This window comes from Melozone crissalis, unplaced genomic scaffold, assembly GCF_028551555.1.
Source record: "Melozone crissalis strain CALT ecotype California unplaced genomic scaffold, PUWL_Pcris_2 ptg000014l_1, whole genome shotgun sequence".
Lineage (NCBI taxonomy): Eukaryota > Metazoa > Chordata > Aves > Passeriformes > Passerellidae > Melozone > Melozone crissalis.
In genome coordinates, this window is record NW_026535792.1 from 9,558,895 (window position 1) to 9,701,902 (window position 143,008).

General features: G+C 42.3%; 5 protein-coding genes across 8 annotated transcripts; 3 read left to right on the top strand and 2 right to left on the bottom strand.

The window, feature by feature from the left end:
• Positions 1–27,336: 27,336 nt before the first annotated feature.
• HDGFL3 (HDGF like 3) lies at positions 27,337–63,703 on the top strand. Its single transcript, XM_054273069.1, has 6 exons — positions 27,337–27,481; positions 49,304–49,380; positions 52,614–52,752; positions 54,003–54,161; positions 55,710–55,856; positions 62,626–63,703. The coding sequence occupies exons 1-6, from the start codon at positions 27,398–27,400 to the stop codon at positions 62,629–62,631; spliced, it is 612 nt and encodes a 203-aa protein (XP_054129044.1). The 5' UTR covers positions 27,337–27,397; the 3' UTR covers positions 62,632–63,703.
• Positions 63,704–65,123: 1,420 nt separating this feature from the next.
• Positions 65,124–85,216, bottom strand: TM6SF1 (transmembrane 6 superfamily member 1). Of its 2 annotated transcripts, XM_054273067.1 has the most exons (10): positions 85,092–85,216; positions 83,180–83,283; positions 82,614–82,711; positions 81,417–81,520; positions 80,482–80,564; positions 79,024–79,145; positions 74,523–74,627; positions 72,403–72,495; positions 71,338–71,457; positions 65,124–65,508 (listed from the first exon to the last, which is right to left on the bottom strand). In XM_054273067.1, exons 1-10 carry the CDS (start codon positions 85,181–85,183, stop codon positions 65,317–65,319), a joined length of 1,113 nt encoding a protein of 370 aa, XP_054129042.1. In that variant the 5' UTR covers positions 85,184–85,216; the 3' UTR covers positions 65,124–65,316. The 2 variants fall into 2 exon arrangements, with proteins under 2 accessions (XP_054129042.1, XP_054129043.1); XM_054273068.1 differs by lacking the exons at positions 65,124–65,508; positions 72,403–72,495; positions 74,523–74,627; positions 79,024–79,145 and having other exon boundaries at positions 71,372–71,457.
• An 8,499-nt stretch (positions 85,217–93,715) lies between these two features.
• BTBD1 (BTB domain containing 1) lies at positions 93,716–105,062 on the top strand. The gene is made up of 8 exons (XM_054272846.1): positions 93,716–94,113; positions 98,397–98,553; positions 98,796–98,901; positions 100,314–100,511; positions 100,772–100,964; positions 101,491–101,578; positions 103,080–103,226; positions 104,091–105,062. The coding sequence occupies exons 1-8, from the start codon at positions 93,716–93,718 to the stop codon at positions 104,247–104,249; spliced, it is 1,446 nt and encodes a 481-aa protein (XP_054128821.1). The 3' UTR covers positions 104,250–105,062.
• A 650-nt stretch (positions 105,063–105,712) lies between these two features.
• Positions 105,713–107,954, top strand: CUNH15orf40 (chromosome unknown C15orf40 homolog). Its single transcript, XM_054272818.1, has 4 exons — positions 105,713–105,784; positions 105,864–105,990; positions 106,702–106,829; positions 107,680–107,954. Exons 1-4 carry the CDS (start codon positions 105,713–105,715, stop codon positions 107,770–107,772), a joined length of 420 nt encoding a protein of 139 aa, XP_054128793.1. The 3' UTR covers positions 107,773–107,954.
• A 17,194-nt stretch (positions 107,955–125,148) lies between these two features.
• Positions 125,149–129,193, bottom strand: RAMAC (RNA guanine-7 methyltransferase activating subunit). Of its 3 annotated transcripts, XM_054272762.1 has the most exons (4): positions 129,149–129,188; positions 128,437–128,509; positions 127,683–127,857; positions 125,149–126,271 (listed from the first exon to the last, which is right to left on the bottom strand). In XM_054272762.1, the coding sequence occupies exons 3-4, from the start codon at positions 127,847–127,849 to the stop codon at positions 126,082–126,084; spliced, it is 357 nt and encodes a 118-aa protein (XP_054128737.1). In that variant the 5' UTR covers positions 127,850–127,857; positions 128,437–128,509; positions 129,149–129,188; the 3' UTR covers positions 125,149–126,081. The 3 variants fall into 3 exon arrangements, with proteins under 3 accessions (XP_054128737.1, XP_054128736.1, XP_054128735.1); XM_054272761.1 differs by lacking the exon at positions 128,437–128,509 and having other exon boundaries at positions 129,149–129,193; XM_054272760.1 differs by lacking the exons at positions 128,437–128,509; positions 129,149–129,188 and having other exon boundaries at positions 127,683–127,867.
• Positions 129,194–143,008: the final 13,815 nt, after the last annotated feature.

The window sequence follows — 143,008 nt, forward strand, 5'->3', positions numbered from 1 at the left end:
AGTAGGGACATTAATTTAAGTGTTTCTGATACCTGTGAAGTATTACTTGCCACAATAGGAGCTTCAAATGAGAACCATCATTGCTTGTGTTTACATGTTAAATGGATTGTTGTGTTGTGTAAGAAATGAGTAATGATTGGGATGAGTTTCCTCTGGTTGGGTTGAGAATTTTGAGGCTACCATTTCATTCCTGAGACCTTAGTCTGAAGCGGACTTGCAGTGTTAGTGGAACAGAATATTTGTACCTAAGTATATCCCAAAATCCAAAGGAGAAAGTACAAATTTGGGAAAACTGCATAAAGTCTAAATATTCTGAAAATCCTGCAGTCCTCACTCTTTAAGTTTGCATTTCACTTCAGTAAATATTACAGTATTTCGGATTTCTTAGAATTTAATACCATTTGCTTTGCAGGAAAAGGGGCTGCTTAACTTGTTGGCAGAATGGCCTGAATAAATCTGAGACATTCTGATAAATTGTACTGATAGAAAGAATGAATGGGTTAAGCTAAAATTTCTAAACTGTTGCAAATGCATCCATAAAATAAGGGGGAAAGTAAGCCCTTTAATTTAAAAATGCACTTTTTGAGTTCTACTTTCAGAAAGAGAAAAGTTTTATTAAAAATAGGAGAGGAAAAAAAAAATCCCCAACGAAATATCCAAACTTCTTAGGAGTTTGAGGGTGCAATTCTAAGCCTCTGAGAGAAAGTGATAAAATGGATGCAGTAGATAGATACATCTTTTATGATGCAGCAGTTATTTTTTCTTACAAGTGGGGGATAACATGTGTTGATCTTTGTAACAATAGAAGAATGCTTATTCTCATTCACACCTCTTTTCTTTTAATGAGAACTTTGTTCAATATCTGTTAAAATGTTTCATGTCTTTGAGGTTGCCCCTGTAATTAACAGTATTCTGCATTACGTTCTATGCACTTAAGAAGACAGGCCTTGCATTGTATTTAAAAACACTTTAATATTTAATTTGTAGTCACATCATACAAATGTTGTGTGTGTACTTGTGGTGTGTCCTTTTTCAATCATTTGCAAAGAGGAAAAGAAATAAGAAAGGAAGTCTTTTACAGTACTTTTTTTACTTTATTCCACCAGTGGAAATCTGTTGATCAATTCTAGTATGCAAGCATGACATTGACAGCACAATCTGTACATATTATACCAAAGTGCTTACAGTATTTGTGGTTTCTAGAACTAGCCTAGTTTTCCAGTATAACTGGATCTTAGTCTTTATTCATTTTTGTGACTGAATAAAAATAGACTGAAATTCAGGATTTCATATGTATGTAGAAAGAATAGTACAATGCTATTGCCATATGTCTTGATGTTTAACTTATTCTAAAAAATACTATGGTATTGTAACCATTTCATATTGTATAAAAGAAACAAATGTGGACTGATTATTTCACCAATTCTTTTGAAAACTGGTTTGTGTGTGAGTATGGGTTATGCAAGGAAAAAAACATGACACAGTTGTAAATGTTTGTGCTCACTAGAAATGGTTTCCATGCGTTGTGTAAAGTAATCTTCTATTTTTTTAATTTACTGTAGGTTTATGTGATATTTAAAATAATCCATTTGTGCTTGAAGCCGTCAGGAAAAAATATTAGCCTGCAGAACATTGTGCCATTGCTTTGAGGTTTTGTGTTCTGGGGGAATCGGTGTTTTGGTTTTTTTGGGGCAAGTAGAGTGGTGTTTGTTTTGCTGAGGTTTTTCATTGTTGTTTTCTTTGGATTTTTAGTAGAAACTCATATCAGCGGGGGTCATAGTTTGAAAGCTAAGGGCACAATCACAGGAGACAATTGCTCCCAGCCTTTTGATAGTATAAATCAATTATTTGTTATCCAGCTATTTCAAGCTCTTTTTTTTATACGTATATATATACATATATATATATAAACCTCTTTGTTTAATCATTAACTGGTTTTTGAAACAAAATGTGATGTAAACAAATGTAATGCCCATTTATTTAGTTTTCACTGTGTCAAAAAAAAAGAAACACATTTGTATACCCTAATAATTTTGTATGTGTTAATAAAAACCAATAATAATGCCTCTGGTTGATTCACAAAAGTAGGCTTTTTTGCTTGAAAATACTGCTATTCTTAATTTTTATTTTAAAAAAAGAACAATTTCTGAGAACACATTCTGTCTGTAGAGAGCACTGGTTTGACAATGGTACTAACTTATTCCATAATAAGGAAGTGTCATTATATTAATGAGCCATTAGAAGTAATGTAATAAATGTTGTCAGATATTTTATTGATTTTTTTTTTTTCTTTGTGCAGTAGGCAAGGGTAGAGGTTCGTTTAAAAGCTGTCAGCTAAACAGAAGGTAAATATCTCATCATTGAGAACTACACTGAAAGATATTTTGTGCTCTCTTTATTCTTTGGAAGGGTCTGGTGGGGGTTTTTTGTTATTTCTCCAAAATCTGGACAGGATGGGAGATTTCTCAGAACAGGCTAACCCTTAGTACCCCTAGAGCAGCATATGTATCTCATGAAGTGTTTGTGTAGCTCCCTCCTCCTAATGACCACAATGTGGCTGGACCAAGCCTTGACATCTCCTGTTAGTTTTAAATACATGTGATGCTTATAGCAGCCCGTATCACATATTCACCACAGATGTTGAAGGAAGTAACCTCACTTCAGAATAGTAGTACCATTATTTTTGGAGCTTTTCAGAGTCGGTCTGGAGAGCTGAAGCAGCTTCCCCTGGCTGGGGCTCAGTTCCAGAGATGTTCACATCTGCAATCTGTGAGTATGTGCAGTTGGGGGATCAAATCTTTGCCTGAGATTTGAACTGGGCCTGGGCATGCCCACCCCTGCTACTTGAGTATGTTGCTCCTTTTTTATTTTTATCTTTTTTCTTCTCCCTTAGAAAACAAGAACCTCAAAAACTAGATCCTGTCGTCTTTCTGTGGCTCCAAAGGAGAAGGCACGGGTGCACACTGGGGGGTAGCCACTCCAAGTATCCAGTTTCAGAACACAGGTATTCTGAATAGTTTTTGGTAGCAAATCTGTGTCCCTCTGGAACAATGAATGTCCTGGTACTTACAGGAGTATTTGCAGAAATCTATTTGGAATGGAGTGTAAGGAATCTGTTTTTATAGCCCCAGTTTTCTAAGCACTTTAAAAAGAACTGTGACAAAACCAGAGGCTGTTGTTTCTAGTGAATCTTGACTGAAGTTATACACTGCAAAACCCAGCAAAGTGGAGAAACAAGTTCTGAAAATACCTGTCTGATGCCCTGCATTGAATAGGGAAGCCTAAAAAACAGCTAAACTACTTGGACTTAATCCAGGGATTTTTAAGTAGAGTGCCAGGTCCTTCTTGAAAAAGGCTTATGAGCAATTTCTGATTAATCAGCAAGCATAGATTTAAGAAAAGCGGCTAAACTGAAACCACCTTTAGAGTTTGAGATACAGCCCATACGGATTCCATTCAGCCTGCAAGTGAGCATTCATTTCCAAGCTGAAATGAGAGTTTGAACTGGGAAGGAGACAACAGTGCAATAAGAGGAGGAAGGTTGGATCAAAGGTTTTGTTCAGAGCAGCATTTACTGGCAGTCCCCCTGATTTGAGGGAAGGGCAAGACACAGTTTGAAGTAGAATTAAGTATGCATAGCATGACCGAGTCAGCTTTGAATGACTTGGAAAACTTTTGGAAACTCTTGAACAGATTGCTGGCTACAGAAATTTCCACATAACCTCAGCAAGCATGTTTCTGAAAGTAGACTGGCTTTTAATTTCCCCTTGCCTTCACCCCTCACCCCCTGCTCCCCTTGCCTTTTGGCACGCCTTGGATGAGGCGAGGTTGCTAACTTGGAAATGTACTGTTGAAACATCACCCTGTTAAACTGGAGCCCTGTCAGCTCAGCTCCCTGTGAGCACCCTCCAGCTTTTATGTGTGGTCTGTAAAGAGGCAAGGGAAAGGTAACACCGTGAGGTGACAGTCCCTCTCTGGTGAGCACTTCATCTAATTCTGCACTGGTTTAAAGCTTCATGGAAGCATTTTTAGCCTTTTATATTGTGTCTCTGTAGCTCCTACCCTAAACTGGTAAAACTTACTGTGAATTACTATGCATTATTGCCTGCAGATGCTTGTTTTTAATAAGCAGAGAAATTGCTTTGACTGCTGAATACAGCACTGAAAGGGTTTGTCAAACTTGTGCTTGCCAAAGTCTCTAGCAAAACTCTTTGTAATTTGCTCTGTGAGGAGCACCATATATCAGCATCATTCTACAATTTTTTGATTTTTTTTTTCTTTTCAATAACTTCAGGCCAATTCAAACATGTCTTAAGTGTGAGCTGATTCTTTGCTTCAGTCTTTTAAATCTTTGGTCATTATTCTTCTTGTTCTGTAGTTTCTGCTCATTCAGTGTAGGGATTTCCAAAATGTGTTATTTTTATAATATTGCTGCTATTGTTAGCTCCTGCATCTGCTACTCTTTAGAAGCTTGCAAATTTAGGTAGAGGCAGTCATTGATGAGCCAGTGTTTTCAAGTCTGAGAAATTGTCAGGACTGTGAAATTAGTTACCACTTTTTGGAAAAGCATGTTGATGGCTGCTTGAAAAAATTTCCTAGATGGACATAACCATGTACTAGCAAAAGCTCAAGCCTTCCCTGTCATACGATGATATGAGAGAGAGAACTCTGTACTTTTGAAGCTTCTTTGCCCTTTTTCAGTCTTTGAGTCAGACTGTAAGTTCCTAAGATGTGTGACACATTTCCTATTCACTCCCTGTCTACATCTCCTACCTCAGACCAGTGTCACTCAAGAGCAGAAGCCCAGTCTGCCCTTCTCACTGAAGCCTAAAGCCGGTGAGGGGACTGCCAAGGATGAACTGACTTCTCCTGGATTGTTCTCACCTCCTCTTCGTATCCCTTCAAATTTAGAGACACATAGTCCTAGCATTTGTTCACTGCAATGGCTTCCTGATTTTTTTAAAAAGAGGATCCCATAGTTGTAATATATTACTGTTAAGGCATGTACTGAGCAACTTGCACTGCAGTAAAACTGAGCAGATGAAAAGATTTCAACTTGAGTTCTAATTTTAATTCCAAAATTATTATTTTTAACTATAGTCATTATACAAGCTGTTTTCTAGGAAAATATCTTATTTGAATCTGCTGATTTATAAGAATGACAATATGTATATGCACTTCATGCATAGGTGATTTATGCACACATATATATCAATACATAGTAAAATTGCATATGCATAGGGCTGCATATTCATGTTAAACCTCATTCTGTTCTCATTTATGGTAATGTAAGTTGGGAACAGTCTCAATGAATTTAGTAGAACAGGGCTTATAATACTGGAATCATGTCTCAACAAGGATCATTAGCTACATGTGTAAGTAAATAGACCCATGTTGCCTGCTTACAGTGCTTTGTAACTGCTAACTTACTAAAACAGGTCAAAATATTACACTATGAAAGATAAAACAAGTTTTTACTCATTTCTACGCCCCTGTCTCCACAATAAATGATTCGTTTGTGGTCAATATTTCTACATGACCAACGTAACAACTGTACTAGTGTTATCTTTGCTGGTAAGAGAGCATGAAACAGATCCTGCCTAGATATAAAACACTGAGTGAGCTTTGCCAGTTTAGTAAAGTTCAAAATATGGACAGATATGCCTTATGACATTTCGAGAGTCTCCAGCCAAAAATTCTCAAAGAGAACAAAATGTGTGAGTGTATGGAGTGTAGAGATGTGGAGGAACCAGGAGCAGCCAGAGTGACTTCAGAGGAGACGCTAGGAAAACAACATAACTTACTGGAGAGGAGACATGTTATTGCTGCTCTGGGAAGCCAACATCTGCACCTCTGTGTGGGATGATATAAACCTTACGTTGGATTCCTGAGCACAGAGAGGCCATGTGCAAGTGAGAGGTACACACAGGCTACTCAGGCTGGGAGAGCTCCAAGGGAGTGTGCCCCAAGCCAGCAACTTGCCTAAAGCTATCCTGTACAAAGTTATGCAAGGCTTGGTAATAATACCCACAAAAATGGGGCTTCTCTCTCCTCAGAAAGGTCTGTGTGCAGAGCTTCCCCTTTTTGCAGTGGCCTGTAAATTGTGAGCCCCTTTGCCTTCCTCAGCATATCCAGGAAAAACTCCTTTGAGTGAAACCATCTACTTGGCTTTCCCAGCACTCTGCTTCCTTCTGCTTTAGCACAAAACACTTTCACCCTCTGACTACAAAGGGCAGTGTAGCTGGAGCTTCTGCTGTGCCTATCCTGATCCTTCAGCTGTTTCATCTCCTTTCTTTCTAGGGGAGGTGAGCAGCAGTAATGCACCTAGCTTTTTCTCACTTCCGTGGAGTTTGATGAAAATTTCCAGTCTGTGTTTCTTTTTCTCCATTTTACCTTGCACAAAGAAGAATGAAGAAGAGCAATAGCTGGGCATGAAACTCAGGGCACTGTAATTTGGAGAGCAGCCACAGGGGGGTTCCAAAGGGGAAGGAGTGCATGGAGCACTCCTAATATTGTGGGTGGCGTTTGTGCACTTTTTTGGTTACCACCCTCCACAGAGAAAGCATCTTTGATGAAGAGCTCTGTCTTGAATATTATTTGTGGCAGAAAGGGAGAAGATCTTTCTTTGAAACAGTAGAAACTGAATGGAGAAGAATCCATTTTGGAAGCTATGCAGGCATGAACAGCTTCTGCCAGTGAGTGGATGATGTCAGTGCGTGAGAGATGAAGCAGAAATGGAGGAATATCTGCATGATGAAATGAATGGGAAAATTTCTGTTTCTACACTTTTCCCTGTTGCATTTGGGAATGTTCCTCTACCTTATTTTTCTTTGTATGAAGGAAAAATTTTATGAAGAAACCTCTTTAAGCAGTCTCAGTTTCCCACTTGTATCTTTGTAACCTGTATCTAACCTGTATCTCTGTATCTTTATCTTTTTGTCATAAAGTGATGGGGATTTCCCCTGTATTCAGACCATGCAGTTCAGCTGGAAACAAAACTCCAGAAAGCAGTGCCTGTTCTCACATGGAGCTGCCAGCACTGCATTACACACACTCTGCTCTCTTTCTAGTGCCCTTGAGCAGATGTAAGATTGGTCTTTTTGTGTCCCCATAGAGGATTATTGCAAATGTAGTTTTTGCACAATGTTATATTCCCCCAGTCTAATTTATTCTTAAAAAATCTTCAGTATTCACAAGCAATCACTTCCTCCATTACAGTCTTTTGTTGACAGCAATGTAAATTACTGGGTTTAGAGTTAAGGAGCAATAGCCACTGTTTGGTCAACTATCCTCTTCTTTCTATTGCCCTTTTCTACGACTGAAAGGAATCAATTTGTTGTTAACTGGCATTTATTTTGTTTTACATGTCAGGCTATTATTGTAGGGAGTGGGTGATATTTAAGAATTTTTTGGCCATTTTCTAGGTCTGCTCTGTGAGGACATGTTCAACACAGGTATGTCCTGCTGCACTCTTCTGGCTGGAATTAGAACTGGCCAGAGCAACCTTCTCATTGCTAACAGCAGGAGGTGATGCTGGCTCTGCCACATGGTAGATGCCTGTGTAAAATCTAACAGAGGCATGGTTTAGAGAACTAAAATCTAAATTTTTTGTCCTTTTGTTTCAAGTGGTTCATAGCAGTAATACCCAGGCAATGCCTCTTTGACATGGATTCCTTGCAGCACCCTGCATTTTGTCCTGTGAGGCCTGTTGGTCCTGGAGACCAACCAAGGTCATGGAGTGGGCAGCAAAAACCAACTGTTACTGCCTCAACCATTGGGATAATAAATGCCCACGATCATGTTAAGTAATGGAAATATATCCAGTGTTGCACATCTGGTTTCAGGGATGCATTAACCCAGACAAAAACAATAGTCAAATAGGGAAAGTAGAATAATTTCCAGGTCAGTAATAATAACTGTTCACACAGCACTCAGGGGAAATCAAACACATGCATTTGCATTCAGATATGTACTACAAACACAAGAAGTCTGCATATTCTTCTAGAAAAGCATGCCAAATTTTCTTTGAAAAGTTGTGGTTTTAATCACATTAATTACATGTTGGATTTGGGCAGAAGACCACCATCATGACATTACATCAACAAATTTTGCACTAATATAAATACCACAAAGAATCCTGCAAACGAAAGGGAGCACACTCTAACCCAGAAATCCCTGCAGAACATGGTTTAGCAGAGCAGACCTGCAATGTCACCCTGCTTGGCACCCTGCTTCTGAAATTTAGAGTGCCTTATGCTGCTAGTAGTAGTGATGCTTTTCTAGAAGGGAAGATTTCTGATTTCCAATGTGTTGTTTTGTATTTACACTTTCTATCTTCATATTAAACCACAGCTCATTCTTGGATGTATTTCTCTTGTGCTTTAGCATGGATGTAAGTAGTAAATCCCAAAATTGCACCAATTCTGTCAACAGCAAAGAGTGTACTGTTTTCCTAATTTAACATCACAGGAGAGTCTCAGGGCTTTTTAAATGAAGATGAAAATGTTTAATTCTGTATACAGAAAATTCTTTCAAGTGAAACAGAGAATGCAAAGAAAATGTTCCTTCTCCAGAGTTGGGGCCTTGCAGCCTCTCTGAAGGCCCAGGAGTGAGTCACAAGGACAGTTTGAATGATGTTTTGTTAGAATAATTATATGCTGCCATGTTAGCAGAAGGAGGTTACCATATGGAAGAAGCAGCTAGGGGTAAGTGGATATTGAAGATGTTGTAAGCTTTATAGGAGCTGTGTCTGACCTGCAGGATAGTCCCAAGTTTTGGATCCAGGTGGGTGACCCTGTGTCCATCCTGGTGCAAGATTCAACTTCGACCCTTGTTGTGTCTTAAGGACTAGTGCCTTAGTGCATACAAGGGCATTTTCATTGCAAACTTCAGGGCTTAAAGTGCACCCACAGTATGGTTGGGTGTACTTTGAGGTTTTTTCTGTGTGGTACAATGACTTTTTCATCCCCCTTTTCCAACCTAGGGTACTGGCACAAAGTGCTGTACTCTTCTTAGCAGCAGTGTGGCATCTTTGCACCAATGCAAAACTTCAGAACTGTAATTTGATTAAATGAAGAAAAAGGGGTTTTACTTTTAGTCTTGAGAATTCTTACAGAATCTAAAGCTAAGTAGGGATGGAAAATGTGAGAAAAGGACTCAAGCACAGAGAAATTAGTGCCATCAGCACATTACAATAAATGTGATTTGGGAATGTTCAGATGTTCATCATCATACTCCACCAAGCAGCCAGCCCAAAACACAATGCATTATAATTCCAAGTGTTGCTAGTATTCCATTTTTATCTGTTGTTTACAGTGTAAAAACCAAGCCCAGTGTTGCATCCTTACTCAAGGACCATGTTGCAACATCTTTATCATGTGCACTGTGACATAAGGAAAGATTATTCACATAATCAGATCATGGCCTTCCTATTTCCTCAAGCCTTTTGTCCTTAAAAGGTGACTCTCACTTTTAGAGTGCTAACTTTGAGTAGCTGCATACAGCAAAGGTACATAATTTTTTAATTTTTAAAAATGAATACTTGTCTGTGCAACATCATCATGCATGAATTGGCAGGGACTGTTAGAATTACAGTGTCTCATCAGTCAAAAGCCTTGACTTCACACCAGCAGGTAACTGAATTAATGGACCTCAGTTTTATAGAACAGTTAAATAATGGCAGCATTGTGCCCAATATCTGCAGGTAGAATAAATATGAGTTCTCTTCTTCTGAAAGTATTGAAATATTTGCTGAGATCTTAATGTCTGTGGCTTCAAAAGCTGAGAGTAAAGAATTTTAATCTCATTGCTCACATGAGAGCAGTGAGACATTTCTCCCAACTCTTTGGCAATGATTTTGCTATTGTTGACCTTTTTTTCTTTTGTTTTCTTTTACTTTGTTAAAAGCTGGAGCACATTCCAAGTTTATAAGTGAAGCTCTTGGATAATTTGTGCACTTCTGTCTTTTGTTATTCTCAGATTCTGCTCTCACACAGTAAGTGTGTATTTCTGCTGAAGTCAATATCTAGGGGGGAGAAGTCTTTTTTTTTCCCAGGCCAATTGCAATGTCTCTCAACAGAAAGACACTTTTAAATGTTTTGCTATAGCAGATGCAAAGCAAAAGGATAGATTTTGGGAGAAGATATGTGGTAAGATGGATCTGAACCTCTCTGCTATGAAAGAATATTCCTAAAAAGACAAGGAAATAATACTCACAACCCCTTTTCACTGGTTAGATTATGCCTCATCTTCTGCTGGGTCTACTGGTCCATTCTTGCCTTGTTTTATTTTCTTGAAGGTAGCTGTAGGCTACTGAAAGGCCATAAATTTTACAGCAGCAGGAAATGAGGGACCTTACTCTATTTAGTGTTGTTTAGAGACTGAACAAGGACAGAAAGTTCCTCCATCTTTCTTCTTCTTTCACGTGAAGTGAACATAAGAGTCTCTTTTGGACACAAAACAGGACCAAAGCATCTTTTAGTCGATACATTTCCTCATTCTGGTCCATCATATGGGTCAAAGCTGCAGAGCTTTTGAGCTGTAATGAAATAGTCTTTCAACATTGTTGGGCCTAAAGCAGAATATTGATGTCCTTGGCTTTAGAGAAGAGAAGGACAGTCTCCTCAGATGGAATCTCTGATACTGTTGTGACTTTTAGATAATTTTTAGAGATTCTCTACATCCGTAGCTTCAAGTTAAATCTCTGTGTTGTTCCCAGACAATCCTCTCTCAGTCTGTAGCTTCTTCCAGGGCTTTTCAGTTATAACATGCTCTGGCAGAGCAGAAAGAGGAGGGAGTTGTACCTTCAATGTCATCCAGGCCTGCAACAGCTGTGTAGGAGGAAAGAATCAAACTGCAAAGTATCGGAACTGGAACTGCACCCTGATAGCCAGGTCTGCCTGTCATCTCACCATTATTGTAATCACAACACATTTCTGCAGCTGAATGTAAGGTAGAAGGAGAGGTTAGATTATGGTGCATTCCCAAAAAAAATGAACATACCATTTTAAGTCAGAGACAATACTGACAAAACAAGGATCAGCTTTAGCTGGAATGTGGGTATTTGCTGGAAAAGAGTGAACGAAACATGAATCAAATTCTACCCAGAGTTTGCAAATCAAAGAACTACTGAATTACAAGTGATTTTTTTTCAAAGGACTGCAAGAATTTCTACCAGATTACCAAGGGACTTCTATCTCATGGTGAATTACAAGCAGAAGACAGGTGCAGGCATTGATTTGACTAAAATATTCAGTTTGAGACGCAGTGGAACTTTCTGCTGTTTGGTGGAAATTCCTTGTCCTAAATCACAAGCAGTTCCTCCTCTTTCACTTAATGCCAAGGGGATTGTTATAGCAGTGGACACTGAAGAAGTGAGCACATTATCAGTCTGTTCATCCAATAAGTACCCCTTCTGCTACTTGTGCATGAACAGAAGGGAGTGAGTCAAAGCTGAACAAAGAATTGCAGTGCTCTTGGAATTCAGCCTACAATCCTTCCATATAACGCCACCTTCACTCCAGTAGGAGTTCTGTTGTAGGTTGGAGTAAATTTTGCTCCTCAGCTAAGGTAAACTGTCGGCCTTGTGCCAGGTGTTGCAAAGAGCATTAATACATTTTCTCATCTTGCAACTGTTGTTTGTTGTGTTCTAAGGCTGAACTTGTTTTCAGTATATTTCTCAGTGCAATATTTACAGCTTCCAGTACTGCTTCAATGCCCCAACTTGTAATATTTTGCAGAAATGAAGGGGCTCAGTGCATGTATGTATGTATGTATATGGCATTAGCATATAGTAATGTTATGTTTTATGGCATGGGTAAGAGCTACTAAGAAATTTGCTTGTAATTCTTCAGGCATTCAACACAACAACACCTGCTGTGAGTCACCCCACTGAGATGGGCAGGATCAGACCTTGCTCCCATGGTATTTGCCCATTGGTTTTCTCTTTAGAGAAGCTGCTGGTGGTGACACAAATGTGCTGGACTGGTCGCTGGCTTGTTTCAATTTCAGATACGGAACTGTGGCTTTTGGACAGCTGGAGATGAAGGGAATGTGCACCTTTCACATCTTAGCTGAGAGACTACACCAGGATATGTTTGAGATGATTTCAGGGTAAGCAGCCATCAGCAGCATTTTGTTGATATAATGTGCCACACAAGCAGTGGTGTGGCTCTACTGTGAGCTGGGGAAGTTGTGTTGGTTCTGCTGCAAGGTTCTCATGTCACACCATCCTCTGCCATAACAAAACACCAGCAAATGTCTTGGCACAGAGAAGGATAAGGCTCTTTCCTGAGGTGAGGGAAGGGAAGGGAACTTGCCCCACCCTGATGATATTGTTTGAGCTTCAAAAGAGCCTCTCTTTGAGACTTCTTAATGTTTCTTGGTAAATTGAGGTGCTGCACAGAGCAATTAGAGACCAGACCTCAAGGCAGAAATGTTTAATCCTTATTTTTAGCACCTTGTGTTTTTTGAGTGCATCCCATAGAGTGAAGTAGATTAGTAAATAAAGACAGGGGAATATAGGCATAAAAATAAATAATTTTGTCATAAGCAGATGGTACACTTGTATTAAAGCCAGATGAGACGCAAAGATATTGTAGCATGAAAACTAAATATCTCTTGAAGCAGTTCCCCCTGAGCATGGTTATATCTCAAGTTAGGGATCACAGACATTCTGAGAAGATAGTTTATTTTCCTTGCTTCAAATGAACTTACTTGTTTTGCATGTAAAAGCAGGATATTTACAGTTTCTGAACTCTGATGAAGTGCTCCTAATTCTTAAATTCATTGAAATGTTGGTTTTCATAGGCTACATGTGCTCAAGGGAGTTATTTAAATAACTTCTTATATAAGAAAACCTTTTTTTTAAATTCTCTGTGTATGTAACAGATGGGTATTACTGCTCTGTAAAGTAGACGATGATTTCCCAGGCACTCAGATTTGGGAAATCTTGCTTTTGTTTCTTATTCCTGTGAAGAGACAAAGCCTAACACTGACTTGGGAACCTTGCAGTGCATAAGCAATCCTACCAGACTGGAATTATTGGTAGACAGAGACCTCTGGTGGAAATTGTTCAGTACTTCAGGGAAATACAGATCTGTATTTTGGAACAAAGCTTGGAAAACTGTCCTGGTGAGAAAGGTCAGAGGCCTGGGAAGGACTACATTAACAGCAGCATAGATATTTTTTATGTGGCTTTTCTCTCTGTCCTTTCTAGCAGAGCTGAATAACACACTTTAAAGAAAATAAACTAACTTGGATGTGTAGACAAGTACAACAGTGGCAACCCTCCAAGCTGCCTCTGGGAAGCAGCAGTCCATCTGACCCAGCAGTGCCTTGGCAGACTGCAGTGTGTCCCTGGTGCTGGTGACAGCTGTGCTGGGGCACACCTTTTGGCTAACACAGGGACCCCAGGGAGAAGAGAAAGGCCAGGTGGCCAAGTCCTGACATCTACACCATGGTACAGCACCAGCCTGTGCTGAGGAGCTTCAGAGAGAGCCATTCCCTGCATCAAAAAATGCTCAGTGAGATGCTGAAGCCATAATTCCTGTGCTAGTCTTTCCTGCAGAAGCTTCCTCATGGATATTTTCCTTTACCAATAGTTGTACTTTTGGACACAATGGCCAGATTGTAGTACAGTGCCAGTGCCTCAGCTCACAGCAGGTTCAATGAAGCTAAAGCAGAGCTTGACCTAATCATTTTTCCCAGTAGTTTGCAAAATTTGGTAGCTGTCATAAGTATTGGCTTCCTTTTTCTGAAAAGGAAACTGATTTTGTTCTGGGACAGCAGGAGAGCAAAAAGAAACAGCAAAGCCCCCAAAGTTCAACAACTGTCCACCACACACAATGCTGAAGAGTCCCAAGTTCATCTCTTTACAACAGAATTCAAGTTTAAAAATACAGGAACTCTTCTGAAAATCCAGCTCACAAGCATATGTGTTTATCTTCTCCCCAAACCTACAAGAACTTACAACAAAAATGGTTAGAAATTTGTCTAGAAGTATAAGCTGATCAGTCAGTACCTTATGGTCTGTTATGGTTCAGAGCTACAAGTAGTATAATCAATGCAATTTGGAGTAAATTATGCTGTAAAATGCTGTAAAATTATGCCCTCTGAAAAGTTTAGAAGTTAATGGGAAGATTTCTACTGCCTTCAAGTTTTTGATTGTGCTCAAAGAGAGCATCTCCACCAGCTGCATACTACACATCCATTGTAGATGCATTTCAGCAGTTTGTCTGGACATTTACAGCTGCAGTTTTCTCTGCTTTAAACTCAGCAGAGTGTAGCTGGTGGCCATGTGTACAAGCAATGGTGGTGTACTTTTCAGTGTGAGTGACAGTTTGACAGACATCTTGTAGAGGTTGGGATATTAGTTTCTAAACTTAAGCTTCTCAGTGGAATTCCCATTTTTCTTTAAAAAAAATATCTGCAAAAACTTTTTTATCTTATCCTCAGACCAAAGCCCAGTTTAGGAATCTCAAGTTGGCAGTGTTTTATCGTTCCCTTGGTTAAAGTTTCTATCAGTTAATTTTCATACAAACACATTCTTGCTCCTACTGACACAGTCAATACTGAATACTTGTGACCTAGTTCAATTCACACATGTCTTTATTTAAAAGAATATCAAGAGTCACAGACTTTCTTCTTAAAGAAAAAATCAGATAATCTTGGCCTAAAGCTCTCTCATCCAGCAGCCAACCCCACACTCCAGCCTCTATGTGCAACTGCTTGTGCAAAATTCCTTCTCAGTCAGTTTTCAGACTTTAGTTCTGCTTCATTATTTGAGAAACCACTTCTCACCCGAATCCTAGATATATCTTAGGAATTCCTGGGCTGCTTGACTTTTGATTTTCAGAAGAAATTATGGGTCTTATAACTTTCATCTTACACAAAGAGGCCATTGACCCAGGTGCTGATGTTTAATTATGTCCTCCAATACCCCCTTCCTTAAACATTGTTTGACTTTTCTTGGATCTTCATTAACACTAATTTTCTGTGGTAGACAGAATACGCAGCCTGGAATACTTAAAATAAAAAGAATGTATTCCCTAAAATACAGAGTTGCATTCATACAGATTAGTTTCTTTGTCATGTCAGAATAAATCACTCAAAACTATTTTACATTATTTCTCACTAGTCATAAATAGAATTCACACTGTGATAATGCTTGCTGTGATTTTGGGCCTGCATGTTTTTCATTTCTCCAGATACCATCAGTTTTTATAACCTGTCTGTACTTAGATTTTGTGACAAACATTTGTCACAGACATAGACTCCACCGGGCTGTGTGTTACACATGTGCAGAACAAATTTTTTAAATTTTTCATATACTCCACCATAACATTTTCAAAACCATGTCTTTACTGAGTTTTCTGCTGCTTATTGCTGTGAGCATTCAAATCTGCATTGACATTTTAGGTAACTTAAGTACCATGGTGGCCATTTTAGTGTCAAAGGAGAAAAATTAATATAAGATGTTCCAAGCGCTTGGTTTCCATGTCATCCTCAAAAAATATTCTGAGAGGTTGAGTAATTCAAACTGAAAATAATTTGAGCATTTTTAGGCATTACAATCAATGTTCATAAAGAAACATGTGGCCAGCTTAGGGTAGTCAGTACAAAGCAGCAAATTGACTCCATTATTTTACAGAGGATCAAGCACTAGGCAGAAGTTTATTTACATTATTGTGTTCAAATCTGATGAAATAATTGAGATTGCAGATGGAAGAACAGCCCATCAAATCTTTTTAAATACCCATTTTTATTAGTATTTTTACCTGTTATGCACATCATTAGTATTGTAAGGAAAGCAAGAGTCATAGTACATATATTCCTGAAAGTAAGCCAGCTTTAGAGAAAGCCAACATTATCTTCCTTTCACCCTACAAATAAGAGGATTAGAAGTACAACAGAAAGCAAGAATGTTTAGAAAGTCTTGGAGGCCACTTTAAAGTGTTTGTATGTTACAAATGATCACAGAAGTGAATATTAAAAGATACATAGCTGAATTTCGAAATTGCAGAGGTTTTGGCAAGCAAGTAAGAAGCCCTTTTCACATAGTGTCATCTGTTTTTACTTTTACACTAAAACAGCCCTGCAGTATCCTTTAAAATAGTGCAGGAGCCCTCAGCTGGGCCTCCCTGACTTGTAGTGCAAAACCCACCAAATGTAGGAAAACCTTACCCTCTCCATAGCAGAAGCCATGGGGTGCATGTGTGTATGTCACAATATAGGGCAGACCTGTGTGATTTGTACAGGTTTTACAGATGAGAAATTAAGTTTTGTAACCATATTGACACCTTCTCCTAGATGAAGAATTCAGACCAATCCAAAAACAAAAGCCCAGCACTGGGACTAATCAGCCTTCAAAATGGAATAAATTGACATTTCAAAATCAAATCCATCCCCAGCAGATTTGTTAGCCAGGAAAGGGAGGACTGCACCAAGTCCAGTAGAGATTCAGCTGTTGACACTGCCCAGCCATATCCCAATGCACAGTGACACAAAGTCAAGAGATGGCATCTTCAGACTTTTGAAGAATGTCTGCATTGTCTCTATGGGCTGTTTCAAATGGAGAAGTCTCTACTACAGCACTCATTCTACTCAGTTATTTATTCCTGGAGTTTCCTGTAGGACATCTGAGTGATTCAGTCAGTATATGGATAGACAGTAACAATACAGCTCCAGGCCTTAGGAGCATCACAGCATAACCCAGATTCCCATCAATTGCAGTAATAATTGTACACATTCTGACCTGGCTTCTGCTCGTTTCTGCAGCAGCATCTCCAAATGCCACTGCCCATTCCATGGTAGACTGGAGCTGACCATTCTGTGTGGTGAGGCAGCAGCCTTTGACATGCCTAGCAATGAACATGAATCTGAAAGCAAACATTTAGGGGCTCGAAACTCTAGTTTTTAAGTATTTTAATCACAAGCTTCAAACAAATGAGCTTGCATGAGTGCTTCACTAAAAAATGAGGGAATTGGAGCATTTGTCCTTAATCCAAACCAGAGTGGTTACTGACAGGACACTTGTAAAGGATCAAAGCTACTGCAAAAAAAAAATAAAAAATGGTGTAGTTAAAAGAGAGGGTACAGCAGTATCTTCATTCCAACAGATACTTTCCTGTCTGGAAAACATGAGAGAGACATAAACATTTTTATTGTCATGTCAGATGATGGTGCTGCATTGAAGGTGGTAGATTTCCTAGCAAATGTTTGTGCGGAAAGGCAAACATGTGGCAGAGTGAGCTTCTAGGACTTTTGGACCTGGCCAGCCCCCCAGGAATTCTGGGGATCAGTGAGGACCAGCAGGTTCCTTATGCTCTGAGTGTGAGAATGTGTGTGAGAGAGAAAGTGAGTTCATGTGCAGTAAAATAAAGGAATATCTGAGGTTTTACATTTGTGTATATACTTCACTGCATACCACTTTACATGATATATATACACAGTTAAACAACATGTAGTATAAATTTCATCAACCAGATTTTCATTAGTAGTCTATAAATGTGCAGAACTACACAGTATTTTGAAGGCTGAAATTCTGTCTGGAGAACTCAAAAGCAGGATCTTGCTGGTTGTGCAGGAGTGCAGCGAGCATTTATGGGAGCTTTGCACTCAGCAGGCTTGTGTGAGTGTGTTCCCTTTCATTGCCTTGTGCAGCAGAGAACTGGGTACACCAGATACACAGTGGCCAAATTATTTCTTGTACTGCCCTCAGCACAGTTGCACCAAGACAGGGCCATTTGGTCTATTGACCTTTGTTGCAACTACAATTATTGTAAACTACGTATTTGCTGAGAAATTAATTCCTTGCTTTAATTTGACACTTTATTAACCTGAGAAAATTAACACAAAATAGAACCATCTTTTCCCTGTTCATTTAAATTCCCATTGCTGAAACAGACAAAAAAAATGCACAAAGTTTACATAATGGCCAGTACTACATGTAAAATAACTTACAGCTTGTGCTTTTAGAACAGCCTGCTGTTTTATATTTATATTACTGCCCTGAATCTCAATTCTTCTTATCCCCTGTTAACAATGTTAATTTTATGTTATGTGGACAATACTGACATCCATGTAAATAGTTTATATTGGTTTGAATCCTTCTATATTGGATGCTGAATTCTACATTCTATGGGTTCCCTAAGGTAAAAACTGTCCTGGAAGACTGGGAGTGAGAAGAGGACACTGCAGGGGAAAGCAAACTGCAGTTCATTTCAATTTCATACTCTTGCTGCCTGAGACTTGTCCTTCACACAGAAGTATGGAAAAGTAGATCTTTTCTTGTAGCAGGTCCAAAAAACCATGTAGGTCCAGAGCTCTGCTTAAACTGAGGCTGGGGGACAGCACAATTTAACTAGATGTCTGTGGTGCCTAACCACTTGTATCAACTCTTGCTTTTCTACTCATCTTCTGCTAGCCATGCTCCAGAAGTTCACTGTTGATCACTGGATGACAAAAAGCAGCTGTGAATGTTCAGACTATTTCTCCTCTTTAGGCACCATGGGCCACTTGGCATCAAACTCTGACTTCTATCTTCAGAGGGCCAGCATCTGCCCAGCAGAGAAGCTGCCAGCCCCTCCAGCTGCCAGGGCCGTGAAGTTGCAGAGGGAGGATGCAGACCAGAAATTAACAAAGGCCTTACATGAACGGACAGAACATTTGGGTTTCACTTTTGGTCCCAAAGTTCCTGCTCAGCTCTGGACTGGCATTATGCCCTTTGAAACTTTTAGTGAGAGGTTTGCCTGATTAAGATAGGAGAATCATGTCCTGTGGGAGTAGCAGTCTATTAATACCTCTCCCTTATAAGACTATCCTTGCCAATTCTGTTTGGCTGCTTCATCTCATGATACTCACTTTGACTTTCTTAATACTAACCAGCCTAAATATTTCATGTTTGTCTTCCAGCAATATACTAAGTCCTTTGCTGCTTCTATTCAGTGAAGATAGGTTATAATTTTTCTTCTGAAACATTGTATTTCTCTGAGCTGCAGTGGGAAGGTTTGAACTGGGTTTCATGTTCAGTAAGATAGTATCCACTTAAATGTGACAGCTAAGGAAGAATATTAGCAAGTGGACAGAAACAAGCCGTTCCTTATGAAGCCTCTTTGCTCTAATTACATAGTAATGCTGTCACTTCTCTAGAAATATCTGTTTCCTGGCTTATAATGACATCTCTGCAAATAATGCACATCTGCTAGGATGTGTATTATTTTGTAATATTTACAATTCTAATATTTATTTTATATTTATATTGCAATTTTACATTTTAGCAACTCCATTTTTCAGTTATACAAGTCAGGAGCAACTTCACTACATCAGATTAGGTAAAGTGGCACAAAAAGCAGCAGAAAAGACCTCTGACTTCCAAGAGATCTAGTGCATATTGGCTGTTTGCTAGCAAGTGCAGTAGCCCTGATTTTTTTATTGTAGTATTTATTATTTATAAACATGTAACTTTCCAAACTCAGAAGAAGAGGCCTTCTTTGAAGAGGGCAGTGTTGAAAAAAAAACAAAGTCAGACTGTGGGGAAAAAGATACATTATACAACAAAGGCTCACTGAAACACTGGGCAAGGTAATATTAATTATACATTTTAATCTTAATTGTTATTAAGTATGCTAACTTCCTTTCCTCCTCCACAACCTACTCCTGACCTTTTCAGCCTCTGTACCACTTCATTCCAGGCTCTGATGCTAACCCTCACTCATTAGAGGTGTGGTAGACCTAATCAGCTATCCTAGGTTTTCTGGGAGGGATGGAGTTTTGAGAAAGGAATTCAAAAGAAATGAGGTTACAATTCTTAAAAGGATGTCATGAGCAGGAGTACAGATCTCTGAGAGACAAATAGGTGAGCAGGATATTAGGTTTGGTTAATGGAGAAACAATCAACATGTGGCTGCCACATGACAAGATGTAAGTAGGAAGGGGCAGACTCGCAGGCCATCACAAGAAACATGATCTGGAGGTAGAGGCTGTGTGGAATGTGTGAAGAAATGTGCTTCTGAGAAGTTCTTATGGGAGGCAGCTGGAACCAGTTCTTGCATTGTACAGGGTGATGTGCTGATCTTTAAGGGTACACCGCAAGGTTTAAGCAATAGCACGTCAGACCAAGTGTGGTGGTGTTGGTGGATTCGCCCACTTTGGTCCCTGCATCCCAGCTTCTCATGTGCCCTGGAGAGGAAAGGAATGGCTGCCCAGAGAGCTGAGTCCTTATTTGTTGGGAATGATGAAGGGAGAGAAGGTAATTTGCCATGTTTTCTGCCTGATCAGTGATGACTTCCCCTGCAACCCATCAGGTGTAATATCATCTATACCCACTTCCCCAGGCACTTCTTCATGCCTATTTTCATCCTGGCAGCCAACCTGGTCATCACCCTCAGCCTCACCACAAACACAGAGCCTGAGAACTCTCCTCAATGCTTCAAACCCAGCAGTATCTCAGTCCTTATCTCCAGGTCCCCTTCAGGACCCATCATCCAGGTGGATGATGTAGTAAGTCTGGGCAGGATGGGGCTGGTAAGATGAAAAAAGTTCTGGCTTTGGCTGGGATATAGTTCATTTTCTTTACAGTAGCTTTACAGTGCTGTGTTTTGGATTTGTGACCCGTGGTGCTGACCCCACAGGGATGTGTGGAGCTTTCCTGGAAGTAACCCACAACAAAAAAACAGCAGGATGCTCAGTCCTGTGGAGCCAAGGTGTAAAACACAGGGTGACAGGGAGAGGATGTTTCCAAGTGACTCTTGAGCAAAGCAAAGTGTTTATGAAGCATGGCCACATCCTCAAGGCACTGCTTCACAAGAACTGGAGAAAGAGGGCATGTGCATGGGAAAGGTCAAGAAAGGTCTACAGAGGTCATATCTGGAGAAAAGTACCTTCACAGAGATGAAAAATGCTCATGGAAAAAGGAAGACAGTGAGATTTGGACCTGGCCTAGGTGAAAGACATGGAGGGAGATGGGCATAAGACCCAATGTAGTGATTTGAGTCACTGAGAGTTTGGGGATGTTGCCCATGGAATAGAGAGAATGATCTGAAGAAAGTTTCAGAGGGGACATGCTAAGAGTTTTTCTGCTGATTTCAACACAGTTGGGATGATAGTCTTGTGTCATTTAGTTTACCTTCTATTAAACTCTTGCTGATGCCAACCTATCCAGGAAGAAGCTCCTGACGGATTTTTTTTTATTTTTTCCCTGTGATAACACACATGTATTAGACTGCAGCCCAACAGATGATATTCAGGGCTTGGGTTCTGGAAGTGTGAGTTCTTGAGCAATAGGTACATCCCATCATCAAACCCTGCTGCTCTTGAGAGGGGTTTTATGGTGCAAAGCAGCAGCAATCTCCAGAAATTGCGTGCTAGCTACATTATTTCTTTTTGTTTCCTGGCTTCTGACACTGTCATTCAGGTGATACAAAAGTGAAGTTACAAATCTCCTTAAATAAATATGTTCTGTTGTCCGTGTTGGGATGTAATTATTCATTAATTCACATTTCAAAAGGCATTTTGATGAATGTACCAGAGGGCATGTGATAGAAATCCTTTTCTCCAGTATTTATGAGGGGAAACTACGATGGGGTAAGTGTCACGAATCTGGCACTAAATTTATTGTTCTTGTCAACTCTCAACATACTTCTCACCCAATAAATCTCTTAGACTTTAGACAGCACATCTGAAATATTTGTCCAGAGGAGAAATATCTGTTGCAGGTTTTCTTTCTTAGGTATTATGGCTTTATAGCTTTAAAGGTGAAGTGTCTCACCTGGTCATTTGAAGAAGCATTTTATAGATTAGCAATCAAATGGAAATGAGAGTCACTAGTTTCATTGCAATGAATAATATCTATAGCAAACACATAAAATTATGGGAACAGCAAAGTAAATTGTGCAACTTCTGTCCATCAAGATAATCTCCATAGCATGCATAATGCTTTTGGAAGTACTAGATTTTTATGAGTGTTTCTCAATAAATGACTGCTAAAACATTTCACATGCCACAAGAGAATATTCAAGCAGTGAAGTTGCAAAGTCAGGTAGTTAATGTTGTGAAATACTCTGATTGCTAGAAAGGTTTGTGATACAATCTTTAAAAACTTCCTTCTGATTTGTTTAATTTTTTCCCCACAGAAAATCTCAGACTGGTTACCACTGAAGAGACTGGTAAGTCATGAAGTCCAATACCTTTGAACTGAGCATGGATTTCCATATAAGCTGATGAGCTAACTGACAGCACAGTGACAGGTCATTAGTCTTTGTATGGAGAACTTGCCAACAGAGAATGAGATGTACTGGGCTACAGAATTTTGTTAGATAATGTGCAGGTTTTCTTGATTTATACTAAGATACACTGAAATCTTTGTGTTCTTATACACATCTGCTTTTACCTCTCTTTCTTAATCCCTTTCTGCTTTTCTCACATCCTTTCCAGGCTTTAGTTCCTGCTTCCCTTCCAGCTTTCCCCAGTTCTCTCAAGGGGAGCCATTTTTTCCTCTCATGAGCTTTGCTTCCACAGTCATCTCCAGCATGAGCTGAATCACATTCACTTTAGCCTAGAGCGTGTTTAGTCCAGACAGAACATGAGGCTTGTTTATTAATCCTTGTTGAGTATGTACAAATGCTTTTCAGACACTTAAAACTCAGCTATGTTTATATGGTACCTGGAAATTTGATAATTTTACTATTATTTCTTTTACTGTCATTGTCAGAAGAGTTTAGGTTCATTGAAAATTTCAGTTCTAATAGTTAAATTATGAAAGATATTCTAGAAACTAGAAACAGAGGTTTGAGTTGGAACATGTTAAGCAGCACTGACTGTAAGCATCTTTTGCCTGCTGTAGCTTTAGCTGAAATGCCTGTACAGAACAAGGAATGGCAGCAATGCATTCTTGCTAATAACATTTCCATCCCATACAAACCTTTCCATCTTCAAGTGGAAAGCTCCCAGTCAGAGAGAAAGTTAATTTTAACTGAAGTACTTCTATCTCTTCTGCCTCTAGGATATGTGTTCACACCTCTGCAACATGTAAAGCAATCACCTTAAAGATTGTCTAATTTAATATGATTAGGAGTGTGTAACATAAGAAGATTCATGAAACTGGGTATACATAACTTGCTCCAGCTATGATACATGCCCTTCTCCCTTCTAAGCTTATTAAAGAGAAAGCTTGAGATCCCCTGGTGAGCTTCTTATCTCCAGTAATTAAGAATATCCTAATGGGCATGGTAAGTGCCTTTCATGCATGTTGGGATGGACATAAGCCATCATGGCCTCTTTCTGCCTCACATGAAGTAGCTCTGTGATTTCAGACAGAGCTCTCAGACATGTCTTGCACAGGGGAATGGCTCAGTTGTGACTCAGAATAATTTCCTATTAAAATATTTAACAGAGAAGCACTACTTTACTGTGGTCATAGGCAAAATACTAATCATGGTAATCATTACTGGCACATTTTTACATACAGGAAAAGGAAATGCAGAAGGAACGAAAAGTATATCAACCATAGGTAGCTAAGTAAAAATAAACAGTTTTATTTCATTATCTAACAGTAAAATTGATTGTACAGGTAGCCACGCTGCAGAGCACTTTCAGTCTGATCTCAGAAGAGATTTCAGTAGGGAAAGCAAAAATTGTAAGGTGGCCAGGGACAGAATGTAAGAGGCAAATGTAATAATCCACGTGGCTTCAACAGACACAATATAGGCAGCTTCTCAAAAAATGGCAAGTGCAAGAAACCAGCATGAACAGGATTCACATTCTAGACTGTCTGCATGCAAACAGGTGTGTGCAAAACCATGGCCATGGAGTATTTAATGCATAACTTAGGTATGTTTAAAAATTTATTCAGGACTTTGCAAGGCTTTTTTGAAATTAGGTCTTTTTTGTCCACATGCTCTCTTCTTAAAGATTGATCTACACTTTCAAATCAATGAAATCCTTTTACTATGAAAGTTTTCAACCAGGAGTGTGTAGTTATTCTTTTCCTCATGTGAATTGGGGAAAAATTATCAGAACTAGCTGAAAGCTTCTCAATAGCTGAAGAACACTGTTTTCTGGGAATTATGGGGAAAGCAAAATTCAGTAGTGTGGTGATGACTTCAGAGCAGTTATCTCAGACTCCATCTGTCCTGGGTGACTCAGGGTTTCACTGCTGACCACGCTGCTGGCCCTGCCACCTCCCTTGTCCTGCTGGGCCTCTGTCATCAGCATCTCCCCTGCTCACACTCGTGTACACTGCTCTGCTCTGGGAGTAGAGCACCTGGCTGGCACGGGGGAAGTGAGAGAGAACTTGGTAGGTCATGCTGGGCAGTTTAGGGAGAAGGAGAGACCCATCCCTGCTCAGGTCTCCCTTGCTCTGTAAGGACACGGCTGCTGCTGCCTCTGTGACCTGCTGATCTTTGTGCCCAAAGCAGACCCAGCTCTTGGCTTCTGTAGACTTAGGACCTGGCCCAGGTCTATGCAGTGCATCTGTCAGCAAACCTCTGCACCCCTCCACTCCCTGTTATGATCTGGAACTGCTCTTGAAGTGTTAGGAAGAAACTCTCATGACTCCTCTTTTCCACTTCTGTGTGGAAGGAGTAGATGAACTTCCCTTTGTAAGGGAAGAGAAAGGAACAGAGTACAGGTGAGCTAGCAGGAGATCTCAGGCTTTGTATGCTGTGAGGAGTGGCTGAGGGAGTTATGCACACTACCAAACTCCTTTGTGTATTGTGCCAGTGTACTTTACTTTCCTCTTAATGTGTGGAATATTTGATTTGGTTTTTCATTTGTCAGCAATGAAATTTGCTTTTTTTCTTCTCCACCTTTTCCGAGCATCTTAACCGTAGCTTGATGGAGGAACTATCTGCAGAGTATTTTAAGAGTTTTCAGCTGGCCAAACCTGAACAGAGTTCTTACCTTAGCAACTCATTTATCCTTTGCAGTCTATTCATAAGGAAAAGAGAGCTGCATCCTTGCATGTCCACCGGATGAGTTTTCTTTGGAGCTCTAGTATATGATTATCTTCCCTGCAGACTGGAAACCCTTCACTGCATTCTCTGCAGACACCAGTGTTGGGACAAAAGGAAATACAAAAGTGCACATTGCCATGAGATGTTTCAGTTCTGTATCTAGTCACTTCAAATGTTGCTATTTTGATATTAGCAATGAATTGTTGTTTGGGTGTGTACATGAAGCGTAGAGTTTTGTTTTGCAACCAACTGGCAAACATCCTGCTCCTTTCTGATTTAAGGTCACTAAATAAGTTACTAGAAAGAGCTATTCATATCTGAGATGAAAAGCAAACAATGCATTAAAACAAAGCAAAAAAAAGGCAGCTCCACCTCTCTAGCAAGTATTCTGGAGAGAAGGCTGGTTTGGGGAGGTAATCCTGTGTGTGTAAGGCAGCGCATAGGATTATTCTGGAGAGAGTCAGATCAGAGTCCCAGCTCCTATAGTCAGAGATTTTATATTACATTCTTCTGAAGGGAATTAGGTATCAATTTAAGAGGATACAAAATCCTATTTGATGTGAAAGTGAAAGTGAGCTGTTTGGCCAGATGTATATACTGCAGGTGGCTGCATTGGCAACCCTGTCACTGATCAGTGCTTCAGAACAGGTATCAGCACTGAGCACAGTGCCGGATAATTATCTAAATGTTTATCCAGCTTTCTGGAATTGTTTTTCCATTATTAGTCTGCTACTGATACCTGAGCTAATGATTTTACAGCAGTGCTTCCACCAGCAGTGAAGTGCTTATCCTTTTTTATGACCCAGAGTGAAAACTTTCTTGACTTACAAACTAGCAGCAGCAGCATTTGGGCTCCAGAGCCACATCTGGGGCTACCATAAAAAACAAGCTTTCTCGGTCCTGTGCCAGCCCAGGAACAGGTGCGAGAAGAAGCATTACCAGCCATTGCAGACTGGAAGTGCTCTCTGTGGTCCATCTACTCCCTCCCCAAAATGTGACCCTACAGTCTTCAGCCATCTATTTCCTTCTTCATCAGCAGGAACTGCCTGTGGCCAGGTGCTTTCCTTGGGAGTGGGGAAGTACCAGCCAGAGCTGTCTCCCTAAACCCAAAGAGGACAGTTGCCATCTTAAATGTGGGAGTGGTTGGGGAACCTATTGCTACAGTTTCAGCCAGACCTGCAGAAAACCTTTCCTAAACTTTGCTGCTCATGACCCACCTGGCAGGTGCCTATCTAGTGTTAGTAGATAAGGTACTTGAGTATAATAAATGTCAATAATAATTGATGTCTGAACATTACAGCTGAACTGATAACATTATGGTAAAAGCAGCAATATCTGGGATTTGTGAGTTACCAGGGCTTCCCTTCCACGGGGAAAAACCAGCATCACCTGGCAAGCAGAGATCCAAAACACCCTGTGAGGGGACGTCACCATTGTGCAGCTCCAAGGTCCATGGCTTGGTGGATGTGGGTTTTAGTTTCAAGCCGAGAAGGCAGGTGGAGGAGAGGCTGAGTACAGAAATTGGGACAACCTTGTGCTGAGGAGCCAGGCCGTTGCCTAGGATGTGCTTAGGCTGCCTGGCATGGGGAGGGCTCAGGATGGGTGTGCAGGTACCCGGAGGGGCTGATCCGTGCTGGGCCTGGGCCTCCGTGACAGCGGGGCCAGGGCACTGCCAGGCCCAAGGGCCGGGCGCCTTTGGCCGGGGGAAGCGGGAGCGCTGCCGCCAGCCCCGGCCGGCTTCTCCTCGCCGCCCTGCCTCCATGTCGGGCGCGCATAAAGAACCATGTCATGCTTCAGCGGGGAAGGGAGGGCCGGGCGGGACTGGAGCGCTCTCTGCTCTCCTATTTTCATAGAAACCGATCTGTGTACCTAGAAAATAACAGGAAGGGAAAGCGCGGGGGGAGGCGCGGGCGGGGTGGGGGGGGATAAGAAGATCCTGTTTTCGGTCGCTGCCCGAGGAGTAATTCGTCGGAGACGGCTCCATATTCCCGGGGCCGCGGCGGCTGCGGCGGGGATGGAGCGGGCGGCGCGGGCGGCGTAGCCCAGCGCGCACGGGGGGGCCGCGGGCAGCGCCGCGCCCGCCGCCGCCGCGGGGCGAGGGCTCCCCGGCCGCCCCCGCCCGGCCAGCCCGCTCCCTGGTACCGGGGGCTGCTGGGGTTGTGTCCAAGGCCTCCCCCTCCCCCGCGTACACACTCACACACACACACACAGACACACGCACACACACACACTCACACTCACACTCACACACACACACACACCCCATCTCCTCCTGCCGCCGCCGCCGCCGCCGCCGGAGAGATCGGGGATCGCCCGCGGGCCCGGCCCCGCTCCCGGCTGCGCCCCGTGCCCGGGCGCATCGCACCCCGCGGGGGCTCGCCCGGCTGCCCCCGGGGCGGCGAGCGGGAGGGCGGGGGGACACACGGCGGCTCCCGCGGCGGCTCCCGATGGCTCGTCCGCGGCCCCGAGAATACAAGGCTGGAGACCTGGTGTTCGCCAAAATGAAGGGGTACCCGCACTGGCCGGCCCGGGTGAGTACCGCGGCGGGGGCGCCCGGCCCCGCGCCGCCGCCCCCATCGCCCCGCGGCCGGGCGGGCAGCGGCCGGGCCGCGGCCAGGAGCCGCCGGAGGCCCCGGCTCCGGCCCCGCCGGACGGGGGGCCGCGGTGCGAGCCCACCCCGCTATTATTGTGCATCTTTTCTTTGATCTGTAGATTTCTCCCCGGCCCCCCGGGAGGAGGAGGAGGAGGAGGTGGAGGAGGAGGAGGAGGAGGAAGGGGGAGGGAGGGGGGCGAGCGCGGGCTGTACCTGGGTTGTTATCGCGGGGAGGAGGCTTGGGGAGCCGGCAGCCCTGCCTGCATGAAAACGATGCTGTTTATTATGCGCCCTCCCTCGCCCCGGCCCGCGGCTCCCCCGGGACACAGAGGGGCCCCCGCCGCCCCCCGCGGCCCGGGCAGGGCAGGGCGGCCGCCGCCCCGCGGCCCCGGGGCCCAGCACCGGCCGGGACAGCGCTGCGGGCCGGGCCCGGGCAGCTGCGGGAAGGGACACGGCCCGGGGCAGGGACAGCTCTGCAGGGGGCGAGGCCCGGGGCCAGGCTGTGCGTGTCCCGGGGAGCCTGGGGCAGGCGAATCGGGTCTGGCTCTGTAGCAGCCCCCAGCCCTGGTGCCAGCCCTCTGCACCCAGGCTTTTGGGGTCTCCCGCACCTCCCGTCGCATCTTACCCTTTACTGGGTTGACTTTCTTTCATAGGCCTTTGTCATTTTTTGTTTTACACTGCCGTGATGCAACTGAGATGCAAGGCACCGTGGTCATTTGACGGTCAGATAAGCGCTGATTGTACTTGAACATCCATTTCTCGTGCTGCTACAGTAACACAGGGCAGAGCTTTCCGTGGGGGGTCTGGTGCTGGCACACTTACATGGCCTGGCCTTTCCCTCCTCTTTGGTCACTGTTGTGTAAACTCACTAAGTAACACGTGTTGTGGGAACTCTTGGCAGGCATCAACCAGTGAGTCTGTGTTTACTTGTCTTCCCCGGCCTTGCTGGGATGACTGGGGAGTGCTTCATGCCATTTCCTAGTCAAGGAAAGTTGCTGTTCTTTATGGAGTGTAAAGAGCATGAAGATAGTGAAGAGTTGTGTGCAACCTGCAGGGAAACATGGATGAGCGGGGTAGAGATGGACTGACATTTAGCATTAGCCTTGGCAAGACAGCCCTGGAAAAGGATGGGTGTGAGTGCTGGGAAGGTGTCCTGGGCAGAAGTGGGAAGCAGAAGTGGTGTTGAACAGCAGACACTGTACAAGGAGGGAAGGCCAACACAGCAGGCTTAAGCAAAGGTCGGTAAAAAAAGAATAGCGACAGGGTTCTAAATATCCAGAAGCCTGGTAATGAGGTGGTGCATGCAATTATTTTGGCAGAGCAGGCTAAAATTAGCATGCAAAAGGCCGAACATAATCAACAACGGGTTGTGGTTTTGTAATTCTATCATTATACAGGTTGGTGGATATACTACCTAAAAAATGGCAATTTATGTCAGCAGAACAGCATGAGCCACTGAAAATTGACTTCTTTCCTACCTCTGTCATGGTTTAATTTACTGTGAAAATTTTAATGTGAACAGTTGAGACCATTACCACGTTGAAGCATGTTAATCCCTTTCCTTTTTGAGTCTTTGTAAAACTCCCATTTGTTTACTCAGAAGCAGAACAGGGCCTTTTGTTTTAATGGCATTTTCTTTCCTTTCAAAAAATCATTATATGCTATGCAGCTGGTCATAGCTTTTGACTGGCTTACTGAATAGGCACCTGAATGGCAATATTATCCAACAAAGTAGATCTTGACTAGGAAAAAATAGGTGTGCTGTTCACATAACTCACTTCCTTTGTGCAGAGTAACAGGATGTAAAGTTCAAGTGAAGACAAAGCAGTCTCTAGTTATAAAATGACTTAGCAAGTAGAGGCAGAACCTGCAGAGAGCCCAGAGTCTCCTACCAGGTAGGAGGAGAGCTGTCAGGAGAGGGGAGCAGTAGTGCTGGGTGTTAGTTCAGCAGAGTGTGCACAGAATGTGCTCCTGTGGCTTGTGATGCCATAACATACAACTTCATGGTACACAGGCTGATGTCTGCCTGAACCTTATTAAAATTACAGTTCATGCCATCTTTGCTAGGACTTTTCGTCATCTTGGTTGCCAAGTTTTGCCTGATGCACACTTTCTTCCATGAAGGCAAAACCTAGTGAGAACATTCGTCTTTATTTTGCTTCTCAGAAAACCTTATGGCATACAAATAGGAAGCAAATAAATATTTGAGTTGAGAATGCAACTTCTGATTAACTGAATTCCTTTTATCCAGGGGATTCACTTGCTTCCAGATCCTTGAGTGGTTCCTAGCTACTTCTCTATTCATTATGCAATTAGCATGTTTGATCTTTGTATTCTCATAAAAACTTCTATATTTCATGCTAATATAGTAGCTTCAGTAATATGAGTAACAATACATTTAAATGGCAGTGTTATTGCCCCTACCAAGTGGTGTTTGGCACCAGTGAGACCTTTGGCATGAATCTCCTGTCTAGGGACAAACTTCTTAAACTGTGTTTAATAAACCTGTGAAGTGTTGGAGCAGGACAGAAGTGATCTGCCTGCCCTTTAATGAAACACAGACATAACTGGCCTGGCTCAGAGTCAGCCATGTATTTCTGTGCACATGGGTGGTGTTGTGCAGAGGAGGTTCCTCAGATCCCAGAGGCTCCAGCAGCAGAATGCAGACCTGCCCCAGCTCAGTGACTCCTGTCTCTCCCAGGGATGGTGCCTGTGGGCTCAGCACTGCAGACAAACCCAGCACAGGCAGCCCTCTCAATCCCTGCCTCAATTCCCAACCCTCTCTTTGGAGCTCTGTTGATCCAGTGATCAGTAAAAACAAGCCTGACAAACCATCCCTATGAGTAAAGAGAGAAAAAAAAAGATGCAAAAAGTGGCAAAATAGTGATGAAATGCCAGGGAACCATTGGAAAATTGTGTCTTATAACTGATGGAGTGCTCTAGCAGTCAAACTGCATTTAACATTTCTTTGTAGATTGGTCTAGAATTCATTTGAGAAGGACTGGATTTGCCACACTTGGCCAAAAGAGTAATGGCCAGATACCTGATGGCTGAAAGAGGTCCTTAGGTCTTATTACCTGGAAGGGCTGCTTTGCTTTTTGGTATCACATTTTCTTGTGCAAAGCCAAAATTTCCTTTAGCTTCACTGAAAGACAACAAATCAGTTTAGAATTGTATTGAAGTTCAATAATAATGGTAAAGGAAATACTGTTTGGTTAATGTGGTTTTTATGTTTGTCTGTGATGTCTGTTGTCTTCAGATGCTCATCAAAAATGCAGAATAAATATAAACTGGCCAGATCATCAATCCAACAAGTAAGCAATTGTGTATCCAGAGAGCATGCAAAAATAGAGGGAAGATACCATTGTGGCTAAAATGTAGAAAATTAGAGTTTAATTTGTTGTACATTTGATGAGTGGCCTTTGCCTTTGAAGCACTAAATCTCCCTGTATCTTACTTCCTTGTTTGTAAAAGACAGTTAACAACTCTTGTCCCCTTAAAAAGGTGTTGTGGAGACAAAATCCCTAAGGGTTTATGAGTTTCTTTGATGCTGCTGTGATAGGAGCTGTATTAGCACACATAGACAGAAAAACCTCTTCCTTCAGATACCCTAGTTTATCCAGGATAAATGTCCTGGTTTATTGAGAAGTTGCCCCTTGAATAGTCACTCAGATGAGATAAAAGGGAAAACTAGTGGTAGATTCAGAAAGATCAATAATGGTGTTTGTTTTATGAGTGACCCTGAAGAAACAATAGGCACTTAGTTGCTGAAATTAGCTACTGATTTAAAAATAGGAAGGAAGCTGTTAATGTAACTGTAGAGAGCAGAGAAAAAGTCTGGAATGACCTCAATAAAATAAGAACATGCCCAAATAAATGGCTGGTGCCATTATTGAACAGAAGGCTAGGATTGTGCAGCTGGGGAGACAAGAACTGTATTTGGATAAGCAGCAGAAGTTTGTGTAGGGATGGCAAAGTTTATTTGGGATGATATAAGAGACCCAAGCAGATAAGACAATGTATTTTAATGTAAATAAAATGGGTTTTAATATAAATAAGGGATGTTTAAAGCTGTTTAGAATATTGTGCTGGGAGGAGAACACAGCCTTTCAAATGTTGGTGTCACACCATTATTAAAATATATTTGCCATCTTGTCGGGGTGAAGTTCCCATTTGCTGGACTCCTGTTTGTCTTGTCCAGCTCCTTTATTGCTACTCTGAATTAACATGTACTCTAACTCCAGGTTTGCTACTTAGCTAACAATGAATGAATGCCACTCTTATGAATGCCACTGTGAAAAAACATCTGCCAGTTGCAATGGCAGGATGGGATTTGGGGCACTTCAATGTATTTATTAGTTGCAAATGGATGTGAAATGTTCAGTATATTGCTTAGAGTAATACATAGTAAATGCTATCATTTTAATGGGAACTAGTGTCAGTGGCAGGCTGAGCCATCATAATGTAGTGATTACATGGGAGTTTTCAGCTCAGTGTTTTCAGTATTGTTGACTGTGTCCCCCCTCCAATAAGGAATGAAAGTAAGGCACCTCAAAGTATGAACTGAAATCATTCAAGGAAAAGGTTTAAAGGTAAGCTTATGCCTAAAGATTGTGTTAGATGACAGCCTAGAAAGGCTCATAACACTGTGGTATCATAATGTAATATAATGTTAGACACTGTTAAAAGAAATGGCTACTACAGAGTAACAGAAGACTTTCAGTATCAGCAAAAAAAAATTTCAAAAATATATTTTGGACACCCCTATGCAGACATTTTAGTAAATAAGCCTCTGTCATCCAGTTCAGTGAAGTGTGGATGCAGCCAGAGGGTTGATTTTGGTGCAGTTGTAGAAATAGGACCAAGGCTTATATTCTGACATCATTTTATAAAGTACAGGGTACAGAAACAACTTTGGTCTGTTATAATGGCCAGTATGACAGCTTGCAAATATTGAACTCTCCAACACATCATAGAAGAAAGGTTCTGTGTTTTAAGTGTTTGATATTTAAAACAGACCATTTGTTTTTGTATTAATACAAGAATAAGGGAAGGTGGGTTTTTCCCTGGCAGGGTTTATCTTTTTTGGCAAAGAATGACAGACAAAAATCAGATTAGATCCAGAAAACTTCAAAGGGTCCATCAAAATAGACAACAGATCTTTCTCTGTGTTTTTCTGCCAAAACTTGGTCTGCAGTCTTTTGAGCTTTTCTCCTTGGCCACTTGGGACCTGTCCAGTCCTGCACCATGTGCTTTTCTCCTTTCCCCCTTTTGGTTGCTCTGGTTTATGATCTCACTTTTGCCATGTTACTAAATACAAGTCCCCTGTGACTTCTCCTTTACCAGCTCAGAGCTTCTTCAGTCTCTCTCCCTCTTTAATTATGTCCCTCACCACACATCAGTCCTTGGAGATCTGCAAGCAATTTTTCCTGGCAGGTCTCTGTTTGTTCCTTTCTGAGATGAGACAGATTTGCTGATCACTGCACAGGTTGGCTCATCCTGGGAACTGATGGTGAGGTTGTGGCTTCCTCAGGCAGCACTTCCATGAGTTCTGCTGTGGTGCATGGGAGAGGAGCACATTTAGGGCAATGAGTCCTTTATGGAATTGTTTGGACTTTCTAATTCTTCTGCACCACCTTGACACATGTTGCTTAGACAGCATTTAAACTTATTTGCAGATACCTGGTCATGTCCTGGAGTAAAGGTGAATGCATTTTCAGTGACCTAATCAGTTCATTGAGTAATGAGTCCTTCATTTCCTGAAACAAAAGTAACAAGGAGTGAAGTATTAATTGTCCTACTGTTTGGAAAGTAGGGAACTTAAGTAGCTGATGGTCTTTTTCTGTCCTCCTGCAATCAGTTTGAAGTCTGAATTAAAAAGATTTCATCTGAGGATTGTAGCATAAAATGTCATAATTTTTATACATGAAGTTGAACCATATCTTATAATAAAACCTTTGCTCTTGTTTGGCAAACAAATCATTTCGGGGCCAAGATGTTCCATGTTTGTTGTTAGCACAGCAGGGATATAAGGGAAAACATCTTTAAAATTCAGTTCTTTAAATCTCTCTGCTGGTTTTTTCCCTCTTTAATTAGTGTAAATAATTAGCCCCAAATGTGCAAGTCTGATCTTTTTGTGTAGATGACAATAGATGGATACATCTTCTCCTCCAGTGTCACAGTTTTAAGTCCAAATGAAGCTAACAGTTGTCTCAGAAGTTTTGAAGCAATATGCAAAATTTTTTGTACCCATACTCTACAGATTTTTTTGTTAGATTCTTTTCCTTATTACTTTGGAGCCACTGAATAATTTTTATCAACTGATCTCATGGAAATCATTGGATATATATTTTGGATGATGGAACAGTGCCCCTTCCAGTGAAACCTGTAGCCTGTCAAGTCAGTCTGTATGTTGCTTCTACAAAAAGATAGGAGAAATATTAGTTTCTCCTCATTAAATGACAGATCTCTTTTTTTATTAGGTAAAGAACCTTTTAGGATTCCCAACTGGAATGAACTTTTTGTAGGCAGCAAAATGAAGACAGAGTTTTCAGCCTTAACTCTTCATTTCCTGATTTTCCTGTCATAATAACACATTAATAAGTCTTCCTGCATTTAGGGTAATAAAAATCTTGTAAGCAAGTGATTGCTGACAGTAAGTATATACAATTGTCATTTGAGGATGGATGAAAGGTCTTCCTGATAATGCTGGAGAAGGGATAACAATGGGGAGAGGCTGGGCATTTTAACTGCTCCAAATGATGGTGCCTGAGCAGTAAAAACCTTTCCACTGTGTACTTGAGAGACATAAGGGAGAATGAGGCTGCAGTTTGAGTGGTAAATACAGCAACAAACACTGGGAAGGAGTCTGTGTGGAGCAGGCAGGAGCAAGTTGTGGAGATTAGGAGAGATTGAGGAGATTAGGTTAGGAGTTAGCTGAACATCAGCACTGTGCTGTTTCTTTAGGCACCCTGGCACTTTTCAAGGCTGCCCCAGTGCCACCATCTCAGATCCCAGCTCCCAGGATGTGTCAGTGTGTGCAGCCACACCTGCCCTGTGCCCAGGCTGCCCTGGAAAGGATCAGATGTGAGAGCACAGGAGGAGCACACGGGCAGGGCATCAGCTGGCTCTGGGCTCCAGCAGAGGCAGCAGCAGCAGCAGCCAGTGGTTTGGCTGAAGCACAATGGAGCAGTGAGAATGAACCATTATTTGAAAGATTCCAAGAAATATTTGGCAAACAAGGCGGTGTCATGAGGTAAAGCTTTTAAAACTTAAAGAAGGAAACAGATCCTCGCTTCCTCCTCTTGGGAAGGTCTCTGCAGTACTGGCTTTGCACATCTGAGATTGTTTCATTCATTTGTGTAGCAGCCAGTTCTAAACCTGATACTGAAATTGGATATAAACTGCAGATTCACTTCGTTTTCCTTTCTTCTGCTCAGACTGTTTGACATGAGAGGCTTGATAATACTTTTGCCTGAAGAGTGTATGAGACCTGGCTTTGGGGATTGGTTTTGTTTGTTTGTGGGGTTTTGGTTCTATAAAACAAAAGGAGGGTAAGAAATTTGAGTCAATACTGCAGCATCTTAACAAAACAATGAACTTCCCATGTTATGAAGGAGTTCCTGTCTGAAGTTCCCCATCCTTCCAGTGGTCTCAGGTCAACTCAAATATTATCCTTGGCATCAGTGTTTCTCCAGAAAGACACGTAATGTCCTTGAATTTCAGAAGGATTTGATCTCTGCCTCCTGGCCTTTTGTAAAGCTCTGCTGAAATCTGAAAATGCCTTCAGAGTCAACATAAAGGGAGGACATGACGTGCTCTGCTCTGGGCCACACAGAGCCCAGCATTAAAAAGGACAGGTGTCCACAGACTTTGGTCTCTGCCTTAGAAAAGTACATTTAAATCTCTTTCAGCTTTCCATCGGCAGATTGAAAGGTTAATTAGCATACATCTGTAGCCCTGACAATGCAAACTGGAAACAACTGTTTATTTTGCCTTGCAGCAATGTGTAGAAAACCTAGAGAGAGGCTGTTTGCCAGCTCTGGTTTGGCTGCTTGAATAGAAGACATCATATAACAAAAGAGGAAAAACAGGGCAAGGAATATCATTTACCAAAGAATTTCCTTAAGATCATCAGTTAACAAAACATCCTACATGCAGCAGAGTAAGTAGGGCCAGGGAGGAAGGAAAAAATTCCAGGCTCTAGGGACCTTACAGATGTCACGGTGGTGTCACTGATGTCAGCTAGGAAACAGTGTCAGCCTTTAGAGTCAGGAACTTCGTCCTCCTTGGCCTTGGAAGGCACCTACCTATGAATCCACTTAAAATACAAAGAGTCAAACTTCACCAAAGGCAGAAGAAATTCTAAGTCTGGGAGAGCTCAAGATACAATTGCACAATAATGCAAACCATTTCTGGGAATCAATCCCATATCAGACTGGATTACTGAATGTACTAAATATAAGTACATATTGAAACTTAATAATAACGCGGGGAGTGACCTTACAGAGATGTGGCATCAGTCTGGAGATGCAATCCAGGTGGGAGAAGCAGGAAAGTGCAAAGAGAGGAGCAAAAGCTATAGTTGCAAAGAACAATTCTGGAGTTGCTGCTATTTCCTTGATCTGCTGATGTGTTTTGCATACAAAGTCATTGGAACCAAGCAGCTCTTTCTTGCTAGTTTCTCTTCAGCTTCACAAAACTATACTTTACAGCATTCACACCTCCATAAAGGGTTACTGCCAGCCCTTTCTTTTAATTCTTGGAGGACAGTGTGTCTTCATCATCTGGAATCTCTTCCACATGTAGAAAACAAGAATCCCGGTCTCCATCCCTGACTGTTACCCCAGGCTCTGACCTGTTGTTTGGTAACCAGGAGGCAGCTCCTGCTGCTCCTCTTCTGCTTAATCCTCTGGGAGATGCCTGGATGTAGGGCACTTAGAGTTCACCTTTTCTGTGGCACTGTGGGGTGGGACATGGAGCAGGGTTTGGACTCACTTGTGCCATGAGTTGTCTGTCCTGGCACAGCAGCATAAGGGGGTGCCAGAAAGCAGAGCACTGAACCTCAAAAGGAGATTTGTCTCCTTCTTCCTCTTGAGTTTTGCTTTTCGCTTTCCTACCTCTGAACACTCAATCAATCCCACCAGCCCCACTGAATGTTTTTGGTGGATGCATTGCCCTAAGCATCTGTGTATTTAGGTTCATTTAACATGTTCCAGGCTGTCCATCCATGTCCTGCACAAGGGCTGGACCACTCTCCCAGGTGCAGTTTCACCCTGTGGGGCTCTGCCCACGCTGGCAGGATGTGTGTTTGTATATGGGATTGCTGCAGAGTGCCTTGACCTTTGCAGCACACTGGTTATTCAAATGTAACTTGTGGTCCACTATTGGCTTCCTGTAGTATTGCTGCTTCCAGCTTTCTCTCTCTGACACTGCCAATCCTTTTTCCCAGCTGTGTTGTGTTTTTCCCTGTGCAGACTGAATTTCAGTTTACATGCAGCTCGTATTTCTCACAGAGCCAGGGCTGTGAGTCAGTTATCACTGGGTTTACAATCCCTGGGTGAAGGGAACTGACTGCACACCTACGAGCCTGAGACTATCTTTGAATGTTTGCAAAGGTTCCCACCTTGCTGTCCCAAATGCCACTTCCAGAACCTGGAAAAAGGAGCTGAGGGAGGCAGATCCTGGCAAGAAATACACCTAAACAAGGCATTTCATGCCAGGCACTGTGTCCTACTGTAGTGGCGGGTTTTTGTCATCTTTTTCTTGAACTAATTAGTTGCTTGTTGGTTTTCAGCCCAGATGTCATAGTTTCCATCTGAGCCAGTGTAAATTTGTATTTCTGTAAGGGATTCTTCAGACTCTATTATCTGGAATCCAATTAAGTAGCATTCATTCAGGATTAATCACATGTGGAAGTGTTTGCAGAATTGAGGTTCCTGTGTTCTTAGCACATACTCTTGCTGCTGTATTTCATTATCCCCCAGTAGGACAGGGCTGGGGAAATTCATGTGTTAGTTGCCCTGCACAGATCCACTGCAAGGCTGTCCTGTGTGGTATGGAATTGCAGAAGGAAGATGAGACCTTATCCCAGTAGGTTGCTCTCTAAAGACCATGTCCCACAGGCAGAGAATGAGTTTGACTGCATAAAGATTCCTTGATTTCAGTAAAACTGCTTACATGTGTGCTGACATGCCTGTAGAAACATAAAGTAGGACCACAGCCTAAGGGAGATGGCAGACGTTCATCTTAAAAAAAGAAAAAATAAAATCTGACATTCCTTACTGCAGTGCCTCTCCAGATACCAGGACTTTTGAAAGATATTATTGGTGCAGCAAACTCAAAAGATAATTCTTTTCATATGGTGTCTGGATCAGGTGACTTGCATATGTGCAGGTACCCCTTCTGCTGTTTTTTATCAGAAGTTCTTTTTCAAAATCTTCCTCTTGTGCAAATTTTATTTTCCCTTGTCACAGTCAGTATTTCTATCAAAGCTTGTAGAAGAAGATAGCATAAAGCTATTAAGGCTCATGGTTAGAATTTTAATGTCTGCAAAGTAGTAAGTTTGCTTTATCTGATAATATTTTGTTTTATTTGCATTTATTTGTGTGACTCTGCTTTGGAGCTTTTTAATGTTTGTAAGGTAGTGGGTCAGTTTTGTGAACAGATTTTTTCAATTGGCACTTCTGGTAAAATGACAAGAACTCCTTGTTAAAAGATGAAAACATTAGAGAAAACCCATTTGTCAGATGGGGCTCTTCAGCATTAAAATGCTGTGAATGTTTGCTTCTTATCTTTTAGAGGATGCTTTATGCCATCCCCTGCCTCACAAATGAATGGATTCACCTGTGTATATAATTGCCATGTTATTGTGCTGGATGGGATCTGATCATACACAGACAATGGCTTTGTTTATGCTGCCAAACTGTATGCCCAGCTGTGCTTGCAGGATCAAGCCTCTAGCTGTTAACTTTCTAGAAGGCCATAATAATAAAGATTTTAGTGGCAATATGTTCAGAAGAAATGCCAGCTTTCTTTGGCAGATGTGGGAGCAAGGGGAACAATTTTTTAATGAGAAGCTTTTGCTTTTTCTGAAACATTTGCTACTGGATGATGGTGTTAGTTTGCTTGTTTGTCAAATGTCAGCCAGGCAGTGACCTGCAGTAATGACAGGGGTGTCAGGGTTGGAACCAAGGCAGATTTATGGAAAATGATGCCATCCTGAATGCTGCTTGTGAGGCTGAACTGGGATCCTGACAGGTAGAAGCAGTGTGAGCTAAAACACTGTGGTTGTGGAGTGTGGTTTGGACACATCATGTGTCATCACCAGTGCATTAAAACTAAAGGCAAGTGACAGAATTAAAATATTCAATACTGACAGAAAGGCTTTTGGTTGGATTTTCTTGATTTGTATGAGGTCTGTATAAACACTCTGTCTGGATCCCAGTATAAATCTGTATGTGCAGTGTTCCCTAATGCCTTTCCTAGTTCCAGATAAATGTATCACTAACCAAGTCCTCTTTTATTTGTAATTGCCTTTTCCATTTATTTGCACAACATGAGCTAGAATAATATGCTGTTTCTTCATAGCTGCTTTTTAAAACAAAATAGCAACCTGATTTAAAACATGCTTAGTATGGATGCCATCCCTGATTCATAGGTTTTAAAAATTTAATATTAATGTATGTGGGAAATAGTACGGTTCCACACATGTAATTTGTTCCTTGACAAGCTAGATCCTTAAAATTAATCTTCTGGTTACCTCTCCCATTCTGGGATAGAAATGAGAAACAGTGATGGGCAGAAGGTGGAGAGATGGAAAGTCAGAGAAAATCAGAGGAGGAAAGCAGATTCTGGAGTAAACTTTGTGACATAACTGCACCTGAGTTATTGGGTTTTGTAGGTAAGTTGTGTTCATGGCAACACCTCTTTCTGAGAGGTTCTTTGAGAATAACACAAAATACTGACACATACTCCATACATCTATGCAGCTTAACATACTGGATAGAAACAATGGATATTAAGCAGTAACTCTTGATCCTACACAAATATGAACATATAGGCAACTTCAAGCCCATGATTAATCCATGTGAATTGAGAGTACTTACATGCTTAAAACTCCTATTTAGTGGTTTTGATGTAAATTTTTTCTTTATAATGATGGGCTGCTCCCCTTGCAAATCTGGTCACCACCATGTTGGTGTATTCATCTTGTCTCTGACATTAATGCCACTTATATTTCTAAAAATACATCTTTTTATCTTTCATGTTTTCATTATTTGATTTGAGCTATTTTTTCTAACATGGTTTAGTAATTAGGATCTAAGTTCATAGGTGTACAGTACATAATGGAGTGCCTTGCATACTTTAATATAGTTTCATTCCTGTAAGCTGCTGCTTGAGTTTGGAGGGCTGGGTTTGAGGAAAATTAATAAATAAAGTTGTTATTCTTTTAGGGACTGTCTAAGTAAATTTTAGGGACTATCTAAGTAAATTTAGAGTCAAAACTAAATGAAAACTCTCATTCTGAGATTTTGGAAGCAGAAAAATGGGCAGGTGGAGAGGGGTACGACTTGACTTGGAAAAACTTGTTCCTGAGTCTCTTTAGGCTGGGGGATTAAAATTCCTAAGAGTTTAACCCAGACTGGGGGACTTTGCAATGGAGGTATTTGGCACCCCAATGGCAACTCCTGGAAATACAAGCACAGACTGAGAGCAAATCCAGTAAAAATACCCAAGCTGGGTCCAAGTGCTGCACAGTGACTCCATGGATCTTTTTTCATTCCATGGTTTTAGCAACCCAGTTGACACGGGCAAAAGCTCCATTGTAGCAAAATCATTTGGGTGTTTAATGGCTTGTTTTGTGCCTTAGAGGGTGGCTGAGGCTGGGTGAGTGAAGGAAACAATTAACTACAGCCAGTTGTGAGGTTTAGAGCAACCAGAGCTTTCAGAGACCCTGAGCCCTCCTGCAGGTACGGGTTTGCAGTTTGGCAGCAGAGCAAACAGAAAAACCTGCCTTTGCAGAATTACTGCAAATCACTCCATTTCATTGCCTTTGCAATTAGATTTCATTGCTTCTCATTTCCCCCAGCCTGCGTGCACATTGTTGCTTTTTACGTGGCACTTGCATCACAGCAAAACAACTGTGCCAGTGATGTGGGTGCTCAGAGCTATCCAGGGCTCCAGAGTGTGATGTGGGGCCTGTGCCATGCACCACGAGCAGGTGAGAGCTGCCCCTGGGGGCTGCGACTGTGGCAGTGCCACTGTGGCAGCCCCGGCGCCTGCAGATGTTCCACAGCTGGTGCTGGCTGCCTGTGCCTGACGGGGCACATCAACTCATGTCCCAGCAAACACAGCTTGGTGTTTGAAGGAGTTCTGAAATCCTGTAAATAGGTGTTCTGGTGGGACACATTGAGGCTGTGAGGTTTTATGTTCTGTGGATCCACAGAGTGGCATAATGCAGACAAATACGTGCTTGGCTGTGGCTCCATTCCCTCTAGAGGGCTGGTGGGACACTCATGGTCCCATCTCTGCTGCTGCACCTGAACCTCAGAGGGTTGCAGGATACTAAAAATGCTCTGTGTTTTCAAGGGACCAAGATTTTGTGTTCTTTTCCCAGGCAACAGTAAGCATTTTCTGTATGAGGCACTTGTTCAGTGGCAAGGAGTATTTCAAGCCCCTGATGTTACCCCCCTTAGCTGCAAATGATGGGAAGAAAACAGGTCACAGAGGAGACAGGAGGGTTTTCTGTGCCCAAAAGCCCAGATATTGGTGGAATCTCCAGTCTCAAGCCTGAATCCTCCCTAGCAGGAGCGAGGGGCTGCGTAAGTGAAGGAGATTGTTCCTGTCTTTGTCTCAGGTGTGTGTCCACCCTGTCACAAACTGGAGGGCTCTGTTCTCCATCAACCACATTTCCTTACCCAAAATAATCTTAGGCACAAGTTGTAATGTCAGTAAGGTTTTGTGTATTTTTTGGGGAGCTCTGTGTTCTTCAGCCTAGAAATATTGTGTAAAACTGAGTTTTTCAACTGATGTTTTGGGGTAGAAAATGATACTAAAAAAGAAATGGCAAATTAAGCCAGCCAAGTCTAGGAGACTGCAGTCTTCTGGAAATTTGCTTACCTTTTGGCTTTAACTGTGCTGATAGGAGTATAAGGCCTTGCAACACTTATTTTAATAAAAGCTTGGACAGTGGAATATGGAGCTTTGGGTGGAACAAATGAGCCTCAAGTATAAATTCAGTTGTGTGTGTTTGACCAAATGTCAACGCTCTAGGCCGGCTGCATCTAATTGAAAGTGTTCTGATCAAGTTAACTGGCAAAAAAAAATCCTGCCTCATGAATATAACATTCTTCCTTGAAACCAAACAAAATCAATGAAGTAGTAACATTCTAGTGTAAATATTGGGAGGCAAAAAAATATTTCTCAGTCTGAAGTGTTCTTATACATCCATGCACTCTGAGGAGATGTGATACAGAAAGTGGCAGGGTTTATCTGAACACTTTGGGGAGGAAGGTTACATGACTCTTCATGTCTCTTTTGTTTTTAAGAAGAGAGTAGGAGGACAGAAATACAATGTTTGTAAATATCCAGTCCCTGAAATTTCTCACTTATTGATGTCTTGACTGGTTATTTAATTTTTATTTGCTGTATGTCTTCTAAACACATTTTATATGTGCATTTCTTTCACACTTGTAAATTTCAAGACTAAGATATTTGTGGTAAGATGGTAACCAAATGGTATAACCAAATTTTGTCATCAGAAATTGCTTTCATTAGGTGTTAGTGAGCCCACTCTGATTTGCTTTGGTGGATGTACATTGCAAACAATATTTTGATATCTGAGGAATAATTCAGATGAAGAGAAGCAAGCCTTCACTGTGCTTAAAGGGAAGCAAAGTAAATCTTAAATGCCTCAGAGCTGGCGATATTTGTTTAAAATAAACAAGCTCTCCCCACCCATACACAAATAAAAAGTAATTTTGTGAGCCATGAAACTTAAGAAGTTTATTTTTCTCTGGCTTGCTTTTGTATGGATTTCCCAGTGTCTGATGTTTTGATTCAGCCTGCATTGCAAGCTGTCTCTCAGCATATGGACTGCTTGTCTGCCCATCTTCTGTTGGACAGCCTATTTATCACAAAACATGGGGAAACTTAATATCTCTCTGGCCTTTCTCCTTTTGTCTGGTTTGGCAAAACTGTCTGATGTGTCCCTGAGTTATTGCAGGTAAGAGTCAGGCTGAAAACAGTGTGATCACATCCTTTCCTCTCCTTAGGGAAGAGTCTGGGGAAAACAGAATCCTAGTGGTAGCTCCATTGCTTCATTCACAGTAGCAGGGAAACACTTCATTGGAGAACACAGAGCATTTCTGCAGCAGCCTGGCTTTGGGCTGTGCTCACTGGGAGGATTGCAGTTGGGTAACCTGAAATGCAGCTCTGGCAGAGCTGGAAGTGTGCATTATTAGGAATTCCTCTCATTTTGGCAGTGGACCTCAGGTGCTTTATAAGAGCAGTCCCATAGTCCCCATTCATAAAAGTGAGGCTGGAGGAAATGCAGTGATTTATGTGGCTAAGGTCATCCCAGGGGCCAGGGCAGAGAGGACTTGTCTTTGTATCCCCCAAATCTCCTCCTCTGCCATCTTCCTCCCAGCAGCCCCAGCAGTGCAGAGAGGACTGGAATCACATGAACAGATCAGTTATCTACAAAGTCATGCATATAGACACCAGTCACGCAGAACTAAGCTCTGGCCCCATTTTCATACTGGAGATTAAAGCAGCTCTGCAGAAAGTGTATTTCAACTTTCTGTCTTAAAAATATGCTGCTAATTAGGGATGTAAAGGGGCTGAACTCAGCTGCAAGACTGCTGATCTTTCCTAGTGAGACATTGCTGCCAGCATTGTTTGGACTCCAACTAACCCTTCATTGTCTTCTATCTCGTTGAGGTCCTGAGCATGCACAGGGGAAAAAAAAGGGAGGATTGATGTCTTTATATTGTCATTTCTGGCTGTCTGCAGGATACCCTTCAGCCATTTTCAGCAGTGTTCAGAAGTATGCTCTGCTGGTTTTAATCTTGTTTTGCTTTTTGTTTTTGCTGGTGGCACTCTTCCATGCCCAGAGACTTTTTTAATTTTTACTTTTGTAGCTGTGCAATTCCACCTTATTAAGTTGGATTCTGCTTCCAGTCTCACCCTTCACAGGGTTATCTTTTCTAATGGGTGAAAAAGTGCATATGCCAGCATTCCACACCAGGAGTTCAGGTATATGATGTACATTGGGGAGTAGTGCTCTGCTTCAAATATCAGTCTTGATACATGAGAGGAAAAGTCAGCAGTCTCCAATCAGCTTCAGTTGGATTGCTCTTCAATTTAAGCACTATGGAATTTGAGTCACAGTTTTTAGCTTGAAGCAGGTTGGATTTTTAATTTTTTTCTTTTTTTTTTTTTTTAACATTTTAGGATCCTCTGGGAAAAAAAAAATTAATATTTTACATCTTGCAGAACAGTATTTTAAATAATGGTTTAGAAAAGATACTGCTATACTGCTGACTCCCAGTAGCATTAGCTATTAAAAAGCATAATAAATCCATTGGAATAAAAATGTTGTAGTAAAGCAAAATATCCTATTTTAATAATGGATTTTGAAGACTATTGCTTTTATCCATCTAGAGTTCTGCTAATAAGCTAACTGCAAAAGATCAAGCTGCTTGCATGTGTTGGGCAATAATAAGCAATTTGAACCACTTTGCAGCAAATGCTATAGGCCTGTGCTCCACTGCTGTGCAGCAGCAGCTCCAGGGATTTCAGAGGGAGATGGGGATCTCAGCAATGGCTCTGTGTGCTTTTGCCAATCAAAGGCATTTACACTATCTCAAAACAATCAGTGATTACTGCTCTGCAGTTTTAATTCCCCCTTTTTGCAAAATAAAAGGAAATCTTGTGGTTTTTGCTGCCCACATAAGCATCCCTGCATGCTGATGTAAAGTTTTCGTTTCTGTAAATGGGCACTGATAGGTATTTTGAATAATACCTTTTTGTGTGTGTATGTAAAATTCTGCTGGAAAGCAATAGGACAGGGTCTGGTGGAAAGACAGACTGGAATTCCTCCTGCTTCTGAGCAGCAGTTTATCCTCAGCGCGGAGGCTTTGTGATGGATGGAACAGGACACCTGCTGCCCCTGCAGCGGGAGGGAGATGCCCCTGGGCTGCCCGTCCTGCCCTGGGGCAGCGCTGCCCCTTCCCGGCCCTGCAGGGACACCAGCCTGCCCGGAGCGCTGTGCCAGCCCGCAGGGACAAAGCTCCGTGTCGCTGTCCCCGTGTGTGTGTGTCACAGACACGGTTCCCATCTTGCAGGGAGCGTGGAGCTCTGCAGAGCTCAGCACAGGGAGGGGGTGCAGCTCCTCTGCACCAGCGCTCCCAGCGAGCTCCCCAGCCTGTCAGGAATATGGCACGGGCATATTCCGGTATCCCACGGGCAGGCACGGGGATTATTTGTGCTGGTGCTGCTGTTGTCCTTGTCGCTGGGCTCTGCTCTGCAGCGCCAGCCCAGCCCAGCCAGCCTCGCTCCGCAGGGTCCCCAACCTGGAAGGGAGCACTGCGGTGCCAGGGCTCCAAAGCCACCCCCACAGCCCGCGGGGACACTCCCTGAGGAATCAGCGATTGCTCGGCACCACCGAGAGCAAAACACTCGGGCTGCACACCCATCCCAGCCAGTAAAGCACAGTGTAAGGATCTGACAGATTTCTTGCCTCCACGTTGGTAGTCACTAGCAACACGGCTTGATAAAGCCCCGCTCTGGTTGGAGAGGAGCGAGCTGAATTTTCTGTTCGGTGTTCTTGACCCCAGAAGCCCGGCGTTTGTTTACTGGAAAAAACCTCGCAGTTACATCTTTAAAGCTCTGCTGCTCGGTTGGCAAACAAACGCTGGGCAGTGCGGCTCTGCTGAGGTTGTGCAAAAAAAAAAAAAAAAAAAAAAGCAATTGTTATTCATTAAGCAGATGACAGCAACGGGAGCTGAGGGGATAAAACTCGAAATCTGAAACCACCTGCTTTAATTTTAGCCATAATTGAAGCGGCTGCCCATGGTGCTGCTGATGCACATGTCAGATTTGCACGCCATGCGCTGCTCGCACTGATTTCTGTGGCAGCGAGCTGCAGCCCGCTCTGCTTCAGGCGGGGATGGAGCCGTGTTTGATTGCAGGTTGTAGCGGGTACTTGAGAATCTGCTTGTTTCCTTCCAGGAGCAAAACACAGTCGCAGTCTGGCTCTCTGATAGACAGCTGCTTTAGTCATTAGTGAGGCTTCTGTGACTACAACACTGTGTTCTAGTATGGGTGCTCTTTCCTCTTTTGTTCCTGGTTCAAGGCAGCGATGCTTTTTTCGCTCTTGTGCTCATGCGCTCACTCTCTTCCTCTCCCTCCCTCTCCGTCTCTGTCTTTGATCTTGCTGATATGGGGGAAAATATCGGATCCAAATCTGCAGCATATTTAACCAAAAGATCCTGTGGAATGGGAATAAATTGTGACTGAGTGCAGCAGCAGGAGATTGCAGTATGGTTGCTTGTACTGTTTGCTTTGTGCTACTCCAAAACAACAGCAATTGTCATGGAGTGCAGGGGTTGTTCTGCAGCTAAATAAGCACGAAGGGACTCCACATTCACAGAGGGCTAAGGTGGCTTTACTGGGAATAGGGAGACTGGGCAAAGCTCTCCTCTCGCAGTCTCTAATGGAGAGATTTGTGTTAAAGAGGTAAAACGGGAGGAGATCTTTCCTAATGGCAGAGAGGGTCTCATCCTTCACTAAATTCCCTGGAGTTTCTGCCACAGAGTTCAATGGCCCTAAGATAACACTGTCACTTTATATCCAACCTTGTTACAGCACTAGCAACATAAGCCCCAGAGCTGGGGAGCTCACAGCAATATCAGCGGAGGCAGGAAAAGTCTTGACCTCAGCTGCAGAGTGAAATGTTAGAGTGGGAGCATTAACAGTCTCTCCTTGAGCTGTTTGGTGCAGATTTATGCTGCATGTGTTTGTATGTGTATGCCAGCTCCCAAAAGCTATGAAAAGCTTTTTTATGGTTTCCTGTGATGATACATAGTCAGAAGGGATACTTGGATGAATAAAGAAATATGCCACGAAATGGGGAGCAGGTGAGCTGCGTGACAGATGTGTGTTCTGCCCTTTGTTGTTGGTGCTGCTCCTTAGCTAACAGTATTAAGTGCTGGGAATGAGACAGAAGGTTTAACTCCACTTGGGATTCTGCTTAGGGGATCCTCACTGCTTTAGAGCACAGCACATTGTGTGATGTAAGATCCCCAATCCCTTCTGATCAGCAGTCCCTACTAAGCACATCTTCATTCCCCCCTTTACTGATCGTTTACAGCTGTTTACTTTATTTCATGAGAGATTCTGAGGGGGCTGAGGCAGTGACGGGGCTGTGCTGCTCTGTAATGCAGCCCAGAGCTGGCGCCGTGTTTCAAGTGGCCAAATGAGATTTGCACTCCAGTCCCAGCAGACAGTGTTTGTCTCAGTGAAAGCAGTCCACATTTTCCTGGGCTCTGGCATCTGGACATCTTCCTTGTGGCAATAAAGAGGAGGATGGCTGTGGCATCCAGACAGTCGAGGTGTGTTACCTCTCCCGGCACTTGGTAAACTGCCAGCACAGCCTTTTTTGCTCTGACATGTGGATACTTCCATCTTGAAGGAGGCATAAAATGTTTTGCAGACATGCAGCATCTCCCTGGCTTGCTCTCAGTTTGGAAAGGGAGTTGCAGTGGTTTTGACCTGCAGTCTTTTTATCACTCTTATTATAAGTCTAATACCTGTATTTAAATAATGAATTGTGAGGAAATAACAACCTTTCTTAAGAAACAAATAACTAATGTCAGAAAATTGTGAGCTCTAAAGTAATATCTTCAACAGCCTTTCCTCTCTGTAGTCTTGATGATAAAGAGGATACCAGAAATCCTGTCATGTTGTTTCAGTTCCTCCCTTCGCACAGCTGAGCTAAAAGGGAATGCACGTGTTCATCCTCCACCAGCGTGTATTTTCCTTCTATGTGCATTAAAATAATAGATTCCCCTTTTATTTATCAAATCATTATCTTTGTTAAGTACAAGAAAGAAGTAATTGCTATGCCCACAAGACATGTGACACCTGTGACAATCCCGGATTGTCTTCTGCAGACTGTGCTGGGTGGTGGGTGCATGGTGACACATGACCCCCGTGTGCCAGAGCCCCACCATGCACAGCCCTGAGGGAATGCTGTGGAAGTGCTCTCAGATCTCCAGATTTTGGTGCAGCTTCAGACAATATTCCAGTTAGGCTGAAAAGATAGGCATCCATTTCTTCTGCAGAGAGGAGTCTTGTGATGTTACAGTTCCACATGTGGCTCTCGTTTCTCCATCCCCAAGGGGTGTCCTTGCAGAAAGACCAAAAGGGTTTGAATTCTTACCAAAGCTCAAGCTCCTTTGAAAGCTACGGAGCCAAGCAGATGCTTTACCGTGAAAGAGGACGTCCTTTGAAAACAATCTGGTGCTTATTAATCAATAAGAATTCAGTGTTAGGGGTCCTTCAGCAAGAAAAGATAAGGAAAGCACATGTGGGTCTGACCTCCTGAGTGGAAATATGCAGGTTGCACCCCTGTGCTCTGCTGAGGAGCAGATTTTGTATAGCACTGTTATGTCAGCACTTTGCTCTTGGCTGCAGTGATGTTTGGCAGGATGCTGATGTTGAGACTGAGTTGCCTTAGAGCAGGCACCAGGCCACTCACCTGCTCACTGGTGCTGCCCTGTAGGTATCTAGACTCATTAGGCTCTCTCTTAGCCAGAGAGTTCTCTGGACACTTAATTTCACACACCCACATATGCTCAGAAGTGCCATTTCTGGGAAGGCAGGCTCTTGGATGTTATTTAAAGCTTTGCTGTGTTTCTGGTTTATGTGGGTAGGCACCTGGACTCTTATTTCTGTTAAAGGGGACTACAAAATTAGGCATAGACAAGATTGATTCCTGGGCCTCACCTCCTGCCCCACAGCCGGTGCTCTCACCCAAACATTGGCAGAAGGGGTCTGGGCACTGCTCAGCCTGAGGGGTTTGTTCCAGTACCAGCTCTGTCTCAGGAGAGCACCCTCAGCATCCCTCCTGTCACTGCTCTGCAGCTCCATCCTGAGAAATACAAGGCCAGGATTAAAATGTGAAAGGAGAGGGTAGAGAGGGGAGTGGTAACCAAATCCAGTTCTCAGGGTGTTGCAGGGGAAGGAGAGTCCCTGGCCCCCCTCCCTGGTGTGCGTTACACATTTTACACTGTGTACCACCATCACCACAGGAAGCACCACTGGGAGATTGTCCTGTTTTCCAGAGTCCCTGAGTCCCATCTGTTCCCCATTTGTTGCAGGAGTTACTGAGGTGGCTGTGTGAGACAGGCAGGATTACCCTCTGGGTTTCCATGCCTTTGATGAGGCAGGATCTGAAGTTAACACTTAAATTAAGCAGAGTTGATTTTATTGCCTTTGTGTGTTATAATGCCCATGAAATCATTAAAACTTGGTGTGCGCTCCTGGGTCTTCTGCCGTCTCCCTGAGTACTTCAGTCATGTGCTGACTTTGCCTGAAACTCCAGCAGCTGCCTTCACTTCCCCACCCCACACACAGTGGGACCTCCCAGGGCTGCAGGACACCTCTGCTAGCACCTCCATGGCTTGGTAGGATGCTTGGATGAGGGACACCACTTTTGGGAATAATCTTTTTTCCACTGCTTTCTGTCTTACAGATTGATGAACTTCCTGAAGGAGCCGTCAAGCCTCCAGCAAATAAATACCCCATCTTCTTTTTTGGGACTCATGAAACGTAAGTGAATGACCTGTTCCTTTGGAAATGCCTTTTTGCAGCACAGCCAACATCATTTCCTCTGATTTCATTGGAACAAATCCTGACTGAAGCCATTGGGAGCCTAGAGAAAGGTCCTGCCAGCCCAACTCATTGGTATTAACAAATGGGAGTGAAAGCTGGGAGTGGTTGGGAATGCTGCTGCCTTCATGGTCTAAACACAAAATCCTGTGTATCCTGTAAAGAAATGTGTGGGCATGAATTCATTAGAGGGTCTGAAAAAGCTCTGAACTCAGAGGCAGGGGCAAACATTTCTTACTTGGATGTCCCTGATAGCAGAGATCAGGCTCCTGTGTTTGGACGCGTTTGAGCTCATGTCCCGTGTGAGAACTCACTTGGTGGTTTGTGATGTGAAAGGAAGCAGACCCCAGAGTCTCAGCAGAGCTTCAGAGCATGTGCACTCCTGGGAGATCTGTGCTGGGATATTATTGTAGGATGGAGCTCTCAGAAGGGATAGAAGAACTGAGCTGGCTGATCTCATAGGGAAAGGAAGGAATCAGAGCACAAGAGGTGAGTTAGGCCTCATCATAATTGCTACAAGGTGCAGAGTTTCAATATTATAATGTACATGTCTCTAGTTTAAACCGTGTCTGAGATAGCTAAAAAGCAAGTCACATTCCATTTTGCAAAATATTTTAATTTTAAAACTTTTCCTTCCCTATTTGCAGGTAATATGTTCCCTAGAATTCCTTTAAAACTGGAAAAATGAAATTCTGATGATATTTTAAATTCAATGTTAGAGGCTTGAAGCTTTATTAAAAATTTATTGTTTATTTTTGAATTTTAATGTTATTCCAGAATATTACAAGCTCCATAGCTCATACATCACATTTTTTTAGAAAAAATCTTTAAAGGCAGTTTCTGATTTATAAAGTTCATAATAGCCTCTCTTTAGTTAAAATAGTTCTGATTTTTTCTAGTTTCATTGGTAGAATGAAACAACCTGATGTTTTGATATGTTGTGGTCTACTAGTACTGTCACAAAATAATCTGAAAAGAGTAAAGTTTAAATAAATTGACAATGCTTTCAAATCAGAAACCAAAATGTAATTATTTTTTAATGGAAACATCATTTTTGAGAAACATTTAAGAAAAAAACTGACCACTTTTATTCCAAAATGAGTGAATCCCAAACTGATAATCTTTTTTGATTTGTATTTTGTGAGCTCATGATCTTACTGTAGCATCTGAAGTAGAAAAACAGTTTGTAGTTCCTACTTTATAAATGTAAAAGCCTAACTGTTAAAAATGAGCTGTAGATTGCAGCTCCTTAGTTTTATAGCAGAGCAGTAGAAACTTATGCTCTCCCAGTGGCAATGAATGCATTTCAAGCAAAGTTGTAGACAGCTTTTCAGTGTTTACATAAAAGGCTGTAGAAACATTTCCATACATTACTCTTGAGCTAAGTTAAGGTAGCTCATGCTAAGTTTCATACAGTTTTCCTTTTTTATTTGTGTTAGAACTGTTTGTTTATATTTTTGGCAACAAGGATACATCTCCTGGTATTAGTAAAAGTGTAGATAACATAATTTATTTAGTGTAGCATTTAATATTAACATGGCACCTGTTAGTTTGCAAATCACTGTTTGGCTTTCAGGTAGAAATGCATTCTTGGCTTTTTAATTATATAATTAAGATATTTCTCAATATCCAGCTGAGTGTGGATCCCATGCTGTCTCAGGTGGAGTTAGAAGGAAGCTCTTTCCTCAGGGACTTGTCATCTGATGACTTTTTAGCAACCATTTTGCTCTGCACTGGCAAACTGCTTGGCCAGTGGGATGATTTAAGTGAATGGAGCTTTGCACATTCATAAATGCTGGGCATAAATCAGGCATTAATCTGAAATAATGATTGCAGAAAGGAAGAAATATTATCCTGTGATTAAGATATTAGACTGAGACTGAAGCGAGCTGGCTTTTCCTCTGCACTCTGCTGTCAGTTTGAGTTTGACCTTGGACAAATCTTTGTGCCTCAGAATCCCATCTGCAAAAAAGGGCAAACCCCCAATGTCATGGTGAGGTTACAACAATAAATGTATTTAATCCACATTCCCACAGTGATGGAGACCAGAGAGTTAACATGAATTGCACAGATCATCAGCAAAGTAGGACAATGATTATGGTGAAGGACACTGGGACTTGCTCAGCCCTGGTCATTGATGACACAGAATCTTTACATGTGGGAATGAAGGGGTCTTTTTACCTTAATTGTTTTAATTTGACTTGTGATTACAATCTCAATGTCACCATGCAGAATTCAGTAGATATAGATACCCAACAAAAAGAGAGTTATGCTTCCTTCAGTTTAAGAGTTTAGAAGAAGTTAGTTTTGCTGTAATGTGTGTAGGAAAAGCAGGACAAATCACCACTCTTCTTTTTTTATGTAATTATTTTTCCCTGCATTGTGATGCTTGTGCCTGAAATTAGTTGGCCCAGTGTGCAGCTGACTTAGGCAGCAGCAAAGCACAAAATCCCTCCTTTGCTGTGCTGTCTAAAAAACTATTTGGCCACAAGCACCCTGTGTGTCTCATTGTTTCCTTGTATTACTCATCTGCCTATATTCATCCATTGTTTTTTGTTCTTATATGAAATTATAAGATTTTTGGGAAAGAGCATTCTTATTGTGTTTGTGCAGAATTTAGTATGTGGGGTCTAATTCCAAGAAAGCAGCTCCCAGGCTTACTGGCAGTATAGATGGTAATAAATGTCACTGCTTTTTCTGTCCCATAGTACAAGGGACAGATTTTGGCTCATGGGTCCTAGGCACTCCTTACATGCTTGACTTTTCATGTGGCATTTTTGAGGCCTTTCTGGATTTATAACTCCAAGATTGGAAGTTTGGTCCCTTGCTATCGCAAGCAATGACATCATAAATTGTTTTATAAACTTTCATAAACTGTTCAAGTGCCAGTTCCCAGCAGTAGTTAATAAAATAGAGATGTTTCAGTTGTTTCTAGAGATACCCAGCATGATTTTACTACATCAAACATCAGGATGGTGAGCCAATCCATTAAATCAGACTCACAGCAGTAACTCAAAGCCAGCGTGACCAAAAAAATAAATAATTAAAACTAGAAAAGAAATGCTTCAATGAGCAGAAGAATAGGGAAAGCATTTGCAGTGTTAATGTTATGATTTTTTTGAAGAGGAGAGTGTGATAAGTCCTTTTTTGACTGTTCCCTCTGTTCAATGCAGTGCATTCCTGGGGCCCAAAGACCTTTTCCCATATAAAGAATACAAAGATAAGTTTGGGAAATCGAACAAACGAAAAGGATTTAATGAAGGCCTGTGGGAAATAGAAAACAACCCTGGAGTAAAGTTTACTGGATATCAGGTAAATGACTTTCACACCTTTCGCTCCTGTCTTTCTTGTTTTCTTCTTTTACTGTTTGTCACAGTGAGTGCTTTAAGAGTGACGTGTAAAGTTCTGGTTTTGGTGGAGCAAGAAAGTTTCACAGCTCTGGTAATTGTGGAATGTAAAGACAACTGTGGTCTCACACTCTGTGACAAATGGATCTTTAATCATACTGCAGAGTCTTTTGCTTTCTGTGACATTCTGGAGTGGTGAAGTGGAAAATTCTGCAACACATTTAGTTAAATTAAAAATGGATGGTTTTATTTACTCCTGTACAAACATGAATAATTTCTGACTTCTTCTTTCTGTTGTTTATTTTTATATCAGGCTCCATGTATTTTACACAGACCTTAAGGTCACTGCACTTTTGATTTTCACCTTTGGCAGTGCCAAAGCTAAGAGGAGTGAGGAGGTGGAGGGTTAAGCTGCTGTAGGAGACAGTTGCTGCTGTACAACAGCTCTCCCTGTTGGGTGTCCAGAGCAGAAAGTCAGTGAAGCTGGAGAGGGAGAAGAGTAGTTGGTGGGCTGTATAAAACAAAGAACTTTTCTCATTAAAAAAATGTGCTCCTTTGAAGGCAGGAATCACCTCCAAAAGCAGGCAAACACCTATTACATTATTATCACAAAACACTACAAGCCAGAGATACAGACCACCTGCAGAAAAGCTGCTGCTTCTCTCAGTTCCTGTTTCATATTTTCAGCCCTACACATGTTTTGCATACACTTGGGGATTTAAAAAAAAGTCCAGTGAATAGTCTGTGGGAGATGGGCTGTCAAAGAGTGCTCAGCCTGCTGGTCAGGGCTTGCTTTTCCAAAACACAGATCTTGCCCTTTGAGGGGAGTGTAACAGCCATCTTCTCTCACAAAAAAGCCTCTGCTATTGCAGCCAAAGTCTGAAAGTTTCAGTAGTTTTTCCCAGAGCAGAGCATGCCAGGTCTCTGCACTGAGCAGCCCTTAGCTCTCCTCCAGCAAACATGTTTTTGTTATTGGATCTTCTGATCCCAGAATCTGCATCTGATAACTGAGTTCAAGTGGTGACTGAGAAAATTGCCTTTGCAGCCCTTTTTCCTGATAATTGCAAAAATAACCTGAGCTCTTCCTAACTGTAGCAATTAAAGTGTAAGCTGTCCATTTCCATCTTTCTATCTTCAATGCAGAACAAAAATCAAGTAATAGATATTAGTGATATTTTTATTGTTGATGTTATTATTGTTGTTGTTATTTTAAAGGCAATTCAGCAACAGAGCTCATCAGAAACTGAAGGAGAAGGAGGAAATACAGCAGATGCCAGCAGTGAGGAGGAAGGTGACCGGGTAGAAGAGGATGGAAAAGGAAAAAGAAAGAACGAAAAAGCCGGCTCAAAACGGAAAAAATCCTACACTTCAAAGGTTATCTTCTGACTTTTCCTGTTGTTATCCATGGGCATTTATAATTGGAACACTGTTCACCTCATGGAAATTTGTTCTTCCTCCTTTAGCATTTTGATTCTGATACCAGGACAGTGATGTTCAAACAGGCAAAGGAGAATGGGCTTGATTTGTAGCCTTGGTGAGACACCACTTGAAATACCCTGCCCTGCTCCAGTGCCCACACACTGAGAAGAAGGTGAAACTATGGGAAGGAGATCAGAAGGGCTGGGAAGAAAATCCATGCAAAGATGGATTGATAGGTTAGATTATGTCAGATCAGTCTCTCCCCAAGAAGAAGAAAAAATCCTTATGAGTGGGCCTCCTGAGAGTCATGAGCTCAGGTTTGGTTCCTGTCCAGGAGAACTGAAGCTTCCTCCTCCATCTCCCAGAAGGATCTGGTAGGGCCAGATGTGCTCAGCTGCTCCTCTTGGAGCTGAGTGTGAAATACTTCAGTCCAGGATGCAGAATGGGAAGGTGGAAGAACTCATTCATTAAGCAGGGAGTAGGATACTCAGTTTGTGGATATAAGACCTGCACTGTAGTACCTACCAGCCCTGTTGATAGCTCATGTAACAGTGTAGATCAGGCAGCTAAGAGTGATGTGTCTGTCTCACAGTGGCTGGTGGGAAAAATCCCCTGAGAAGTGACACCTTTGGGTTCAGATAAACTTCTCACTTGTCACCTGGGGTGAAGGGCAGCAACATTAAAGTCACTTCCTCTGGTTCTGTGTGTGCCTCCAGGGCTGCACTTCACCTGAAAAATTGTGTAAAGTGTGGCAGAGTCAATTTATGCACATTCATGTTATTCTTCTCTGAAAGTGAAAACTAATGGAAATGAGAAGAAGCAATCAAACAATCTGATCCAGGCACAGTTTGGGGGAGAGTGTGAATTTTGTGGTTGATCCACCAAACAAAATGTATTTTCACCCATTTTAAGTGTTCTACATCAGAAATTCAGGTCTGGTCTGCCATCTTCTTTCCAAAAGATTCTGGACAAACAGAGGATTATGAAAATGGTGGCTTAATGCCACAATTTATCCTTTTGTACTGTAGAATTGCATAACATAAAGGGATGTAAAGGAGAAGATATATTGGTTCCACATGGCTCTAATGTTAATATATTAAAGCTGACAGCACTAAAAAAAAGTATGGAAAGCAGCTCTGCTAATGTTATTCTCATTTTACATCTCTGTATTTAATCAAAACTTTTGCCAAGCTGGCACCATCTGTTTCATTAACTAACAAAACCTACCTACTAGTGACCCAGCACTAATACCCAGCTCCTATTACTGTGTCTGTCTTTCAGTCAATTGAGCTGCCAACCTGTGCTGAACACAGAATTTCAGAGAAATTTCCTTCACTGGTGGCAGTAACTGCAGCTACTTCACCAGAAAAATGCTTTTCACCCCATGTATTCACCTTGACCAGGGAAATGCATGATCAGACAGCATTCCACATACATTTCAGAAGTGTCTTTCTATGGCTGAAGCTCAGGTTTTAATTTTCACTTTGTTGTTGATCATTTTAGAAATCCTCCAAGCAGTCACGGAAATCTCCTGGAGATGAAGATGATAAGGACTGCAAAGAGGAAGAAAATAAGAGCAGCTCTGATGCTGGGGACGCAGGCAATGACACAAGAAACACTTCTTCAGATTTGCAGAAAACCAGTGAAGGGGTAATCTTCTGCTCCTGTCATTCACTTCCCATGCAGTTTGCTCCTGGGGGGCTTTGAAGCCAAGGGTGACCTGTGTGTCCCATGTGCCACCTTCTTGGGTTACATTTCAGTGCTCAGAATGTGTCTAGAACAGAAACATGGACTTGGTGCCAAAATTTGTACATTTTTGCTCTAGAGAAATGACTGGAAAAGAGCATTATTTTTGTTCTGCCACTTGCATAGATGTCAGCTGAGAGGAGCCACTGTAAACCATGAGCTGGAATGATGCAAAATTGATGGGAGAGCAGAATCAGACTGTTTGCATAATGCATGCTGGCTCACTAACAGAGGGAGCCTGCTTGCCCTGTCACACTTGTTTAATTTGTGGGGTCCCAGTGTCTTCTTTGGGGTTCTTGAGGGTTCGTGTGCTCATGACAGACTCTGCATACTGCAGGTTCCAGGGCAGGGGCTGCCCTGGACTAGGAGCTTCCAAGGATGGGAAATGTACTCTGCTCCAGAGCAGCTTCATACAATCCCCTTGTGTGTTTTGTCAGTTGTGTGTTCATACCAATATTATTTTGTTGTGACCACAACAACAAGAGGGGCAGGCTGAGCCGGGGGATTACATGGCAGCTGGTTACTCAGCCACCTTTAGCAGCCCCTGCTATTTCTGAGCCTTTGGAGCAGCACAAGCCTCTCTGCTCCAGCACTTGGAGCTCCAGCTCAGCAGCAGCCCTTGAGCAGTGCCCATGCCAAGGCTGCGCCACGTGGGCAGCAGCCGGGCTGGGCTGTCACAGGAGCTGAGTGACACAAATGCCCAGGTGTGAGAGGAGGCCAGCCAGCACAGCTCTCAGCTGACACTGCTGAGGTGCCTCAGCACCCAGCTGCGTGCTCAGCCAAGCCCTTTCTCACAAAACACAACCTCTGGGCAGCTGCTGCTGGCTCCCACTCAGACACTCCTCCCAGAGCTCCCTGTGTCCCTCTGCAGTGCAGTGTGGTTGTTTTGTGACTCTGCTATAAAGACTTTGATAGGTGGCTCATGGGGTCACAAGGAAAATTCACACTCCCATTCACTCTGAGCAAGCTGCTGGCTTCAGCCAGGGATGGATGCAAGGAGACCCTGCCCAGCTGTGTCCTCCCAGCCTCTCACCCACAGAGTGTCAGAGGCTGATAAGGGTGGCCCACATTCTGCCTGGTGAACCCTGTTACACTTCCATCTCTTCAGATAGGTATTTGGGTGAGAAAACTGTTTGTAAGATGCATCTGAGGTAACAGGAGGTCAGCAGACCCTCCTGTTTCCCATGTTTGTGGCAGTGACAGGGGATATGTGTGTGGACTTCAGACACATTTTCCATGTAAGGAAAATGCTCACTCAGTTACGTCAGTCACAGACTAAGTGGCTAAAACATCACACAGAATGTTGGCTTTGTGGCTGTTGCATTCATATGGCTCTTTCTTCTGGGTGTGACATGCTTGTGACATGCTCGGGAGGTGAAGTCCAGCATGCTACAACATGGTCGTGCTTCTCAGCATTTTCAGGATTACAGATATTTTAGCCTCTGTGCTGAAATACTGTCAATAGTGTTATCCTTCCTGCCAGCACCAACTTGAAGCAATATCTAGAGTCAATATTGTCATACCCATGTGGGGAGGTGGCTCTGCTCTGACTTCTGCAACTCCACCATGCAGAACTCATGCTTGAGCAACCAAGCTCAAGCTTGGTTGTTAGGTCTTGGATGCTTTTAATGTTATGGAAAAGGTGGAATTTTAGTAATACAGATTAAAGAGACAATGGGGCTGTGCTTTTAAGGGCAGCTTGAGATAAAAGCACTGATAAGTTTGGAAAAGTTCACATCCTGATCCATGTATTTCACCTTGGCCATTTCTGCTGCAAAATCACCATTTCTCATGTGAATCTCTTGAGCATTTCACTGAGGTTTTGTCAGTACTGCAATTCTCTTGGAGGACCAGGAGGGGACACTCCATCTCCTGCTGCTCCTCAGAGCCAGACCAAGTGTCCTTTTAGAAGGTCTGCCTTCAGAAGACACAGGGCACCTGGGGGAAGAGTAGCAGGTTCTTTTTGAATTGGTGTTAAACAGCCAGCCCTGCAATGTCCAGATTGGCGAGCTGGGGCATGGGGCCAGCTGTGCTGCTGGACACCCAGACTGAGGCTCTGCTGCAGGGCACTGAGCTCCTCCAGCCCACACTCTTGGGCTTCTCTGCTGCAGAAAGGAAGGTAGAAAAAGAGCAACATGCACCTGGAGAGTTGGGATGTGATCCTCTGCTCACACACATGAATTCAGACAAATGTCTCGACCTGCTAAAGACACCACCATAGAGGAGATGATGGTCTCCTTAGAGTCACTGAGCTGGTGAGCAGAGCCTGGCCAGGCAGTGTGCAGAGGATGGGTCTCTCCCTGCGGTGTGCAGAGCCCCGTGCCCCGCTGTCCCCAGTTTGGCCACTCCAGGACCTTGGTGTGGCCATGAGATGGCGCCAGGAGCCTCCGGAACGGGCTCGGGAGAGCCGCTGCTCGCTCAAAATAAGGTGCCGGAAGATAAAAGATATCCTGAGTCAGGTACCCTACACAGGGGTTCAGGGCCCTGGTGTCAAGGACAGGTGTGATTCATTGCTGTGGTTTGCCCGGCTGCCTGAGAGCTGCTCGTGGAGGCTGGGCCACCATGGAGGCACAGGTGGCTTGGCCACCCTAGCCTGGGCTGAGAGTGCCCTTGGCCACCATGGGGGCACACGTGGCTTGGCCACCCTACCCACGGTGCTTCCCATGTGCTGACAGTGCTTTTGCCCCCCTGCTCTGCACCCCCCAGGCCTCCCACTCAGACTGTGCAAGAGTTTCCTGGAGGAGACAAGCTTTTCTCTTACTAAAACTACTAATAATGAGGTAGTAATTGACTTTTATAATGCCTGGACTGCAGGCTGAAGACCCATCTCTCCTCCTCAGATCAGATGGAATCCTGCCTTTTAATCACACTCTTACCCTCAGCATTACAGGGATCTTCTTGAAGGGCTAACAGCCAAAGTCAGATGATTGCAGGAGCACCTTCACCTGTATTTTTTAATGAAAATTCTAACCTCCAGGTGGTAGAGGTAAGCTTCAAAATGCCAAGTGATGGCTTCCTGAAGACTCAAACCCAGAGCAAATAAAAGTACTTTCAGAGCTATTATATTTTTTTCAACCAATATCATACTGTTCAAGGGCTCAACTTGTGATTTTCTTTTTATCCCTTGGGTAGACAAAGGTGCTTTCTTTTTTTTGATCTCCATCCCTTAGTTTCTGAGCTATTCTTGAGTACTACAGGCACTCTCAAGAAAGAGATGTTTCCTCAGTCCTAACCATAGTTGGTTATTGTGTTCCATCACCACATGTTTTTCAAGCTCTTTCCCTAACTGCTGTTCATTGTCTGATTCCTTCCCCAGAAAGATGCAGAGCCTGAACCTCAGGGGTTAATCATCCCATATTGATTAACTAATAGTGCATTAGCTAAGACAGCCCATCCCAGAGTTTGCTCAGGTCTTGAGTCACAGAATCTTCCCAGAACTCTTCCCTGCTGTTAAATACTAAATTGCTTTGGCTTTCTCAGAATACCACATAAAGAGCATTTCTGGTGGAAAGGTATTCATGGCTCTGTGTTGTTTACTTTCATGGTATTAAATTAGTTCATAAATCAGTGAATTCATGGCAGCAGATTTACATTCCTCATTTAAATCTCTGGTGGCTTGTGTCTTTAGTTCTTAGCTGGCATAACTCTGAGTCTTTGTAACTGAACACCTAAACTGCTTTTACTTTACTTTCTGAGTGGCCACATACTCATATTTGAAAGCTGGCTGTGGTTCTGGCCTTATTAGAGAGTGTTTGAAGGTCAGGCCAGCACACAGGGTGTGTGGCAAGTTTTCATTTTGGTATTCACTGTTTTAGTGACAGTCTGGGTAGAGTATTGGTAAAGGAGGCATTTGCTTGATGTTCAGGTGCAGGAGGTGAATGATTTTACTCTCTTCAGAGAAGAATAAATTTGCTGGAAATTAGATACTTTTTCTTGCTCCTGGTACAGCCTGAATATTAAAATGGAGTAAAGGACTGTGATCCTTTTTCTCACACTGACAATCAGTTACCAACTGAGTCAGTGGATCTATTTGTGGAGGCAACTGCCAGCATGAATAAGGGGATCAAAATCTGGTCCAAAATTATTGCCATCTGACACCATTGCATTTGGGAGAACATATTTAAAACGGCCTGTGTCCAGGCTTTTTTGTTGTGGCATTCTTGTGGGGTAGCAACCATCCCAGTTACTCTGTGAGGTACAAGTGGCCAGAGAAGCACAGGTTCACTGTGTCCTTCTGATGGGGTTTTGAGATGTTTGGTTCCTCTGCTCTTCTTTACTTATCAGGAATAACACTGATCAGGCTGCATAACAGGTTTGGGGGCTTATCAGCATTGAAAGCATAGAATTTAGGGCTTGGTACAATGTAAAAGCATTTTGTACAAAAAATTAAAACAGAGTATGTTTTTTCTGTCTGATTTTCTTTTCCTGCTATTTGAGGCATGCTAAAATTTACCCTTCAAAGCAAAAGATAATATTTTTTAGAATGTGTCTAAGTATTGCACAGTAAAAAATTCTATGTAAAAATCAAATAGTGGCATAATATATGGCGTAAGGAGTTGTGTTTGCTGCCTTCAGGATAACAGCACTGCTGGCTAAGGACATGGGATATAACTCAGAGGAAACATAAATGTCTGAATGCAAGTTGAGATTAAAGCAGCCAGTACAGATGAAATATTTGCAGCTCTGTGTACATTGAATCCTGTAACCACTTTGACCTCAAAGCAACGCAGAATAACAACTATTGTACAGAGCAAGTAAACAATGATGCTTCTGCCCATGCAGTTGTACAGTACAGGATGGCTGAATTAGTTGCCAGACACTGTTAAGGAAGTAATCTTCAGTGCCAGAAAAACAGACAGCAGTTTGTGGGTTTAGTTTTGTTCCCTGCTCTGTTTTCTGTGTGCTGCCACTGATAACAGAAACTTTGCACTGGAATCAGTCAGATCCTTGCTCTCTCCTTTGTGTGCAGCACGGCACATGGTGTACCACAGCTTGCAGTGAGGCTGGGAGACTCGTTCAAACAAAGATGTTTGAGAGTTGTGTTTCTGGAGAGCCGTGAAACCATGGAGACCAGGGGAGGTGCCCGGGCTGCCGCATCCCCGAGCTGCAGGGAGGGCTGAGCCTGGCCAGAGCCTGCCCTGCCCTGCGGCTCTCCCTGCTGGGGACAGGACCTGCTGCCCTGGGCACCTGGCACTGCTGCCAGGAGGGGAACATGCCTCTGGAAACTGCCAAAAGCCTCGAGCATGACTTGCATTGTCTGTCTCTTTGTTGTCCCTCCCGTGGCACAGCAGCTGTGTCTGTGACACAGTGTGGAGGGGAGGTGTTCATGTTCCCAGCACCCACATAAGGATGATCATACCCAATCTTCTGGGCCTAGCCCAGAAGGGAATTTTGGTAATGATTGCCAAGGTTTCACGCTCCAAAAGGACATCTTTCTGTACTGGATCTGAGAGTTCCAGCACAGGAAGCAGCTATGTTACCCCATCCTACCTGTCAGTGCTGGGCAGCCACTGCCAGCGGGAACGTCAGCAGAAAGCAGGGCTTGATTGACTGATCATGTGTAATTGTTTAATTGGGTGTCTGAAGGGAAAGGAACAGCAGTGAACCCCCCCCAAAGCATCTCTAAGTATGATCTCCCTGACTCTGAAACAGGAGAGAGGCCTCTGGAGTGTGGTGTGCTGGATGGGCAGCACATGGTTCCCCCTTTTGGGGGAGTCAGGACTCTGGTAGTTCCTGTAAGCCTGAGCACTTGATAATAACCCCTGATTGTATGTCCTTAGCCAGGATGTAGCAGGACCTCCCACACAGACAGCACAGGTTTCCATTTTTACTCTTGACAAAGCACTTGTCATAGGAGAGGGCTGCACTGACCAAAGACAGGGAAGGTGTTGTTGTAGTGTTGTAGGAGAAGGGATGCCTTGCCCAGAGGTGGGCAATCATGGTGCACTGCATGCTGTCATGCTGCTGTCCCGCTGCTGTCCCAGGGCCACCAGGTGAATTTTGCCATCTCTGTTCAATTGGAGGAAACCAAGACTTGTATCTCTTGCTGTGATCATGTGAGGGCAGTCTGATCCTGATCCCACTAATGTCAGGGAAAGCAAGGGCTGACCTTGACTCACCCGTGGGAGTTCCTCTTCTGTCATCACCTTACAGTGAACTGGAGCCAAGCTGTTTCCTTTTCAGAAGCAGCACTTGGATCCCTTAGAGATGAAAATGTTTATCTTTGCTCATGCTTGCTAAGCTTTCCTGTATCTGAACAAGAGGGTGTTCTTGTGGCTGGACATCCAGGAATGCAGCAGTGCCTGAGCTCCTGCATGAACCCCATCAGTGATTTTGTGCAGTGGAAAAAGACAAAATTTGGTTGTGCCTGAAGTGTGCTACAAGGTTTGTAATGGAGTGACTGGGGAAAAACCCACCCACATATATCACAGGAGCTGCTATTGAATACAGCCCTAAATGTTTACTTTTAAACTGTGCTCATTAATATTTTGTAGTGATATGTTTGGTTGATGTAACAAAACAGTTTTCTCTAGAAAAAAATTCGTTTGAATGGACCAGGTGGTTACTTGTACCTGTGACTAAGAAGTGTGGAAATATAACATCAATTGTACCAAGTTTGATGCAGCATGTTATTTCTTACATTAAATGTGACTTCTTTCTCTTTCTCTTTCAGACTTAACCAACATAATGACTGCTGAATATTAAGGGAAAACACAAGAAGGTTACATGTTTGGTTGTCTAATATTCTTGGATTTGATATGAGTCACCACATCTGTTCATTAGTACCATCAACAGCATCCCAGTTTGTATGCACATTACTCACATTCCTATCTGTTGTGTTTGCAGAAATGACATTTTTACCCTTTTTTCTAAGGGTTACTTTTTGATTTTCATATTATTTGGTTGCATGAAGTTGCCCTTTTCCAGTGGCTGAGGTTTATGAAGATATCGCATACTTGAACATGTTTTAGATTCCTTTTCGAGACAGAAAAGGCATAACTCCAAATTATATCATTCTAAATCAACATTTTTAAACACAACTAAATCTTAGAAATGAGTCCCCTCCATACAATGCTACAATAATCTTCCACGTACAGACATAATTTTAAATTTTCCTAGATCCATTCTCTCTTGGGTTTTGATCAGTTTACAACATGAAAGAAAAATTCTTCTTCAGTTGAAATCACCACCAAGTTCAATAATGTAATAAAATACCTTTCCTTATTAGAAGTACCTAGCTAGTTATACTCTTAATACTTCTCCAAACCATGATGTAATGTACACTATCTGACTTAGTTCCTATATGTGGAGTTAGTGAAAGTCTTTTTGTGTTTCTTTAGATTAATACAAGGATTTTTCCAATGCCAACACAATTTGAAATCATTCATTTGGATGCTTTCCATTTTTAAGCTTACTGTGATATACAGCCCTATGGGAAACCAAAACAAAACATCAATTTTAAATAATGAAAGGCTTAAAAAAGGATGCTGTCATTCTGGCTTTTTTTTTTTCCTTTTGGAAATAGAACTAGACTAGTAAGTAAGCATTCCAAATCCATTACTCTGTGTACATTATTGTTGCTATTGTGATAATAGAGATTTTTATTTATTTTTATGCCAGCTTTTATTGTGAAAACATATTTAGTCTGGTTTTATCAATCCTTGTTATGCTTGTCCTTGGAACATCTTTTGCGTATTCAAGGTTTGTAGTTGATGAGTTTACTGTAAAAAACTAAAAAAAAAAAAAAAACACAAGGAAAAAAAACCAAAAAAACACCAAAACAAAACAAAAAGGAAACAAAAAAATGTATTGTTTTTACAGAATAAATTTATTGGAATGTGTATTGGGAGTAAGGTTTGAGGTTGTAAGCAACTAAGTTAGCGTCATATTTGGCTTCATACGTGTAATAATGTGAGGTATTAATGTAAGTCAAGTATTAAAGCAAAACATTCTGTTAACATGAGTTGACCATAATAGATACAAGTGCAGGTGAGATCTTTATTTTTTCTGTACTTTGCCTTTTCTGGATAACAGGAGGTCATTAAATTCACCTTGAATGTATTCAAAGTTTCTTTCCAGACATCAGAAGTAACATCAGAGGCTCAAACAGCTGTCTGTGAGCCAGCACGTCCTGTGAGAGCCCAGCGGGGTTTGTTTCCCTGGGAAGAGGCACTGGGATGGGGCTGTCCCAAAGCCTGAGGAGCTGCACCAGGGATGCTGGGTGCCAGCAAGCACTGCCTGAGGTGTGCTGTGGTTGTTTTGGAGCTGCCCCTTTGGCCGGAGGTGTAAAACCTGGGGCTCTCCTCTGACACGGCAGTGTTCAGCAGGAGAATGTTACAGCCTGCATTTCTCAGTGCTCTGAAGGTCCCTTCGTGCAGGGTGCAGCACACAGGCATGTCAGCTGCTTCCTTGTTACTGATTAGACTTCAAATTCTTTCAATCCAAACACCAAGAAGTCAACAAACCCAAAATAAAGTGTTTCCAGTTAAAACGTATCAGCTAGTTTCATCTGTGAGAAAGGCACTAGGTGTACTGCTTTTAATATAAATACACATAGAAGGCATAGAAATAGCTGTAATTGCAAATAGAAACGTAAGCTGCCCAAACCAAGGTCGCTGTGTTGGCTGCTGCTTGTTTCTGAGCCAGCAGCATTAGCAAAAGTAGCTGCAGAGACACAGCCAAAACCCCTCCTCTCTGGAAAACACGAGCTCAGAGGCTCAGAGCCCTCTGTGCCCAGCCCACAAGTGCTGCTGAGCACCTGCTCGGCTTCAAGCAGGTGAGCAGTCCTGGCAGAAGTGAATCCTGAAGAGAATTAACAAAACTATATGATTTGCTTATCATATATGGAGTCTTACCATAAGAGTTGATTGCTTCTTAAAAGATTTCTTGGGATTTTTAACAAGGTCGACCCACAAGACATACTTTTTGACAAATAAAACATGTGCATGTGACAGAGTTATGTATGTTAATTTTTCATGCTTCACAATGCTGACCTTCGTGTTGTGCAGTAGCTCTGAGCAGGGACTGCTAGCACTGCTGTTCCTCAGCGTGCGGAGGCTAAACACTGACATCATTATTATTATTTAACTTCATGCAGTATTTCTAAAACTGTCAAAGCAGCTTACTTAAAAATAGCTGTGGGAACTGGCAATGCACTGCAAAGTCACAATGTTGAGAAGTGGTGCTAAAGGCAGTTGTCTTTATTTTCCCTTTTTCAGTAGGATAAACAGAGCGGCCCATGCGACTACACAGTTGTGCAATTTTACACATCTTACACGCCTCATTTGGGTTCCATCTGAGCACTTCAGTTACATCCCAACCCAACTCTATACATAGCCAAGGACAGGAGCTGGAAACAGTTCTGCTATTCTGGTTTTTCTTCTTGTTTTGGTTTCATGAAAAACTCTGGCTTGTTGACACACCTGTAAGCGAACAGCTGAGGAAGAATCCCATACATTATGTTCAATATCAGGAAAAACTCTTTTGCTTCTTCAGGGACTCTGTAGATGTAAGGAGTTCGAGCATGAAGAGAAGCACCAATATGGGAAAATTGAGCCTGTGGTGTGTATATAACACATATATTAAAAAAAGGTAAAGTTGATGTATATTTTTGGAAAGATGGAATAATCTACGTGCAAGTCTGCATCTCCAGTGACATTTTCCAAGCCAGCCCTCATTCTTATTCCAGAATTATCCATCATACTTTTGCACAGTGGTATAAAAATACAGTCTAAACTAAAATCATTAATATCTTGGTGTATGAGGCATAACTGGAACCATCAGTGGCATGCTAAGAGGTTTGTTTTATGCACATGGTGGCACTGATAATTTCATCAGGTACAGGATTCCACCCTGGCTTTCTGGGTCATAGTTTGTGCTAGAGGGTCCCCAAAAAAGTGGCCACATCCCTGCAGAGCCCAGTCAGGGCAAGGGCTCTCACCCACCTGCCTGGGAGGGTTGTTGGGAGTTTGGCATCAGTGGCAGCAGCCAGACACTCCCTCTGAGTAAAGTTAGAGAGTCTTGGAACCTATGTTAGTTCGGGTTTGGGTTTGGACTTCTTAATCTTAAACCCAGATTGTTCCAGCATCTGATCCCACAACTCCTGATGAGTTCAGAAAATGTCTGCAATATTTGGGTTTCAAGCTTGGGCTGGTTTGAAGTATAAATTGAGCATACAGTGAAGGTTATAGGCACAGACAGGCTTGCTGGCCTGAAGCATATTTTTAGCATAAACAAACATTTAAAGATAGAAGTGTCAGGATAGTCGGTGTCTTTTGTTTCCATCTGTTACCTGCTATTTCAAGCCACTGCTCATTCACATTAACTATTGTGTGTCCAATTTTTTAATTACTATTTAGTTAGCTAGCAGCGGAAGAGATCTGAGAAGATGAACATCAGTTTGACCATAAGGAGAGCACTGGGACACCAGGATTTTAGGAACACAGAGGAGTACACTATGGCCAAATCACATCCTCTGTTCTGGCTTCAGCAGGAGTCAGTTTGGCCTCAAGTAGAACATGGTTCTGGTCACAGCAGAGTAGAAGGGGAAATAAAGTGCAGGGGAAATAAAGTGCAGGTGTCTCAATACACCACCCCAGCAAAAGGTTAGGCTGGGACCATCCATCAAAACAGAAACAGAAATTGGTTTCAGGTGATTCCAACCACCTCAACTGAATTGGGAGAGCTCATTGAGCAAACCTGAGCCAGGAAACAAAGTAATCAACGAAATCAAATACAAACACACTTCAGCAGAGTGCCACTTAGCATGTTTCTGTAAATAGCTATTGCACTGCAAACAGATGTTCAGGGGCACATTGTCAGTAGCCTTTTTATATCAGCCTGCTAACTCACTCTGTCTCCTGCAGCCCATTTCTTCTCACCTGCCCAGGCAGGCCCTGCCTCTGGCACCTGGGTGGGCCTGCTGCCACCCCTGCTGTCACCCCCACTGCCATCCCTGCTGCAATTCCTGCTGTCACCCCCACTGCCATCCCTGCTGCCACCCCTGCTGTCACCCCCACTGCCACCCCTGCTGTCACCCCCACTGCCATCCCTGCTGCAATTCCTGCTGTCACCCCCACTGCCATCCCTGCTGCCACCCCTGCTGTCACCCCCACTGCCACCCCTGCTGTCACCCCCACTGCCATCCCTGCTGCAACCCCTGCTGTCACCCCCACTGCCACCCCTGCTGTCACCCCTGCTGCCACCCCTGCTGTCACCCCCACTGCCACCCCTGCTGTCACCCCCACTGCCATCTCTGCTGCAATTCCTGCTGTCACGCCCACTGCCATCCCTGCTGTCACCCCTGCTGCCACCCCTGCTTCAATCCCTACTGGAGGAGCCTCCTCAGCCCCGGCAGCCAGAGCAGGCCCGCAGCAAAGCCCCCTCATAGCACAGGGCAGCAGAGGGACAGACAGACAGACGGACGGACAGACAGCTGCCAGCAGGCTGCAGGCAGGAGGTTTGGGCTCTCTGGTGCACCAAGAGCCTCTGGGCTGCATTTTTAGAGCCTGGTCTGGGGTGAAGAAGCTGCAAAGCTGCTCCTTCTCTGAGGGGATTGTGAGGCCTGCCTGCCTGCGAGCGTGGCCAGCTGTGCTTCAGAGTAAGTTGATTATGAATTTCTCACAATTCACAGTAAACCTTGTCAGAAGGAGCTGTAAAGGGATGCTTCTGAGACCCAGAACTCCCAGAGCCTCCAAGATGCCCGAGTATCTAAGCCTTACTGTGTGGTCTTGTCTCTTACAGAAGTTGTGGGACATTAGTGAGCTTTAATTGTTGTAAAACCGAATAGCAGTAACATGATGTCCTGCTTGTAGCGTAGAAAGATTTTTAGTGGTTAATGATGCACCATATAATGAAGTTATTGTTTATTAGACTTGTTTTTCACTGTAACACATGGCTTCTTCTTTCATTTCCAAGGAGGATATTTAGGTCTGTAAAGTCTTTTCTTTTTTTTTCATTTATTTGATTTGCCTCTGTGAAAATTGTGTTATGTCTTTAATCTCCTGTGTTTCTGTTTCATGACTGTTCTCTGCTGCTTTTTTTTTCTTTCCCCTCTTTTTTTTTCTTACTTGGAGCAGGGGATATGTGTTAAAAGCAGATCTCTCACTCAGCAGTGGCCCAGTGCTGCTCTCCCTTCAGGCAGACTGGCAGCAAACCCCAAATTCTGAGCTGTCAGTCCCTGCAGAGCTCTGTGCCTGTCTGCAGTAGGCTGATGAAACCTTGAGTCTACTGTTACCTCGCTGTCATTAGGGTCTCTCAGCAAAGAAGCCATTCCTCAGTGCTTTCTGTTACTGATCCCCTCTCCAAGTGGAGAGTTTGGAGGCTCCAACAAACCCCTGAGCCTTGCCTGAGAAATCAACCAGGTGAGATGCTGCAGGTATCCTCCTAAGGTAGCCTTACATGCCCAGCATGCAGCCTTTGTCACCCCTGAAGCCTTGGCCACTCTGCTCCTCAGGCACTCCCAGCAGGTGGAAGCTGCTGGACACTGCTGTCTGTGTCTGCCTGCTTCTCACTGGCCTGCTTGTCTCTATGAAGCAGTCTGCACTTGGAATTTTTACAGTATTTTTTGCCTTGTTGCCTAATCATAGGCAGTATTTCATGTATTTTTTACCCTGCAGTTAAGGACAGAGGAAAGACCCAGAAAAAGGTTAGGAGTCCTTCTTCACTCTGTGCCTTCTCTCTAAGACTGACTAAAATCAGGCAAAGATTGTAACTTTGGAAGGGTTTGGACCTCGTCTCATGAGCCTGACAAAGCCATCAAATAGAAGGGGACTAATCTAGAAAAATACATTCCTTGGGTTTAGGGTCTCTGGTAGACAAGAAGCACTGCAGAAAGTAGCCACAAAAAGGCAGGGTTATAGAAAACACTAAGAGGGAGTAGGGTTAAACTTTCTACATTTGAGAAAACAGAGAAATGGGCTGCAGAGAGTTGGTGAGACTGATTTTGGCTAGTAAGGCTGTGGCTCTTCATCCTTCTCACATGGCTCACTTACATAGAGAAATACCAATTTCATTAGGCTCAGAGGCTGTTCCAACCCTTTTGTGTAATCAAAGCTCCTGGTACTTCACTCATATGAAATTCAAAGAGCTCCTCCTGAAGCTTCAGAAAGTCTAATTATTGGGTCACAACTGGTTTTGGAGTCTGAATGTTAGTAATGGAGTCATTTCAGCTGAGAGTTGTTTGTAATTCTGAAAATCAGCACATGTGTGTCTGTGTGAAAGGCTAGTAGGCACTTTGGAGGTTCTTAGTTTAGATGCATCACATGGTATTTTGTGACTTGTTTTTGTAAAAAGTACATGATAATGATAGAAATAAAAATCATTAAAATCTCCATGTTCCCCATCTGTAGGAGCAGTGTTCATTCCCAGGGAGCAGTGCCCACTGCTTCCACCCTGAGACACTTAGCTTTACTGGACCTTGTGTGTGAGAGGAAGAAAATGTGTTTTGGTAACTACATGTGTTTTAATTATCAATTAAGTGTTTTAACTTAAGGTAACAGTAGACAAATCTGTAAATGTGGTTTTTGCCTCAAAATGACAAAGCACCCAAATAATCAAGAAAGAGCCCTCAATTCTTTGTCACATGCATTTTACATCCCAGGTTGGTCACAGTTTACTAACTCAAATCAATTAAATCATGTGCACTTGCAGGATAACTGAAGTTCATCCTGCAGAGCATTAAAGTCAAAATGACAAAAAAAAACCCTCCCAAATGTCAAGAACTGTTTTTTGAAGCAAGATAAAATAGGAAGAGAGAACAGCAACATAGAGTTCTCTTAATCAGTTTCTGTCAGCCCACAGCATTTGCTGGTGCCAGGATGAGCTTTAAACAGTGAAATGGGAAATGCTGGGTGTGAGTCTAATGTGTAAATGCACATCCTGAGGCAGAACCACAAAGAGCAACAGAGTGGTTTTAGACTTCAGCAACAAAGTTTAGGTACAAAAGGTACAAAGGACTGTTAAAAAAAAGGTGATTATTTGTTACAGGAAACATATAAAAGGGGTGGGGCAGGGGGAAACCCAAACCAAGCAGACTGGGAGTCTGAGCTTTCTGGTAAGTTTGCAAGGTTGTGATAGTTGGCACACTCTGACTTCTGATTTACCTTCTCTTGTGTTAAAAAATCTTTGAAGGAGTGTTTTTTTCCCTGATTATCTGGGCAATTTATGGAACCTGAGTAATCTGTCAGTAGAGGAAGTTCCCAACACAGCCTTGCCTACTTAGCTAGCTTGTGCCTTTTTTTTTTTTTTTTAATTAGATTTTGGCCAAACACGGTTGTACAATATTTATGATACCTTTTGAGCATCTAAACTTCCTCATTAATGTTGGCCACATTCTGTTTTGATATCACATTATAGTTCAAGATTCTCTATAAACTGGTAGAAAAGGAAAAAGAAATCCTATTCTCTGTGATAACTGCTTCCAAATAGAAAATACCACTCCACCCTTCTTATTGGGCAGCTAAAGTGGATTTTAGTTTGTATCTATGATTATCTCAGACCCGAGGAACCAAGTGTTGGTTTGTGTTTGTCTGATAGTGATATTTGAATTACAGTTGTTGCTGTGTCCCTATGTTGTCACTATTGTGGCAGGGTTATTGTGCTTATTTTCTGCGTTGTCTGGATGTTCTGAGCACTCACATTTCATTTCCTATGTACAGAACAAACCAATTGTCCCTGTGTCTCATCTGTTTAATGTTCATCTGTCTCTCATAAGTCATTTACTAGTTCCTGTTGAATTGTTTTGGTCAGTCTTCTCATAAGCATCAACCCCATTTAGTAATTAACTACAATTGTTTATTTAAGGGAACCAGAATGGAATGAGTAAAAGAAAAATGATCATTGTCTGCTGTTGGGAACACAAACACCTGAGTGTTACTGTGGTTTGTGGCCCAGGAGGTTCCCCGAGTTCTCTCAACATCCTCCACTGATATTGTACATTTTGTGTGACAAGGAGATACTTTTTCTCTTTATATATTTCAAACTACCTACTTGACCAACACATATTATGGAAACAATGTATTGTGCTGTTGTGTTGTGTTTGGGTTTTGTTGGGTTTTTTTAAGATTGCCTGTCACAGCTTTAAGATGGGCTTCCTTCATGATGCCAGCTAAAGAGTGCATGGTGCTTATTAAGGTTTAAATGAGCCCAATAAAAGCATTGTGTAGAAGGAGAGAAGTCTGCTAAAGAAAGAATGTGGTCATTAGAGAGTAGTAGATTTGATTATTCACTCTCTTAAATTAAGGGGTTTTTACAGGTCTGAAAGGTGATCTGGGTTACATCAGCACAAAACCTACATGGGAAGATCAAGCCCTGGGCCCCTTATTCATTCCATAGGTCTCTACTTATTATAATGTAATTTAAAAGTGAAGATTTTGCAAAGAAATACCTGAGCTAGTCCTCCAGCATGTATGAGGGTCAGATCAGGCATCCAGGAGCAGCCAGGCACCAGCAGGCCATACAGAGCAATCACATAGTATGGCACAGAGTAGAACATGTATGCCAGCATCTGCATTCCAAACACAAATATCAGTTCCTCTGCAGTGTGAGGGAGGTGCATTTAAAAACCAGTAAACTGCTCACTGAGAAGTTGAGACCACTCAAAACTACACTTCTGGCAGCAGTGATTCCCAGGCTTTTTTGTCACACCTGGATGTTATTGACTGGATCCAGCCTCCCTTAGTTCTCTCCTGGTATGGGTGGCTGTTGTCTCCTTGCCCCGTCCGCACACCCTTCATCCAGGACGTGTATTCCTGCCCCTTACTATCTTGAGACCATCCAAAAAGCATGGCCTGGCTTAACTCCTTAACACAGGGAGCCTTTGTCAGGCCCCACTGCACTCCCAGCTGGGAGCTGTGGGACACAGCTCCCCCATGCCCCATGCCATGCCCTCCCTTTCCCAGGAAGAGCTCATCCAGCAGTGACACTTGCTTTCTGCTCATTTCCTCACCCCTGTGTCCTCTGACTGCCTTGGGCCCTGTCCCCCTGCAGCAGCCAGGCTTGCAAAAGAATGTGAACATCAAATTCTGCAGAACTAAAGCACAACATTTCCCCATCTGCAATGATTTTTGTGTGCAGTGCCCTTTTTCAAGAGTGTGTCCCTGGGGATGGAAGTGCAATGTTTCTAGCCTAAGGAATCTAGTCCTACTGCACCACTTCTTGCTCCCTAATCCCAGACTGAAAGTCTGCTTTGCCTTTCTAAGGAAGGGAAATGAACATAAAAAGCACACAGATCTATTTCATGGGCTGTGTTAAAAGAACCCTCAGTAATTAGGATGTGAATCTCCGTGCCACCAATTTGAACCTAAATTAAGCTTATCACAACGAGGAGCTGGTATCCTACAATAGCTAGAAATGGTACTCGAAAATACCCTTTAATTTGCCATGAATGATAATTCCCATATTGATCTTGTCATCCTTGTTCACAAATCCCTCCTTCCCACTCCTGCTTTACCTGGAGCTTGGGGTAGGCAGCAGGATCCTTTATGTAGGGCTCGTGCAGTTGGATGTACAGGCGGCACAGCTCCGCAGGGCAGTCCAGGGCAATCTGACAAGAGGTTTTAAAACAACTTCCAGTAACCAATTTGTTCTGAAACCAGCCAACCTGGTGTTATCAGCCCTAGGGGTGTGCTCATGGTCTGCAGCACAGAGCTGGCAAAGGTGATCCATGTGATCACCAAATAAAAGGGGAAGTGCAGCCCCCTCTCAGCTCCTGCTCAGTGGGTTTGTGAGGAAGTTTCTTCAAAGCCTGCTTTGAAGATTTTGACTGGGAGAGAATTTAGCCAGTTGGCTGTGCTGTTGTAAAAGTATAATTGCTATTGATTTGCTCTGATAAATAGCCTTTGATCACACCAAATGAACTTTCCAATGGAAAATTGCTCTAAGAGTGGAAACTTCAGGATAAGCACCCAGTTTTAGGATAGCAAGCTATGGGTGTAATCCAAGAAAAGAGCTGCCCTGGGACAAGGCAGCAGTGCAGAGCAATGCATGAGACAGGTGCTACTCAAAGTACTAATTTTTGAGAGTAGTAAAGGAGGGATTGTTGGATTTTACATGCTTAAAGGAATAAAAAGTTCCAAATAAACATGGATAAATTGCAAAAATCGCACTTTTTGTGGTAGGCCTTAAAACTACTACAAAACAATCTGCTCTAAGTTGAGCTAGCAATGCACGTGAGCAGCTGTCCCTGGGCTTGTCTGTGGCATCATTAATGCCTGAGCTACAGGGCTGAGCAGGAAATTCTGCACAGCTCAGTTTCAGGTGCATTTGGTGTGTGACTCTGAGGGGGCAATGCAAAACTTTGCAGTCAATATTCCTCCTTGTTCTTTTCCAACATGGGCATCCAAGAAGCAGGTCTGAGTGGACTATAATGGATTGTGTTTCATGAACTTCTGCACAAAATTATGGTTCCTGCACCTTACACAGAGAATTTCAGTTGATTTCTGTACATATAATCAAGGCCAGTAAGCAATTCCTGCTTGGTGAGGGAAATCTATAAGGAAATGACCACAGTCTCAAAATCAACAAAAAAAATTCCTTGAGAAACAAAGTGGGACTGCAGAACCAAGTAAGACCATGAGACCAATATTTTCCACAAATGAAATTACAGGTAAACCAGCTTATTTAACCTCTATCAGTGGTTCTCTGAAGTCACATGATCTACAGGAAATAAAGCAGTCTGACAAATTAGAAGAAAAAATATTTCTGAGAGGCAGGTTTTTAGAGAAACAGGAGGTGAGAGAGGAATGTGAGCAGCACAACTACAAAAGGACAATCTGCTCTAGGTAAATAAAATGTTGCTGAGTATTTGTCATCACTTCCTACTTGAATTATTCTAGAAAGGATCAAATCTACAAATCAAGCAAGCAAGCAGTTATCTGAGATGCCCAAACATCTGAGCTGTGCTCACTGAATGATACACAAGTCTCATTTTTCTTAAGACAGAAAATGCATTAGAGCTGACAAGGGAATAGATTTACCTATGACTGAATTTACTCCTGAAGGCATTTTCAGTTCTGCTTCCTTCCCTCAGAAATTTTGATTCAATCAACTATGCTTAGAGAGCAACCATTTTTAAAAACTGTCTCTTGGTAAGTAGAAACAATGTATGCTGTTCACAACATGGATTTCTTTTTTTTCATTTTAGGTGGAAATGTTCTCTATCTCATGCAGTGTAAGCTAACTTGGTTTTGTATATAATTTTAAATATGCATTACTGCTTAGAAAAACATGAATACAGAATTACTTTAGTTGCTTTGTCTCCATGTTTTGGGCCATAAATGGAACAACAGACCAATGAAAACAGTTTTAGGTCATGTTGGTTTCCTCTTGGGATGCTACTTACTCTGGTGGTTGTGCACTTCCTTTTGAAAAAACATGCTGCACACAGCACAGAATGGAGAAGCAAAGCACCAATAGTTATCATATCTAATTTATCCTTTTGTATCTGAGGCCTGTTTGAACCCAAATGTTACAGGATTTCCCCTGACCACAATGTAAGTGCTTTTTATACAGACTCAAATTCAAAAGTTTGACTGAAAATTGGCTTAAATTATTAAAATATCTTCAACTTACCATGCCCCTGAATATGCAAAAGCCCGTGGCCAGAATGAGGTATGCAGCTAACATTAAATCTATTGGTCGCCTTAGGAGTCCTTTCTTCTGCACCTCCTGAACCACCTGCAACACAGAACAGGGCTGTGGGTACATCCTGCTCCCTGGCACTGCCTTCCACCCCAGAGCAGCCACTGCACACAGGGTGGAGGGGTGAAACAGCACAAAACATCCCATCTATCCTCTGATTTCAGAGACAGAAAGATTCCCACCTAAACAGGCAACTCCAGACTTTAGAGGATGTAGTGAGGAACATTCATCTGAACAAACTCTAGAAATGGATGGATCCAACTGAAGCCACTCAATACAGATTAGTGTCATTTCAAGCAACCTAAATCAAATAACCACTAACTCTGCAATCACCTAAGGCTCTAAAGCAGCATAACTTCTTCAGAATTGTCTTTTTGTAATTGGAAATAATTTGTTTTCCTGAATGTCCCTATGTAAAAAAGCCTTGGAAATGTAGGTTTGTCTCAGACATTTGAAGTTCAATCTAGTATGCTTTGTAAAAGGACTGGATCCATCTCATTATTAAATGCTGGTTTTCAGCAGCTTGTGACACTATTAAAACTAATGGACTATCACTGGTGTAAAATAAAAGCTTTTCTGTGGCTGGCTGAGTCCTCTGCTGAGTTCAGTGAGCAAATATTGCACATCAGTGTGCAGTGCAGAAATAGAGAATGAAATCTGTGTGTGTATGGAGTATGAGGAAACCCTTCCTCTTCTGTCCCTGAGCCCTGGGAATTCCTGGGGTGGCACTGAGGCAGCTCCAAGGCCTGGCTCTGCTCTTGTGCCTCCTTTCCTCAGCACAGGAATCCCCTGCTGCAGGGACAGAGGGGAGGGATCCCACTCTGCATTTCCCTGTCTAATGGGGAAGGTGCCTTGGGGGAACCAAAGGCATCTCTGTGCCTACAGTAAAACCTACATGGAAATCATTTGAGCTACACTGTCTGCACTGTGTAGGCACAGACAAAATTATAAACACATCAGAGTATCTTTGTGCAGTTCAGAGGGAAAACTTCCCCGTGTATATGTGTTACTCATTTCCTCTTCCTTTTTATTGGCCGATTGTTGGCATGCAGGCAGCAAAAGAAAAACCTGATTTCCTTCCTGTTATACACTTGTGGAATTGTCTCCAAAGTGCAAAACAGAAATTAGGATGCAGGGGCACAGTTAAAAGCACACAGGATCAAGACACTCACAATAAAGTCATTTAAACAGGAGAAACAATCTTGCAAGCACAATTTCTGAGTAAATACTACAAGATCTGGATTACAGATTAACAAAAATAAGGCTGTGGCAAACATAAACCATCTCTTTCATAACAATTTTTTTTCTGATTTTCTTTTGAAGATCTTTTTCAGAAAAAAAAAGTCACCTTTATTTCATTTTCTAACACAAGTATGGTGTTGGCAGTATGGTGTCACTTCACAGTATTCAGAGTACTGGTGTAAGAGTATTTTTAATACTACCTGCAAAGGATGCCTATATCCAAATATTTCTTGCTATGAACGAAAAAGATCACCTATGGCTGAGTTGCAAATAATTTTCAATTGTAGACTACCTAGGATAATAGAAAGCTGATATATTTTCTTTCCCTTTTGGACTATGTATGAAGCTTATAGATATATATAATCCCCTCTTTTCAAATATTTCAATATTCCTCTTTAAATATTAAATGGATGTGTGTATTTACTGTGATCACAAAGCTACAATAGAACTTTGTGCTTAGAGGGTTTGGAGACAAAGCCACTGTCAATGGAAGCAACCTTTGGTGCAGTACTAGTTTGTGACATTGCCAGGGTACAGAAAACTCACACATATTTTCTTTATGCATGCATGCAAACAAAATGAAAATGCAAAGCTTAAAAAAAAAGGAGAAAAAGCAGAAGCAAGAATTTAAAAGACAGGTTGCACTTTGCTGACTACTGAAGAGTATTTTTTTCTTACCTTTCTTTAACCCAGCAAAGCCCCATCACCCCATGATAAATTGAATTACATGCTAAGAGCACTGGCCAAGCAGAGCTGCCACAGGCTCCCCATGCTCTGCAAACATTGAACTCTGCTCAGATCCTGCAGCCCCAGGGGCTCTTTTGTGCAGCAAGGAAGTGGCCAGGCACACTTTGCAATTCCTCTCACTTCCAGGAAAAAGCTGTTTTCCATAACTTCTGAGAGGCTTCTCATGTCATCAGTTTTAGGGAATTGGAATAATCTTGTGTGCTGTCTGTAAAAGTCAGTCCCTTCAGAATTCATGTATAAATCTGAATTTGTGCATTAATTCTGTTAAAGATTTTTAAATTCCATTAAACTTTTCTGAGCTGATATACTTGCAGATAAATCTGTTGGGCTTTGCAAAGACTGCAGCAGAGCTGGGTTTGATTCCAAACGAGGGCATAGCTCCATTCCACCCCCCTGCACCCCTCTATTAGAAAGCAACCAGAACTTGAACACCTTTCCTCTACCCCCACAATGATTATTTTTTTAACTAACAGGTTTGTAATAATATTATAGCAATGTATACCTTGGCCAACAGGATACACTTTGATTCTGTTATTTTCATGTAAGTATTTTCCTATATACTAATAATAGCATGTTTAAAACCATTGCTACATTTTCTTCCTAAATCTTTTAATGCCAACTCTGAATAATTATAGTTTAAAAAAGTTTAATTTTACAGCTAATTCCAAATGAGCTACTGATATGTTCAGGACTTACAATGATTATCTCACTGATTAGTAGCATTAAACACAATTATTTCCTGGAAACAATTCTTAATTTGGGACTGAAAGAGTTGCATGAAAAATTCATGAGTAGTCACTTTAAGATTTAAAGGCATGCTCAGATATGAAGCATAATTTACCTGTGAAGACTAAATACAACTTCTAAAAAACAAACAGCTTGGGTGGGCTATGAGGTCCCAGTGAAAGGAATCAAGGCTTTTTCTGTAATCTTCCAGGCAGGGAAGTTTAGGTTTCCAAGAAAGGATCCACAAAGAAGTGCAATGTTAAATTTTCAGGTCACCAGCTTTTCCTGAACTCTCTTTTTGAAATAGAATATTAAATCTAAGTTTCTCTGAAATATATTCTAAATTAAAATATCAAACCTAGGTAAGCAGTTTATCTCCTGGCAAGCCCAGGAGACGTGGCTGTATTTCAGCAAGTAATCAGTCCATCACATATTTTCTATAATGTCTATTTCTATAGTATTCTCAATACCAGGAAAACAAACTGAAACCTTCATCCATGCTCCACACAAAGGCTGCTCTCACTGATGTGTGAATTTAAAATTGCCATCACTACCTTTAACTACACTTGATGAATCTAAAGAAAGCACTTCTGGCCAGGAATAGTGGCTCACTCAAATGGCTTTGGCATGGGGCAGGTGGCTCCTGTGAGCCTGTGCAGGACAGCAGGAGGTTTAGCACCTGAAGATTCCTCCAATTTGCCTTCCATAGGGATTTGCCCTAAAACCTGTGATTCTGTAGGTGTTCTTCAGCCCTGAGGAGAGATGAGCATCTCTCTGTGCGTCTCTCTCCTCCTGAGAAGGGCTGGCTGGCTGTTGTGTCTCTGGGCAGGTCTGTCCTGCTGTCACTGTGTCTGTGCCACTCACACTCTGGCTGCCTGCTGGCTCTGAGCAGCCACAACCCTTCACCTCTGTCCCTGTTTGCAGGGACAGAATGAACCTGACTGACCCTCAGGAGCTCCTGTGATGCAAAAATATTAATTGATTATATTGCTTACAACTGATGGGGAGTGCTGCAGCAATAAACTGGCTTGCCTACAGCAGCTAAGAGCTAAAAATCTGTTCTGTGCTATGTACTGCAGGGGGTTTTTACCTTTTTTTTTATAAAACAGTGCATTAACTATTAATATATTATTTTTATGGCTCAGTTAATCATATTACAACCCATCTAGCTATTTCAAAGGCAAAAGTCTAAAAAGTTTTAAGTAAAAATTTTTACAGAATTTTTAAAAGAAATGTGTAAAGGATTTTTGTATCAATTTATGTACAGGGTCTCACCTGTAAAATCCAATATTACAGAAAGCACATAAAAATTTTTTTTCATTCCATGAGATCTGTAAGTTATCTGCAGAAGAGTACTTTCCTGCAGTGTTTCTACAGGACTTTATGGTGCTTTAAGAAGCTGGTAAATACCATTATTTTCATCAGCTAAGAAACTGAAACAGAAATTGAATAGGTAGAGGTTAGGAATACAATCACACCTATGAATGGGTTCCTTACTCCAGACATGAGATTCTTTTGTTTTTTCTTTATTCCACCATAATGAAATATCCTGCAGTATAGATATTTTTGCAGTCTTCAAAGCCAGACAGCAATTGTCATAAGAGTGAGCAGTCACGGCACATTCCATGCTCACCAGGGACCTGTAAAACCCACCAGAAACAGGCAGCTCATTTCAGCTGCCCTAAGAGGAGCCAGCACTGAGATACAACAGAATTACCTTGACTGGAGTCTCGTGAGCCACTGAAGGTTGGTTATAAATCCTGAACCCAGCCCATATGGGCAGGCAGACATATGGGATACTTAGGAAAATTGCAGGGCACACTTTTGCTCCATATTTGCCTGTTGAAAAATTATTACAAGATTTATGAGAATTTGTAAGCTCTGTTGCAGAAGAATTAAAAATTATGCTACGTAACATCAAACCTGAAGCAACTATGGTAATGCAAATAAACATAAAACATTAGAAATCACTAATGTTAACACACAAATCCTCTTGAAAATCACATCCTCAGCAGAAGTACACAAGTAAAAGAGCCCACGAGACAGGGAGCCATTTCTGAATTAGGGACTTTTTGAGAAGATGGGAAGCCACATCTGTCACTGCATTGGGTATAGGATGGGACAGCTTTCAAACCTCTCAATGGAACCTGCTTTAAACAGAGACCTTGTTCTTTTTAAAATGGGGGATGAAATGTATCAATTTCTTTATCTGATACTGCATTTGTTTTCCAAAGTGCTGATTTCTCCCACAAGTTTGTACTGAGGACAAAATATTCAGAGAGCTCTCCTCAGCCTCAGGTAAACCAGGAAAATGTGTGCCTTTGACACTGGCTACTCTGTGTGCCAGAAAGGAAAATGGCAGACAGGCTCTTGAGAGGCTTTCTAAGAGGAAAGAGGACAGGAGAGTCACATTAAACCTGCTTTTCTCTGTGGTGATCTATCTTCAGCAGAGGGAGGGAGCTGGGCTGGCCCCAGCCTGCACCATGAATATTCCTCCTCTGGCATGAAAAGCAGGACCAAAGTGACCTTCCCCAAAGCTGACTGCAGGATTTGGACACATCAACACCTTTCTCAGCTGAGCATTTGTCAACTTTGCAACAGTTAAAGCTTAGCTAAAAAGGAAGTCTTTTCTTGAGAAAGGTTTCACCCTTAATGGATCACCTGCCAGTAATAATGATGCCAATATTTTTATTGCAACCCTCACCTCTAACAGCACAGATTTATGTTAGAAATATAGGAATGCTAAATTTAGTTTGAAAACCGAATAACTTCCAGATTTGACTTTTAAATGTGATTTGGGTGCCTCTTTTAAGCTGTTGGAAAGTCAGACTTCTAAACAAATTGGAAATTTTATGCAAAGTAAGATTTCTATTTTTATGATACTGAGGCATTATTGTCTCATTACTTAAACCTGGTTTAGATGAAAACCTAATAGATATTTCAAAACACAATACTTTCTTTTTTCCCCTTGAAAGTAAAGTAAATTTAAAGGGTTTTTTTCCCAGTCTCCATCTTTTCTTCCTCATATTTAAATTGTGGAATATCTTGTATCTCTTTACTGATATTCCTAAAATACCTCTTTCATATTAATACAGAAATGAACCAACACTGCACTAAAATATAGATAGCACAATCTGAATTTAGAAAAAGCTGGTCAAATAAATTACTTCCTTACCCACAATATTTCCAGGCATAAAGACAATGATGCTCATGATAATGGAACCCAGCCAGTAGAGACCAATGGTTCTATAGCTTTGTCTGTTAAAAAAAAGAAACAAGACATAATTATTGAACTGTTTCTAAAAATTCCCTACCCTAAATATTGCAGTCATTGCTGGGGTTGTGTTTTACCAAGTGGAGGCTTTTAAAACCTGTACCACAAGTCAAGAGTGGATTGTTGCCTCTGAGAGGAGTCAGGGAGGAATCCTGCATTGGTGTGGGACAAGGTTATCACAGGGACAGCACAGCTCTGGGCATACTCATTTATTTGCTGTTGTGTCACTCCTCTGAAGGCTGACTGCACGAGTTTGCACATCACAGGCCGTACAAAACTATAAGACAATTAATAATTAATTTCATGCTGTTAATGCTACTGTTACCAGCAGGTACATTTGTCTCTGGAATTTAAGTGCTTACTCTCTGAAGCTCTTTATTCAACAGCAAGAAGCTTAAGAATCTCTAGAAATAACTTCTTTTTCTCTTAAACTTCATGTCACTCTCTAACAGGGATGAGAGATCATCATGGTGCTAAGCAATACATTTTTGCTATAATAAATTTTTTATTTGAAAAACAATTTTTTTTCACACATGCTTTGAGTGCGCATCCTCTTTCAGCTTTTAGCTAACACAAAGCCATGTAGATGTGCCACAGTCTACTGCAGGGTGAAGGCAGGATGCATCTCCATGCATTTTCTGGACTTAGTCAGCTGAGAGGGAGGGTAGCTTGGCAAGGGTAGAACCCTTAAAAGTAATGAAATTTCAACAGCGCTGCTTTGGCCTACAGCACGAAACCACACCGAAACAAAAATCTAAGTACTGCACGGCAAAGAAAGGCCTTTGTAGGTGATGTGAGCATGCAGGGCAGGTGAGCAGGGGCCAGGCCGGACTCACTCCCAGGCAATGGCGGCCACCATCAGCAGGTACATCAGGTAGTGCGCAGAGCCGTCCCAGTAGCAGATAACGTGGCCGTAGGCGGTGTTCAGGTAGGGCTCCCCCTGAAAACGGGGTAGGGAGAACACACAGAGCTCAGAGAGAGAGAAACAACTCAGAAAGGACAGCAGCAAACAAGCCCAGAGCAGTAACCAACGCTCCTTCTAGCAGTGGTACAGTGTCTGACTGACAATGCACATCTCCCCTTCTGACTGACAATCTGCATGTCAGCTTCTGACTGACAATCCACATCTCAGCTTCTGACTGACAATCTGCACATTTCAGCCTCTGACTGACAATGCACAACCCAGCTTCTGACCGACAATCTCCACATTTCCCAGCACAGAGCTGACCCAGGCAGGATCAAGCTGAACTGAAGGAGTTCCACATCTGCAATAAGGGGTGCAAGACGGAAACTCCTGTGTGCGACTGCCAGCTTTACTCAGCCACATTATGAAAATATGACTTTTCCATATTTTAGTGATAAAAAGCTACAAAATAAAGATAGATTTAGCACACAACAAACACAGGTATATTTAGCAGCCTAAAGATCTACAGCAGTACTGAATATATGGATGTCAATATAGAACCTTGTAGGGTCCAACTCATTTCACACTTAAGTTCATGGAATCTTTTCAATGACTTCAGTGACTTTCCTGTCAAGCTCTTACTGAGCTATTTTTGGTGGATGTTGATATTCAGCAGCCAGCAGATTCTGCTGACTAGGGATCTGGCATCATCATTTTTTAACTCTACTTTCATTCCTTCTGGTCTAGTGATTAAGCAAAACTAAAGAGGCAATTTTGTTTTCTTCTTAGTAACACATTTTGGTGTGGTAACTCATCCACTCCTGAGTGCTCTCTGTGGTTTTCTGCAGTAATGTCCAGGCCCTTCAATTCCCACAGAAGTTAACTCAGAGCAGGGTTCCTGAAGTTAACTGTAACAATGGAGCTTGAAAGCTACATTATTTCTGCCAAATGAGTCAGGAGGTTGCAAGTCAGTGAGGGTTTTATCCACAACAATAACAAAGCAGGTCAACTACAAAATTCAAGAAGACTGTTTTGAATGTGTGAGTGGCTATTTTTCTGTGACAGATACTACACCAAGTTATTTATACTGAAGATTTTATTTACATTTGTAAGCCAAACTGCTATTTACCTCTCTCAAGTAATGAGTCATGAATCCATCAATAATTCCATCCTGTTCCAGTCCAATTATTAGATTCACTACACTGGTAAAGGCAAATACAGCATAAACTGTAATAGGAAAGAGGGGAAAAAATTAAATTAATAAATACTTGGAATTCACACAGTTCACTAAATTGTCAGGCAGAGATCTATTGAACTGGATGTGTCAACTTTGAGGTCACAGCTATTCAGCACACAATATGACTTTCCCATATAGCTCAGGATTTTTCAATTAGTGGTTGGTTAACACAGCTCTCAGGAAGCTTTTCTGAGGAATGTGAAATTCTGTGAAGCTGCAGGCACAGCCCCCATGGAATGTCAGTGTCTGCAGAAAGGACTGTGCAGCCTTTCCAAAATCTTGGGCACATGGAGTTTACAGCCTTGACTGTGAATGGAAAGGAGGGAGGACAGCAAAAAGGAGCAGAGAGGAAAACATGACTTGTCATTTCTGCAGGTGAGCAAGGCAAAGTGCAGGAGCCACAGCAGCCCAGAGCAAGGCCATGGGTGAGCCAGGCCACTCAGCTTCAGCACACATACCATAGAACAGGGGGTCTTTGGGTGGCTTCCTCTTGACCAGAACACGAGCTGACAGAGCAATGAGAACCAGAACCAGCAATCCAACTGCAACGATCACCCAGGAACTGCAACAGTATGGAAAAAGAGAAAAAAAATAGAAACATTTAAAAGGAACACTGATAGAACTTTGCTTTGTCAGCCAGCTATCCTCAAACACGCATACAGATTTTAAAGTTTACTGCATAGTCTACCATAGTATTCATCCTATGGTTTTGCAGAATTTATGTGCCTCTCTTTGCACGTGTGATCAGCTAAAAAAAGAAAATACGAAAATAACTAGATAAACAACATATCCAGAAATCTAGATTTGTCTAACTAAAATCAGTTTTCATACTAAAATAAACAGAAACTATGGGAAAATTAAAGGGAACGATGAGGATCAAACCCACAGAGATTTCAAGGCCAAAAAGGATCGCTGGGGACGTTTTATCTAACTTCAGTAATAAATTATCTACTCAGGAGATTACAAATTCAAAAATAAATCACATCAATCCCGTGGAATAGGAGTAGCAGTGTGGGCACCTCTGATGGACCTGGGCTAGTGTTCAGTTATGGAAATGCTACCAGAGAGCTCTCTGGCCCTACAGGGCAGGACCACTTGAGCAGGTTCAGTGACCAGCACAGGTGGGCTCAGGCAAAAGGAACTTTTCCCTGGAGATGGAGCTATAATGTTACTGCATGGACAGTGGGAGTGGCATAAAGCACAAAAAATCTTTGTCACAAAGTAAATTTGTCTCCTTCCCCAAGAAAATGAAAGCTAGGAAAAGCAGTTTAAAATTGTTCCATAGATCTAAGGGTGTGAATTATCTTTAGCTCTCTTGAAGGTAAGATTCTCCTCCTCAGTCTTCACTTGTGCAAGAGAAAAAAATGAACGGAAAAATTAGGTAAAGTCCAGAAGCATAAGCTAAAAATATCTGGTACATCATTTTATACATAGCACCACCCTGTATCAAGAAAACAACTTGTGTATGAACAAATTATATTATGAGAATATCAACCTTAGTGAAACTTAACTTTAAATTATTGCAAAGAATTTGCAAGACCAAATATTTCAGAAAATATACACACATAGTTTCTAAGTCAGGATGAGCAGTACTAGCTTGTTGATTTATTTTATGCTTTGAATCTCCTGCTAGTCTGTTTTCCCAGTGATGAATTTCTTCATACCATTACAGCTGTTAATATTGCAGTGACTTTTCACTGCAGTCTATCAATTTGAAATAAATATTGGCAGTTAATCAAGTAAGTCACCATGTGTTATTTGACATTACTCTAGCAATGAGAAACAAAAATTCAGTTATGGGCCAGAAGGAGGAAAATGGGGAAGGAACAGATGTAGCAAAAAACAAGAAGCAAATATTTGTGCAGTAAAGTTGCAAAACACCCCGGGCTGTGGGATCACAAAATACCACACAGACCTTTAAGCGAAGCGGGTTTTGCCATGAGGAGAGGCTGCGGTTTGTGCCGGGATCCCGGTTTTCGGCAGGGCGAGGGCGCGGGGTCACTCCCAGCGCGGCGCGCCGGCTGCGGGTGCCGCGGGCAGCCCCGGCTCGGGAGCGCTCCGGGGCCGGCGCCTTCTCCGCTCGCTCTGAAGCACAATTGGGGTTTGGTGGCCAATGGCCGGGGGAGGCCGCGGTCCCGGCGGGAGCGGGCGCTGCCCCGCGGGACACGGGACACGGGACTCGCTCCGGGGATGGCCACCGGCAGCGAGCGGGTCCCGGGGTCGCTCTCGCCGCATCCCGGCTCGGCTCCCGTCACAGGACGCGGGCAGCACCCGGCAGCGGCGAGGCCGCCCCGCTCACCCCGCTCACCCCGCTCGCCCCTCTCACCCCGCTCCTCCGGTACGAACACCCCGCGGGCCCGTCCCGCTCACCTGCCGGTGGCCGCCAGGCAGTTGAAGAGGTACGTGACGGGGATGGCGGTGAGCGAGAGCACGAACACGCCGGTGGCCGCCGAGGCGCTCATCCCCGCGGCGGGAGGCGGCGGCCGCGCTGCGCCCCAGCCCAGCCCGGCGCCGAGCCCCAGGCGCCGCCTCGCCCCGGCCCTGCCCGCCCCATGGCCGGCACCCCCCCGCCCGCGCCGCAAAGGTTAAATCCGCCTCGGAAACCGGAGCCGCCCGCCGCTCCCCCGGCGGCTCGGGGAGCGCCTCCGCCCGCCCGGGGCTCGCCCCGCGCCCCCGCGCCCCTGGCTGCGGCTCGGGACTGCCCGCCGGGCGATGCCGCCCTCCCGGGACGCGGTGCGGGTCCGGCCCCGCGGGCACGGGCGCTGCTCCGGTGACCGACGGAGGCGGCGTGCCAAGGGCTGCCGTGACAGCCGAGCTGAGCGCTGCGGGCTGAAGGCTCGGCGAGAACCGGGGCGGCGGCAGCCGAGGCGCGGGGCACGAAGCGATCCCGTGCCATGAGAGGTGGTGGACGGACAGAGGGTCCCTTGGTCCGGGTAGTGGGGAACTCCCTGAGAAACCCATAAAAAAATTATGCATCTCTTTTGAGTCATTATTTAGCTGGGTTATTATGAACAAGGACATAAGCGTTTTAAAAATGTTGGGGAAAAAATGAATTCATCTTTTCCATTTAAGTGCCAAAAAGAATTAGCAAAACCTAGGTATATGTTTGACCTTCTCCCTCAGCCTTTTCTTCCTGGCTTCAAACTTTGCCTATACCCCAATATCAACACTGAAGTTTCAGCGGTGGAATGAGCCTTGTGTGCAAGGCAAACAGAAATGAAAACCGCTGTTCCTAGAAGTTACTGAGCATTTAATTCCAGGACGTTGGCAAGTGAGAACGTGTTGCCTGAAGAAAACAGCAAATGCACTTCCAGCGTGCCAGGCAAGCTCCTTCTGGAAGAATTAACACAATTTTTTGCAATAATGGGCACAATTCAGACTCCCTCCTGCTGAAATGATACAAAGCAGGACTGCTAAGGTGGCTGAGCAAACAGGGCACCTGTCTGCAAGGGAAGCACGAAGAGCTTGGCTTAGAGTGCGCTCTTGTAAATACTAGAGGAGTTAACACCAGCGAGAGGAAAGAGCTCTTTAATTTGAAGGACGAAGCTGTGAAGAAACTGTCACTAGTTACCAGAAACAGCCATGAGCAATAAAGGGTATTCTTTTACAGTAAATTTGGTCAGTTTAAGCAATAGATTGATATAGTATCACTCACAGAAAACAACCTGGTGACCCAGAACATATCAATGTCCTATCTATTCTATACAAACAAATCCTGGCATAGTTATTTCAAGTGAGAAAGATCTAGAATCTGGCCATAGGCATACAAATGGGTTAAACCATGCTCAATCAAACTATCTGATAAAAACATGATGCAACTCCTAAAAGTAATTTAGTCCACCCAAGTGTCAAAATTGCCATTGGATGAGTCAGGGCTAAATTTACCACCTCCAAATGCCTACCTTTCAATGCACAGCCGTTCACTTCTCAAGCTTTCAAATGTATAGGCTGCTTATTTGTACGCAGCTGCCACAGTGCAGTCTCAAGATTCATGTCTCAAGCTTGGCTTCTCAGTTCCTGTGTCTCTGAAGTCAAACACTACATGGGAAACTTCTTCCTTACCACCCTGCCAGCATATTCCAGCTCTGATTTGCACCCAGCTTGTTCCTCAAGTCCTTTTAAAACTTCTGAGTTGAAAATGTCAAGGCACATCCTGTGGTAATCTCATGGCAACTCAACAGTAGAGATGCATTGTTTGAGTCTTTTGTGTTGAGATCTATCCACTTTTGAATAGAAAAATAATTATGAGCATCTGTTAGCAGAAGAGACCCCTGAAATGGGATGTTTGAAATGTTTGCCCAAAGGGCATGCTTTCCCCTTTTATTTTCTTCTCTCACCCTATGAAGGAAACATTGCTGACCTTCCAGCTCCATCGTTCCTTTCCCTGTCCTGACAGAGGAGGTCCCCAAGCCCACCCATGACAGAGCTGAACATGTGGATTCTGGTGTGCCACACTTTCCATGGCAGAAATCTTTTTTTTCTCGCTACAGTTCCTTCTAACTCTGGCCTTCCTGCTCTGTGCCAAAATATCCTGGCTTCTATTTCAGGCTTTAGGAAGAAAATAAAACCACCAGCATTCTTGTTGACTTTATTTTTACAGATGAAACAAATTCTAGAGAAAAAGGAAATCTTGCTCGGTTGGCACCGTCCAAAACCACTGAGCAACTTCCCCAAAGGCAAATAGTTCAAAATTTGGCTTAAATTGGAGATTAAGTCAAAGAGCAAACAATCTCACTGATCAAACAACACCCTCACTTGAAAACCAGGAGTTCTCAAAAACTAACACATGCATTTTTGACAACTCTAAGTGTTCTTGTGGGGGAGGAAGGGGAAAGAAGAACTTCAACTTCAACTGCTTGTAACACCACCCTCTATTCACATGTACCAGAACAGTGATATAAAAATGAAGGTAGGAATAGGGTGTCTGTAACAACACAATTACTAATCAAAGTGTTATATGAAAGCAGTGTTGATAAGCTGCTGTCACCAGAATAAATGTAACCTCCCAGCTCCCTGTCACATACTCAATTCTATTCATTTCTTGATGTTGCAAAATCTTTTTTTTCCCCAAATTTTATAAATGGTAACATCATCATGAGACATGTGAATGCCCTAACTTGTAGAAAATCAAACAACTATTTAACCATTTAGCAATATTAGATGTCAGAAGAAGATTGAAAAATACAATTACATACACAAACTGCAGTGAAGCTGAGGAAAGCAAAACAGAGTAATGAAAACATGGACATGGAGAAATTGTCAGAGGATCATATTTATTGACAACAAGAGATTCCTGGAGCTCTGAACTTATGTTTCATGTGAAAGATAGTCCCTTCAGCAGCACAGTGCCACAACTGGTGATCCCTGACCACACTGCAGCACTCTTGTGTCAGGAGTTGTGTAATTTCTATCTAAACAGTCATTTCAAAATAGGCAACCCAACTCTCTGTCAAATCACAAGTATCAGCCTTATGTCACATTCCTCACTGGGAATCCTGGCCACAGCAAGAAGCCAATTCCACTCGTGGGGCCCCTCAGCTGGCAAAGCTCAACTCACAAGCAATGAATATGCTTGGGCTGATGTTTGTTGGCTTCTTGATTAGAACATTAATCACTTCTTATCATATGGAAGTTGTTCCTCTCCAGTCCCTGTACCAAATGGCGGCAGATCAGTTCTGATGTCAGGACTGAGAAGGCATTTGTAAGTGTGCCAGCAAAAAAATACTGTGGAGAATACAAAAATAGGTAATTTATTAATGGTCAGCTACAAAGTAGGAGATTAACTGGCCATTAGGTCTTTGTCTACTTTTAGCCTGAGAAGCAGCTCTTACCTTTAATAACTGCCCATTAAACCATGACTACTTTTCAGATTTAACATTATATTAAAACACAGTTGTCTTAATTTTAAATCCACAGTAATCTAAACAAACATAGGTAGCTGAACCTTAAGCAAGCTCATGAAGATCAATGCAAGGATTAAGAGACACTATTTATATCACTTGGAAGCACTGCTCGTCTTCACACAGGGCTCTGCCAAGCAGCAAGCCTTCCTTGCATTATGATGCCAGCTACAAAATGCCATCCTGCTACAAAACAACTTGTGTCATTCAATTTTTATGGAACTGAGCTGATCCATTTTGGAGGCTCTACTTTCCTGTGTATGCAAGTGAGATTTTAAGGCAGGAGGAGTCAGTAACCAATAGTCCAGATAAGATGGTGGATTAAAAGGTGAATTAAGAGATGAATTAAAAGCTTTGTGTTTGGGTCTTTTCTTAATGCGTTAATTTGCTGAGAGAGCATCTTAGACCACACATAACTGCCATCCTGTAACTTTAAAGCCCAACCCCTTCTGTTTATTAATTTCTTGTGAGCTGAGGGTGCAACAGGTATTAAGTGATGCTGTACTGTAAATCTCAGACTGCATGGTGCATCAGAGGCCACAAAATGCAGCTCACATGAGGGGCAGGAGTCCATGTGCTGATGATCTGCTGAGGATTTGGGGGGATTCACCAACAACAATCACAGCACCAAAGAAGAATCCAAAGAGGAATTAGTGATCCATGACCACTCCACTTACAAATCTGAGTATCTAAAGCAGAGCTGATTTTTGTGCTACAACTTCTCTATTCTAATTTTTGTGTTACAACCTCTCTATTCACCAAACAAGTGACACATCAGAGTACAATTAATGGGCATTATATCAAAAGAGAGCATGTCAATTGTACTGTTTGTCTTAAACTGGAAATGGCAAGTGTGATTTCTCAGTAAGAATCTCATTAATTATGTGGAAATTAGGCTGCTAGCTAAATACTCTGGTAGAAGTGTAGGAAATAAGGATCCTGTCTTGAACACTGCTGTGCCTCAACACATTTAGCAGGGATTGAAAGGTAAATAGCTTCACAAAATAGCCACTGGTCAGTCATAAAGACATGATGGTCATAACAAATAAAATAATTTCCTCTCCTTTTCTTCTTCAGCTATGCAGCAGCAGAATGTTTTTGATTCGTCAAAATACATGTCCAAGTATAGCATTTTTCATAGAACCAGCCATGTCAGTGTTTGAAATTATATGTAAAATAGGTATGTGGTGAGTAGAATTTTCTATGGCTTAAATAATTTGTTTTGTTTTGTAATTACTTTCAGAGAAAAGATGTGATGAATATTGCTGTTGCCCCTTGCTGTATGTTTTTGAAGTGCATAAATTGCTGAATGAGAAAGGAAAGAGAAACTGGAGTCCTCAAAAACTTCCATGACACATTTGTATCAGATGTACACATCTCTAAGCCACAATTCTGAAAAAAATTCATAGAAATGCTTTAATTAGCAGGAATGTTTATTGTAAGTAATAATTACTCTACAGTAATAGAAATTAAAGTACAAATCATTAGTACTGTCACTAAGAATGAGAAAAGTATCATTATAAGAGGGCACAAGACACATAATTAACTTAATACTCCAGGACAGGTAGCCAGCACAGGTGAAAATGTGAAATAAAATCCTCAGATACAAGAATTACTTTTAGAAATTACAGTGAAAGAATTCTTATGAATTCTAAAAATTCTGAGAATGTTGCATTCTTATGGTCAGTTTTTGAATACAGGTGAATTTATAGCAGAGAAAAAAAATACTAGTTTCTCTTATTACAGCTTTTTAAAATCAACATTAAATAGTCACTTTACAAGACATAAGAATAAAACTTAATCCCTGCCCTTAGCATTACTCAGATCCAAGACTGAGTTCTCTGAGCCTGAGTGGATCCTGTGCTCCAAAAACAGGATCTGTTATCTGCAGAGCCCACACCTCAACAGTACAGGGATGCAAGCCAGAGACAAGATAACCACAAGAAAAAGCCCAGAGATACAATATTGTTTTTGTGGTTGTTATTAACTGTAGTTACAAAAAATTACACATTTGAGCAACTGTAATGCTACTGATAATTCAAGTGATGGGAACAGTAATATGCATGTCTGTCATTCACAGCAGTGGCGTGGATCAGAGGTAGGGCATTTTTAGAGTTTAATTGAGCATGGAAAGGAAAATATGTCATCAAATGGCTCCAGCCAGGAAGCTTAATCAGAAACAAATCTGTGATTTACTCTGAATTATTCCCTTCCCTCCTGAAGCAGAGAAAGGATGCTCACTGCTTATGAGAACAATTGCTAATCACTGTGAAAATATGAGCCAGCTCAGAAACTCTGATCATAACAACAAACAGCTCCTTGGAGCACACACAAAGCTCAGTTCATGTGGGGAAAAGAAGGAAAGGGAGGAGAATTTAAATCATTTCAGGAACAAATGGTTGAAAACAATACTCTTAGTAACCCAAAGCTTTTTGATGGCTCTCATGGCTCTCAGAGAACTGGCCCCGTTTCAGGGCAGGGAGGCCAGGGCCACTGGGCAGGCATTCCTGTGGCCCTGGGACATCCCTGGCATCACAGCCATCTCAGAAATCCCTGCAGTTTGATCACAGCATTCTCTGCTTCCTCCTCAGTCCGTGTAAACACTCTGTGTCCTCTCTCTCCCTGCTCACAGGTGAGGGAGCCTCAAGCCTTGGAGAGCACTTCCTTCGTGAACTTCTGCAGAAAAAAAGGCACCAGGTCCGCATGGGCTTGCTCAGGCTGTTATGGAGATCTTGAAAATTAGCTGCTCAAAAGTGCAGACACTCCCTGACATTCTGTTTTCCTGGCTAGGGATCAGGACAACCTTCACAGCTACATAACATAATACTGTTGAACTTTTGTTTGCAGCCCTTGATTTGTAACCATTTTGATATGTGAGATCAAACAGAACAATGTCTTCTTGAGCTGCTTATATAAATAATTTTTTTATCCTATACTAATTTCTGCTATATTTCCTAGACAAACCTGAACACACTGAGAAAGAAAATAATGGGATTGCATTTTAGTGACATTCATGTGCAGCCCTTTTGGGAAAAGCATTGTATATTATTTCTGATCTGGACTGGCAAATACAATCCCATGACATCACATTTAAAAACGGCTGTGATCCACCCACTGAGAATGCCAAAGAAAAGCTGGCTGATTTTTTTTTCAAGGAAGCTAGCACAAAGATTACAAGGTGAAACAAATGTCTGAGGCTCATTGTCTACATGAAGAAAAGCCCAGTGTCAAAAGGAAATGTGTTACTTAATATTTTCTTAGTTCTCACTTTCAAAACTGTTTCAATTAGTGCATTTGGCATTTAGCTGAACAGATCAGATGGACATCCTGGTCACATTTCTCCTTTACTTTGTCCCTTGTCTTTGTCTCCTTTTCTCCTGTTTGGTTTTCTTTTTTTTTAAGACTTTTATTTTGTTTTATTTTGTTTTATTTCTGTTTCTTTCCCCTCATTTTCTCTGTCCATTTTCTTTCTCAGACCATCACACAGGTCTTTCCATTCTTTTCCTACATTGCAGAGCTTTGCCTCCTTATGACTGATTTCTCATCCCTGAAGCTGTCTTACACACTGTCTGCCCCAGCTGACCTCCTTTTACTTCTCTGGTGCACCTTTCCCTTTTTCCTCAGCCCTCTTCCAGCCCTGTTAACCTCCTCCAGAGTGTTACTGACACTTTTTGCAAACAAGATTCTCTCTAAGCAGAGCAGTCACGGCTGTTGGCTCTCAGCTGACAAATTAACCTGTGAGTGAGCACAGAACAATAAAAGCAAAAAGACAGCAATGACAGAAATGCTCATTAATACTCCCATTTAAATTAAAATTATCCATTTGTGTCCAAGGTGTCAGTGTCTCACATCTCTGTCCCTAAGCTATCAAGGGAATGTGGGGCTCCCCTTCCTTCCCTTCTGTGTCCACCTTGGGAGAAGAAAAGTGCAGAGATGATACCTTCATTCTTCTAGGTCAGCAGTATGATTTTATTTTTAAATATAGCCTCTGTGCAGAGCTAGCTGCTGCTTTCTGGTCGGTACACTACATCTTCTGGTGCCCTTTCCCACTATAGTTTACCCTGCTGAAATTGCTTCCATCTCGCTAAAGGCTCTCAAAAACTTGTTCTGCGAAACGGACCACATTTGCTTGGTCTCAGTTTTGTCCTAATTATAAACCTGAATGCAGAGCGGTGACATGTTCTATTCCTCTTTTAGCCACACGCTTCCATAAATGCTGACAAGCCGGGAGCGGTGACAAACAGCTCCGTGCAAATCGCCGCTGTGCTTACAGCACAGCCCCAGCAGATGGCAAAGGGAATCGCCTCCCCTCTGCAGCGGTTTGACAGGGCCGGGAAAAAGCAAACACCTCGCGTTCCTTTTCCTTCTTTTTCCTAAAATCTGAGCAGGACAGTGCCCGGGTAATCCCCCGCCTGCACGCTGAGCTGTGCCAGCGCTGCGGGGGCACAGCGGTCTCTCTGCTTTGGCCCCTGGGAAGCTAAAACACCAAATGTCGACAAACACACTACGTGCAGAAGGACTCTAAGGTGTGCGTGCCTTAAAATGTTTCCACTTTACCTCAGAAATATTTAAAATACGTCAGGGGCCCTTGTTCTGCCTGTTACCGCAGCGGAGCGGGCGTTATGGAAATGAATTTGCATTTCACGTGCCCGAGCACAATCGCTGCCATTTATTCGCTCCCACGGCTCTGGCGTTATCAGCTCCGTGCCTGCCGCGGCGCTCCGTGCCCTGCCCGCCCGCTCGCTCCCTGCCCGCGGCTCGGGAAGGGCATTCCCTAGGCACGGCCGCTCCCGGGCGCCTTGACGGGCCTGGCGAGCGGCGCAGTCCCGGGGCACCTCCCGGGGCACACCCTGGGCACACTCTAGGGCACATCCCCGAGCACACCCCGGGCACCTCTCCGAGCACATCTCGGACACCTCCTGAGGCACATCCCGGGCACATCACAGGGCACCTCCGGGGTCAGGCCGGGCGGCGGCTCCGGCGGGGCCTGCGCGGGCAGCGGCGCGTGCGCGGCGCGGGGCGGGGCGGCGCTGACGCCGGGGCGGCGCTGACGGAGCGCCCGGCGCGGCCCGGCCCGGCGCGGCCCCGAGGGCGATGGCGGCCGCGGGGGGCGGCCCGGGGGCGCCCGCGGAGACGCCGCCCGCCACCGCCGCGGGTGTCGCCGCCGCCGAGGCCGGCGCGGTGTTGCAGCGGGAGCCGCTGTACAACTGGCAGGCCACCAAGGGCTCGCTGCGGGAGCGCTTCGCCTTCCTCTTCTCCAACGAGCTCCTCAGTGACGTGCACTTCGTGGTGGGCAAGGGCAGCGCCCGCGGCGGCGGCGGCGGCGGGGCGGCGCCCCCCGGGCCCGGGCAGCAGCGCATCCCCGCCCACCGGTTCGTGCTGGCGGCCGGCAGCGCCGTGTTCGACGCGATGTTCAACGGCGGCATGGCCACCACCTCGGCCGAGATCGAGCTGCCCGACGTGGAGCCCGCCGCCTTCCTGGCGCTCCTCAGGTCAGCGCGGGGCGGGGGCGGCCGCGCACGGCCGGGGCTCCGCGGCCCCGCTTGGCCGCCGCTGCCCTTTCCTCGCTCCGCGGCCCCTCCCGGCTCCTGTCCCCTCAGAGCCCGGCCTGTCCCCGCTGCCCGTCCCTGCAGGGAGGTGCAGGGAAGGCGCGGCAGTACCTTGTGGGCTCCATGCAAGGTCACACCGCCCCTCCACCGTGTTTTGGTCCCCTCTTGCTCTGTACCCTGCACTGTTTTCCCGAGAGAAGTGCCCTAATTCCATGGCAGCTGACTGTACGTGTAGGGAAGCACTCGGTGGGTGTCTGGTTGGGCGCTTCGATTCAGTGTTTTGGTTTGTTAAAGTAAAGTGATGGGAATTAGTGGGTCCCCTTGGTGTTGCAACTATTCAGCCGTCTTCTAATAGTGACTAAGAAGGGACAGAGGTTGTTGTACCAAGCTTTTCTTTTCATTTGACGCTTACCTTGAAATTTGATATTTACTTGGAAGTCTTAGTCATCTTCCTGTTCGCTTTTCTTTGTCAGCGATGATAATAAGTTGTTACATCTTTTTGCTATAATAACACCCATTGTAGTCATGCTTGTGCAGAGAGGGAACGTGCAGCAGAAGGCAGTAACCAGCTGATTTTCACTGCCAGGCCATCTGAGTGTGACCCTGGGAGCGCAGTGATAGCAGAAAGAGTATAAAGTGTGCTAGTGATTTCTAATCTGGGCAGAGTAGGATCTGCTAGTTCGCGTGCTCACAAAACTGATGAGTTTACCTACCATTTCTCTTTACTCACTGTAGTGACAAATAAAATTGATTGTGTTCATAGAAACAGTTGCTAATAGTTTATTTGTGCCTTGGGCTGTGGTGCGGTATAACTTAATAACCTGTATAACCTTAAGGTTTCTATCAGAGAAACCACTCTGCTAGGCAAAAAATATAAACCATAAAATATATAAAACTGTTATCTGTAATGAACATTTGTGAAACAAGTAATACTGTTTCCTGGAAATAAATACGTAGTGTCTCAGAGGTTTTTTTGTGATAGGAGAAACTCCAAAGTCTTGGCAAGACTTTGTTCTTTTGCTGAGGCCTAAGAGACAGGAATAATTAGAAGGGTCACCTGTCCTTAGGTAATCACGGGCACAGGAGATAAAGCAAGTGATGTGCACAAAAACCCCATGAGCAGCCATCTCTTTCTGTTGCTGTTAGCAAATGAAGTGTTCTTTGGGGATTTTTTGTGCAGCGGAGCAAGAGGTGGTGGGAAGTGTCTTTCAAGCAAATTGGTTCTGAAGGTTAAAAGTAAATTACAGTGCACATGTATTTGTTCTTGTCTGTATATGTGGGAAAAACGCTGGACAGTGAAAAGTGAGTATAATAATGAAAAGAGAAACACAGGAGCAGAGATTTCTAAGAGAGTCCTCAGTAAAGATAAGGAGGATGGCATTTGAACACTGAGGAGTGAATGAAGAGATGTTGTTAGGAGCAGACAAAAGCACTTGTGTTGGCAGGGCTGCCAGTGCGTGATGGCCAGGGGAGCTGCGTCAGGGAGCTCGCTGTGCTTTGCCTTGTCTGAATGTCACCACACTGCTGGCCTGCTGGATCTGCTCAGCTTTGCTGTCTGTGCCAGCTCTTCAGGACGTTCTCCCATGCTATGTATATTTCTCTGAGCTTATATTGAAATAAATGAACACTGCAGTACCTTGTTAAAAGCATACCTAGGGAGAACTTCTATGATACACGCCAGTGCTCGACTTCTTCCATGATGGAAGCACCATGGGGTCTTTTCCTTGACTGAAAGAGGCAGGAATGATAACTTGCACTGTTGGCCTCTTCTATCTATCATTAGTAATTCCCTCAGATAATAGTCATTACATTTCACAGACCATTTCTTTAATATTTGAAAATAGCAGTTTGAAGTATATTGGCTAGAAATTAAGTCAGGATCTTTGAATACACATAGCAAATGAACATCAAGTAAAGGAAATGTTTAAATAATGCAAAACTTTCTAGGTGTAATTTACTAATTACTTAATGTTCCTCAGCACATTTCCACTTTATTTACTTGTGGTTTGTTAAGTCATGTCTGTAGTTAATGTGTTTCATGAGGATCTACTGGTAAATGCTACTTGTGAATTAAAGGAAAATATTTTTTAATGAAAAAAAAAGTAATTTGACAGATAAATCCTTAAGAGCTGAAATAATATCAAAGTCACAAAGTCTGAATATATTTCCCAATGAAACAACTTTTGTGTGTGTTTCTCACTACAAAATGAGTAGCAATGATCAAGAAAATTCAGGTTGTCTCAGTAGGTTTCTAGTTTATGGTTTCTTTTTGCTGGTTTTACTAAGATTTTTTTAAAATTTTCGTTCACATTTTACAATAAGCCAACTTGTCCTTTGATCACAGAATAAAGGAAAGTGATGATATGGCACAAGTTAACAGTCTGCCTTCCAAAAATCTTTTCAGAGAATTTTGGCAAGCAGTAAATAAAGGAGTAATCAAGACTAACTTGAAAAAAAAATTCCTGTATGTTTTTATAATGGTGAAAACATTTCAGCTACTGAGAGGATGTTCACACAAGGGGGGAAGGAAGTGTTAACCTGAGAGTAAAGAAAAACAGCATAAAATGTATGAGAGGCTTATATAGAGTGAATGATTGACTTGTCACTCGGAAAATTTGTTCTGGTCACTAAAAATGTTCTTCCACTGTGCACATACATCCCTCAGCTTCCCATTCCCTCATCCTGGATGCCAATAAAATTAGTGATTGTCAGTGCCACTGGGTTAAGTGGAGGAGGAGCAGAGGTGTAAACAGAAAGCTGTGCTAGTTCAGGCATGCCACAGAGGGGAGAGGTAACACAGACACAGCTCCTGGCACACAGGAGCAGGGGATTTGTGCAGGGAGGACACACCTAGGACTGCACCCTGTTCCTTTGGAAGGTACAGCAGAAAGTGAAACACAAGCCAGATGAGCCCCTCTGGTGTGTCACTTCATTGGCTTCAGATTGGATTCACTTAAGGAATAAAACCAAAATCATGCTCCAAAACCAATATGGGATTAGGTTTTTTTGTTAGGTAAAATGTAAACTGTAGTTTGCATGGCAATACTGCTTTTTTTACAGCCTGTTAATCAACTTTTACATGATTTGGACTCTAAGCTCCTATAAAGTCATGCAACAGAAGTTATAGTATTTTAAACTGATTATTTTAAATATTAGAACCAAAATGGAAATGCACTGTTCTAGTGTTTCAATGAAGAGCTTGTCAATTTAGTATGTAAAAGTGTGCCTGTGAAATATTTGTTTCTTAAAAGTAAATTTGTCAGCAGGTGTGAGGAACAAGTCAGCCTATCGTTTTCATCAGCAGGTAATAATAGTTCATAGCTTTCATAAATCAGTTCTAATTGAACTGATGAAACTTCAGTATGAAACTTCTACTTAAAAAAAAAAAAAGGGTTTTCATTGTGGAATTCTTGCATTTGTATGTATGCCCTGGTTTATTATATTTAATTACCTATGTGTGTTGGGGACAAATGTATTTTTGTAAATCACAGACTATTCTTGATTGTTATCTGAAAGGCTGATGGAATTTTGCTAAAATTATCTTAAATGTCACCTCTAAGAAAAGTTATTTTTAAAAAGACAACAACTGCTCAGGAAACAGGTTTTTTCCCTGGTATTGGTGGAGGCTCCTGTATTCTGGTTCACAGCTTATGCTAAAATCTCAACCAATCCTCTTGCCTCAGGCACTGAAGACAAGCCAGAGCGTGGCAGAAGGGTCAAGGTCATGTGCTAGAATGTACTCCCTTTCCTCTCTGTATATTACAGCAGAGGGGTAACTTTGACACAAGATGTTCTCACAATCTAAGTCCTTGACATTATTCCCTCATGGAGGGGAAGCCAGTGTGCACTGTCAGTAAATGAATTTCAGGAGCACAGCCACAGAGGATTGGGCATTGATATTTTCCTGATGAACTGAGAGCTTGCATTCGTGGGTTAAGTAATTCTGAGCTCAGCTGTTGTTTACAGTTGGGGAGCTATGTATAACTAGTACAGCCAAATCAGTCCTAGGGAGTAATACATATTTAAAACAAATTGTGCCATTAGGTTAACATAATAGTCTTTCTTGAACCTTTTAACTTACCTTCTTTATTTAGAAAGATGCCATGAGGTCAGCTGTTGCACAGTGCAAATCCTTGGCCAGTTTTCTAAATGCAAAGAGACTGTTGTGTTTGGCTGCCCCTCTAAAGATATGTTTTTATGATCTGTATTTGTGTATTGATTTATAGGTTTCTTTATTCAGATGAAGTTCAAATTGGTCCAGAAACAGTCATGACTACTTTATACACTGCTAAAAAGTATGCAGTCCCTGCCCTGGAAGCACATTGTGTGGATTTCCTAACAAAGCATCTCCGAGCAGATAATGCCTTTATGCTGCTTACTCAAGTAGGTAAATTTAAGCTTAGTTTTGATTTACTAGAAGAATTCCCAATTGGAGGGGAATTACTAATTCTCCTTAATTATGTACTCCTTTGAGATTTTAAGTGCTCTTTAAGGTATAAACACAAAGAGTACTTAGACAAATCAACTTATTTCAATTTACGTCTATACTAGAGGTAAAATGCTTGCTTTTTAAGATTATCAGTTTGTCAGCTTTATGCTTAAGATGTATTTCTTTATCTTTCCAGGCTCGTTTGTTTGATGAACCTCAGCTTGCTAGTCTTTGTCTGGACACAATAGACAAAAGCACCATGGATGCCATAAGTGCAGAAGGCTTTACAGATATCGACATAGGTGAGTCACTTGTGTGTCTGACAGTGCCCCAGGATAGTTCCTTCCCCCATCTGAGTGTGCAGAGTCCCAAGCACCTCTTCCCTTTTTGGCCATCCACCCCTGCAGTGCTTTCCTTCAGCTTCACTCCTGAGCTGGGCTGTGCCCTGTGTCCCCATTTCAGTAGTGATGGTGTCCCAGGGCTCCCACTGTGGGGACACCACACTTCATTGAAGCCAAAGCTTTCGCTTGCTGTGGGTTGTGCCTCATGCCTGAGGCATCCATAGCTGCTTATCATGTGCAACAGGAATCACACTGTTCTGTTGCCTCATGGTATTTATCTATTCAGTTGCACAGATCAGGTACAATTAATGAAATCTGCTTTAAAAAAGGAATACATGAACTGCTAGTTTCTCTATTTAATCTTTTATCAAAAGCTAGCAGTTGTAAATTTATTTACTCAGTGTCATTGCTACTGTATGTATCTAAGGTTTTACTCCAGTTCAGCTCGATTGTGGGAAAAATTCAGACTGAAGGAAGGTGTTTCACTGCATAAAGAAATTGTAAAGCTGTTGTTAACTCATGCTCAGTAGGGTTTGTACTCAGACTGAGCGATCTTTAGTCTTGGTAAGTCTCAATCTGTTTTGACTTTCCAATATGCTATTTTCTATAACTGCTAGCATGCCTTACTTAAATTCAAGGCAGATAAAAATTCCCAAAGACAGAAGATTCAGAATATAGAAAGCCATTTATTTTTTGACTTGTATTCAATGATAATTTGTGCAAACCTGTTATTGAAAGAAGGCCAGAGGAGTAATAAATACAGGAAAAGTTGCTTTTTAAACATGTACCTTGCCTCAGATCTTGTGTTTCACCTTCAGGCTTGGTGGATAGCAAATATGTCAGTGCTTAAGATGACTTACATGAATCTTTAAACTGGTTTTTGTGAACCACTGCTGCTTGTGGCTGTAGTTGATCCAGATGGGCAGGTGGCTGCCCAGATGAGAATATGACACTGTCATTGTGAGTAACTTGGTTTTTTAGTGTCATCATGAGTAACCTGTTTTTTTAGTAGTGTGCATTCACTGTTTGGTCGCTTTCAGTTTAGATCTTGCCCTAGCAATGAAAATCCTTCAGGATACTTGTTATCACTATAGAGATTAGTTACACTCTTAGGAATCAAGAAGAAAGCTCATATCCTGTCTTCATAGCAGGAAAATTAACTTTTAGTTTGGCATCTATATGTTGTTGAGAGATTATTTTTTATGTAAGATAAATTATGTGTAATACATATACACACATAATAATAAGACAAAGCTAATAGTCTTGTTATGGATGTTCTTAGTGTGTAATTAGTATTTTAAGCTTACATAGTGTAGCACTGTTACTGGCTTGGATGAAAACTGACCTGAAGCTGCTAATTTTTTTTTCTCTAGACACATTATGTGCAGTTCTAGAAAGGGACACGCTCAGCATTCGAGAAAGTCGGCTCTTTGGAGCTGTTGTTCGCTGGGCAGAAGCAGAATGTCAGAGACAACAACTGCCTGTGACATTCGGGAACAAACAGAAAGTCCTTGGAAGAGCTCTTTCCCTAATCCGTTTTCCACTAATGACTATTGAAGAGTTTGCAGCAGGTGAGTTCTGGAGTTCTTTGTCTTGCTGTTAGACCATGTCTCAGTACTGTTTAACTGTGTTTAGATGCTTAACACTCAATTCTGTTATTAATGTTGTACTAATAACAGTTGTGATGCACAAATGAAAGCAAAACCTTCTGCAGATTATGCTCTGGCCATTGGAAAATGTTATTGCTGTCTTCAGTTTGTGATATGTGTGGTTTAAATACAACAGCTGGAGTAATCCTTCGAATCATTTTACGAGTTTTATGTTTTCACAGGCCCTGCTCAGTCTGGAATCTTGTCGGATCGGGAAGTAGTAAATCTCTTTCTGCACTTTACTGTCAATCCCAAGCCTAAAGTTGATTATATTGACCGACCCAGGTGTTGCCTTAGAGGAAAAGAGTGCAGCATAAACAGGTTCCAGCAGGTGGAGAGTCGCTGGGGCTACAGCGGAACCAGCGACCGCATCAGGTGGGGCTTCAGAAACTCTGTGGAGGGGAGACAGAAATGGGTGGGGAGAAAGGGAACAAATCATTCAACTCTGACTCTTTGGTATAAGATACAGTAGCAGACATGCTGGCCCTGTTGCACACATTTGATCTTTTCCATTTTTTTTTAGCTATTACACCCATGAGATAAAAACAAGAATGAGGTTCAGGAGGATTGGGTGCATTCTAGAATGATTGGGTGTTATCTGTATATTTCTTTTTGAAATACCAAGTCTTGATCTGTTTTCATTTTGGAGATACTGAAAAGAATCTGGTTATGTTTTGTTTATTAATGCTGAATATCTTGAGGAATTAGCAAAGCTTTAAGCTGTGAAGCTGGCAAAGCATTTTTCTTAGTATTGAAATCTAAACAAAAAATGCAATTTAAAAAAAAATGCAATGCCATTCTCAGTTTACTTCCCTACACTTCAGTGGGAGTCTTTTTCCTACTTGAAATAAGCTAACACACTCACCAGAGTTATTTGAATTCCTTTCTTGTGTCTTATCAGGTTCACAGTTAACAGAAGAATTTCCATAGTGGGATTTGGATTATATGGATCTATTCATGGACCCACAGATTATCAAGTTAATATACAGGTACACTATATTATGTTTAAATAGGCTTGTACATGTGTAGGGACTTGCAAAAGGAAGCTACACTTGTAGCACTTGCAGAAGCTTTGGTCTGTATTTGGGAGGGAGCAATTGACAGGCCAGGAGTCTAAGCTGTGTTTTGTCACAAGTGGGCATAAGTGGGTGATTAGGCAAAAGAACACTGTGGAACTCTGCTCCCTTTCTCCTGTATTCTCCTGTCCTTCAATCATTTTCAGTGTAGGTGTTTCTCAACAGCCAGCTTTTTTCCTCTTTTCTCAAGCCTTTCCTAATAGGAAATATGTACTGATATTGTACTTGGGAATGTTATGTTCTTCAGTAGCCTGTGTGCTTCTTACAGAGATTTGATTTTCGTAATTGTTCCTTTTAGTTTCTTTTGAACAAGCCTCCTCATTTTTCTCTTTTTGAAGTTTAGCACAGCTGTGGGGGATTTGCTTTTGTTGTTCATGTGGGAGTGTTGACTCTCAGTACATTATGGACACTGTTACATAGTGTTTCCATTATGAAATTTTGAATCTGATCCTGCTCATCACTCAGTACCAAATCAAGGGTTGCGTTTCTTCCTGCTGAGCAATTGGTTAGCAGGCTCATGAAGTGGCCAGTGATAGCATCTAAAAATGTCCCCCTGCTTCATGTCCTGATGTGACCCTTGCCCTGTCCCAGCAGGCAATTGAAGACACCACTAAAATCATATTTCTTACTCTTGTAGCCTGTTAGATCCCTCAGCATGTTGTGGTCAGGATTGTCTTCTAGGAGTATTGATCCAGCACTATATTTTTTTTCCATTTTGAGTGGAATTTCAGTCTATTTGAATTATTTTTCTTGTAGAGATTAGTTTTGTTTAGATTCTAAGCTTTTTAGCAAGATCTTAGGATTCCATGACTGGCACAGTTTTACCCTGTGCTATTACTACACTGGAACTAGTGATTCTTACTCACCACTGAAATTGAAGGCAAAATAAACATTGTGTGTGAAGGCAAAATAAAAAATCTGAGTAAAATTTTTATACTGAATCAAGATTGGAAATAAATTGTATAAAACATAACAGCACAAGTTTTTGTTTTCTTTTATGAAGGTGTCATAGACTGCTGACATTATCTGTAAAAACTTGTTTTCTAAACTAGCCACAGGCAGCAAATGAGATTCCCTCATGTGGGCTGTGAAGGTGTACAGAGATCAGCAAACCTAAGGATTAGATGTTGTATATGCAGGTCAGGAGCTGGAGGTGTGAGAGCTGTTCTCCATCTCCCAAGCACAGACTTTCACCTGGCTGGAGCAGTGCCCAGAGCCATCATTCCGAGCTGCTGTGTCAGCTCCAGGGCTGTCAGGAAATCACAGCTCCCTTCCAGCTGGGGTTGCACTGTCCTTGCATTAGGCTGGGTGGGGTAGGCAAGTGTTTGCTTGTAACCTTCTCACGTGCATGCAATCAGAGCCTTTCTCATGCCATAAAGATCCATAAAGCTACAATGTTCCTGCTTTTTCCCAGATAATTGATTATGAGAAGAACCAGACGCTGGGACAGAACGACACTGGATTCAGCTGTGATGGAACAGCCAGCACCTTCAGAGTTATGTTCAAGGAGCCCATAGAGATCCTGCCCACAGTTTGCTACACAGCTTGTGCAACCTTGAAAGTAAGAATGTCTAACAGGACAGAAGAAAGGGTTACTTTGATGCAAGAGTTATTCTTTTATCAGTCTTCTGATGGGAAAATGTCTTCTAAATCTTGCATTTATTTTAACTTTAGGGCTAAAGAAGGACGCAGTTAGAACTCTGCTGTAATTTGTAAGACTGTTACATCTCTTCTGGGCCACAGCATGGAATTCATAAGTGGATCCTTTGTGCCTTCCCACTTTTTTGCTTGATGTAGGAGTTAGAATAGTTCTAATGGAGGTCACTGGTTCTGTGTGGGAAAAAAGCACTATCTAGAAAACATAATCTGGCAGCTCTCTATCAGAATTTAAGTTTGATTTCTTTTATCAAGGATATTCTAACCACTAGCTAAATTCAAGGAAACAGCTTTTTTCATCTCTTTTTATATACTGGTGCTGAAATAATAGCAAGAATTACTTGTTCTCAGAAAGTCTCCTCTTAGTGTTGCGGACAAATTTATTTCTCAAAAAATTTTAATGTTCTTCTAAATATAATTTCCTATACAGAAATCAGAGTTTGGTGGGTTGGAAAATACTGCACATAAAAAGCAGCTGAGTCAGGGAACTAAGTAAGAATACAGGCAACCTGTGTGATAAGGAGAAATACTAGAAAGTATTCATTACTAGTTGGATAAAATCAACTGGTTTAAGTCTGCTGTCAGAAAAATATATTTTTGTTATTTAGACATAGGCCCTTGCTTCTGTTGCCTGTGATTTTATTTATATGATGTGGGTACAGAAATTTTATACTACTAAAATAGCCCAAGTCAGTTTTGTTTGACCATCAGCAATTTTTGGGTCCTGCCCACTTCCATTCTGTTGCTAATCTCTTGTGATGCTTTTCAGGGTCCTGATTCCCACTATGGAACAAAAGGTTTGAAGAAAGTGATCCATGAATCTCCTACTGCTAGCAAAACATGCTTTGTCTTTTATAGTTCACCAGGTAACAACAATGGTACATCAATAGAAGATGGACAGATACCAGAAATAATATTTTATACTTAGTTTCACATGATGATCTGGAATGTGTTGGTGTCTCAGTGGACTTCAGCTCACTATTGGCAGCAGTTAAAAAAATTCTGTTAAATTACTTTAATGTGTAAAAAGAAAAACTAATTTGTTTGAGGGGTACCAGAAAAGCTATTTTTTTCCGCATCGTTATTGGTAGATTGTAATTTAGTTTTTCCTCTAAACAAAATGTTAATGGAATAAGTACTCTGTATATTGAAAAGTTTGTTTTAAGTAGTACCTTGTGGTTAATTACTTTGTGTTTTCACCCCTTTGTTTCTCATGTAGTAAAATTCATTTTTTGAACTGGAAAATCCTTACTTGTTATGAACAACTTGTATGTTTTCTCCAATCTGTCCTTAAAAGACAGTAAAGCTGCTGCTGTAGTCCCATCTTGCACTTCTTTCCAAAATGACCTTGGATTGACCCTATGGACATGGATTGCTACTGTATTTTTTTGAAGTACGTCAGCAAAGCTGCATTCATGTTGTCATCATCTTGACTTTTTCCAAGAGCCATGGAGAATTAATGGACTTTGCACTGCAGAGAACATCTGCAGCAGCACTGAAGAAATAAATATCAAGTCAAATTCAGCAAGAAACAGATCTTTCCCGAATCTCTCTTAATTCAGAAGGGCTGTTTTGGAATATAGAACTGGTTATGCAAATAGCCACTGTATATATACATATGTGCCTATAAAAGATGTATAATGTGAAAATGAGAATACGAGACTTGTAATGATGTTATTTTATCACTGGATAGTCTAATACTAAAAAAATGAGTATAAATCTAAGGATTATTGGTGTGCAAGGAGTTTTACAGATTGCATACAATCATTTGATGCAAATGCTGTATGTATATAGTATTCAGTGCTTTGCAGTCTTTGCAGTATGTACCATGTAGTAACAGAATGGCTTGGTGTACAAAGACCTGTACCCTCTCCCACGTCATACTAAAATTTAAGAATGCAGGAGAAAAAATAAGAACATTTCCTTTCTTAAGGGTGAAAATGGGGAGGTCACGAAGGTTTGGGGTGTCCAAAGGCTGTGTGTAGAACAAGTGTCTGTCAAACGTCCGGCTCTGTGCACACTCCGCCAGCGCTCTCCTGTCCCCGGACACGGGGCTGTGCCGGGACAGAGACGGGGCTCGGCCGGCCCGTGTGGGAGAGATAGGGAGAGGCTGTCCCGGAGCAGCCGCTGAGGGCACAGAGCTCGGCTGTCCCGGAGCAGCCGCTGAGGGCACAGAGCTCGGTTGTGCCAGAGCAGCCGCCGCGGGCGCAGAGCTCGGAGGAGCCGCTGCGGGCACAGGGCCGGCCCGGCCGGGAGCAGCCGCTGAGGGCGCAGGGTGAGGCTGTGCCGGAGCAGCCGCTGAGGGCCCACGGCCGGCCCGGCCGGGCCGTGCGGAGCGCGCAGGCGCCTCGGGGCGGGCCCGGCGCGGTTGCCGGAAGGGCCGCCCCGGCCATGCCGAGCCTCGCTGGGTTCCTGCGGGTGCGGGCGGCGCCGGTGCGGAGCGGCGGGGCTATGCCCGGGAAGGTGCGGGCAGGGCCAGGAGAGGGAAGGGGGGCAGGGGCGGGTGGTGCCCGCGGTGACCGCGCCTGTTCCTCTGTTTCAGGGAAAAGCAGCCGCCAAGGGCCCCGCCGAGCCGGGCGCCGCCGCGGGACCGGTGGCGGCGGCGGGCGGCGGCTCCGTGAGGGTGGCGGTGCGCGCCAAGCCCGGTGCCCGCTGCAGCGCCGTCACAGGTGGGTCTGCGGGCCGGGGCACCGGGCCCTGCCTCGCTGCGCCCTGAGGAACAGGGGCGGAGGGAGGGAAAGCGCAAAATCCCGCCCGGAAACTGAAGCGAGGAGTTCGGCTCTCCCCTGTGTACAGCGCTGGGTGGCGCGGTGAGCCCGGGGTAAATCCTGGTCCTAAATCCTTCCGTTTGGCATCCGTGGTTTCGTGCAGGCCGTTTGTGTCTCAAGGGTCTGTGCGGTCTTATTAGAACCACAAAAGTTGGGTCTAATAAAACGTGTTGTCCCTCTAAAGCCCTGGCCTTGCTCCTGCATTGGGACTGCTTTGACATCCCCCGTGTGTGCAGTACCCACGGGCTGTGGCAGTGTCCAGGCCCCTTAGGAATATACTGGGAATGTACTGACAGCCTGACTCTCTGACCAGACTGGCTCAACAAGCGGCTTTTGGGGCTGGGCAGGGGTAACCTGATTTGAGTCGTGTTACATGGGGCCAGGCAGGACTGGCCACAATCACTGCTTGTATTGTCAGGAGTTTATATTTGATTGTACTGGCCGATAGTCAAGGGAATTCATGAAATGTGAAAATGCCATCACCTGCTAATCTATGCATTTACTCCGTTTTAAATCAAAATGCTTTTGAAAGCATAAACGTTCATTTTTAAGAAACTATGATGTGATGTTTTGAATATTTTGAGCATAAAATCCTTCAACTATTTGCTATAGATGTGACGGCTGAGGCAGTAGGTGTAGCTATTGCTGCACCTCCGTCGGAAGGGGAGGCAAATGCAGAGCTGTGCCGCTACCTCGCTAAGGTGCTTGAAGTGAAGAAGAGTGACGTTGTTTTAGAGAAGGTATTTCCTTTTTTTCCTTTCAGCTTTACCATACTGCAGTTGAAATTCAAGATTTTGAAACTTACACTTTGAATACAGGGAGCTATTCCAAGTTCAGTTTGAAAGACACTTTAAAAAGTTTAGTTGAGTTAATGGAATGATTCATTGAGAACAAACTTAGTGTGGGAAGAACTATGGCTGATCTTGACATCTTTTAACCAGAGGGGTTATCATGATAATGTTTTGCAAATCTCTGTAGTTCGTGTTTTCTGCGTTCTTCAAGATTCTCTTGTTTTCATGTCAAATGAGTTCACAGAATTTGTGTTCTGCAGAGAATGTGCATTTTATTAAATTTTCACTTTTTTTAAAATAACTTGTGTATTTGATTCTGACATTTAACTGTCACACATAAGCAAGAGCATATGTAAGCACTTGGGTTGTAGCTAGGCCTCAAGAGTTTCTCTGTATTAGAATTTACATGTCTTGACTGGTGAGCAGAAACTCTTTGTTTTATTCATTTCACTGAATAAATAATTTGTTTTATTAATTCATTGTACTTGAAGTCAGTGTTTCCAGCCATTTTCATTTATAGTTTATAAGCACAAGAGCACAATGAAAAATGGTGCTTTTTATTTTTATCTGTTGGTTTAATGGAGTAGTTATAGAAGTCTTTTAAAGACTAATAGTAAAGGATAAGATGACCAAGGAAATGTTGTGAAAAGGTAGAGAAAAAAAGATGTGAGTCTTGTTTTTCCTGAATCATGGGCAAACTGCTTCATTTGTTGATCAGCATTTTATGAATTGCACTCTTTTCTTACCCTAAAGGGTGATTCTCTGAAAGATGAGTTTTTTCTGTGTGTGTCTAAACCAGGGGGGTAAATCACGGGACAAAGTGCTGAAGATTTCGGTATCAGCGACACCAGATGAGATTTTAGAAAAACTGAAAAAAGAAGCTTCCAGCTGACCTAAAACAAGAGCAGGAAATAGGAAAAAGCATCCTGGTACATGGACTGATATTCTTTCTTACTTGATGCAATGCTGTTGAGAGTGTGGGTAATAACTACAGGAAGATACTTCTTTCCCCTCCCCTTGTTAATATAGGTGCTGTACAGTTGAAGGTTTTCTGTAGGTTTGGTTAGAAAACTGTCACTGCAGACTTCCTTCTGCTCTGGATGGTTTCCTATGGGTAAGATTTGTCCTCTTTCCTGGTCCCTAAACAAATGGTTTAGGAAATTTTTTTAGTGGAGCAAATGTTGGTTAACACAGCGAGGGGCTTGGAGTGACAGCTCTCCATGTGGGAAGTGGTACAAAAGGACAAACCTGGATGGCAGAGACATAAAAGAGACTCTTCTGTCTGATATCTCACAGCAGGAGGAGCTTTTCACTGTGGGCACTTATAGATATCTAAAATAAATGTCTTTTGAAGCCAGTGTGCTGTTGTTGATCACACAGACAAACTGAAAGTAGAATCTCCTGAGCAGCTGAAAGAAAACCAGAAGATTTCAGTGTGAAAAACCAGCACAGGACCTGGTCATTGCACACGTGGGGTCACTTTGTAATAATCTGTAAATATTTCCTTAAAAGTAGAGATTTGGTCATATGTATCTTTGCCAATTGTATGTCACCTGTAATGACTGTTTTTAATAAAAGGGGCAAAAAGTATTATCAAGCTTTGGTTTGTGTTAATGTTTTTAACAAAAAAAGAGTTGTTTCCTAGAAATGTCTTCATAGAATGCTACTTTGAAACTGCCTTTTTTTATAATCTTTCCTTGGTCTAAAAATGAGTAGTAGTGCAACCCCTAGAGAACAGAGCTGAGTCATTTGTAGAACACAACAAAACAAGAAGTCTGAAACAAAATGGGCAACTATACTCCAGTTTCAGGGCTGATGAGAAAAAGGCTGAACTTCTCTATCATGCTTCAGAGGTCAGAGGAGGATTTACCTGACATTTCCCAAAGATGTGTGATACCACACATGATTCTGGTAGGTCTTTTTTTTTCCTCTGCATCACTGCTGATGTCTGAAATTGTCCTGTATTTGTCCTGTGGTTGTCATGTTAAAAAGAAAGTAATGGCTAAAGGAAAAAAGATGAACTATTCTGAAGGTTTGCTTAAGGTTTATCATACATTCTCCTGGAAAACAATGTTATGAATACATAAGTATTCATGCTGATGCATTGCCAGATTGATGCAGTAAGGCTTCGTGGCTCATAATTCAGCTTTTTCTTGGGCAAAAGTCTTTCACTTTAGGGAACTCTTTCAATGTCCTGTTATTGTAAATATTGCAGTTGCTTTTGGAGTTAGAGAACTGGTGTTTTGCAGGATGGCAGTTCCTTCAAGGTGACTAATTTTAAAGATACTATGAAAAATGTTACTTTCTGGAGAAATAAGTCTAAATTCTGAATTGTTTGTTTAATGGTACACACATGAGCCCCTTTCCTTATATATCTTTTCATTCTGTACAGGCTGATTTTATTTTACTGTTCTATCAGTTTTGGTTCACCCCTCCCTGCTGCTAGATCTGCTCTTGCCCAGCAGAGGGGTGCCTTGTCTTGCAGAAAAATTAAGGCTGAGCAAACCAAGATGAAGTGTTAGTGGTTTGTTGGTGGGGATTTTTCCTTTAATTTCCTGAACTTTTCTACTTATGATAAGTAGAAAATGGCAATAAAAAGACTGAGGAATTCTGTATTTATAAATTATATTTGGAATTGGCTGCTGCAACAGCCATTGTAAATTTTTTTAAAGCTTATATAGTTTTTTCAAATAATGTATTTCATTACACTTCCCTGTGACTTCAGACAGACAGGGAGGAGCTGTGTGGACAGATACAGTCTGAAGTACATTGATCTTCAGTGATGATTACCTGAAATAGCCAATTTAGTGTTTCAATGCCCTCTCTGTCTTGTCAGCATGATCTGCCTGGGTTTTTGCTGGCTTCTGCTTGGCTTCTTCACCTTTCCTAAACACCTTCAGCTGCCATTCTGCATCTGTTCTTCCTGATCAATGAAAGTAACTTGAATTCCTGATAGTGTGGCAAATAAACCCTGATAATATGCAATTTATGTAATGTGAGTAACCAAAATTATTTTGGAATGGTTGTATAAGTAACACTGGGGTGTTGCCAGAATCATATCTGACAGTCTCTTATGTCAATGGTTTTTGTGCTGTACATCCCTATATCAATTGTATCCCTGATACCTTGGCTGTGGATTTAGGAAGCCTGGGAGGGTGGAACTGCTGCTCCATTGCTGTAGGTCCCCTGTTTGTGGTGATGGGAGTGGGGCTGGCCCAGCCTCATCCCCAGTGGGCACAGCTGTGAGCAGCACTGAGCCATGGAGTGCCCAGGGGCACTGACCAACCACACAGGAACAGAGGGCACACAGGTGCAGGGCATCAACATGAGGGGATGAAAGGTGTGGCTAAAGAACAAGAGCAGACACTTGAAGCCTTCTGAAGTTGCAGGATGTTACTGTGCCTGGGCAGATACTTGAAGCCTTCTGAGGCGGTAAGGTGTTACTCTGTATAGATTGAAGCTTTCTGAAATTGTGTGGTGATACTCTGTATTGTGTCTGTCTCAACTCTGACACATTGTATATAAGAGAGATAGAGAAGAGCTGAGAAACTTGTGTGTCCAAACAATGCCAAAACTGGGCTTTAGGCCTGTCTCCTGCAAGTGTTGCATTGAAATCCTAACCTGGCAACTGTCTCTTCACGAACATGGTAAAATATCTTTCATTCTATTGAAAAAATCGTGGTAGCAAGTGTCCCTTACTCCAGCAGAGTATGTTTTCATAGAGTAGGGCTTTGTGATGTTGTAACAAGCTTCTTCCAAGAATTTCAAGATGCTTTACAAATCCCTGCTCTAAATAAATTCTTATTCCTGGACCAATTTAAAAACGTTGTCCCTGTTGCTACATAACTTACATACCTGTTGGTACCTGCTTTATCCATGTGCATTAAGCTACATGATTACTCAACTATTGAAATCAAGCACTGTCCTCATTCCTTAATGCATGGTCTGACCAATTTCAGTAAAATCCATCTAATGGTGATTTACTATCTGTCTGCTTGCAGACCTGCACAGTCAGTGCAATTTTAAAGTATAATTACGTTATTTAAACATTAGCAAAATAGAAGTTATCTGAATAAATTCTATGGCAGTCTTATGGTGTAGAAGGGTCTTAGTCTTTCATCCACTCAGTTATATTTATTTTCTAAAATCCAGCTTTGAAAGTTAGTTTCACTGTAGTAGTGTAATATTCTAATTAAGGATATTTAATTATACCCTCTGAAACTGTCTCTCTGCTCTTTTTTCTTTCAATCCACTCCATTTATCATCTGCAGGGCATTCCTATCTCCCCTTTTAGTCCCAAGTGTTTCTAAATCCTCATTTCTTCAGGTATCATCAGTCTAAATAATCCTGGATAATTGACAACTTTGTCAATAACTGGCAGCAGCAATGTAGGAGAAAGCACAGTTTAATATCTTCCAGCTTCCAGGAAGATAAATACACCTGATCTTCCTGCTCAGTACTTCACATCTCATTCTTGTTTCTCCTCTCATAATGTTTATTTGCATGTGTAAAACTTGAACCAGCTGAGTTTATGAAATTGTTTCTGCATTACTTCTACCTACTGTATTCCCCTCTTAATGTTTTAGTCTTTGTCTTGAGAGGATGATTCATTGCCAGATGGGTTTAAAAATGGGCTCCTGTCTCCTTTGGGGACCACAGTGCTTTATCCTCCTGTAAAAGCTGTCCTGGTTGTTACTCTAGGAAGGGGTTGAACTTGAGGCAAAGTGCTCTTAATACAACTGAGGCACAATAAAAAAGCTGCTGGAGAAATTAAATGCTTGCTTGAAAGGAGGAGTCTGGTACTTCTCTGAGATATTGGGAATTTGTTTCTTCCTGATCCCTTATATATTGGCTTCTCAAGTAATTGTTACTGAGCTGTGATAACTTTTCTTTCATCTATAAATGGTGCATTTATTTGTTTTTCAAGAGCTAGGGAAGTTAGAGTGATGAAGTATCCACTGTGCCATCTCTTACTACAGCCTGAGGGCAAGTTTTCAGAATATTGTTTAAATAACATTCTGAGTTTCCAAATCTGAAGTATGGCGGGTGAAAAGTGAAATATATTGAGTATCAGTTCAGCAGCTGGTCACTATAGAAACGTGCTGTAAAGAGAGCAGTTAGCCATGGACCCAAGGAAAGAGGAACAAACAACAGAGGGTCAAAGCCTCAATTCATGCTGCTCAGATAAAGCAGTTGTCTGCCTTAAGAGAACAACCAGAGTTACAAACTATAATTCTGGGGTGGTTGTCATTAAGTTGTTTTTTTCCTGATACCTCGTAGGTGTGCAGTGCATGTGGGAGGGGCTGCAGCAATGCTGTTCCTTTGGCCAGCTTTTGTTGCTGTAATGCTTTGAAAGCCAGGATGCATTGAGACATAATTTATAACAAATTTCAAAGCTCTCAACATGTTAGGACATGCTTTGTGCCCAGCTGTCTGACAGGGGCATTACCAAGCTGAATTTTATAAAACAAGCTATTTGTGTGGAACCTTTTTTTTCCACCAGTGCTGCTTTCCATAGCTTGTCTTAAAATCTGTGAAGTTTTTTGCTTCCCTTCTGATGTTCAGAAGGGGTGTGGGGTTACCTTTGATGGAGGTATCAGCACACAGGTCAGCCCCAGCAGCACCTTCCTGCCACACCTGGGTGCTCCTGCAGCCTCTCACCTTCAGCTCTGCTGCTGCTGCTGCAGGGAAGTGCCCTCCAGCAGGACCAGGCTCTCAGGGGTTGTTTCTGCTCCCTGTTTGTCACATCAGCAGTGTTGCTGATGCTTATCTCCTTAGAGGCCACCACATTTCTTTTTCTGTTTTTTGGGCCTGACAGCCCCTAGAGATGCATTCATTGAGGAAGGAGGGAAAAGACCTTGTGAAACAATCTTTGCAATCAGAGGGAAAACCTGTCCCTTCCAGTGAGGCCCTGTGGCAGATCTTTGTAGCTCCTGGCATTTGCCCTTTAGTGAAATATCTCCTTTTGTCTCCAGTAAATCTGACAGCAATCAGCCAGCATGCATGTGAGGTCATGTGCCTGCTCTGAGGAAAGATTGCTGGTAGCTACTCAGATACACTTCTGAACAGGCAATTTTCTTCAGTTTCTTAACTGCCTTTTTACAATGGAAGTGCAAACTGTTACTAATAAACCTGATAGGTTTATGGGTTTTGAGGAGATTTTCCCTTTTTGTTCAAAAAACCTGATTATGCTCATCACTGACTGAATATAAATGCTAATACGTAGAGGGAACCAGCCAGGCAAATTGTGCTTGGCTAATTTTACTTAATGAGAATGTCTGATTCTGTTCAGTCACTTCCTCACTGAGTTCAGGTTCAGCTGCTAAAGCAGACCCAGGAGCTTTTTGTTAAATATTTTTAAAGGATGATCAGCTTATAATGATGTTCTCAAAGTCTATGACTTCTGTTTGCCGTGACATATCATCTGGAATATTTTTTTTTCTTTATTTAATACCATGCCAGACAATATTTCTGGCAGAAAATAAATGTGAAAGTAGAACATCTGAAAACATTAATTTGAAAATAGCTGTAGTTAAATTGTAGGATGCGAGGCAAAGCCTGTCTTTCAGTAGTCAAGTACCTGTGTATGTAAAAGCGGGGAAGGTGTAAGATCTGATTAAATGCTACTGTATAAATTCTAAATGCACAAAAACAAGCAAAGTGACCCTGTCAGAGGAGGTGTTGATATACATTTTATGCACTTAAAGACAAAAAGAATGTGCAATACCAGAGCTTGCCATAAGCTGTTCTGCCAGCTTTATGGGGGCAAGGGGGCCTGTGCGCCGCGAGGCGACCATGGGGCCACCTTTGCAAATCTGAATTTGAAAGGATTTTTTTCACTGATCTTGCTGTAAGGTAGACCTCCACAGGAAACCTAAAGAAAACCTTTGGTTTCTCAGCTGCATATAATTCCTGCTCACTTCAGCGAGCTGACTTGGTCTTTTTACCTGGGGAGGAATTTAGTGAAGTGCTCCAGCTTTTACACACTTGGACTTCCAAACTTAAATAAGCAAATCCTGTTAGCTCATTTTCAGGACTTAGAGATTTTCAGGCTGGGTTTTAGACTTTGCCCTGTGATTATCCAATATTACCTTGATCAGACCATCTGAAGAAACAGACCTTATTTGTTTTACTCCTGGGTTTATGTAATAGGTTAATGTCTCAAATCAAAAAATAAGAAAAATAAAACATGATGGGGAGGGATGGAATAATTTTGTTGAAGGTTAATTTATTGGGCTAGGAGCAACACTTGGCTTATGGACTTTGCAGGCTTTTTCTGCTTGTCCTTCTAAACTCAACTGAGAAATAAGATACACAGAATAGAGGGTGTGATAGACTCTTGATGTTTTATAGCACCTCCTCTGCTGTTTAGCACTCAAGTCAGAATGGGGGGAAAAACCTGTCAGGTTTTCAAAGACTAAATAATAATTTGCAACATAAATTTCACAGTTATTTCTTGCTGGCAATCTGTGAATCTAGGTGGTAAAAGGACCTATGGCCCTCTTAGTGTGACTCCTGAGTCCTGCCAATCTGAAATTTTCAAACAGGAAAGATTCATCTTCTGAAATGATAGGTTCATGTAAAGGCCATTGATGTGAAATATAAAAAGAATATCTATTGATGTGTTTGTTTTGAGAGTTGTGTGGGTTAAAATGCAAATTCAGATGAAAAAGTTGATCAACTGCTTATAAGTAGTTCATCTATTCTGCATTCCCATCTTAGTTGGGTAAACTGATTCTGCAAAGGCAGCTACATCTTGCCAATATTATTTCTGTGTTGGTGGCTGAACTATTACCCCTTGCAGCAAGTCAGGGCCAACACTTTGTAATTGCTGTGAGAGGCTGGCACATCTCCTTGACACCAGGGTTGGCCAGCTGCAGCTCCCAGCTCTTGTCTCACCTACAGAGCTTTGTCCAAAGTGCTGTGAGATCTCCCCCAGGTTCAGCTGAAGCTGAGGTGGGAGCCCTGGGAGCCTCCAGCCTTTTGCACCAGGAGGAGCTGCTGCCAGAAATGCTCAGTCAGGTTAGTGGATGTGGTGAACTGGCTCTGTAGGGGAAGAGAACTCTGGACTGCATTAAAAAGTGTTTCAAAATATGAGACAGGGTCTCCTGTTTCAGAAAAGACAGTATAAAGACGTTAATTAAAGATAAATTTTAACTTGAATACATTCATGCCCATCATTGGGACCTTTCATCTCTGAGGTTCAGACCTGCCCCTCTGCTGCATGGATTGTCACTGCTGGGCAAAGTGCAAATACCAAAAGAGGATGACACTTCACAGTTTAAGTGAAATCACTTGAGAATGGTTAAATCAGGTTTTCTGATTAACTGACTCACTTGATAGAGTAGTGTGTGAGAGAGTGAATCAAACACTTATTTTCCTTTGCTCTGCTGTCTGTGAGCAGCATCAAGCAGGAGAGACACCCATCTGTCTTCCAGATTATGTGCTTTCTCCACAAAGGAGCCTTTGCTCTACTGCTACATGCTTGTTCAGATTTAGAGGATAAATACAGCCCACAGTTTTAGAGGATAAATAAATCTGTGACTTCTTAGTTGCTCCAGAAAAGTGTGTCTGGAGGCAGGTTTGGCAGCAGAGAATAAGCTATCGAGGCTGTCACAAATGTTGGATTGGCAGCAGAGGACATAACTGTATTTAAGGGTTTTAGAGAAGAGCTTGTCCTAAACAATAAGGTTTGAGCCAATTGTAGAGAGTAGGACTGCTGATTATCCTACATGTCTTATACTAGGTGTCCATTTTCATGAAGGAAAGAACCTTTTCAAAAGAAAAATGTCAGACTTCTAAAGTAAGAAAATAAGATCATAAAAACAAGTTATACCAACCTCTGTATTTTGCCCCTTCTCTCTCTCTTTTCTGTTTATAATAACCTACAAATTCTCATTCTAGATTAGGGGGGGGTTCTTGGAGATGCATGTTCAGCTGTTCCTTTGGTGAAGCTCAAAATCTCTTGTTGCCCTTGTAATACAAATAATAATATGAGCATAATCAAGGTTGTGTTTGTTTTGTGATTATTCTGAACACTGGAGAATAACAGTAATTATAATACCATTAAATAGTAATGGAAAATATTTAAGAGTGGATCATGAGACTCTTGGAAGGAGATGAAAATCTTACTCAGTTCTCTTCAGTACTGCATTGCATTCCTCTCTTTTATGGCAAAAAGAGGAACCTAAAATGATTTCCAGAGTGGTAGGGGTCAAGAGTGCCATGTAAGAGACAGGATTATGTGGGAAAAGGTAACAGACATTAATTCAGTTTCAATAATTAGTTTCCTGTAATTTTAGCAGTGCAGTAGTGGTCAGAGAGAACTGCATTTAGAGCTCAGAGACAGGAATATAAGTGTGAAGAAAACAATTCTTCCATATACCTCTGTACCTCTCACCATGCAGTCTGATTGCTCTGTAAATCTATGCAGCTGGTGTTTTCTTGGAGTGTGTGGATGTGAAAGCAATATGTGACATGGCTCTATGATCCACCTCTTTGCTCCATGAAACAATACTCATTCCCTACACCATGATTTGTACAAGGCACTGTAACCTGGTATTTGTCTCCAGTCTTTTTCATAATGTGTTCACAGTGCAATGTGCACACAGCACAGTCCTTGTCACGTGCTTGAAACCGTGTAATCCAAGGGATAAGGACATTGTCCATCTGGAAGCCAGGTAATAGAATTTTGTGATAGCCCTTGGAGGCAGGATCCCTCAGGGCCAGAGGTGTCTGTGTAGGGTCTGTGCTTTGCATGTAGGACACACCAGCTCCAAGGAGCCTTGCAGCAGCTATGACACTATTGCCTTGCTTTGGAATGAGTATATTTCAGGGAAAACCAGATTTCTTTAGTGCAGTTTAGTCTGTCTGCTTTGTCGTGTGTGAGCCACAATGTGTGCATTGGGCCCTGATTATGCAGTGTCTCTGTGGCTGTTGCAGTGTTGACAGTGCTCATTTGTGAGGAGAGATGATGTACATGACCCTGGTTAATGATCCTCTCACACACAGTGCTTCCAGTCCAAACTGGAGGACAGCATCCAAGGGGGAGGACAGGCTATGCATAATAAATACCTCTCTCACTGCACACTCAGAGAAATGTGAAAAATGGAACCTCATTTCCCCTGAGCTTTTCAATTTCTTCTTAATACCTTTCACAGAGGAAAAAATGTTTTTTGTCAAAATCATTACTATTTAAAGCCATTTAAACTTGAAAGCTCTTAGAAAGTTACAAATGTAAATTAAAATACCCATTTTAGTTGTTTATTCAGTATACAATCTTTGGTTTATTCCTTTATTTCCTTCTGTGGATACTGAAGTTTCCTGACAAAGAGTCAATAAAGAAGATTTATAAACTGAGTTTAGTGTAATCACGTTCTGGCTCGTATCAATATTCAGGATGGATTGCTTATCCTAGTCTGAAGTGATGTGTTAATTTGACTTGGAAATGGAGTAAGATGTGGACACAGAGTAAACAATTTAATGAATTAAATAAAATCCTAGCTACAGATCAGTGATTCTGCTATAGTGTTTTGCTATTTAGTTAAAAGAGAAGGCCCTGCTGTTAGTGCATGGGAATCTGCAGTTTGTCAGCTGCTGGCAGATCACCAGCCCTGTGGCCAAAGTGTGCAGGGCCCTGCTCTGCTTGCAGGCTGGCAGTGACATGGGGACACGGGGACACCAGGAGTGGCAGCCCCAGCGTGGCACTGCCCCACACCAGTTGTGGTGCAGGTGTTACACACACGAGATCCTTCTTGCCTTATAACATTTGTTTGGGCTCTCAGCATGCTGCAGTGGACTGACTGCTGCTATGTATTTATATCTGTTATGCTCATAGGAAAAAATTTGGTTTATTTAGCAGCTTAATCCATAGGAATTTGAGTAAATTCTGCTCTTTGACCCTTTTCTAGTTTTCAAGTCTGGAGTGTTCTCCACCCTGTCTGTATTAACCCAGGCAATTCCCATTGAGGTGTCAGTGATTTTCATTACCTACAGTAATTTTCTTTGTTTAATAACCTCCTCTCAGCTTCTGAAACTGAGGCACTCTTGTGTAATTTACTGAGATTGTCATATTAAACTCATCTTGTCTCTTACAAGCAATATGCTCCATAGAGATGTTGGTGGGTGCTGTAAGGATCCTGAACTCAGCTGGGATCTCTGAATAAGCTGCTTTTATCCCAAGTGGCACAGACAAAAATACTACAAAGTCACTGCCACACACTGTTCACAATGAAACTGTCCCAAAATAACCAATCCAGAGCTGATGATAAACAGTGTAGTGGGTGAAGAGCTCTCAGGCTTAGCTATTGTTGAGAGGAGGAATTGGCAATGAGCTCCAGGGGCTCAAAGAGCAGCTTCCAGAGGGAATACTGAAAGTTTCTATACTAGTAGTAGAAAATGGGAAGAATCTGAGAAGGTTTTCTGAGCCATGTCCTGGTGGCATGGTCAGGGAGAGGTTTCCACCTTTTCAAAGGTAGTATGGGAGGTGTGATCAAAGAGACAGGAGCTGTTCATCAGCCCGTGTTCCTGGCACTGCTGCGTGCATTATGTGCAGCAAAAGTGGAGTGCAGCCAGGAGCAGCTGAGTGTGTGGACAGCTTTGAGGCCAAAGTCACGACAGGACCTGCTGGGATGTCTGGGATCCTCCCCCAGAGCATTAATGAGAAATAGATGCCATATGGAGGAATTCTCTTGCCAACAGTCTCTGATGCCATCTTTGTCTTCCAGTTCTCATCAATTACAAATGACTTTTAAATAGATTTTTGTTTTACCTTCAGTTATATGATTTCCTCTTCTCAGCTACTAAGGACACTGACCTTTCAGTAGACTCTTCTAGAATTAAACTTTATTTCTGATAAGGACTTTTTTTGCAATAGCTGATCTATTATTCTTTTTGTTCACCAGTACATCCCCTCTTCCATCATAGTTGACTCATCCATTCTTCCCCTTACCACTGTATTTTCTTTTCTTTTCCTGTAGGTGCAAAGAACAACTTTACCTTTTCTATTTTTTAAAACTCAGATGTTTAACTATGTAATTTTAGTTGTTTGTGTTAACATTTTTGCATCTGCTTGGGTTTTATTTTTTAAAAAGCAAGTACTGTAATACTTCTAAGGCTGGAATTTTGCTCACCTTTGCTATTACTGTATGGTGTATGTGAGAATGTTTATAAAATCAATTAAATATACATGAATAGCACCTTCAATACAGTAACTGTCACAACTTTTATTGATGCAAAATCTAGTTTGAGTAGATTGTCCCCTTGTTTTTAATCACCTCGATATAATTCAGTTTTTAATCACTTCTATATAGTTCAGTGTTGGACTGCCCACACCTCTTAGCTATGATAATTTAAATGTCTTTATGCCATTTAAATTTTTAAGGCTTTTTCTACTGTACCCATAGTATTAGAATCACTTAGTGTTTACTGCAGGTCCAGCTGTGAGAGCTTCCTAGGCTGACTTTATGTCAGTCCATAGTTATATAGCATAGATATATATATATAGATATATATATATATATATAAAGACACTGTTTAAAACAAGTCACTGCCTTCACAGTATCTTTGGGTTAAGTTAAAAATATTTTAAAATCAACAACAAATTAATTTCTTCACTAGAATGTTTCTAATATGTTGCAACATACAGACCCCAGCTGAGATTTATACACCATACCTACTTCCATCTCTATGGAGTAGCTGCTGCCTGGTAAGTTTTGTAGCCAAAATGCAGAGTGCAGAAGAGGAAAACAGGGCAGGGAACCACAGTTTTACAGATGAAAGCTGAGACACAAAAGCATTAAATGTGATTTGTAGCTGAGCATGTAACACGCATGTCTGGTTCTATTTTTGAAAACATCCTTTTCGCTTTCTTTTTAGTTCTGGAATAATGATTGGAACTGTGGGGAAAATTGTCTTTTTAGAATTTTAAAGTAGCTTTCAGAGTTGTCTTCAGAAGTGCTCAGAATATGAGAAACTAGTAAAGCAGCTGTATCTGAAATAAGTGGCCTGGTGTCAGGAAGTGGCAGGGTTAGGAAGGCAAGAGTAAAAACAGTATCAAGTTTAAAAAAAAACAAACATTTTTAGATCAGTAGTAAGAATATGTTCAATGCAGGTGTGGAGAGAAGGAAGATTAGGCTTAGCTTTTATTATCTAGCACTAAATCCATTTTGTCTCTAACAACTAAAATCCTACTGGGTGGGGTCTAAAGAGCTCCTGCAATTGGATTTGCCCAGACTGCAGGGTATGTAATAAACAGTGATTTGTTTATTGTCCCTTGCATCTGTCCACCTTACTTAAGGACTTAAGCTTGCCAGTGTAATGAGGCAGCTGCTTAACTGCTTCCAGATTCTGCATTCTGCCAGCTTGTTCTGTGATGGGGAGATCCCTGGAGTCTCTAGAGGGAGGAATTTGGTTTGGGGTTTATTTTGGGTGGGTTTTGTTTTGTTTTGTTTTTAATTTGGTTGGGTTTTGGTTTTTGTTTCCCACCCTCCAAGCTGTGATGTGGCCATAAAGTCCCTTGATGAGCAGCAGTCAAATCTCAGCACTTGCTCTCCTTTGCAGGACACATGGGGAAAGAGCCAGGAAAGAATCCTTTAGCTCAGCCACGCTCCTTCCCTTCATTGCCAGCACTGTAACAACCTCTGTACTCCCATTTTCTCTTAGAACATAAAAATAAATTACTCCTCCTAATGGAAGTATGCTCTGAGCCACAAGCCTGGAGAAATAGGATTTGCCCATGTTGGCAATTTAAGGTAAAGCTCCTTTTCATTCTTACAGGAGTTTAGCTGGGGTTTAGAGGAACATATGTACCCCAGGCTTGATGCTCCCTCAGCTCACTTCAGAGCTTGTGTTTCAAGTGTGTGGCTTGTAAATGAGTAATATGAGCTTGATCTGAGGAGAATGTGTGTCCCCACAGAGCTCTTGCACTAAACAGATCTAAACTCCAGAGCTTTTCTATGCTGTGTTTAAATGCTCATACCATTAAAACCACTGAAGCAGTATTCTTAAATGTACTTTGGTTTAGGTCTCAGTAGCATTCATAAATCAAGATGCCATGATGACTGAAAACCAGGCCTTTGCTGTGGAAAAAATAATTTTCTCTATATGTAAAAAAGAATATGTAATTATTTGGGACTGGCTGCTTTTGGCAATTCTTATTGTAATTTTATTTTTCTTGAGCACACTTTCAATAGGAAAACGTATAATTTCAAGGATTTCTTCAGAAACAAACTTCAGGCATGACTTTGGACACAAAGCATCCACTCTCTGATCATGCTAAACCTGGCCAAAAGTTGTGTGAAATGTCTTGCAGTATAGTTGGCCTTTTAACTTTTACCTCAGCAGTACTTTTATTAATGAAGCAAAGTTTGAATTATACAACATACAACAAACCCCCCCAAAATAAAAGAGAGCCCATACTTCAGGGGGGGAAGCCAGCTGCTGAAGTATGATTTGATTTTAAAAAAGGCATCTCCGAGTTAGGATAAAGACAACATTAATTAGTTGTAATGCTAGTCACAAATAACACAGAAGTTAATTGTGAAGTTATGCATTGAGGATGGTGACAGGATTTCTTCTGCTGTGTTTATTAGACTTGGAGTAAAACGTAGGCATTAGCAACTTCCACCATCTCTTGTAGTAAATGTGCATTTTAGCAGGGCAGGGTACTTAGGGCTGTACAGAAATAACACTTTGGTGTCACTGTTTCACACAAGCAAATGAGGACTGACAGCCACTAAGTGCAGTCCAGGCTTTCTGAAGAAAAATATAGGCCATGGTAAACACAAAAATACATTCCAGCCTGCAGGGCCTAATGGAAAAATGAGCCTCTTGAGAGGCAAGATTATTGTGCACCACCAGAGCACAGTTGCCACAGACTCTCCTGGCAGTGCTGGAGCCACTGGACTCGGCTTTGATCTCTAGGTTTACCTCTGTGTGTCTGGAATCAGGCTGCATTTTCCCCAGGTGCTTCCAGGGAAACCTGATCTGCCCTATAATCTTGCTTAGCTTCTGGGCATTAGAGCATCAGCACTGTGCATAATTCAGCAGGGTTATGTAGCTCTCTTCTAACATTCAGGGACAGGGGGATAGATTATAGCAATTTTTCCTGATTGCTAAGTGAAAGCAAAGGAGATGCAGTTTTGCCAAAGTGCTCCCAAGGTGGTCAGCACCTGCAGGAGGGAGCAGTCCTGCTTTCCCTTCCTTCTTGCTTGATGCTCTTACTTCTCTTGTTTGAGCATTGGAGAAGGTGTGACAGCACAGTTGGACCAGCCAGAAAATCTCCCTGGTGTTGTGTAATTCAGAGATTTTTGTTTTACCTAAGGAGTAGGGGTGGTGGCAGATAAAACCTTCTCTTTCATTTGATAGAAAAAGCTTTTCCCTTCCAACATGTCAGTATGAAGCAAATGTGGACATGTTCTTAGTTAAGCAGAATAGTTATTAGCAACTAAGAGTATGAGTTTAAATATATTCAAATGTATAACTGCTGCAATATCTTAAAATATATTTAAACAGTAGATCAAGATATCTTCCTTGTTCCAGGAGTTGAATGTTGATTATATCTATATTGCAAATGGCATTTGTCTACCCAGTCTGAAATCTCTACTAGAGCTTCTTGAAAGTAGTTCAGCTTCTAACTAACCTTTCAAAGCACAGCTGCACATTTCTGTTCCCAGCTGCACAGACAGAATTAAATAGAGGTTGAATAGCACTGAAAACTAGTAAAACTGGATCTCACAAATCACAGTGAGATTGTTTTATTTTATTTTTACTGTGCATGTTCTTTTGCATTTGAGTTTCTAGGGGCTTAACTGTGATTTTTAAACCCTTTATCATTTTTTAAAATGCTAGTCAAGAAATTGTACAAAAGCTATTGATTTTTCTTTGTTATTTGCTACAGCACCTGTAATTTAGAATTATTATTCTTCAGTATTAGTTAACAAGCCATGCAAATCACTGTATGTGTTCAGGAATGGATTTAGAACTGCTGCAAAGCCCTATTCAGAACTTTGCATTCACACTCTTGGTAACATGGCAGTCATCTTTTAATACATAACACTTACCTTTGTTTTATTCATGATAATAATGATGTCTGAGCAAATGTCAGATGGAAGAGATCTCCTAAAGTCAGATTCCAGACACTGAATTTTAATGTTTACTCTGCAATCTCCAGCATAGTTAAAGCAAACAATTTCTGTAGTGTTTGAAGTTGCAAATATTAAAGTTACCCAGCTTCAGTTTTCTCACCTCTAACACACTGTAATGCACAAACTGTAATTGCAGGCTGTACTCAACAGGTTTTGTTTAGCTTGGCAGAGACAGTAAACTGGACTTTATCATAAATACAGTTAATCTAAGTGGAAAATTAGGTACTACATTTTGAATTTTATTTATCTCTCTGTCTGGTGCATGTATTTAGCAATGTATTCCTCTCTCCCCACCTCACAAATTAGACTCTTGCCATAATTGTTCCAAGGAAAAGCTTTGTAAATAATACAAACCCTTAAGGTTGAATTGAGAGCTGCTGGTAAGGAATATGGGCATCATGAATATAAAAACACAAGCTGGGAAGTCACACTGGGGCCTGTCTCTTTCGTGGTCTCAGTCAAGGAATTCAGAATAAGAGAGCCAAGAGCAGGAAATGTGTGATTCTATTTCATAACTTCCACCTAGACCATCCTCATCTATCTGCTTCTACAGTTCACCCACAATGCTGGAGATTGGATTTGCCATTTTCTGGAATACTTTGCCCCTGGCATTTTTTGGCATGCCTTGCTGCAAGACAGCAAAGTGGGATTCATGAGGACAGGGAGAGAGCTGGAAAAGAATTTGGGGAGACCTTAGAGCACCCTCCTCAGAAGAGGTGCTCTTTTCTTCCTGAGAATTTAGAGTACCTCCAGGGGCTGCTGGAGAGGGACTTTAACAAAGACATGTGTGACAGGACAGTGGGGAATGGCTTCAAACTGAAAGAGGGCAGCTTTAGATGATAATGGGAAGAAATTCTTTCCTGTAAGGGTGGTGAGAAACTGGCACACATTGCCCAGAGAAACTGTGGATGCCGCATCCCTGGAAGTGCTCAAGGCCAGGTTGGATGGGACTTGGAACAACCTCTCTAGGGGAAGATATGGCAGGGATTGAAACTAAATGATCTTTGAGGTTCCTTCCCACCCACACCCTGCTAGGACTCTTTACTCACTAGCTGAAAGATAATTAAAATAATAAAATAGTTCTTGAGCTTGAGAAAGGCAGCAGATGAAGCAGCTCTGTTCTTTCTGCTGGGTTTCATTTCAACCTGAGCTGCCTCTCCAGATGGTGTGGAAGAAGAACATCCTGGCACAGCCTGACTTCCGTGCCATAGCTGGCAGTACCAGGCTCTTTGCAGGAAGAGATGCACTCCCTTCTGGGAGGGGGAGCCCGGGCTATTTGGCACTTTGCACAGGATTCTGAATTAAATGGGAATTTCACCAAGGGTACTGACTTGCAGGCTCTCCACAGAGCAGATGTAAGAACTTTGCATGATCTTGTATCTCCCTCTGTAAATTAATGAGGGTTCAAAGGAGTGCATTTCATCCACTAGAACTCCTTAGAGGAAAAAACCTCTTGTGAAAAGACTTCTAACTGAATTCAAGGCAAATACTTCAGGGAGCAGGAGATGAAGTCCTGTATCAGAGCTAACAACATTATATGAAAAGCAGAAAACAAATACTTAGCAGGTAGGTGAAGACATTTGTGTACCACAACCTATGTAAAAGCTACAGTGACTGTTTCTGTGCAAACACACCCTTTAGCTCTTAAATGCATCTGATGAGCTGAGGGACTCTGCTTTTGACTTCTGTACTTTGTCTTTAAATCAGGATGCACTAATTTGCACTCCTTATCACATAATGCCATGACTTTTACAGCAGTCAGCAGGGATGGGGCCCTGTTTCTGCACAGCAGCTGAAGAAAATGTCAAGTACAAAGACACACACTGCTCCCTTGATACAAATTAGCTGATCATGTAAATGGGGAAACAGGGAACTCTGACCCTATTAGAGCAAAATGTGGATAGTGGATTAACACTCCAGACTTCTAATTAATCACAATGTGTCTCATCCTTCTGATTGCAGCTGAGTAGGCCATTCTTCTAACTTAAGCCCACAGATGCCCAGGGTTAGCACTAAGCTGTCAGCCCAGCTCCTTGTTCAGCTTTTGGCTGAGGAGACAAAGGTGCAGTCCTGAATGTCTCAAAAGTAGGTTTCAGAAACACTCAGAAACATCCTTACATGTGAACTATAATTTTATTGTGTGAATACTTAAAAAACCCCATACATCTTAAATTCTAAGAACTGAGTAACACTCTGCACTGTTTATGCTATTTTCCCATACAGAAAAAAGTACAGACCAGTACTGATCATAGTTCTTTTTTTCTAGGACGTGCACAAAGTGTTTCATACAAACTACAGTAGCATTGAAGTTTTGCAGCTTTACAGAAATGGGAATTCCAAAATTTATTCTGCACACACCGAATTTATTTGAAAATAACACAGATTAATCTAAGTTGTTATTATTTCTCAGGTAAAACTTATATATCACTGAACTGCTACAAGAAGGTACATATTAACTACTTATTTTTTATCCAACTTTTAGACCACATTTTAAGAGGAATACTGCAAATGCATTGAAGCCATTGAGTCAACAGACACTATGCTGCCCCCATAAAATATTTCAGTAACAGGATCTCTCTTCTCAGTTTTAAGGCATCTGAAATTCAAACCAAACTGAGCTTCTCACTGTCAGAAGCCAAACTAAGAAATTCTCTCCACAGAAAGACACGGCATGTTAGTTTCAAAAAGAGCTATCTTAAGGCAATATGCCACTGCTCCAGGCTGCATACAAACCACAGCTATCCTGTCCTTCCCTCACCTGTTTTGGTTTCTAAAATAGAACAGAGAAATCTCAGTGATGGAAGAAAAAACGTGCACATATTCAGACAAAAGGAGTTAAAAATTTAATCTAAAATCTAGAGTCTAAACAAACCCCATGTAATATGCTTTTACTATTCATAAAAGGAGTTCCCTTTTCCATTTCACACTACAGAAAAACAGCACTGCACTGTAACACTGATTCTTCAGTTATCTATAAAACAGTGGAAAAAATAAGAAAACTAAAATCTAACTGAATTAGTTACATAGCATCACTGGACTTTGGACCCACAAGGATTTCAGTAGGGATGGTAGCGGGGCCCTGGGTTGTAGGAGTTGTAGCCATACTGTCCATAGTGGGAGGAGTAGGATTGTCCTTGTCTGTGCTGCTGGTAGTTGTTACCCCAGCCTCTGTCTGGCCTCTGATTAGATCTGTAGTCACCTTGCCAGTTGTATCTGTCCCCTCTGAAGTATCTGCCATCTTGAAACCTGCAATGAGAAGATAGATCAAAGTCTGACATAAATCATATCAAGGCTAAAAAAATGAATTATAATGAACTCTACATTTGGCAGTTTTCATGAAACTATCATGTAACTGTTAATACACTCAAATATTTATATGTATATATGACAAACTCATATAAACACATATACAAACTCAACTGCTGGAAGTTTTAAGAGAGACTCAAACAGACCATAAATCTAAAAATCAACCCCAAGGCACATCTGTAGTGCATCAAAGCCAGGTTCCATCCAGCAGCTTCAAGGCTGAAAGCTTTGGCAAAGCAGGTTTCAGTGCAGTTACAGCCACCTAACAGCACTGAGTCCTGGAATCTGAATATTCCCTCAAATACACACAACTGCTGAAACACTGCTTCTTTATCAGTTGTACTTAGCCATTGTTCAGTCTCAATTTTGTCTTTTCAGCCCTATCTCAATTCCTATCAAGGCTTGAGCTGCCTCATATTAATTTTGTTTGCAAATGGTGTGGTGCAGACAAACATTTGCAAAAAGTTCACTTTGTGACCAGAGTGTAGGTGTAAGAGTTCATCAGTTCAAAGAATCACCAAGTTTTTGAGAACATCTTAAACTATCACCTGTTTTTAATCTGATTTAATGACAAGCTTCAAAGGTGAGGAAAAGTTACAATATTGTCCTCCTTTTCTTCAGATAAGGCACAAATCCTATTTAGATATTTAGCTGAGGAGTTTTTTCAGTTGTTGGCTGGACTGAGTTTAACTACTTTATATAAAAGGCTGATGTTAGTATTCCCATATGTACTACATGCTGTAATTGTTGTTTTTCAGTCCCTCAAAAATCTGTCCAAAATTCAGTAAAAAGCTGCAATTACATCTTGAAGAAATAATTCAAAGTGTTTTGCTTTGGCAGGTAACAATGTACTTGCCAGACAGATTGGATGATTGATTTTACAGTCACTTTTACTGAATAAAAGAATTACAGGCTAATCTTGAAAATACAGCAAATATTTAGCTTACAAATGAAATGCTTTCTGGACAGCTAGTAACAGATAATCACACTAGCAGCTTGTTCCTTTGCACATCTTCCTGCCAGTTATCATCCAACACAAGACAGGCTGCTTAGTTTTGCAGAAGTCTCATCTTTCCCCTCTGGAAAAATGTTTCTGGCTGAGCAATAACAAACCCAGGGCAATGGGTTCAGTGGTTCCAGCTCATTCTTTACTAAAAAGCAAATAATTTAGTTCTTTTATATACAATGCAAAAACTTTGCCAGCCAGGAGAAAATGTAAAACCTCATTACCTTTCAGAGAAGACTATATTTCCTCTTAAACAGACTCTAGAACAGACTCCTATATTTCTGAAATCAATTATCATTTAAGTGTGCTTGTGAAATGACCACCATTAAAAAGCAAAACCAGTACCGATCTCTGTTTCTCTGGTTGCCACCAGATCTGTTTCTCCATTCTTCAACTATAGGAGGGGGGTCTGCAGGGCGTTTTAGATACTCTTGGTATTCCTCATCATCCGACGTGAATCGATGGGCAAACATCATCTCGTAATTTGGGGGCATGTCAGCCAAGGAGGTCATTCTGGAAACTTGGAACATGAACACAACAAAAGCATCTTTAGCAATGTATGAAGACTCTCATTGTAATAACAGCCAAAATCCATGTACTGGAAATGAAGGACAAGGAAAAGTTACACTCAGATTAACACAGCTGTTGGGTTGTGGGAAGACAGCATAGATGCCTCATATAAAAAAAGCACTTCAGAACACGCTCTCCATCTACTCCTGACACTGACTTTTGACAGGACAGCAATTCCTACAATCAACTTCAAAAGTTTGCTAAGGTAGAGTACCATGCAAAGCCTACAGATACACATAACCAGCAAGACAGGCAAAATAATCAGATTTATTCACAGTAATTTATGTGCTAATAACTTGATTCAGGGAAAGGTCAGCACCTAAGAAGATTATGAATTACCTCATAATATGACTGTCTGATGGGATTTGTGTTTAAGGCCTTAGTTCCTTTATTTTTGTATATATGCATTTGCCATTTACATGTTGGTGTTACCCGGTACTATCCATCAGCAAAATCTCGTCTTAACAGTGAATCAGAAAGGCTCTAAGCCCACTGTTTTAACGAGCCCCACGTAATTTAGAACATTTACACTATCTGGCTCTGGACTACCAGAATAAGCTCTTCTGCTGTCTCCCAAAGATTTGCTGGCAGGACCCCGAGAACTAAAATACACAAAATAAACACCCTCAATGCCCAAGCGCAGCCCGGGTCTCGGGACACTGGGGTGTTCCCGGGGAATCCTGCGGTGCTCCTGCGGCCCCACTCCCCTGCAGCGGCCTCAGCCATCGGTGTCCGCTGCTGCCTCAGAGCCTGGGCAGCCTCCCCCGCCAGTGGCAGCGCGCAGCTCCCTGAGGCAGTGTAGGAGGTATTCCTGCAGGAATAACTCATCCTCCTGTCCTCCGCCAGCAGCTAACCTCGTTAGTTTTTCATTACGGGCTATCTCTAAGGAACTTCGCTCCTCAAGCCTGAGGGCGGCGGGGGTAGCACTGCCCTGAGGGGACCCGCCGCTCCAGCTTCCCCTGAGCAGCTGGAGGTGCTCCCCTCCATAAAGAACAGTTTGTCCCGTTAATATCATCTTCATCCCGCGGGGGCCCTACCGGGCACTCCCGGCACCCTCCTGCACCCAAGGCCAAGCAGAGAGCGACGGAGGGGGCTGGCTGCCCCGAGGCGGCTCCGCCGGAGCCCCGTCCCCTCACAGAGGGCCGGACCGAGCTGAGGGGGAACGCGGGGGTCGCTCCCGCTCCCTCCTCCCTCACAGCCTCCCTCCCTCCCTCCCCCGCATCAGCCCCGCCGCCCCTCACCGCGCCTCAGCCGCCGGATCAGCGCCGCGATCCCGCCTCTTCCGGGCCGGGCCCCGCCGCTTCCCGCGCCGGGGCGGGACACGGGACACACCGGGGCGGGACACGGGACACACCGGGGCGGGACAAGGGGCACCGGGGCGGGACACGGGACACACCGGGGCGGGACACGGGACACACCGGGGCGGGACAAGGGGCACCGGGGCGGGACACGGGACACCGGGGCGGGACACACCGGGGCTGGACGGGACACACCGGGGCGGGAATGGCGGGCAGGTGAGGAAGCAGCGGTTCCCTGCGGTCAGGGTTGCACACCAAGCACGTTGGCAGGAGCAGCATTGATTGATTGTGGTTTATGTGGCGCTGTCCTTCGCTGCCACGCGGGTTTAAGGAGGTGACACCTGAAATGTTTGTGTTTTCACCGAAAGGTGCAAATGAAAAAGGTGAAGTCAGCATGGCGTCTGTGCCTACCAAAAATATTCACATTGAAGACATATAATATGCCATTTAAGTCTATAATGCCATTTAAGTGTATTTCTGGTATAAAAAAGCTTCGGGATGTGTTGACTGCTACGTGAGGAAGGTAAGATGACGTGAAGCTTTTTGGCAGGCAAATGACTCGGTGTTAACCAAAATAATTCTGTGCTGGCGCCTGCACCGGCAACACATTCACCCAGTGCTGCAGGTGGCGGTCAGTCTTGTCAGCCTTCATCCAGATGAAGTTGTGTGTGAGCCTCAGAACTTCAGTCCTGTCACCTTTAATGCGGGTGAGGTTTGGCCTGGGGGCACCAACACCTGCCCGCAGCAGAAGTGGTGTCGGTGTCCCTGGTCCCCAGTTTGCCTTGTTCCCACAGTGCCCGTGTCTTTGCAGTGCTGACTAATTCCCACAACACTTCAGCCAATGATTTCTAAACGGTCTCTTGTGCTGTGTATAAGAAATGGGTTTTTTATGGACCCTTTCAGAAAGCAATGGTTTTTTACAAGCTCTGCTAGAGATTCTATTGCTCGCAGGCACTAGCAAAGCACAGAGACTAATAATCAGGTAGATCACTTGAAACAAAATACCCCAGCAACAACAATAGCAGTAACCAACTCTCCAAAAACATTAGAAGGAATAAGTGCCTTTTGTTTGATATAAACAGCAATAATTACAATCTGCTCGCCTGTGAGATCTACAGCAGGGCTGTATTGTCACTTGCAGAACAGGAGAGGATGACCTCGATCCAAATAGCATAATGCAAACACCTTACCCTGGACAGCTAGTTCTAAGCCAAACAAATTGTCATTGAGACTGAAAAATAATATCTTTTCACTTGAGTTTTTCCCTTATAATCCCTCTCCTACTGACTGCCTCTTTGAAATGGGCAGAGGTAAGTAGGATTTTATTTCTTCTCCAGACATGTTTCATTTTGATCACTGGATATTGCAGTTTCAGGTGTGTCTACAGAGGATTTCATGCATAAAGTTAAGGAGATGATTCTTAATAAAATGTACACACTTCTTTATTTCTGATGCTCTGGTCTGCTGTTTCATGGGTAACATTTTTCATTAAAAGATCAAACTTAATATTAAACCTTTAATTATAGACTCGAGTCATCCATACATGCACATAATTTAGGCATAAATATAAGTTCTGTTGAAGGCATGGGCCCCTTGTAATCCTATAAGCAGTATATTTCACAAATTACAGTATTGGAAAGGTGCTCTCATCAGCATATTTTGCATAGAAAAACACTTCTAGGGAATGGCTAAACCAGAGTGGCACACAATTATATATAATATATATTTATATATGATACTTTTGCTTTGCTTCTTTTTTGTCACGTGTCTCTATGGCTGCTTTGGGTTGTATCAAGAAGGAGATCATGATCCAAGCAATATCCTAAGATTTCTCCTAGATGCTATTCTGAAATTCAAACTGCATATATAAAACCTGAAGTGACAGATGATTTTTAAAGGAATAAAACAGTCAGAAATGAGTATTGTCACCAAGCAGAACTTTCAACACCCACTAAATGCCTCACAAAGCACATACCTACAGACTAGGTGCCTGAGTGCTTAAAAGGTCAAGCTCCAAGTGTTGTCAAGACAGAGAAATTGATAATCCACTCTTGCAATCTTTCTGCTCACTTCAAGGCTCTCTGGGTAATTAATGTGTTGTTTTTGTGTGAACACGATCTCATAATCAGCATTTCTGAAGTCTACTGCAGAGTGATAAAGCCTCAAAGGGTTTGCTTTTTTTTCCTGTGGATTTCATGATGTTAAATAATGTGCTGTTAGACAAAGTCTTATCTTCTAAATTTTAAACTAAGACTTTTTCCTTGTAGCCTATTGGAAATTAATTAAGCTTTTGTAGAATGGATCTTCCTGGCTGAACAAAGGAGCATGTGCTAAAACTAGCAAAGTCTTGTTTGCCTTGAAACAATGGAAAATGACAGGGTTTTTTGTACTATTTGGCCTTGATAACTCTTGCTGTTCTGTCACAGGACTTTGTATTTGGTATTTCTCCTAAATCCCCAGCTTCTGGACTCATGTATTTTCTTTATACTCAACATTCATTTGAAAATTAATTTCTAGCCCTTCTTATTACAGACAGTTCTTAGGTAAAGAGGTGGATCTGCTCTACAGGGTAACCAGCCTGTACCAAGGAGCAAAAGGAAAACATTGTTCCAAATTTATTTGTTTTAAATCCTATATATTTTGCAATTTTCTGTTATCTTTAAGACTGTGTTCATTGCTGTGTCTCAGTAGAGCTTGACAGCTGTGACATTTTTAATGAAAAGTCAGCCTGTGTCTATCTCAGGAGCACGGGAAAAGGAGAACTAATTTATTTTTTGGAGGGGGGGGATTTCTATATCTTGAAACAGGAGAAATTCTTTTTCTCTAGTGTTAATATCTACTTTGAGAAATCAACTAAGAAACTAACATTACTTGTAATTGGGGCCTGTCTGATTGAGGGAATGTTTGTCTATAAACAAATAAGCAGCGAAGCCTCCATAGATGGTTATGGATCCTGCTGAGGATTTTTAATAACAAAGTAACATTTCAGAAAATATTTTGGTGAAAATTTGTCTTCAAAACCCTGATTTTTTTTTTCTTAGCTTGCTGAAACTCCTCAGTGGTTTCCTGTCAGCCAATTTCCCTCTCCCCCCGTTATTTTTGAATGTCTCCATTTCTGTGTAACTGAAAGCCTGGTTTGTTTGTACAAGGAAACCTGATTTCCCCAGGTGATTTATTCTAGGAAATGGTGATGTCTGGCACAGCTAGGGAGAGCAAGACTTTGTGTTCTGGCCCCAGCAGGTACAAAGGGCATGCGTGGCAGCCTTGTTATTGATTAGCCATGGAGGAAAGCTGCGTTTCTGTGGGCACAGGGGCTGTCACACCACCAGGGGACAGCTGAGCAATAACGAGCGCCAGGTGTTGGCTCTATCATTCACTGCCCTGGGAGAGAGGTGAGCAGGGATCCTGCTCAGCCAGGCTGCACAAATACTGGGGGTTGTGCTCTTTCTCTAGGACCATGATGAGTTCTCGTCATGGCATTTTATTCCTTTGTCTGGAAAGGATTATTGCCTAGATGAACCTTGCTTAAATTACAAGAAAGACGGAAATACAGCAGCTGCTGCTGACAAATGCCTCTGAAGGCCATGCAGCTCTTCTGTCAGAGCTCTGCTTTGCCTTTGCTGTTGTACTGTACAGTATCACTGAGCTTCAGAGTGTCTTTCACACACCTCCATATGGTGTTGTAAAGTGAAGTCCATAAAGGAACAGACTGCACATTTCTAACGACTTCACTAAACTTAATACAAGAAATGTTTCCTTTCCATAACAATGACCTTTAAATGTTAACTGGCTAAAAAAAAAAACATTGTCCTTTTTAAAAAAAGGGGAGAAATGCAACTCTTGGTGCTTGATTGTGTTACAGAATAACAATTTTGGTGCTGCGGGGCCCAATTCCTTTGCATAAAGTTTACAAGAGTGCTTGCTTCCTAATTTATGCCAATATGAAAGAAGGCCTTTAATTTCCCTAAGAGCTGCTTTTATTGTCTGTTTTTTGAAAATCACAGTCACATTAAATTATATTTCTAGTGTATTGCTTTTAAAATCTGACTGTCATTTATCCATATTTATAAACATATATACAAATTTAAAATCACTACATACTAGCTGCCTTCTTTTATTTTCACCTTTTAAACTGACTAAGCCAGCTATGCCCTTTGGGGTCTATAAGAATGAATCATTTTTATTATTTTTTTCTCTCTTAGACAGTAATTACAGGGTAGTATGCTGTCTCTGGTTTTTAATATTACAGTGCCATTTTAATCCAAGGTGCAACACCATTAACTTCAGCAGAGTTACACTAGCAATGAATTTGTCCCCAGGAGGCTTTTCCAAATGTTCAGTTCTTTCCTTGTGATTACCCAGAGGAATGGAGAAGAAGAAGGCAAGACAGAGGACCCTTTGATGGGAGGAATGTAGTTCAAAGTGAAGCCTTGCTGCTGCCATTCATGGTGCTCCATATGTTCCTCATTTGGGGTGGAGGTGGGTTGGACCCCGTGGGGCACACACGCTGGGGCTGGGGGGCAGGCAGAAGTTTTGCACAGCACATCTGGTGCACAGGTTATGTCATTTCCTAGATGTAGGTGCTGTACAAATTGGAAAGAAAAAAGAAAAAAGAAGAGAAAAAGTGGGAGGAATATTCAGGCACTTTAAATGTACTTCTGTGGAACTGCTTGAAAGTGGAGTAGCCAAACGCTCAGATATCAAACTCATCATGATCATCACGCTGTCTCAACTCCAACTCAGAAGCTTTTTAGATGTCAAGTAATTCTGCAAGTGGGGATGTGTGAATCAGTGCTACCATGGATTACCTATTGTTAAGACAGTTGCAAAATATAAAGAAGGTACTTGCAGAAGTTTCTAGCACTAGATTTTATTCCTACTCAATTTTCTTTTACAGTTGGATATTTAATTTCAGTTTTGTCTCGTTTCTTTTGTCCATATCCAGTCTAAAACATTCAAATCCTCTGCAGTATGGAAACACCAACTTGTAAGTCAAATGCAAATGAGTAGCACCCATCTGAGTTGGGAAGGGGAATTGAGAGCATTTGCTCTTTGCTGTCAGGGAGCAGAGAGGGACAGGAGGGCCATGGCTGGCAGGGCAGGAGCCCATCCCACAGCCCTGAGCAGGGCTGGCCAGGCTTGGCAGAGCTCAGCAGGGCAGACAAGTTCACAGGGATGAGACAAGTCCAAGGCAAGGCAGAAATTCAGGTCAGCACATGGGTCACTGCCAGATGAGCAGGCACAGCAGCCTGGGCAGGGACTGAGGGCCCCCATGCCTGGGGCAGGGAGGGCCCAGGGCTGGTCACACCAATTAAGGGCTGTCAGTGTGTTCAGGGCCCCGACATGCACATCTGGTAGCAATTGCTGCTGTGCTTAAATCAGAAACTCAGATCCTTGCAAAGCCCAGGATCTGGCAGGGGGGAGTGGTTGTGCCTTTCAGCAAAGGTGTAGCGTTTCTCCTGGGCTGGACACTTGGTGCAGTGTGCCTGTGGCACTCCAATCAGTTGCCTCGGATACAGTCAAATATTCAACCTCTAAAGTGGATACCCAGGTCTCCTGTTTAACTCCCAGTCTCTCTTCTCAGAAGGGTGACATTCTGTGGGCACTGGAGCATTGCCCTGAGGCTCCTGTGCTCACTCTGAGGCCCAGGTCTGAAACCATAGATGAGCTATGAAGCCCCTGCTCCTGCCTGTCCTGTCCCTGTGCAGGGATGAGCACGGGTTCAGGTTCTGCTAAAGGCACTGAAATAAAACAGCATTTCAGGGTCCTGCTCCCTCTCAAGGCTGAGGTCAGTGGAACTGGACTAAATAATGCTCCCTCCATCATTTACTAAATATGGCTCTTCCCAGACGGCTTTACCAAGAAGCTGTTAGCACAGGAGCTGATCTCCTTTCTCTTGTAAGGAGAGTTCCTGAATAAAGAACTTTGCAGATCCTCTTAATTTTAAGGGCCATTAGAGAAAGCAAGGGCTGAACTATAGACCAGCTTTGTACTAACTCAAATTGAGGGTGTCTTTTCAGTGTTAACTACTTTTAAAAGTTGCAAATCAGACATACCAATCAGCACTGAGACCACACTGTGCTACAGTGAAATAAGGTTTAAGTGAATTAGCTGAGCGGCAGAGAAGCCTGCAGGATTTTGCAAAGCTGGGCTGAGCAGCCTGTTCCCTGTTGGGAGCACTACTCTGTGCATCCCTGCATTGAGCCTTGCCCTCCACAGAACCTGGAAACTCTTTGACAAGGCAGTATCTCCTCAGTTTGTCTGTGCTATGTGGGGCTTGGTGCTTTCCTGGGGGTCTGGGCCAACACTGCTCAGAGCAGTAACAACTCTCCCTCCTGTTACTAAATTAGGATTTGAGATCATTCTTTCCAGCAAACAAGGGTTCCTAATCTTTCAGGAGATTATGAATTGGCTGCCACCCCTCTGCACCCCCTCCTGCCCTCCTGGGGCACCCCTCAGCCTCAGATGCCAAGGCACAGCATCCTTGCCTCCCTTAGTTCTGCTGTAACTCCTTCTCCCATCTTTGCCCCAGCCTCCTGCAGCAGTTTCCTCTCCTGGACCATTTCCACAGTGCTGTTGTTCCTGTGGCCCTGCTCACCCTCCCCATTTCAGGTCTCCCTTTCCCATTTTCTTGAATTATGGCTGTTTCTTCCCTTTCCCCACTCCACCTGCAGAGCCCTGCTGTGGAGGCAATCAGCTGCTTAGCACGGCAGGGCTCAGCTGAACTTTCTGATGCTGGTGGGGAACTGGTGCAGATCTTGCTGACTACTCAACAGTCTAAACTTCAAAAATATAGGGATATTATCATGGAAAATTCATAGTTCTGATGGAGCTTCTGATGAAGGCTCATTAAAAACAAGCTAAGAAAATCAAATCTCACATATAAATGAAAAGCACATAGTAGATTGTGGTGATGTGCTGAATATGATTGCTTCTTATTATGCTATGGCTGCCCATTTTAAGAATAATACACAGTTATTTTCTTGGTCTTAAATGGTAGTGTGGGGATATCACAAGCCTCTCAAGTAAAAACTTTAATTAAAAAGCAAACATTAATCTCCAAGCAGTAGCATCTGCAGCATATTGCAAGATAAGACTTCACCAACCTGAAGAACTAAGCACGATTCTAATTAAATCAGGGGAAAAAATTATGAACTAGATATAGGATTTATTTAAGGATAGCAGTTATATAAGATATCAAAGATCTCACGGTTGCTATCTGATGGGAAATGTTGCTGCCAGATCTCACAGACTATTTCCAGGGAGTGAAATCCTTGTTCCACTGGTTCCAAGTACTGTTGTGATTTTGCATTCCATGGAGTCAGGACTTTGTGGTGGCTCTCTGTGGGACATGGGAGCCCCTCTGGCCCTGCTGAAAGCTGCAGATGATCCAGAAGGAAGCAAGGTGCTCCCATGGCATGAGGAACCTCCACAGTGAGTGTGCTGCTGCTCTTCCAGTGAGACACCAGTACAAAGTCCTGACTATTTATGGTTATTTAAGGTCCCAGAGCACATTTTGAATATTAAGTCTCTTAATCCCTGTATGCTGGCCAAAATCTATTTTAAGTGATGCCACTCAGCATTTCCTGTATTGTTCCAGATGAAGATAGTGTTGGCTGTTGCATCCTGTTTCAAACTGCCTGCTGGGCTCCTCTGTTTTGGAACAGCTGGTATTTTCCAGAAACACCATGCTGCACTGATGTGTGAAGGGATCTCTGTGTATCCCTCCTTGTGCCACAGGAATGGAATGAAGATTAATCAGTTATGACCAAATCATGATCCCAGTGAAGTCAAAAGAAGAGTTTCTTTCTATGGGCCAGGGCTGGCTTCTGTTTGGATGCTATTGCTTTGGGATGCCTGCATGTAAAAACAAAGGAAAATGCAAAGCATCACCTTGTTCAACGTGTTTGTGTAGTGAGAATTCCTTTAGCTGGAGATGAAAATGCATTTTAACAGCTGTTTCCTCAAGAGTTTAGTTACTTGTCACAGCAGGCGTTATTGTGCTCGAGGAAATTCTGGTGTGTTGAGTGTGGCTTTAAGCATGTGGAGCTGGCTGGCATTTGTGGCTTTGCATGTCCTGTGCATTCAAAACATGCTTTGTTATGCTTCCAGGGCTGGCTCCTGCTCTTTCCCAGAACAGCTTATGCTGTGGAATTGTATCTCAAAAGCTATGCTCTTAAATCCAGCTACAGTTCAGCTTTAATATTGGAAAAACATTGAATACTGAACAACAATAGCTGCAGGTTATTCTCTATGACCAAGTTTATTTTGGGCAAACAAACAGGATCTAAAAAAGAGCAATTCTGGCTAGATTCCTAGGAGGCTGCAAAATATTTCTTGCTTAGATGTTCTGTCACATACCACTTATGATGTCACATTTAGAACTGTAAATCCATTTACAAGTTGGACAAATGATATCACTGAAAAACATTTTTGGAGGATCACCTAACTTCTTCCATGCAAATATAATAATAGTACCTCTCTCATGCAAATATAGGGAAGAGTGGTCATGAACTATTTTGGGAAAAGGGTACTCCCCAGATGGACATAGAGAGAATATTCAGTCAGAGAAGCAGAAGAACAGTAATAAATGAAGGTGAGTATGGAAGAAGATTAGCCTATTCCTGCATGAAAATGATCAAATTAAAGATAGAAAAATGTTGGTACATTCACAGCATAAATCATGTGCTCTTCTGCAAAGAACAGTAAATGAAAAATAGAGCATATGTGTCATCCATACTTTGTAGTGTTGACTTCATCTTCTCAAGTATATAGAAAGGGTTTTGATTTGTGTATATTAATATTTCTCTGTTGGCTAAAGACTAAATTAAAACAAAACACAGTTAAAAGCTTTTCTGGAAGTTGTAAGTGTCCTGCTCCCCTTTGCTCAAGTCCTGTGGTGTTAAACTGAAATGTTTGGTGTCCTGTCCCATGGTAGCGCACAGTGACCCCTCCCCTGCCTCCAAAGCCCAAAGTGAACTGAGGATGAAAACCTTGGCTTAACATTACCCATGGCTGCTGCTGCCTGCCAGCCTTTTTCTTCTAAACCCAGGAAAGGACTCTGGATCTAGAGAGTGCTCCTCTGGGTGCTTGAGCTGCAAACTGTCTCTAAAATGTTTGGGGGTTTTAAAAAATATTTGTATTGAATAAAGTTTTGCTCTGATTTTTCAAAGAGTATGGATTTTATACATCCCCCAAGGACCATGACATTTCCCAGGAAAAGTGGAATCTGTGCTTACCATTAGATACAAGAACTTTAAACCTTCTATTATGTAGAATTTTGCAAGGTTGAATTTAAGAGTGTTGGCAGTAGATATTTTCCGAGAAGAAAAAATACTGAACTGAAGAAAGAAAAAACCAATTATGTTTATTTAACTGATTGGTAGCATTTATGTATTTTGTCATCCAGGTGCTGTTGCAGGACAAAGTAATATTGGGGAGAATTAGGAATGCAGAAACATTCCTTGAACTATCCAAGAAGATACCCAGCCCAACTTGCACCCAATGGAGGCCTTTAAAATGCACTTTTTCACCAAGGTATTCCTGGTATTTTTCTTTGTGGAAGCTGCAATCTTGTTATTCTGTTGTCAAATAGCTATTTTTTACTTTTTGAGATCCGAGTTTTTAGTGTAGTAAAACCATCGTGATTTGTGGCTCTCTGGCTTCACTTTTATTATTGATTAATTATTGTAGTGTAGCGAGACTTAGACAAAAAGACTGGTATAAGTCAAGGTATTTAACTTTTCTTTAACTTTATTTGAAAGTGATATAAATTAAGGCTGTTAGGGTTTGTTTATTTGTTTGTGGGTTTGGGGGATTGTTTGGTTTGGTTTTATTGTTTTTCTTTTCTAATGCATTTTGGACATTATCCTACTTCTTAAATACATCTCAATTGCTTTCTATCGGACAGTCTGCAAGGTAAAAAGCTCAACACTTTTTTCAGAGAATGGTGCAAAATACAGCTTTTGTGATGACAGTTTCTTCACAAATGAAAATTATCCCTGTTTGTAAAAAAAACCCATAGCTGATGACCTGGCCCTGCCAACTTGCAGTCTCTGAGCCAGGTCTCACTTCTGTAAGTCAAGGTATTTTTTACAACTGGAGAGGAAAAACCTTGTTCTGTGGTGCCCCTTGTGTCTTTCAGAACTCAGGTGAGTTGTTTGGGGTATCACCACTCCACCTCAACCTTCGGGTTTGTAAATAGGCTTGAAATCCTGAGAGGCTTTGCTCCCACCTGGCACTGTTGGTGCTGCTCAGTCCTTGGAGAATTATCCAGGCAAAGAATCCCCACAGCTCAGCCCACAGGGAAATACAAAAGCTTTGGGCATTGCTGGAAATGAATCAGACTCTGCTGTGCCCAGGAAATGTCTTTCTTCCCTTTCCAGTCGGGCAAGCAAGGAGCTGATTGCAGGTTAAAGTCCACCAATGAGTGAGTCCAAGAGAAACACAAAGAATGAGGTATTTTGCACCAGCCTGAGGTACAAACTCCCACAAGCAGCCAAGGCAGCAGTTCTGGGAAATGAAAATACTCAGAAATGTCTGGCCCCAGCCTCTCTATAGAAAGAGAGACAATTGGGACACAGTGATGAGTGACCCTTGGAGGTAACGGGGGATAAAGACCTGCCTGCTGGCACTCACAGACCCTGGGAGAAGGGCAGGGGGGAAACAGGATGACTTGGAGAAGGACAGGCTGAAAAAAGATAAAGCCACATTTCTCACTACAGTCTCCAGGAACATCCCACATTCCCTTCTCATTCCCTCCCCTGGCTCCTGCCATGAGCATGGGGGGATCTTTTCCTCCTCCCCATCTCTTTCTGCCCCCATGCAGCAGGACCCCCTTGCCCAGCTCAGGGCCCAGAGCAGACACTGCTGCTGTCCTGGAGAGCCAACCCAGGCAGCACAGCACAGTGGGCAGATTGGGAAGGGAGTGTTGAAAATGCCACTCTGTGGTTGCTTGGAAATGAAACCCAACTTTAGTATTATTTTTGAGCTTATATTTTTGAATCCAAAATTCCATCTGACGGAAGAGATGGGTATTTAAAACAGATGTCTGCAATTTCTTTAAAAAATAGAGATTGAGTTACAGATGGTAGAAAGGGCCTGAAAATCAAAAACTCCCAAGCTACAAGGAAATTTACATGTGAGCAAAATGTTTTGCTGAAATGTATGGTCATACAATTCTGCATGTTTGAAAATTAAGCTTTTTTCACCAAAAATGTGAATATCTTTTCCCTTCCCTATTATCTGCTTCTCTGCTGCAGCCTTGGCTGTCACCAGCACTGTGACAGCCAAGTCGCAATATGAGGGTCCTGTTGCTAACAGACAAGACATGCAGTTCTTCCCTTCTCCCTTCTCTTGTATAATTTGGCCTGCCAGGACCAACAATTTTGATCTGAATTAGTTTAAAAGAAAACTAATCTACCCCGTTTGCATAATTGGTGCCTGATTGCTCTAACTCCCATTTTATAAAATGCAAATAAAAGGAATTTTATGATATAAGCCTGGAAGGAAACCAGAGTCAAAATCTGTATTTGCAGATGAAACGGAACCTTTTTTTCTTCTCTGGGGATTTAAAAAGAAAGCCCCCAAAATAAATTTTGAGTGAAAAAGCTGATAACTTCTAAAGTGCCACATGAAATACAAAGCCCTGAATATTGGAAGGGGAAAATTGAACATATTTGGTACAGTTTTAAGGAGCAAATCAGGATCTATCTCATCTGTGAGACCTGTACATGCCTTTGAGCAGCTTTATGAAGATCTTCACTCATGCATGTGTGCCCAAAAAAGCAGTATTTTTGTGCATATGAACAAGTAAATAGACTCAAATACAAGCTGTGAGGATATTCACATATTCTGCTCATCACCTGCAGAGTCCCAGCCTGTCCCTGCCAAACCAGTTCACACCAGCATGATTCCAGAGCACAGCAGCAACTCCCACTACATACAGAAAAAAGCTGTCAGGTGACCAAACTTATTTTCTTTACAGTGGAGTGGGCACAATCAAAGTGCCTACATCAATGAAAACATTAAGGAGGAGAATTGGGATTATCTGTCTGTCTTATCTGGTAAGAACAAAGGAAAAGATGTGATAAGGGTTTGCTCCTAGTGTGGCACCACCTCGACAAATGTTCAGTGTGCACTCCTGGATGTGTCCCAGGCTGGATTTCTAGCAGACCAAAGCACAAAGGAGCCTAAAGGATCTGTCCCATTGTGTATTAATGCTGACAGATGCTCTGACTCTGCCAGTGGTCAGCACCTTATACCCCAGCAGCCTCTTACAGTTTTGTAGCCTTCAACACCTTGCTGGGTACTCACATCTCCTCTGGTGACTGCAGGGCATTGTTCTGGTTTTGCTGCCCTTCTTTATGTGTCCAGGTCTTCTCTCTCTAAGATTTTATTTGAAATTTTTGGTGGGCTGCATTTGTCTTTATTGAGAAGGCAACATATACCACAGTGTGACAATGACAGCTCTTTGCATTTACATAAACATCTGCTTGGATTTGGTACTTGCATATTTCACAGGATAACTCTTAAAAAAGTGAAGTAGAAACTGGGCATGAACCTTCTATGACTCCAGTTAGACAGGTGCTTCCTGGCACTGAGTAAATATAAGAATAAACTGCACAAAATAATAAGAGAACTGCAACCCACAATAAGATAAATGCAACCCATGTTAAAGTAGATTGACAAATTGCTTTTAAATTACTTTCTCCCCTTTATTTTTTGCTTGTAAAGACACAGAAAGTAATCCTATTATTTTGGCTTATTTCTGAAGGGGACTGGACAGGAAAACTTTTTTTTCCTAGAAATCAGATGTCTTGCTGGAGGACTTGTTGAAGGTCTCATGTTTATTGTGAGCTCTGACACTATAATTGAAAGGACAAAAGTGTTTATTATTTTAAGCAAATAGATATTTTGTCCTAATTATTTATTAGGTATCAGATTAAGTAGCTTTTGAAAGCAAATACTGCAAATCAGAGTGTTTTCAACAAAATTATTAAAATTCTTTCTTTCCTCATTTGCTCACCTTTAACATTTTATATCCAGTGATATTATAATTACATTAGTTCTCCATTTGTCAGGAGATTAAAAAAATGAACTTTCTGTTTCAAATGTAAAAATCAAGAATTCCCCCAAGCTTATTTTGGTTAAACTCCTGGATAACATTTAAAGATAAAAAATGGTTGGTTATTTGTCAAAGGGAGGAAATTGCACAGTCCTGCTGCATTTAAAAAAATGCAGATTTGATAAGTCTACTTGGAAAAAAGAGAAAATCACAGTACTGAATATTTTATTTAATACTATCTGCCATGGAAAATAGAGAGAAAAGTACCTTGAAGTATAATAGCTTAAAAAGATGGGACAGCAGGTTTATTCTGCAATAAAATTACATCTAAAATAAAATAGAGTGGCAGAAGACAACAATGGTGAAAACCAAACAAAAGGAGAGAACAGAAACCCAGAGAGAGGAAGAGCCCAGTGAGCTCTGTGCTTTTCAGAATGCTGGGCACATAGTCCTGATTGTTAGATCAGCTTTCTGAAAAGGATATTCACCCTGTATCTAGGAATCAAAAAATTATATCTTTAGGAGGCCTGTGGGAACAGGGGAAATTTCTCATCTAAAGAAGTTAGACCCATTTACAGAATGTGGATATTTTTATTCCTCAGCTTGAATCCTACCAAAGGATCCTGTGCCTTCAGTATTTTGAGTGTTCCTAAGCGTGCCCCAGCAATAAGGGCACACTTGTGAATACTAAATGAGGACTGAATTACCCTCCCTTACACATCCTGTGCCTAAGCCAG

Coding starts and splice junctions, on each gene's coding strand:
- HDGFL3 (XM_054273069.1), top strand. CDS start 27,398: ATGGCTCGTCCGCGGCCCCGAGAATACAAGGCTGGAGACCTGGTGTTC. Junction 27,482..49,303: donor ACCCGCACTGGCCGGCCCGG/GTGAGTACCGCG, acceptor TCTGTCTTACAG/ATTGATGAACTTCCTGAAGG. Junction 49,381..52,613: donor TTTTTTGGGACTCATGAAAC/GTAAGTGAATGA, acceptor TGTTCAATGCAG/TGCATTCCTGGGGCCCAAAG.
- TM6SF1 (XM_054273067.1), bottom strand. CDS start 85,183: ATGAGCGCCTCGGCGGCCACCGGCGTGTTCGTGCTCTCGCTCACCGCC. Junction 82,712..83,179: donor CAAAGACCCCCTGTTCTATG/GTATGTGTGCTG, acceptor TTCCTATTACAG/TTTATGCTGTATTTGCCTTT. Junction 81,521..82,613: donor TGACTCATTACTTGAGAGAG/GTAAATAGCAGT, acceptor CCCCGTTTTCAG/GGGGAGCCCTACCTGAACAC.
- BTBD1 (XM_054272846.1), top strand. CDS start 93,716: ATGGCGGCCGCGGGGGGCGGCCCGGGGGCGCCCGCGGAGACGCCGCCC. Junction 100,512..100,771: donor TATTGAAGAGTTTGCAGCAG/GTGAGTTCTGGA, acceptor ATGTTTTCACAG/GCCCTGCTCAGTCTGGAATC. Junction 101,579..103,079: donor ATTATCAAGTTAATATACAG/GTACACTATATT, acceptor GCTTTTTCCCAG/ATAATTGATTATGAGAAGAA.
- CUNH15orf40 (XM_054272818.1), top strand. CDS start 105,713: ATGCCGAGCCTCGCTGGGTTCCTGCGGGTGCGGGCGGCGCCGGTGCGG. Junction 105,785..105,863: donor GCGGGGCTATGCCCGGGAAG/GTGCGGGCAGGG, acceptor CCTCTGTTTCAG/GGAAAAGCAGCCGCCAAGGG. Junction 105,991..106,701: donor CCGCTGCAGCGCCGTCACAG/GTGGGTCTGCGG, acceptor TATTTGCTATAG/ATGTGACGGCTGAGGCAGTA.
- RAMAC (XM_054272760.1), bottom strand. CDS start 127,867: ATGTTCCAAGTTTCCAGAATGACCTCCTTGGCTGACATGCCCCCAAAT. Junction 126,272..127,682: donor AACCAGAGAAACAGAGATCG/GTACTGGTTTTG, acceptor TTCTCATTGCAG/GTTTCAAGATGGCAGATACT.